General features: G+C 42.5%; 3 protein-coding genes across 6 annotated transcripts; 2 read left to right on the forward strand and 1 right to left on the reverse strand.

The window, feature by feature from the left end:
* The first annotated feature begins 28,138 nt into the window (after positions 1–28,138).
* On the forward strand, positions 28,139–33,423 carry PTH (parathyroid hormone). The gene is made up of 3 exons (XM_028707342.2): positions 28,139–28,228; positions 30,615–30,705; positions 31,953–33,423. The coding sequence occupies exons 2-3, from the start codon at positions 30,620–30,622 to the stop codon at positions 32,218–32,220; spliced, it is 354 nt and encodes a 117-aa protein (XP_028563175.2). The 5' UTR covers positions 28,139–28,228; positions 30,615–30,619; the 3' UTR covers positions 32,221–33,423.
* Positions 33,424–38,121: 4,698 nt separating this feature from the next.
* Positions 38,122–67,054, forward strand: BTBD10 (BTB domain containing 10). Of its 4 annotated transcripts, XM_028730917.2 has the most exons (10): positions 38,122–38,249; positions 47,324–47,482; positions 49,606–49,749; positions 56,928–57,118; positions 58,964–59,246; positions 60,819–60,921; positions 62,692–62,812; positions 63,282–63,479; positions 65,258–65,368; positions 65,913–67,054. In XM_028730917.2, exons 2-10 carry the CDS (start codon positions 47,382–47,384, stop codon positions 66,197–66,199), a joined length of 1,539 nt encoding a protein of 512 aa, XP_028586750.2. In that variant the 5' UTR covers positions 38,122–38,249; positions 47,324–47,381; the 3' UTR covers positions 66,200–67,054. The 4 variants fall into 4 exon arrangements, with proteins under 4 accessions (XP_028586750.2, XP_028586767.1, XP_028586776.1 ...); XM_028730934.2 differs by lacking the exon at positions 49,606–49,749; XM_028730943.2 differs by lacking the exons at positions 47,324–47,482; positions 49,606–49,749 and having other exon boundaries at positions 38,123–38,249.
* Positions 67,055–68,179: 1,125 nt separating this feature from the next.
* Positions 68,180–112,800, reverse strand: BMAL1 (basic helix-loop-helix ARNT like 1). The gene is made up of 19 exons (XM_028730905.2): positions 112,612–112,800; positions 91,832–91,969; positions 90,592–90,739; positions 89,552–89,572; positions 88,539–88,577; positions 88,087–88,128; positions 86,148–86,305; positions 85,517–85,596; positions 83,424–83,516; positions 83,029–83,146; positions 82,453–82,602; positions 79,961–80,207; positions 77,054–77,160; positions 76,609–76,759; positions 75,411–75,499; positions 73,999–74,107; positions 73,046–73,139; positions 69,539–69,641; positions 68,180–68,612 (listed from the first exon to the last, which is right to left on the reverse strand). The coding sequence occupies exons 3-19, from the start codon at positions 90,729–90,731 to the stop codon at positions 68,452–68,454; spliced, it is 1,902 nt and encodes a 633-aa protein (XP_028586738.2). The 5' UTR covers positions 90,732–90,739; positions 91,832–91,969; positions 112,612–112,800; the 3' UTR covers positions 68,180–68,451.
* Positions 112,801–144,179: the final 31,379 nt, after the last annotated feature.

Here is a 144,179-nt window from a genome sequence, read left to right on the forward strand (position 1 = left end):
TTGTAAAAAGCAAAAAGAAGAAGGAAAGGGTTCTGACCTCCCTTTGTCTCCTCAGTCTCCTTGTTGGCACAAAGAGTCCACGAGAATATCCTTGCAGAGTTTTATTCTTAAATGTCTTATAGTTCCAGCAGTTTCTCTGACATGCATTGCCCTTAATAAATTCCAGCACTCAAACACTGTGCTGGCATTTGCTACATGCAATAACTGAGAGTTGCTCAAACACAGCATAACTTGGGCACGAGCCCTTTCATCTAGCTGTTTTTTCTCAGCAGAGTCCCGTCTCAAAACCTCAGTTTCAACGCAGTCCCATAGTCCATCTCTCCTTAACAACTGCTGCATTTTAATTGACCAACTCAGCCAGTTGCTCTCTGAGAGAAGTTCAAAAGGGATGCCTCCCCCAATATTTACAACTTGGGAAGACTGGAAATCTGCCATCTCTGCTGGTGCTTGCTGAGCCCCTTCTGTGGGGCCTTCAGCAATCTCTCCTGACTCTCTCTTTAGAGTCCGACTGGATGGTCCTGGCTGGCACTCACCGGCTTCTAGCTGCTGCCTCTGTTGACCCTCAGGTCCTGCCCGGCTCTGCAACTGGTGTAGCTGCTCTGTGAGTCGCCTACTGTGGTCCTCTAGTAGTTCAAACTGTTCCAGTAGCTGACGCTGAGTGCTTTCCTGATCCTCAGATCCTAGCCACTCCAGCGCCACTGCAGACAGTTACAGCTTGCCACCAACTGCTCCAACGCACAGCCACTGGCTCCATACACCAGCAGGACTCACCAGCTCCCTGCTGAGATGCTGTCAGTCGTTTTGCACTCTGCACATGCTCAGAAACACTGGGCCCATAACCTGTCAGTGTTTGTAATAAGCAAAAAAAAGAAGGAAAGGGTTCTGACCTCCCTTTGTCTCCTCAGTCTCCTTGTCGGCACAAAAAGAGTCCACGAGAATATCCTTGCAGAGTTTTATTCTTAAAAGTCTTTGTGCAAAACACGACTGAACAACTATACACACCAGCACCAATCAACCAACCAACCCAAACACCAGCCTCAGCACAAACTAACATTTCTCACTTTATATATACAACTCAGTGCAGGCCGCTGACTCATGCTGACCCAGCTTTATTTGCATTAAAGAAACAGCGGCCATTTTAGCCGTGACACATCTTATGGTCAGGTGCGTCTTATGGAGGGGAAAATACGGTAGCTAAGCCTACAAGGCAGCTTAAAGGTAAAGGTAAAGGGACCCCTGACTGTTTGGTCCAGTCACGGACAACTCTGGGGTTGCAGCACTCATCTCGCTTTAGTGGCTCCCCAAATCAACACAGACTGTGGAAACTTCACACTGGACTTCAAGCATCTGGCATTGTGTGCCTCCCCATTCTTCCTCCAGACTCTGGGTCCTTGGTTTCCAAATGAGATGCAAAAGCTGCTCTCATCAGAAAAGAGATTTGGGGAGCCATGTCATCAGCTGGTGTTGGTCCACTGTCCACTGTCAATGTCTAGGGTCAATGCAGCCGTCTACCAGGAGATTTTGGAGCACTTCGTTTTTCCTTCTGCAGATGAGCTTTATGGGGATGCTGACTTCATTTTCCAGCAGGACTTTGGCACCTGCCCACACTGCCAAAAGTACCAAAACCTGGTTCAATGCCCTTGGGATTACTGTGCTTGATTGGCCAGCAAACTTGCCTGACCTGAACCCCATAGAGAATCTATGGGGCATTGCCAAGAGAAAGATGAGAGACATGAGACCTAGCAATGCGGAAGAGCTGAAGACTGCTATTGAAGCATCCTGGTCTTCCATAATACCTCAGCGGTGCCACAGGCTGATAGCAACCATGCCATGCCGCACTGAGGCAGTAATTTTAAAAGAAGATGGCGGCCGTAACAACTTCTCCTTCGTGAACCCTCCGGATTACAAACCTTTTATTGCCTTTTATAGCCTTTTACAGCCGTCTTTATAGCTGTTTTTATTAGACTTTTAAATTATTTTACCACTGTTGGAAGTTTTTAATCGTTTTACTTCTACGGTTGGTCTGTCGGGGCCAATATACGTATCAACAAGGATATTCTAATCTTCTGCTGAGAAAGCCTGCAGCTGATTAGCAACGCCGCCTTGAAGACTGGTTTATGTTGAGCAGTGGAGGAGGAGTAGCAGAGAGTTGCGTCCATAAAAGATAAGTTCTCTTTTATCTCCGTTTACCTCTACTTTGAACCTCCTAGTTAGTGAGACAGCGACAAATGGGTCATGGCAAGCGACCAAGGTCTGCTGAGAAAGGTTGTTCACCTCCAAGAGTAAAGCAGCCAAAGCTTGAATCTCCCCCACCATCTACTAACAATAACAGCAAAACGGAGCAAGTAATTGTTTCTGCGGTCGAAACATACAACCGCTTCTGGCCTCTGCATGATCAAGGAGAGTTGGAAAAGCTAGCTGATCCAGCGGAGGATGGAAGCCATAGGGAAGCCCTCCTTTCTGACACCATAATTACACCTCCATCACTGAAACGGGAAGCATTAGGACAATCTGCCCATGAATTAGTACCTGATCAAATACAACTGGTAATCAGGACTTTAAGCTTCATTTTCAAGGAATTGGAGGGGATTTCTTTGTCATTGAATAAACTTACACGGGCCTTTCTGGCTCATCTATCTTCCTCAACTGTGCTATCTAATTTGCACCAATCCCCTGTGCAGCTTGTGAGTGCCTTAAAGAGACAACATGACCAGAAATCTCTCCTTAAGGGCTCAAGATGCAGGCTGCCACTGCCCCAAAGGAATAAGCAATCCTTGATTTTTCAACCCAATAAAATATGTCTATCCATTTTCTCCCGTGACGCCCCCAGACTTAGGTGGAATAACCTGATGATGGCTAAAGGGTACCTACGTGATTTGCTAAATATTCCTTTTTCCCAGATAGATCTTATATCTGTAGTACCCCTAAATGCCACGCCTTGGCCAAGGAAATTTATGCTCTCCTTCCAGTCTGCAAGGATCCCACATCTTCTTGCAAGACAAAAAGTTCGGCTGGCACCCTGGGAGATTGTAACAACAAGAGTCTTTAAGGACACGAGTGTTAAACCTCTTTTTCCCAACATTTTAACCGGAAATGAACGCCCGTTTCCTTCCTCTGTCCCTATAATAAAGGGAAAAACACCTAGCCGGGTACCCCCTGTTCCACCTGCGACCCCAAGTGCCCATCTAGTTACGCAGAGGAATGATCCAATTGCAAGTGGAGATTGGAATATCCCTGAAGAGAGAAATCTTATCTCCTCTTATGGAAAACTCCCTTCAGAAGAACAGCAGGCTATTCTCGATAGATTGGATCTACTCAAACAAAGACTCTTATCGCAAGGGGACCCCTCTATGCCGATGAGAGAGGAGAGCAGGCGCTCCACGTCCCACAAGGCGTCTCCATCAAATGCCTTGATAATCTCTCAACCTGTTACTTTGTCATCCCCTATTGATCTGAATCAGCAGTCACCTGTTGACCAACAGCACCATTCTATCGTGGAGGAAGTCGATAAACTCAATACTCCCGTTTCAGACCTGATGTCCAATCAAAATATGGAAGCTGATGATTCCTTTGCCTCAATGCCTGAGCTAGAATCTACCCTGCCTGAAGATCACCAGGAAATGACTACGCAGGCACCATCCCCACGTTCTCGTCCTTCTATACATCTGCGTGATAATTCTTCCCCATCGGCGCAGCAACTACAAGTGATGACTGGAACACTTCTTAGCGCTACCCTGGTTAAGACTGACAACTCTGACGGATCTACTAGTATAGCCCATCAAAGACTTCCTACTACTCACCTCAACGAACAGCATCCGACTTCACCAACTTTGCCTAATTCTTCCTCCCCGGCAAAACCCTTCCTGCCTGTTAATGCTACCAAATCATGGATTCAATCAACACAGAAGAAGACCCTATCCGCACAAACTAAAATTACCGATTTCCTTATGGGTCCTCGTTCTACCTCCAAGAACCCATTAAACAACTCAAAGTGACAATTACCGGGACAGCACAAGGCCCCGACATTACCAATACTTAGCTGGAACATCATGGAGGCGAATATGAGGCTTGGGATTCCTACTGTGGAGGGGCGAGGGAGGTATGGCGGTGGGGGCAGATGTCATAGGCGAAGGGGATCGAGATATGGATATGCTCGTACCCCTTCCAATCTGCGCCCCATCCCGAGAGACGAGGGTAGGGTGAGCAAGGATTACTCACCTCCGTCACTGGTGTTGTGCAATGCCAGGTCTATAGGCAACAAAACCGCCACCCTGCGAGATTTCTTCATCTCTCAGGGGGCCGACCTGGCTTGTGTGACAGAGACCTGGGTGCGCGAAGGGGATACTGTTACCTTACGAGAGATGGCGCCCCCGGGTTTCTCCGTCCTCCACCAGTCGCGGACTGTGGGCCGGGGGGGAGGGGTGGCATTATTAATCCGGGAAGATTGTTCTTTCAGGGCTCTACCATCGCCATCGATCCCTGGCATTGAATGTGTTGGCCTAGTGTGGGGCTCCGAGGTGAGCTTGGCTGTCTGGCTGGTGTACCGGCCACCTAGCGCACCAGCAGCCACCCTGTCAGGTCTGCTGGAGGCGGTGGCCAGCTGGGCCTTGGAGTTCCCTAACCTATTGGTATTGGGGGACTTCAACATCCATGCTGATGCCACTCCCTCCTCACAGGCTCTGGACCTGGTGTCTTCCATGGCGACACTAGGGCTCTCCCAGTTTGTTTCGGGCCCCACACATCAAGCAGGCCACACGCTGGATTTGATCTTTGGCGTCGGTATAGATGTGATCATGTTTCCTTCGATGAAGGTGCCATGGTCTGATCACTACGCTCTGAAAGCCAGGATTGACGTTCCACCCCCACCCTGCTTGGGTGGCGAGCCGATTTGGGCTCGCCCGCGGAGGCTGATGGACCCTGATAGATTCCGTCAAGCCTTGCGGGACCTTGCTCCCCCTGGCGACTCATTGACTGAGCTTGTTGAGGGCTGGAATACCCAGCTCCTGGCAGCCATCAATGAGATCGCACCTAAGCGCCCTCTGCGTCCCCGCAGAAACCGGGCTCCCTGGTTTACCGAGGAGCTCCGGAAAATGAAGCGGGACCTCAGACGGCTAGAGCGAGTATGGCGGGGTGCCCGTGACGGAGCCTCAAGAACATCCTATAGAGTTTTTATGAAAACCTATGAGATGGCAGTGAAGGCCGCTAAGAAGTCCTACTTCTCGGCCTCCATTGCATCCGCTAGCTCTCGCCCGGCGCAATTATTTAGTATAATTCGATCTTTAACGTCCCTCGAAGGACAGCCAAATTTAAATAACAATTGGACACACAGCTGTGAGGCATTTGCGAGCTTTTTTGCGGAGAAGGTCCTGTTGCTCCGCCATGACCTCCCCGCCAATTTCGATACAATAAAGGAACTGGAGGCCCCTCGACTGTCCTCGGGTCCAGTATTGGACCACTTTGACCGGATATCCCCAGCCGATGTGGACAGACTCCTCCGAGTTGGAAAGCCCACCACTTGTCCTCTCGACCCGTGCCCGTCCTGGCTGATTAGAGCGTGTCCAGACGAGGTGCGGGCCCCCCTGGGGGATATCATCAATCTGTCCCTTGGCACCGGGACATTCCCAGGGGAACTGAAGGAGGCGGTGGTGCGTCCGCTCTTAAAGAAAACATCATTAGATCCCTTAGATCTATCCAATTACCGCCCGGTCTCGAATCTTCCATTCCTGGGTAAGGTGATTGAGAGAGCGGTTGCTGAACAGCTTGGTAGGTTTCTGGATGAAACATCTGCTCTGGATCCATTCCAGTCCGGCTTCCGCGCTGGTCGTGGGACCGAGACGGCTCTGGTCGCCCTAACAGATGATCTCCGCAGGCAGCTGGATCGAGGTGGGTCGGGGCTGCTGATTCTTCTAGATCTGTCAGCAGCCTTTGACGTGGTCGATCATGAACTCCTGGACCACCGCCTTGCCGACGTGGGGATCCAGGGCACAGTCCTTCAATGGCTGCGCTCGTTTCTCTCTGGTCGGGGACAGAGGGTGGCGCTTGGGGGGGAATTGTCATCGCGCCACTCCTTGGTGTGTGGAGTGCCTCAGGGTGCGATTCTCTCCCCGATGCTTTTTAACATCTTTATGCGCCCCCTCGCCCAGCTTGTCCGGAGTTTTGGGCTGGGTTGCCATCGGTATGCTGATGACACCCAACTCTATCTGTTGATGGATGGCCATCCTGACTCGGCCCCAGACACACTGACCAGATGTCTGGAAGCTGTGGCTGGATGGTTACGTGGGAGCCGGTTGAAGTTAAATCCTGCGAAGACAGAGGTCCTCTGGCTGGGGCGGTACGATATGGGATCGAGGGGGCAACTCCCATCTCTTGCGGGGGTGCAATTGGTGCCAGCACCGTCCGTTAAGAGTCTGGGTGTAATCTTCGATACCTCCCTCTCTATGGAGGCGCAGATTACAGCTATAACAAAGGCGGCATTTTTTCATCTCCGCCAAGCTAAGCAGTTGGCCCCTTATCTCTCTCGCCCTGACCTAGCCACTGTGATCCATGCGACGGTCACCTCCAGACTGGATTATTGTAACTCGCTCTACGTGGGGCTGCCCTTGAGACTGACCCAGAAACTCCAGCGGGTACAGAATGCCGCAGCGAGACTCCTTACGGGGTCCTCGCTGCGAGATCACATTCACCCGGTGCTATACCACCTGCACTGGCTCCCGGTGGAGTATAGGATCAGGTTTAAGGTGCTGGTTTTAACCTTTAAAGCCCTATACGGCCTAGGACCCTCGTACCTACGGGACCGCCTCTCCTGGTATGCCCCACAGAGAAACCTACGGTCTGTAAATAAAAACATCCTCAAGCTCTGGCTGCCAGGCCTTACTCTGAACTCTGTGATGGCAAGAGAATTTTCTGGACCCATTTACCCATACATCAGGGGTGGGAATCTGGAACCTACTGGTGCATCAGGTCCTTATTCCACTATCCCCACAGTCCAAATTTGGTGGATGGGTGGGGCCACCCAAGTGTCAGTCATCTGGCATGACAGTGATGCCTGGTGAAACCAGTGCTTTGAAGTGCCTCCAGCCACATGTTCCTTGGGACTTCAAAGCACAGCTCTGGGCTCTTTCCAAGCCCCTTGCAAAGGGTCTTGCAATGTGCTTTGTAGTCCCCAAAAGCTCACTTTTGAAAACTCTTCTTAAAAACACATGTGGGCAAGGATGTGATGTTAACATAACAAATAATTAGCATGCCGATTGCTATGTTGTGCCTTACTGCTACACAGTGCTTTTTTCTGGGGGTACCGCATACCCTTAAACATTTTGTGAATCTAAATTTGGCCTCATTGACGGGCAGTATTTCAATATGAGTAGGAAAATGAGAGTACCCCTAAACATTTTTTTTAGAAAAAAGCACTGCTGCTACATAATAATAATTTCAAAAAGTTGCAATTAAACAAAGTATCAATTGACATGTTTTTTTTTGGGGGGGGGGTTCCACTCACCCCACCCCACTCTGTAAACAGTTCCCAAGAAAATGTGTGTTCAGACAAGTGTTATTTCTGTATTTTTCAAAACTAACTGTAATAACAATTGCATATAAACAAGCAGCTGAAGAAAGCCGGGTGCCAAATATCCAGTCACCATCTTGATATCCAAAACCTGCCCATAGCCAAACAGTCTCCAGAAGAACCTTGGGTGGGGGGAAGGTTGAAGGTACCTAAAGCAGTGAGGAAAAATAGAAAACACAGAGTGAGGAAACAAAGAGAAATGTTGGTTTCTTATATCAACACTAGTTATACCTTTTCATTTTCCAATGGGAAGGGGCAGTACTGGTTAAAGTGATAGGTAGGCCTGGGCCTACTCTGGAAAAGTGATGGGTAGATTCAGCTTTGCTGGGCCTAACTTAAAATTAAACCTTGAGGTAATCTATGAATTCATACAGAAGGAAGGAGGGTAGAAGAACTGGACTAGTTTCCTATGACAGACTGTACCCTTCACATGTTTTCCTTCAAGGAGGCGTTTTTCATTCAGAAAATACTGTACAACCCTTAACTTCAAAGTATATTGGAAAGTCCATCTCTTCAATTTTAACACATATTTCCTCAATCACCACTAGATGGGGATCTTTCCTTTACCGAGCCTCTTCTCCTACTTCTCAGATATCTCTAAAAGTTAGTTAAGTGCTAAATCTTCCTTGGCTAGCAGATTTTATATTTTGAACTTCCACAGTTCTATGTCCCTTCTTATGTATTCAACAGTGGTTCCTCAAATCACAGAATTGCAGAGTTGGAAGGGACGCCCGACGGTCATCTAGTCCAAACCCCTGCAAGTGCAATGCAGGTATTTCAATTAAAGCATCTATGACATAATAAAAGAGCATGTGTTTCACATAAAGAAGATTACAGGCAGTTCAAAGAAACATAGGCCAACCAAAAGGTGTTGCTTATTGGAAAAACTTCCCTTTTTCATTTATAAATCTATGAATCTCAAAGTGGTTGAAAATATATACCTAATCATTGAGGCTGGCCTCAACTAGAGCCAGGGCCTTCTCGGCTGCGGCTCCAATCTGGTGGAATGCTCTGTCACAAGAGACTAGGGCCCTGCGGGACCTGACATCTTTCCGCAGGGCCTGCAAGACAGAGTTGTTCCACCAGGCCTTTGGTCAGGGCGCAGCCTGACTCCCTCCTCTGGCAACCTGCACAGTATTTTGGTTGCCATCAATTTGATTTTAATTAATTTTTATAATGAAATATTTTAGAATGTGTGATTATTCAACTATTTGGTTATTTGATTGTTGTTAGCCGCCCTGAGCCCAGCTTCGGCTGGGGAGGGCGGGATACAAATAAAATTTATTATTATTATTATTATTATTAATTGATGCAAAAGCGGTCCAAACCAAGTACTGAGTACATATGCATGCTTCTACTTCTCAGAGGTCCAATATTGCTCTATTTGCAGTCCTTGTTTTGCTGATTACATTTAATATTCTAATTTTCTGAGATTGCTAATTTGGGGTTTTCATCAGCTGTACGCCATGATCATCACAATTATAACAAATAAAGGCTTGACATATCTCACTTTGCAGACATTGGGTTTTGGGGTGCGTTCTGGGTGGATGCTGGAAGTATGTAAACAGCTGTAGCAGTCAGTATCTTTTGGCACTTGTGAACCTCTGTCCTGGCAAATCAAGTAAATCAATAAAACTCTTACCTGAGTGTTCTGCCTCCCCAACATGAAGCCTGCCCCACTCCCATCACTGCCCCGCAACATAAATCCTGGCTGCGCCCATATGCTGAGGTGGGGTCTATTGGAGATGCTAATTGCCTCCTTCCCTGTCATTGGATTGCTCATATGAATCAGTGGTGCCAACTTGAATAAAATAATGGGTTGGCCGAGGAAAGTCCCATCCTGCAAAATCGATCACATGATGTGGCGCAGACACCCCTTTTGAATGGCAATGCCCATTAACTTGGGGGTGCAGCCCCTAGGAGTTGGCTCCCATGATGTGAATAGAACAATCTCACATATTAATAGCAACAATAGCACATATCAGCTGGAGAGAAGGGTGCTGTATGTATTTTGTACATTGTCTGTGTGAGTAGGCGGGCAGGTATGGTCACACCCATCACTGACTGGCATGTGGTCCTCTGAGGACTGATCAAGGATGAATGTGGCTGTTAGGGAGAGCAACGGTTAGGCATTCCTGCTTTACGGGGAGCTGTCTAAGGGCACCAAGCCTGGTGGTAGACATTGGATTGGAATGTTTTTATCCGGGCACTATAGGTAATAACACATAGTGTCTGGGTTACACTCCGGGTTACAAAAAATGTCTGCAAACATGACATGAAGGGTGGCATCATTGACCCCGCCATATGGAAATCCCTTGCGGGCGACCACAGAGTCTGGGGACAATCCTGTTAGTTTCTGTTTGCCAGTGAGCAGCTGCTTAGAGTCACAAGGCTCTGTTTAAATTCCAGAGACCTTCCAGGCTGTTGGAAGTCTCACGGGAGAAGGGAGACGGATGTGACGTACTGGTTTCTCTGTTCCTTTGTTCAGTTGCTCTCTGCTCTCTCTCTGCGTAGCTTAGTAATAAAGTATAGCCTGTAGCCATAAATCTCATCACTTCTGCTGCTTTGATTCTCTGCTGAATCGGAACGTGCCTGAAAGCCTCATTGCGGCGATCACACAGGGCCCCCGGACGTTTCACGGTCTATTGACCCTGTGCCACCACTGCGGTTGCTTTCTTTGCTGCCACCACCCTGCTTCTCACGGGGACACACGGAGTCCAGACAGTTGTTAACATAAAAAAAAAATCAAGTTTATTTTTAAGTGCAGGAATAAGCGTATGGTTTCGGTTTATTTTTCTCTTGTCAGTTTCTTAAATCTTAGTTCCTACAACTTCAAACTGAATTATTCCCAACTATCTATCTAACAATTCCTCTCACTCTCTCACAATACAACTCGACCAACCCAATGCCTATTCCACCCTCTTCCTTCTCCAACACCCAAGCCTCAACTCCCAACTGACAAACCTCAACTCCCAACTGACAAACCTCAACTCCCCCCCCCCCCCGCATTCTCACTGGCCTATCACATCACACCCATTTTAACCCTTTCCTTGACCCATCCTAGGAGGCAAACACCACACTCATCAAAGGCTCAGGTTGTTAATTATTCGTTGGGAGGCCGATTCTGGAAGATGAGCCTTATCAGCTTGGCTGAGGGGAGACCCCGACAAATCCGTCAGGTTGTGTATCGACAGCAGTGACCAGAGGAGGAATGACCACTGGGAGGAGCGCAGAAAAAAGAAATGCTACAGGACACCTGTAGCAGGAAAACCAGATGCCTTCGTCTGCCCCACCTGCAACAAAACAGGTCTCTCCCGTATTGGCCTCTACAGCCACAGGAGGTACTGTAACTTCCCAGTGGTTTGACTTCACCCCTGAAGGCCCACTCTTCCATTGTCCTCCCACTCTTCACTTCTTCCCGTCAGACCCTCTAGGGGAGGGGTAGCCAACAGATGCTACTGGACTACAACTGCCATCATTCTTGGCCCCATTGACTGAGGCTGCTGGGTGTTGGAGTCAAACAACATTGGTAGAACATCTGCTTTGCATGTCATCTGCAGACATTTGAGTTCTGTTTGCATTTTCTGACTGTAGATATTGGAATTCTGTTTTCTATTTTGGTTCTGGCTGCTATGCTTGTTGAAATTATTCGACTGGACGTGGTAACTGTTGCTGATTATTGGTTTTAATGATTAGGTATATATTTTCAACCACTTTGAGATTCATAGATTTATAAATGAAAAAGGGAAGTTTTTCCAATAAGCAACACCTTTTGGTTGGCCTATGTTTCTTTGAACTGCCTGTAATCTTCTTTATGTGAAACACATGCTCTTTTATTATGTCATAGATGCTTTAATTGAAATACCTGCATTGCACTTGCAGGGGTTTGGACTAGATGACCGTCGGGCGTCCCTTCCAACTCTGCAATTCTGTGATTTGAGGAACCACTGTTGAATACATAAGAAGGGACATAGAACTGTGGAAGTTCAAAATATAAAATCTGCTAGCCAAGGAAGATTTAGCACTTAACTAACTTTTAGAGATATCTGAGAAGTAGGAGAAGAGGCTCGGTAAAGGAAAGATCCCCATCTAGTGGTGATTGAGGAAATATGTGTTAAAATTGAAGAGATGGACTTTCCAATATACTTTGAAGTTAAGGGTTGTACAGTATTTTCTGAATGAAAAACGCCTCCTTGAAGGAAAACATGTGAAGGGTACAGTCTGTCATAGGAAACTAGTCCAGTTCTTCTACCCTCCTTCCTTCTGTATGAATTCATAGATTACCTCAAGGTTTAATTTTAAGTTAGGCCCAGCAAAGCTGAATCTACCCATCACTTTTCCAGAGTAGGCCCAGGCCTACCTATCACTTTAACCAGTACTGCCCCTTCCCATTGGAAAATGAAAAGGTATAACTAGTGTTGATATAAGAAACCAACATTTCTCTTTGTTTCCTCACTCTGTGTTTTCTATTTTTCCTCACTGCTTTAGGTACCTTCAACCTTCCCCCCACCCAAGGTTCTTCTGGAGACTGTTTGGCTATGGGCAGGTTTTGGATATCAAGATGGTGACTGGATATTTGGCACCCGGCTTTCTTCAGCTGCTTGTTTATATGCAATTGTTATTACAGTTAGTTTTGAAAAATACAGAAATAACACTTGTCTGAACACACATTTTCTTGGGAACTGTTTACAGAGTGGGGTGGGGTGAGTGGAACCCCCCCCCCAAAAAAAAACATGTCAATTGATACTTTGTTTAATTGCAACTTTTTGAAATTATTATTATGTAGCAGCAGTGCTTTTTTCTAAAAAAAATGTTTAGGGGTACTCTCATTTTCCTACTCATATTGAAATACTGCCCGTCAATGAGGCCAAATTTAGATTCACAAAATGTTTAAGGGTATGCGGTACCCCCAGAAAAAAGCACTGTGTAGCAGTAAGGCACAACATAGCAATCGGCATGCTAATTATTTGTTATGTTAACATCACATCCTTGCCCACATGTGTTTTTAAGAAGAGTTTTCAAAAGTGAGCTTTTGGGGACTACAAAGCACATTGCAAGACCCTTTGCAAGGGGCTTGGAAAGAGCCCAGAGCTGTGCTTTGAAGTCCCAAGGAACATGTGGCTGGAGGCACTTCAAAGCACTGGTTTCACCAGGCATCACTGTCATGCCAGATGACTGACACTTGGGTGGCCCCACCCATCCACCAAATTTGGACTGTGGGGATAGTGGAATAAGGACCTGATGCACCAGTAGGTTCCAGATTCCCACCCCTGATGTATGGGTAAATGGGTCCAGAAAATTCTCTTGCCATCACAGAGTTCAGAGTAAGGCCTGGCAGCCAGAGCTTGTTGGCTTTTTCCTACAGTGAAAATCAGCCTAAATTTCTGTGCCTAATCCACCCTCCAGGCAACCGGTTTATTGAGCATTTGTCTTCTTTGCCAGCACAGTACTTCTGCAGAGGTTAAACTTAGGCTGCACACGGTTTCCTGCATTAGTTTAACTGGCTAGTGCTTCTGTCCTGTTTTCTAATGTCCCTTTCACACTGCCCTCACCTGTTCCATCATATCTTAAGCACTATACTGCCATGTTGCATTAAATGTCATTGACACTCAACAATGAGCAATGAGCATCTACAGATGTCAACTGAGATGTTCTGTTTATTTGTTTGTTGTTTGCTTGCTTGCATTTATACCTAACCTTTATCTCTGAGGAGCTCAAGATATGATGTCTATGCTTCTCCCTCTGTTCACTTAATCTGCACAACAACACTGTGAGGTGGGTTAGGCTGTGAGGCAGGGACTGGCCCAAGGTCACCCAGTGAGATTCATGACTGAGTGGGGATTTGAACCCTGGTTTCCCATGTCCTAGTCTAACACTCTACCCACTGTACTACACTGGTTCCACTTGCCCCATATCCACTGCTGTTTATCCATTATTCACTCCTCTCCCTCTACACCCTGCCATTCTTATGCCCTTTACCTTTCTAGTATGAATTTCAAAGCTGAAAATACTGGCACACTTTTGTCATCTGGCAAAAGAAAAAAGGTGTGAGACTTGAAATGGTCGGGAATGCAGGACACCCTTGTATGCCATCTCATGGCTCCTCATGCAAACAGCTGTGGCATGAACCTGTGGAAACAGCAAGAATGTTATCATGTGAAACTCCCATGTTTTTCTGGGTTAAGGGGGCTGCAAATGGATTTTTCCAGAACCAAATAACACAGATATGTCCGTTAAACTTGCACCATATCCCATTAGTTTTCCAGAAGTGGCTTTTAAATCATGTGAAAACTCAAAATAATGTGAAATTAACATCGAAACAGAATAAACTGCAGAGTGAATCCAGCCTATGTCCGGTCTTTATTGAGCATTCGTTCTGTTTTTTTTGTGGCGAGGTTATACAACAATGAACATTCATCCTTAAATGCTTGTGTGGTGTGTATATGTCTTCCCATAAATAGTTCATTTAAGCTGCATTTCCCCATCACTTTCCCAATGGCAAAAAGCCAATTTTTTAAAAGTGAGTTCATTGTGCTAGGGCGACAAAGTGGTTCCATCCTATTTTCATTGCACAAACCGAAATTTCCAGGATGCACTTGGATCCCACACACAAAATACAGTCATCCTGGAGGTGACCTGTCATGAAATGCTGTTTAGTATGCTACAGTATTGTAACAGAGATGTTAAGGTTTGTCAAATGAATGATGACTACATTGTGTTGATCTTGATTGCTTAGTAATGACTACTGATAAGGAGTTGTTTACAAGGAGATACCTGCTTAATGACTCTCTGTGAGAAAAATTTTCTTGTGTGAACATTGGTGACTGCTGAGCTATAACGACACATGCAATATGCTCCATTTCATGCTGTTGGAGCAGTTAGAAAATGGGCAGAATTAAACATTTTTCAGCTGGCTAAGGAAGGAATGGGCGATTCACATTTTGCTTCAGGGTAAGGGCATGCGCTGTGGCGCTGTGGGTAAAAGCCTCAGCGCCTAGGGCTTGCCGATCGAAAGGTCGGCGGTTCGAATCCCCGCGGCGGGGTGCGCTCCCGTTGCTCGGTCCCAGCGCCTGCCAACCTAGCAGTTCAAAAGCACCCCCGGGTGCAAGTAGATAAATAGGGACCGCTTTCTAGCGGGAAGGTAAACGGCGTTTCCGTGTGCGGCTCTGGCTCGCCAGAGCAGCGATGTCACGCTGGCCACGTGACCCGGAAGTGTCTCCGGACAGTGCTGGCCCCCGGCCTCTTGAGTGAGATGGGCGCACAACCCTAGAGTCTGTCAATACTGGCCCGGACGGGCAGGGGTACCTTTACCTTTACCTTTACCTTTAAGGGCATGCGCAGGCAATGAGATTTGATTTGGATCTGTATCTCTGTTGCTTTGGGAAGCAGCCCAGTCTGCTCTAAGTTACTCTGTTGTCTGTCCAACTCAATTTTTCTTTCAAGTCCAGAGCAGCTTATTTAAGAATAGAGCTGTTTCCCACCATTCACTATTATAAGGAATAATAATAAACTATAACTTTTTCTTCATTTGACAGAAGTGGATAAAATTTATAGGCGTAGGAGCAGAGGCATACCTAGGCTGCCTTGTGTCTTTGGCAAGGAGCTGTATCAGTGTCCCCTGTCCCTTGTGCCCCTGGCACCGAGTGATATCCAGTGACTTCCTCCATGGCCATTGGGGCTGGGTCTTCTCTGCTTCACCTCTTCCCTCCTGCACCTCCTCCTCCTCCTCTTTTGGTCCGTCTGTCTGAGCTTGCGGACCGGCAGACAGGCTCCTGGCCTTTGAAAAACCAAAGTCTATAGGTTCCCTGCATGAAACCCCCTGGATGTATCTGTCTATAATTTGGTGGTCTTAATCCACTCTGGATGAGCTGCTGTACCTGCAAACCAGTTGTGTGAAAAGCGGGGGGGGGGGGGGGGGAGAGCTATAGTCATTTTTAGATTGCACAATATGAAGGGGGGGTTCTGTTTTTTGTTTGTTTTTTAAACAGATCAATTTTGTCATGAATAACAAAGTGGAGTTAGAAAAGCACAAAATAGCTCCAAGACAGCTTCCCAGGGCCACAGATTCCAGTCACAGATTTTGGCCAGTAGGTTCCTCTGTGGAACCAGAACAAGACATTGGGAACAGATGGGATTGGGGTGGGAGAGCAGCTGCCCCTCTCTCGGCATCCACTGGCTGAAGTGCCCTCTTACTTTGGTGAGGCAAGCCCTCATCCGATCAGTGCTGACGAAATGTACTACTGTGCAATTTTGTTGCAAGCCTCAGATTACTTATCTTTTCTACTTCAATACGTGTGAGAATTGTTCGCTAAGGCGCTGGTAATACCGACGTGATGATAATGCAGGCTAAGGAAATGTGCCCTTCATGGCAAGGGCGTATGAGATCTGTCCCTGCTTGCAAACAGCCATGAAATAAAATTCAACAAGCAAAGATATGCTGAGGGAACTTCAGAACAAATGGGGGGGGGGGGAGGGAGGGAGAGAGAGACACGGGAGGTTAAACACCCAAGAACCTGAAATAATTGAGATAGCTGAACAAAAAGCCGCAGTCATAGTATGCTAGGTTGAGTACCATTGCTTATACAGGCATTCCCCCTATTGTGTGCTATCAACTCGTGTGGTGCTGGGAAATAATTAAATAATTTAATTCATACCCAGAAATGGTGGGAGAGAGCTGGAGAGTCCTCATGGCTCATGAAGAGACCCTCCCTGAAGCCAGAAGAGAACTTCAGTGAAGGCAGAGGAAGCCCCAAAGAGAACAGAGGCTCAGTAGGGCTTTGTTTATGCTGCTCAGCCTCCCCACTTAACAGCTGGTAGTGCAGCAGCAGCCGCCACTTTCCCATACATCCTGCAGTCTCCAGCTCGCCCCAGAGCTTCAGTTCCAGTTGTGGATGTTTTTGGCACAGTATTTTTGAACTGGATTTGAGAGAGAGTGGCAGAGAGGGCACTTAAAGGGTGTCTAGAGAGTGCTTCCCACTTATGCGATGTTCCCTTATGTGTGGGGGACGCCAGAATGTAACCCCCGCGGAAGTGGAGAGTGGCTTGTATTCAGGTCTGCTGAAATGTTTCACATTCCCCACCCCCCACCCCTCAGCAACAAAAGCTGAGAGGAATACTTTCCCCCCATTTTACCTCATGTCTCTGGTTCTACAAAGGCTAGAAATGTACTTCAAAGAAAGCAGAGAAACTGGGTATTTTATTTATTTCTAAAAATATTCATAGACCACTATTTTCGAAAAGCTCAAAGTGATTTACAGCAAAACTGTGTGTGAGAGAGAGCGTTCAAAACAAACATTAATTAACCTTTGTGGAAAGATGTATTCCTAATTGCCTGCATAGGCCTGGCAGAACAGATAAATTTTTAGCAGGCTGTTAAAAGTTGAAACAGAAGGTGCCTGCTGATTATTGTTCATTGTGGGGAATGCCCATAGACAGTTGTCATGCGAGCATAACCATAGGTACCAAAGCATGCGGGTAGCTCAGTTGGTACAGATGAGACTCTTAACCTCAGGGTTGTGGGTTCAAGCCCCAAGTGAGACAAAAATATTCCTGCATTGCTGTGGGGTTGACCTAGCTAACCCTCCTGCTCCCTTCCAACTGCAGGATTCTATGATTCTACAAAGAAGCATTTTTTAAAAATATGCCTTTCAGGTGTTCAAAGCCCAATGTGGTTAGAGGTGAGTGCAGATCCTCTCTCTGTTGCATTTCTGTCTCTGATACCTTCCATGTGTTGGAGAGCAAAGGTCTACAGCAGGGAGCTTGCTGTATGCCTGGAAGCTCCCTGTGTGAATTAGAAGTCAGGTTTTAAAAACAAAAACACAAACCACATGGGAGCCTAGAACGGGTTCCCTTTTGCCTTCCAACACATGGAAAGTGCCAGGGGCTGGGTGACAGGGACATGCCAGAGGAGGTGGGGTTTCCATCCTAATGCCTTTAGGATCTCGGTGTGTGACTATTTAAAGTCCCAGGCACAGATATTAACTGCATGACTTGTTACCAGCTGTGTTTCACGGTCACAGGAAGATATATGATGCAAGGGAATGCCGGTGACAAAGTAGTTATCGTGCTGGGTTAGTGAGCTAATACGGAGCAGTGTTTTATTACATGACAGGAAAAGGGGTGGGGCCCACGCCACACAGCAGCTGCCGGTGCAAACCGTCTGAGCAATGTCAAGAATGAGAGCCACCCTGTGCATGAGAACGGAAGCAGAGCTCTGCTAGATCAGAGCAAAGGCCCATCTCACCCCAGCATCCTGTTCTCTCAGTGGCCAACCAGATGCCTGTGGGAAGCCCGCAAGCTGAACATGAGTGCAACAGCAGGCTCCCCATCAGCAAGAGTCAGTCTGGTGTAGTGGTTAGAGTGTTGGACTAGGACCTGGGAGGCCAGGGTTTGAATCCCCACTTGGCCATAATGTTCACTGGGTAATCTTGAGCCTGTCATTGCTTCTCAGCCTAATCTACCCCACAGGGTTGTTTGGGGGATTAAACGGGGAGGGTGCAGAACCATGTACACCACCTTAGGCTCCTTAGAGAAAAAGTGGGACATTTGCACAATGAATGAATAAATTCCCAGAAGCTAATTTTCAGGATTTGTACATGCTCCTATTGTCTCTGCATCCAATGTGCTCCTGTGGCTGGTTGGGGAAGTGGTGTACACATGACATTAACCACACTATATCTGTCATTGTATTGGACCTGTCATTTCTTATGAAATGCTGCATTTCCCCCAGATCAACTTCAATTCAAATGGAAAAAAGAACAAACTCGCTGAGTTTTAAACTAGCAATGAATCCATCGCTGCAGAGCCATGTGGCTCTGGCAGTGGAGGTAGAACATAGGCGTTGTGGCTAATAGCCACTGATAGATTTCTCCTCCCTGAATTTTTGTAAACTTCCTCTAAAGACACCCAAGTTTGTTTGTGCATTTATTTATTATTGCATTAATATACCATCTTTATCTTCCAAGGAGCTCAAGATGGCTCCCTCCCTGCATTTCATCCTCACAATAAGCCTGTGAGTAGGTTAGACTAAGAGATGATGACTGGCCCAAGGTCACCCAGTGAGCTTCATGACTGAGTGGGGATTCAAACTCTGGCCTCCCAGGTCAGTGTCCACCACTCTAACTGTTACGCCACACTGGCAGCCATTGCTACATCTTGTGGGAATGAATGCCATAGTTCAACTGTATACTGTGTGAAAAAGTACTTTCTTCAGTTTGTCCTGAAAGGCCCAATGTCCAGCTACATTGGGTGGCCCAATGCTGTTGCTTTCGTCATTTTCCTGTAGGCAGCGCTTCAGTTCAAATCATAAAGGCTAGTTCAATAACTGATCCTTTCATACTGGCAGGAAATGGGACAGCTAGTGGAGGACACCATGCAATGAAGAAACGACCTGAGCAAGGTATCGTTTTCTTGGGAACCAATAACATGACCATCATTCCCATGTTGTCGTGTCCATATACAGAACATTTCTGCAGAAGTTATCAGTTCATCTGCAGAAATTGCAGAGAGTGTGAGAATTGGACCTTGGCATTTCTTTCAAGCAGCAGTGCTGGGAAAATCTCTTGTTTCTTTCTGCACCACAGCCGCTACGTCACCTGCTGTGTGCACCTGCTGAACACACCTTGATAGGGTAGGATTTAGATTGTGTCCCAAGACTGATTGTTTTATATCTTAAAGCAGGGGTGGCCAACTTCTTCAGGGCCACTCTGTTTTCCAGGTGCTCTCCTAGGAACTGGAATTGATGGATTTAATGTCACCAAGCAGTAAAGGCTTCGCAAGTATGGGTTGCATGAGCCCAGAGAGTGAACAGTCATCCTTTGGAGAGGCTTTGTAGAATGCACATGAGGAAAACAATACAATAAAAATTGTATGAAAGAAGTCAGACCTACCACAAAATGTTGCATTGCAGAATACTCCCCTGTGACTACAGTATATGAGCACTGGTCCAGAGCATATTTTCTACAGCGTTTATATTTGCTTGCATGTAGGATTGGCTTGTTAAGAAATTGAACTGCATCCTTCTCATATGAATCCTTGCAAGTCCGGCTGATGAAGAATTGATCAAGATTGGCTGATGAAGCATTGAACAAAACAGATTGGTTATCCGGAAACTCTGTTCCGGTGATATTTGGTGACAGATTATGCATATATCAAACTTTTGAATTATTCTACCGCAACTGATGAAGATTTTAGAGACTTTGATTGTAATTTCTGATCATTTGTATTAGTCTATAAATAGTGTTTAGTGCCATTGTTATCGGCCATCGTGTTGTGTTATATTGTTCAGCTTGTCTATATTGCAACACAGGGGGCTGTTTACGGACAAAATGTTACATTGCAGAATACTCCCCTGTGACCCTGTTTTCCTCCCCAACATCCAGCCAGCATTCTGTCTCAGTCCTCATTGGGATACTTTGGCATGGGGGGGGGGGAGAGTTTCCCCCACTTGGTGTCTCCCCCAAGTTTTTTGTACTTCTGCAAACCTTGCTTGCTAGTACTTCCTCCCTCCTTGTGCAAGAATGGTGCTGTTTTGGCAATGACACTCACCTCTGAATATTGATAACAGAGACTCACTGCTTCTTTTTCTAACAAGCAAAATTGAGAGCAAATTATTTGACCATACCTTGATTGAAATTTGGTAGCTTCCACAGAAGGTAGAATAAGTGCTTTGGGGGCTGTAACAACTTGTGGGCTACCAACGATCTAAAGTCATAAAAATATAAGAGGTCAGCCTGAGCTCAGTTTTAGATTAGACAAGCTGAGTTTGGAAATAGAAGTTGATGGTGAATCAGAAAAAAATATAGGGAGCTGTGTGCTTGGGAAGTTCTTGCGGTGATGAACCTAGATCTTCATTTCTTCTCCTTTAACAGCCTTGTGCATTACCATGTAGGTCAATTTCACATAAGAAGTGGTTCTTGCTTGTTGGTTTGTGAAGTGAATTCAAATCTACATTGACCTACATGCTCATTCACATTACCAGTGCCTCTCTTCCACTTTTCATCTTCACTACAAACAGTCAGGCATTCATTTTTTTAAAAAAAAAAAAGTGTGAGGGATAGCTCAGAGTTGATTTTGTCAGGAGCTCGTCCTACACTCGAGTAGGATCCTAGCAGAGACACATGCCCAACTGGCATGTTCTCTCCCTCCTGGTCGATCGTTTGGGAGCTTCAAAAGCTTTCTTCTGCCCAAACATCACAGCGACCGATGCCAACAGACATTGGCACATTTGGGGATCCGCAGAGTCTTCACAGCTTGTGTAACAGAACTCAGCAACTCAGCATTTTGGCTAATCTACGTTTATTTACATATAAACACACACGGAGCACTGCAATATGACTCCCTCTCTCTCTAGCATTAGACAGCAAAGAGAATGAACAAAGGACAATAGTCCCACTTCATGGAATACATACAGTAAAACAAACATCCTGTCTCCGTCACTTCCCACTCTGTGGAATGAAAACTTATACCATCATGTGATAGACAACAATCCCATGACTGCAGGATTGGAGCAGGAATTCTAACAGATTTAGCTCTCTCATATGAGAAATCCCTCTGTCCTCAATTGATTGTTGATGTACTCTGCCCTGAAGCACTCTGCTCTGATTTTTACTTATCTATTTGCTGTGTAAACTCACACTTCACAGTATAAGGTTAAACTGTTTCAGTGTACCTTTGAAAGGCATCTGAACTGCCTCCCATACTTTTGGCAGCTTGTGTTGAGATCTGAGCTATCTGCACCATTCACAGAAAGCCTAGGAATCCCCTAGATTAACACTGTAGAAGGTGAATCTGTTTCGGGGCTCCTTTACACGGTCTGGGATGGAAAGCCTAATTGCATATGGGGCTCTGGATCATGCCATGCATCAGGTGTGGGGAACCTCTGGCCCTCCAGATGTTGCTCAACTACAACTCCCATTTCCCCCAGCCATTAGCCATGTTTGATGGGGCGGATAGGAGTTGTAGTTCAGCAACATCTATCTGGAGGGTCAAATGTTGCCCACTCCTGTCACACATAATGAGTGTTGCTCAGTGCTTAAAGGACTCAGGACACAGACATATCATGGCACAGATTTGCAGGTGCTATTTTATTTTATTTCCCTTTTATTTGCAGATTCATAAATTGCTTCACAGCCAAAAGCTACTGAACGATAAGATAAGAACGGATCAAAGATGTAATAAACCAAAGCAATAAAGCCATTTCCTGCAAATGCATAAAACGATTGCTCCTGTTTTGCAGGAAGCAAAACTCCTTTATTTAATTTCTATCCCCCCTCCTACTCCCTGCCTGCCACATCAACAATGCCCATCCCATCTATTTAACAAGCAGATTATGTGGGGTCTCAGGCATGCTTTGTCATTCCTGGCGCAGAGTGTCTTTGTTGTTGTTCTTGATCACTGGGGTATGTCTCTGAGCCTAATAAGATGAAGCGCCTCTTCATGACTTTCCTTACCAGCATTCCTCTGTGCAGCTCATCAAGCCTGGGATTCTTCTCATTAAAGAGAGATGAGGTAACCATCCTTCCCCATTTAGGCTTCAAAACAGCTATGTAATGCTAGATGAATCCCCCTACGCAAGACAAGGTGTGAGGTGATGGCATGCGGATGACATGTCTGTCTTCAAAACATAGCATATCCAGCACAGAGCACTGTATGGAAAAGGCCTGAACTCATGCATGGTGTATGCTTCAGAAGCAAGCTGCAGACCACCCTGCCACCTCAGATATATAATGCAAAGTCCACTCAGCAGCTAGTGTATATCGATAAATATGCCCTGAGAAACCATGTATTATTGTGACTGGTGCTGAGATTTTAGAAGGTAAGGTCTTCTGCAGAATGACCATGAGACTCAAGGACAGGAAAGCAATTTGATCTTGATTGCATTTAAAGGCTAACCTACCAAATTCATGGATATCAAATACTATGCAAACTGAAACACAGTCATCCATCAAAATTCACACTTTTTTGCAGTGATAGTTTTGCAGCGCTACTGTCAGAGTCATGCAATGTGTACAAAAATGCACACACTAGGGTAGTGTGTGCATAAAAATGCATATATGAGTGAAAATAGCGTACAAAATGCATTCTCTTAGGGGAAATTGTTTTGCATATATTAGGAGAAATTTGTAATAAAATGCTGGTGATTTTTCATGAGGACTTTTTTAAAAAGTTGAGCTGACGTGGAAATGTGAAGAACTGAAGAGTGCAAAAATGAGAACTTGAGAGAAACCGCAATTGACACATTCTCCCATCCCTACATGAGACTTAGTCTTTCTTATACTGTTTATGTTTTTCTGAATCAGAGACCACCACTGGATTTATAGATATTGTCCACCTGATGAGAGTGACAGAATTAATAAATGCTCGGGATGGTTGCACATTGCACAATATAAAGAGGTAGAGAATATCTTCAGAAACATTCAGATAGTGTTGTTGTTGTTTTCAAGAGGGACAGGTGGGCAAACATGTTCTAGAAATTTGGCCAGCGCGTTCTAGCTTGTGGGCTTCCCATAGGCATTTGGCTGGCCATTGTGAGGCCAAGATGCAGGCCTAGAAGGGCCATTGGGCAGGTTCAGCAATTAATTATTTATTGAATTTATATACCGCCCTATACCTGGGGGCCTCAGGGCGGTTCACAGAATAAAATCAAGATATAAAACCACAAAATACATAATAGAAATAAAAACAACCCAATTGCCCCACCCCATTTTAAACGGCCATAGGATATAAATCAGATCAACCAAAGGCCTGGTTAAAAAAAGAACGTTTTTGCCTGGTGCTAAAGGGGTTTAATGAAGGCACCAGGCAAACTTCCCTGGGGAGAGCATTCCACAGATGGGGAGCCACTGCAGAAAAGGCCCGTTCTCATGTTGCCACCCTCTGGACCTCTCAAGGAGGAAGCGCACAAAGAAGGGCCTCAGAAGATGATCTCAGGGTCTGGGTAGGTTTGTATGGAAAGAGGCGGTCCTTGAGGTATTGCAGTCCTGAGCCGTTTAAGGTTTTATAGGTCAAAACCAGCACTTTGAATTCTTATGTTAAGGTTGTGCTGTACAGAGAGCATGGGACTAGTGTGCACAAAATAGGAGTCACCACCTGGTGGAAGGGAAACAGTTCAGCGGTAGGATACATGTCATACATGCAGAAGGTCCCTTTGATACCAATAAAGAAGATCCAATAAAGAAGATCAGGTAGAAGGTGATATGAAAGATCTCTGTCCATGTCTCTGGAAAGCAGCTGTCAGTCAGTAGATAATACTGGCCTGAATATTGTTAAGAGTCAACAATAGTGAGCTAAATTATTGTTGTACCTGATATGAGGTAGCTTCCTTTGTTCCTATTTGCACATAACAGAGTGGCTGGGACAACCAAGTTAGATGGGTAGGGTACAAGGAATAAAATTATTATTATGAGTTTTAAAAAAGGAACTAGTATTTTGAAAGCCCACATTCCACTGACATCCTTTGCCTCTTGTCTAGATGCCCCATTGATTGAAGAAGTTATTTTGAAGCTCAAAATGATCAAGAGCTGTTAATAAACAAGTACATTGTCCAAGCATGACATTTTTGTCAGGGCTGTTATAGGGCACCAGGGCCCTTCTGTCAGTTTTTATCCTTCGCTGAAAGCTTCATTTGGTTGCTAGCGTTGCTCAAGAGACACCCGAGGCTACGTCAACTTGGTTATGTTATGGACTAGGCATGCTGCTGTGGTATGTAAGAAGCCACAAATCTTGTCAATCAAATCAAGATCTAAAGGAGTTAACTGACGGTGCTTTCAGATCTCCATTGTGTCAGGAGAGAAACATTCTTTAGACACATTTAGAATGGTTGCCTCACCACAACCATCCATGTGTCACCACTTACTCCTCCTCCTCCCTCCTCTTCCTTGGCTGTGGCATTGTTAGTGAACACATCTAATGTGTTCCCTGACGTGCGCAAGGAATCAAACACTAATGCACTGCAGTGTAGTCCCTTCAATAGCTTACAATTTACGAGACTCCCATAAGTAAATGAAAGTGTTTGCATGCTCAAAGGTAAGGAAAGATTTTTATTGCCCTTTCTCAACTAAAGTTGGGCAAAACAGGAAAAAAATGTTGCATGAGTAGGAGGAATCAACATCAGTGTGATTTGTCCTCTTGTATGGAATACAATACAGTGGTACCTCGGGTTACATACGCTTCAGGTTACAAACTCCGCTAACCCAGAAATAGTACCTTGGGTTAAGAACTTTGCTTCAGGATGAGAACAGAAATCGTGCTCCAGCGACGCAGCGGCAGCAGGAGGCCCCATTAGCTAAAGTGGTGCCTCAGGTTAAGAACAGTTTCAGGTTAAGAACGGACCTCCGGAATGAATTAAGTACTTAACCCGAGGTACCACTGTACATTTTATTGCACAATTGCACGTCAGTGCCTCATTCTTTTTAGCATGGGCGAAGACAGCCACATTTATTTATGCTCTGCTGCACATCTTAAGGTCATTGGAAGATAATGATATATCTTTACATCTATATTTCATGTTTGGATAAACCAAAACACACAAATAAACCTGACCAGATTGGAGTACAGATAACTGTTTGCTATTCAGTGAAAAAAAAGGTCACGCTCAGCTTTTTCTCTCAAAATGTGAGACACCAGCATCTTCACCCTATAATTGATGTCCTTCAGAAGTTCATGATGCCCAGAGCTTTAAATCTGATATCCGAGACAAGGTCGTCATTATAAAGTTATTTACAAATTTTAGATTAATAATAGTGGGTTCAAGAGATGCAATGATAAAAGATTAACTCTATCCACGTCAAAGCTCTTTTTTGGAATCATAAAGCCATTGAATCTGAAAACAAAAGGTGATCTATGAATGTCTCCTCTTCACACAGAACTTGAATATTTGCAGTTTGACCTCCAGCTTTTCTAATTCTTTTATTTTTTCCACACCCTCAGCCTCCATACTTGTCAAACACTTGTGGTCTTGACCCACTGTCAACAGCCCCAGGCCCTCTCCCCAAAAAGAGCCTAATTCGGAATCAATGATCGTACACTGAAATCAACACACAAGTGGGGTCCAGGACTGTCCTCACTATCCCCACCTGCTGTTGCACTTGCATGGTGGTTTGCCTTGCCTGTTTACACCATTGTGTTCTGCACAGAACTCCAGATCACATGGATGCCTTTGCACGTACATGTCAAAACGTCCTTACTGCAGATGTATGTAATGAACACATGGATGTCAGAGCGTGGGACAAGGCAGTGTGTGCAATGTTGTGTGCAGGCCCCCACTCACGTGTTGATTCAGTGTGTCATATAATATTTATCGTATGCCTTTGCTAGGCCAGCGGCTCTGGCTCATGAACATAATTAGACTGGTCAGGCTTCATCAACTGACCCATGAGGTCATTTCAGCCAAGCCATGCCCACCTTCCCTACACCTGATGCCATACATGATGTCAGATTTGGGACAGGCAAAGGCGGGTCTGGGACAAAAGGGTTTGCAGGTACTGCCAATCAGTTAATTAGTAGCACCTGCATAGGGTTGCCATATTTGAAATACTGCATTCAGCAGCAGTGTCCTGGCGGAAATCAGGAAAATGTCCAGGAAACTCCGGATGTATGGCAGCCCATGTTGGCAGTGCCATTTTTGCCCCCTTCCCTTAAAAATACCTCAAAAATGGCAAAAACTTTTCCGTCTGGATTTTCACAGTTCGCAATATGGCAACCCTACATCGGCATTGTGCGCGGCGCTTTAAAGTCAGCTGATTGTTGGGGTTCAAATTGCCATACCTAAGCTGTTTCATTTCAAACAGTGCAGGTGAGATTGGGTCACTTGGCACCATTGTGATGTCAGGGGGTTGACAGGTGGGTGGCCCATGAGAAGAGAGAAGGATCCAGTCAGCAGGCCAGAGCCAGTTTCCTATCTCCTTGCTAGTCCATGGGTTGCTTGAAAGAAGCAAGAGGTAACCTATCCAATGCAGCTGCAATCTTTAGGAAGACCACCCCTTCCCAATTAGTAGTGTGGTGTAGGGGTAAGCCGAAACACTTTTCAAGTCTAATTGCTGGTAGGTGGGAGAGTGTGCATGTGTGATATCCACAACAATTTCTCCAGGTTGCAAATGTGACTATGGACCAGAAAAGCTGATGATCCTTGCACTAGGTCAGGCATCCCCAACCTTCGGCCCTCCAGATGTTTTGGACTACAATTCCCATCATCCCTGACCACTGGTCCTGTTAGCTAGGGATCACGGGAGTTGTAGGCCAAAACATCTGGAGGGCCGCAGGTTGGGGGTGCCTGCACTAGGTACTATAAAGTAAGTAATGTAGGTAAGTAAAGTACGGTAGTCATACTGGGATAGCTCAGTTGGTAGAAGAGGAGACTCTTACTGTAAGGTCATGGGTTCGAGCCCTGTGTTGGCCAAAAGATTCCTGCATTGCAGGGAGTTGGACTAGATGACTCTTGTGGTCCCTTCCAACTCTGCAATTCGATGGGTCTATGAAAATGTTTCTTCCTACTTCATTTACCCAGGGAGTACAAATTCATAATCATAAAAAGACAGTGACAAGTTTGTTAACATATATCATAGAAGCATATTGGTGAAAGACTTCAAAAATCTAGCTTCGGGCAGGAAATAAGGCCATCCACTTAGCAGTCTTCTGCAGAATAATCTATATGGGATCTAAAAGTGGAGGTGGTGGTGATGGTGGTGGAGAATTGGTGAACTCAAAATGTTGCCTGCACAATCAAGAGATACAAATAACTCAAGCAAGTGAGCCAAGTCACCTGCCATGGTGGAAAACAAGCAGCAAAACGTCTGGAAAAAAAAAACAATGCAGCCTTCAGTTATTGAGGAAAGTGTGTTCTGCTTGTGCACAACCAAGATAACTAATGTAAAGCTTTAATTCTATTGTAATAGTTAAGCTGCTGCATGGGGGGAATGCTTGCTTTTAGGTGAAAAGTTCTAGCTTAATAACAGTTCTACTTTATTTTTCATTGTTTCCAAAAGGAAGGAAATTAAACGTTCCAAGAATTGGTGTCCTCTCGTCTGATTTCATAGCTTTCACAGCAAGACTCGCTTAAACTTTCACAGCAAGTTTATCTTGATGTTGCAGTGTGAGTAACTGATGACGTTGAAAGTTAGGCTACGGGGTTGTTCCCTGTGTTGCGATTTGTACTTAAAATCAATTTTTAGTGTTACAATAGTCAGCAGGACACCTGTGTAGCTTTTCCTTTTCCTGACTTGAATAGGTTGGATTTAATGAAGTTGAGTGCGCTGGTAAAAGTTTTCTAGAGCTTGGCATTTATTTTATTAGCTGTTTGTAACTCACTCACAAATGTGACCGTTTTTAGTCATCCGTGGGCTCATTAACATTTAGAGCTGATCATTAATTAATTAACCCAATGACATAATTTCTTTATAATGCATTTTTCTCCAACCCTAAGCTAAGATTCCCTAAAAGTCAAACTCTTTTGAAGTTGCCCAGGTTACTGTATTTTGCCCTCAACTTTTCTTTTCTTTCAATGCCCCATTAACAAAAGCACATGATGGGTGGTACATGAGGGTCAGGGGGTGTGTTTGGAGTGACATCAACTGAGACAATAAAAGAGCTCCTTAGTTACTTAGAAGTCTTCTAGACCAATTAAGCAGATTTTAAATCAACTTCTGCGGAAAACCTGCTTGAGAAACTTTGGTAAGAACTTTTTCTATTTTCTTTTGAAAGCAATTATTTGTAGCAAAATCAAAATTGATTGTTTCATCCATTATTGGAATGTCAACAGAGGCTTTTGACTGCCAGTCTAAATTGTTTCTTTAACCAGCAGCTTCTGAAATCTGTCAGGGAGACTTTTGCTAGGATGCAAACCTATTGACTAGTTCAATAATCATGTAAATCATGTGGAACTGTTTGGGTGATAGTCATATAAGATGTAACTATAGCTATTCTTATGCCACAGTGGTAAAAAATAATATGCATCATGGGTATTGCTTTTAAAAAACACATTGAAAAGTTTAATTAAAGTTATTAGGCATCTTACTGCTGTTTCTTTTTTCTTAGTATAACTCTCGAAATGTAAAGCTAGACTTGAAATTGGGCTCAGATTGTTTTCTTTCTGCTCCTTGCATCAGCAGCAGTAATACTGATCACTGCAGAGATTTTCACAGCGCTCTGTCAGTGAAACATCCAATGATCGTGATGGGTTTATGCCGGCATGTAGCTTGAGCACCAGATTTTCTGTGCCTATAAACTTTATGGAGCAAAGCAAAAGGAAATGTGATTTCCTTTCCATAAGGAAGGTAGAGAAAAGAAAGAGTTTGCTGCAATTTTATCTATATCACAATGAATCTCTGAGTGAGGGGGAGTTTATGGTATAAGCAAGCCAGAATCAGGTTAGAAACAAGCCTTTCTTTTGTCTGTGATGCCATTTGACAAGAAACAGGCAAGCTAATATCACTAGGCACAACCCAGTGCTATTTTATGGCCCATTGATTCATCAACATGCTTAAATCTCTACTATTAAAATCAGTGGGACTTGACAGGGCTTAACCTTAGCTTAATGGGATCAAGGGACACAATGCTATTAAGATCTAAATTAACGCAAATTGACAGAGAATTTAGTCTGGGTAGATATATGTAGAATTCAGCATGTGATTTGTGTGGCTCTCCCATCTTGAGTCTCCCTCCCCGACTACCTGTACTGGAATGTCTCAGTGTCGTCTCCTTCCATGTACTCTTATCATACACCAGGAAATACGCCAAAATTGAGTTAAGCAGGGGTGTAATGTGTTGGTGCAATATATATATTCTCTCACTCTTTGGTGAGAGAATCCCAGCAGAGTATTAAAGTCACAAAATATGCAGCAAAGTGAAGCATGGAAATGTAGGCTGTTAGATCATTAAAATATCCCTTTAAAGTTTAAAATGAGTTTCAAAATGCATGGGAGTAGCATGGGCAGGGCAAGAGGGGCCATTGCCCTGGGCTCATTTATTTATTCTTGGACGGCTCATTTTGCTCCTTATGCTGGACAGATGATCTCAGGTGCAGAGCAATCATATGTTTTAAGCATCTCCGTGTACAGTCGTACCTTGGAAGTTGAACAAAATCTGTTCCGGAAGTCCGTTCGACTTCTAAAATGTTTGGAAACTAAGGTGCGGCTTCTGATTGGCTGCAGGAAACTCCTGCAGCCAATCGGAAGCCACATAAGCCACATTGGACATTCGGGTTCCAAAGAACATTCGCAAACCGGAACACTTACTTTGCGGCGTTCGGGAGCCAAAATGTTTGAGTTGCAAGGTGTTTGTCAACCAAGGTACTTTAATCATGCAGGTGTTTTCAACAGAATCAGTAAAGTATTGTGCATTTTCAAGCCCTCGTGCTTGTTGTGTCAAGATCCATCAAGGGCAAGACCACTAAAATCCTCTTCATATATTTTTAAACAGGCATTCCGGTGTAAAAATATCACTGTAACAAAATATTATTTGAGTTGGGGTACAATCCCACTGCATTCAGTTCCTGCTTGTGGGCTTCCTATGGGCTGCTGGTTGGCTGCTGTGAGAATGCTGGACTAGATGGGCCATTGGGCTGATCCAGCAGGCTCTTGTTATGTTTGTATGTTCATTGCCCATGCAGTATTTTCCATTTTATAGAGGGTGGCTAATGAAGCAAAGGGCACGCCCCTTATATGGCTGGCATATGAATATGATGGAGAATGATTTTCACTGGACAAATCTCATAATGGCTGGTTGCAATACCTCAAGTGGCTGTATGGAATAGACAAATCACATTTATTTTAATAAACACCAATGTTCTGTACTGTTCTCTTCAGTCTAATCTGGGGAAACTGTAAGGGAGAGAAACTAATAGGCTTAGCCAAGGTGTTACAAAAAGTGTGTGGGGAAGTGAAGTTGTTCCCCAGTTTGGTCCTTTGTTCAAATAAGAAAAATACACTACCGTTACACAGTCTTTTGCCTGAACATCACCTTCTTGAATGCTTTGATATTTATGTATAGCATTCTATTTAATATCTCATATTGTCTAACTCAATCCAACCATGTGATAACTTTCTTTCATCTCTTATAGTTATCATGACTTCAATCAGAGACATGGCTAAAAGTGCAATCATTTTATGGGCAGTCTGCTTCTTTGCCAATTCCGATGGGAAAGCTGTGGTGTGAGTACAGTATTGCTGAATTTTTTTAGATGGTGAAATGAGTTAATGAGCAACATAGTCTAGACATGATGGGGTGGCAGCTGACTGCTGCTGCTTCTTGCTCTGATCACCTCAGTAAATTGCATGAATATTTTTTGTGAGTAAAAATCCATCATGGGGACCACTAGATGGACTAGAATCCTGATGAGGCCCCATTTGGTTCCAAGGAAGAATTCCTCTTGATACAAATATAAAGGTGTAGAGGGGCCAATCAGAATTGGGGGCACAGTAGGAAGAAAAGAGTTGAAGTCCTGAAACAACCTACCAGATTGATAATCAGGAACTACCTCCCACCTGGAAGTCCTTTTAACTCCAAATAAAGGAAGGAAGGAAGGAAGGAAGGAAGGAAGGAAGGAAGGAAGGAAGGAATTGTTAATCCTGTGAACTCATGTCTACTTTGGCCCATAGGTGCAGTTAAAGGTGTTAGCAAACTTTGCAGCCTGGGTGAATTAGATTCAAGCAATCACTTAAAGTTTCTAGAGTTCAAAAACTTTATCCATGCAGGAACTATTCACAGGATGAGTAGAGATGAGAGAGAGAGGAGGGGGGGGGGGGAAACCAGACATCCTGTCTCAACAAAGCTGGGGAAGTAGGAGCATCTTACCCATAGAGGCTAGTGGTGTGGGGTGCTGGGGCGCCAAGTTCTGGAGGACACCAGGGAAGAGGTGGAGGCTGGATGTGGCACCTCCTGGCATTAGCTCACCACCCTAGCCCGCCTCCGCCTCACCCAGAGCCTCGCCCGGAGCCTCCGTCTGCCGTGGCCACTGCAGCACAAAGTGCCCAGCTGAGCCAGGAGGTGCCATGTCCAGCCTCCACCTCTTCCCCGCCGGCGGAGCTGCCCTCCAGCCGCTGCCCGCCTCCTCCAGCCCCACCGGCAGCGCCGTCCTCCCTAAAAAACTCTGGGAAATGGGGTGGTGCCACCAGAGGGAGCTTTACACCATGACACCGGATATGCTTAAGACGGCCCTGTGGGGAAGGACAAACAAAATGGCTAAGCTTTTAGGGATGGAATTCACTTAGACAGAGAGGCTTACAAGCAAGTGCTGTTTAGATTGCTACACAAACAGTGGCATTGTGTGGGTTGAGGTAACAGATGCATTAATTACAAACTTAAGCGAAGGAAATGTATTTGCTTTTCTCCATCCAAAGGTTGGGCTGTTAATGCTATGTGGTTGTTTTAAATTCCACCTTATTTATCTGTATTACAGGAAGAGGTCAGTGAGCGAAATGCAAATGATGCATAATTTGGGGGAACACCTGCATTCGGCAAACAGGCAAAACTGGCTCCTTGAGAAACTGCAGACCGTGCACCATGACCCCCAGGCCAATGAAGCAGCAGGAGCAGTGGATGTTAAGGCCCGTGAGGTCCGAAGCTGGAGATTGCTCCCTGATGACCTGCAGGCAAAGCTGCAAAAGAAAGCAGTGGATTCTAACAAAAATTATAGAGATGCCACCTTCAAAACAAGACTCCAGTGAGAGGGTCCATAGTGTTGTCTTTCTAGCTAAGTGAATACAGTAGTGAGCAATTAGGGCATTTTGTTATTTATTGTTTATAAAAATGATGTTTAAGGGCATGTTTGCATGATGCTACTTCTTGGGGATTAGGTGTGCTTCTGCTGTACATCTCATTTCTCCTAATGTACATGTAAGTGGGGGTTTACACTACTTCTTCAGTTCTTCATATGGCTTACCAGGTGAATTGCAAGGCCGGTGCAAATTGAGCAGTCTACATTATTATCTTCCATTATTGGGGTAGGTGGCATGAGAGGGTCCCTTACCTCTCCAAGGATATCTCCTACACTTCTTGAGTGCTCTACTACTGAGCCTGACACATTGGTCTGCTGCTGTAAGGACATGTCCAAATGAATGAAGAGCATGTATTGCCCAAACCACTCATTTGGATCTCCAGATGGAGGCAACACAGACAAGCCAGTTGGATCCATTAATCCTCTGGCAGGGTAAGCTGGTGCCGGGACCCACCTGTTGCCATCTTCTACCCTGCTTGTTGAAATAATGCAGTTTGTTGCCTTCTCCTGGCAGTTAGGAAAGGGAGTAGTGGCATGGAGAAGTCCAGGCATCAATTTGGGATGTTACAGTCCCTGTCTTAGTTTCTGGGAGATGGTAGCCTCCTGTATCCAGGCAGGCAGTAGCTGTGGAGATCTGGTTTCACTCCCATCTCTCATGGAGACAGTAATGTGAATCAGCACAGTGATTGCATCTGTGTGTGTGTGGAAGATGGCACAAAAACATTGATTGGAATTGTCCCCATTCTTAATACAGTCACTGGTAAAGTTTGAATAGCTTAAGAAATTGACAATGGTTTTTATCCAGAAACGAGTAGTCGTCTTGCCAAGGTACCATACATTTCAGTAAGTCTCCAAATGTGCTAAACTAAGGGCTCGTCCCACCACTTTCCCATGGGACAAACAGCTGTTTGCCGCTGAATCAGAACAAACGTCCATTGGTTTTTCTGTGGATTGGCGTTCTGATTCAGTGGTAAATGGGTTTTCCCAGAGAAAGCAACGGAGACAAGCAAAAGCAGCAGAGACCTGATTGGCACCAATGCAAACTGACGAAGGGCTTTTGGGGAGACATGGGAGATTCAGCAAACTCAGATTGTAAGATAAATGTGCACAGCAGAACCAAATCAGAAGGGACATGTGTTCTGATACCTGTAGAGTATGCTAGCTTGTAAAATATTTAAGCTCATAGGCTCAAGTTAAGTTATCAGCACTTTATTTCATAAAGCCATATGGAAAGAAGCAGCACGCTCATGGAGCAGACTAAATCTAGTTGAACTGTCATTCCCTCTCCCTGGGGAACTCTGAGAACAGTAGTTCTGGTGGAGAGTCTAGAGCTCTCTTGTAGAAACTTCTCTCGGTGCCACACCAAACTACAGTTCCCAGGATTCTTTAGGTCAAACCACGGCAGTTAAGCTGGCATAAAACAGATATTAGTATAGATAGGACTTGAGACTTGGACGCACCATATGAGTATATGGAGCGCAGTATGAGGATGTGATGTGCTGCCACATTCATTGCAAGTCCCGTGCACCTTTCCTTCCGCATGTACAAAGGCTTCTCCAACACCAGGGTGGATGTTTGTAGCCCTTGCTTATGCAGAGCCCAAAATGTGCTTCTGAGCACCTTACCTGCAAGTAAGTGTGCTTTGAATCAGAGCCTGGCACCCAGATCTGAAACCTATTTCCCTGGGAGGCCCATTCAAGTCAAAGGAAGTACATCTACATAAATTTGTGAGGCTGCAATCCTACGAATTCTTGCTTAGTGGAGACTTGCTCTGAGTAAAAATGCACACAATCCTACGCTATAAGGGGAAAACATCAGGGACACATCATGGGGCTGCCCAAATTGATCCAGGACTGGAGATGCAGATGGTGCAAGATTTGAGACGGAGGCCATTATCTTGCAGATTCTCGGCTGTCACAAACTTCCAGTTGAATATGTTAGTTTCTTTTTCACGTGAGACCTAAGGAAGATCAGACGCTGCTACTCTGCACTGGCCTGATCCAGTATGGTTGCTTTTATGTCTGTCTCACCTGTTTGTACGTGTGGCACCTCATGCATTTTGCAAGAGTTGGTGAATAAATAATAAATGTCAAAACACATCTGCCATTTTTAGACTAGAAGTGTATTTGCAAATAGCGAGCTGACATTCATTATATCTAGACAGCAAGGAAAATTCTGGCCCCCTTTAAATCAGTGGCAAAGCTACAATTCAGGGTCAGAATATTATCTTGGACCCCTACTAAAGACATGTTTCTGCAAACAGACAATACATTACTACAGACCCTTGAACCTGCAGAGAACTGCATTCAAATGGCATTCCATGTGGGAGCAAGGTTCTGACATGAGATAGGGTATGTTTGTGGGACTAAGACCTTAATATGCACTTTCTATTTATTATTTTGCTGTATGTTCATGTCTAACTTACACAAATGTATCTTTAGTCCTTTATATCTGTATCTTGCTAATGAATTGTCAAATAAAATGGACCAAAAGCTCTTGGACAGTAGTAGTTGAAAAGCATAAACCTTTGGTCTTTCTGTCATTATTTATACATGCACTTTCTCATAATTTCGGAAAATAAAACTATTCAGCTGAACCCACAGTTAGTTGAACCAAGTTGTCATTGAGATCAGTTTACTACCATGGCAGGGGGAGAGATCAGTATGAAAAATTAGTTTTGACTAAGTTCCTATTCAACTCAGTGGGGATAGGTTCAACTAACTTAGGGATGACTTCATCATTGTGCTAATGTCTTAACTGAAGCAGGGCAAGCATTTTGGCTTGCCAGATGAAACAATCTTCCCTCTCCACCCCCTGTAAGCTGTTCTGAAGATTCTCCTGCCCCCTCCCCAACCCAATTTTGGTGGACATGGAAGGAGAGGAGAGGGGTGAAGTCTCATTGTGCAAATGGAAGTCCACTGATGGGAGTCACTACATGTCACTACATGGCGGGGGAGCAGGGATAACTCTGAGAGGGCAAGCTTCCCCCTGTAACATGTTCAAATGCTGGGAAGAAAACACCAAGTGCATGGTTTTCCATTTAACAGTTGCAGCTCAAGCTGTGGCCCCCTACCAGGGGTGAAAATGGTGCTCTGCTGGTCGCAATGCCAAATATGCATCTGTTTGTGACCAGTCCAGTCTCAGCTGTTTAAGTTTATTGCAATGACACCATGAGTAGAACTAAGAGACAACAATGGAAATTTTTTACTGAGCACCACAATGTCTGTAATTACTTGCAATGCATAACAGCATGTTCTAGCATTATATTTTGATGAGTTAATTGTGGGGTTTTGCGTAGGCAGAGAGAGGCGGCCTATCTGCAGTGTCTATCCTACTCCCTCCTTATTGACCTAGCCATATTTTGATTTGGTATCAAGATGAGAGTTTGGCCCAAACCATGCCACTTTTTTGGCCCAAACAAAACAAGATATAACGGATAAGAATAAGAAACATCTCAACAGTCCTGCGATTAGAGGTCATTATTAGAGCTGGAAAAAATAAAGGTAATCATTCAAGGACTTTGCTCCCATAGTGATATTATCTTCAGGCAGAACAGACAGATGATTAAGCTTTTCAAACAAAGCAGGAGCCCTAAAGACAAAGTCACAAGACATTACTACAGACCCATTTTTAGCTGGCTTAGTCTGCTAGCGGAGGACCAGCAGTGCTAGCATGTGGAGAAATCTTTTTAAGTTTCACAGGGCACTTTCGGATGAGAGCTCATTGTAGGATCAGTGTTACTTATGCACACAAGTTATTCACAGCATCCATACAAGATAAATAAAAATGCCAGCTAGTATTCCCTTCACCCCAATTTAGTTTCCCCTTACCATGGAAAATTGGGTAACTAAAAATAACCTCTTTTACATCTGCAGTCACTGCTGATGTGGCAGCTTCTTAGCATATTATTTTTGTTGAGCAGTTTGCACCAGTGTGGCGACGTTTCTGTGGGTGGCCTCCATTGCTGCACTCCAAATTCCATTTGATTCTCAGCTGAGCACAACCTACCCATTTTGTTTCTGGTGACACAAGCAGGCTACCTAAAGTTGCTGGTGGCTGAACCTTTGACCTTTTGCATGCAAAGCATGCATTGTACCACTAAGGTAAGCTCCCTACCAGATATATGCTCTGCCCTTCCAAGTAACCATGCATTGAACTGGACTACAAATCAGAAATCAATTATGGCAGGAGTAGGAGTGGCGGTTATGTGGAACTAAGCTTTGATCTAAGGGCCCCCAGGTGTTGCTGGACTACAAGTTTCATCAGCACTGATCCTTGGCAGCGCTGGCTGAGGCCGATGGGAACTGGAGTCCAACAACATCTGTAGGTTCACAACTTGCAAAACCCCTGACATAAGGCATTAAGGACTTGCCCAAGAAGAGCAACTTATTGAGCTCACACCCAGGGCTGATATTATTAAGGCCAACTAGATAGCCACCTAGGGCACAGACCTCAGAAGGAGCACAGTACTAACCTTTGAGGGGCACAGTTTTTATTATATCTTATAAATTTCTGGTTTTTTTTTAATTTTTAATTTTGAGGAATTTTATCATTTATGAAGTAATTAGATGATTAGAATTAACTTGTGGGCTGCAGGAGTGATGAGGGTTTTCAACAAGTTTTGATAGATGCTACTGAGATTGCAAAGGAAGTAGCAATACTACCAAACTTTTGAGAAAGAACAAGTTAGAAAGAGGAGAAAGAAACAGCCGTTTAAATTTGTGGCCCAAGAAAAGGCATTGCAAGATCCGAAGCAGATATCCAAAGTTAGGTTTCTGCTATGCTGTCTCATGACATGACCATAACAGCCTGTTGAAAACAGATTCCAAACAGCCACCACATTTTAATTCCCTATTGGCTTCCTCTGTGATATATACAGTATCAACAAAAAAATCAACTGAAGATGTACTGAAGGCCTACAAGAATTAGGAGAAATCACTGATGCTCAATGGAAACAAAGATATGGATGCTGAAGATCTGTGCTGTGGACCTATGCAGCAATAGCTCGAAAAGTTTCAGAGTCTATGCTGCTACAAGGAGCACTTCTCTTCATACTGCAACAAAAACTCCTGGATAATGTGCTTAACGTTTATAAAGTTTTGGATTTGAGAAAGATAATCAAAGTTTGCTGTTTCACCGATTCTTGCAATTTAAAATAAACTTAGCAGCTTCAACGGTTGTGCTTTTCATTTCTTTTTCCTGCAAGACATCTGTTTCTGAAAACTGAAGTTAGCATATATGTTTTTTGGGCTGGGGAGGGGATGTGCCAGTAGTTAGCCTTGCCTAGGGTGCCAAATAGCCCGGCCCCGGTCATGCTTACACACGGTCCGAGCGGGTTTAATAATAATAATAATAATAATAATAATAATAATAATAATAATAATAATAATACCCCGCCCATCTGGCTGGGTTTCCCCAGCCACTATGGGCGGCTTCCAGCAAAATATTAAAATACGATAAAATAAAATAAATGAAAGAAGCGCCGTCACAATCCTCCACTGATGCCCAATTCTCGGGGGACGACCGTCCACTTGAGCAGATTCGGGAAAAGGACGGGAGGAAGGAGGAGGAGACCTCGCTGCTACCAGAGGAGCGGGGCGAGAGAAGAGAGCGCCGAGGGGCGACGATGCCGCCGCTGCAGCCACCGCTTCCTCCGAACGCGGCAGGCGCCTGCAAGAAGAGCCGACCGCCGCGGAGCAGCCAACCCGCGCCCACCTTCCCGCGTCTCGGAGCCAAGCCGCCCGCAGCAGCAGCAGCCCGCGCGCGGTAAGCGAGCTTCGCGCTCTCCACCCGCTTCTCCTCCCTCCCTGCTGCCAGGCGACGCCTCGCGAGCTTTCCGCGCCTACCTCTCGCGAGAGCAGGGGGCAGACGGCCGGCCGGGGCCTAGTAGCAGCGACAGTTGCCGGCTAGAGGCAGCGGCGGCGGCGGCGAGGGGGAAGCGCGGCGAGGCTGGAGCCCCGGCGTCGTGGGGCGCAGCAGGTGAGGAAAGTGGGAGGGCGGCGGGAGGCCCTTTAAGCCCCCCCCCGGGGGTTGGTTGGGGCAGAATGGGAGGGTCGGGGAGACGGTGGTCGGCAGGCAGAGGCAGGACAGCGGGCGGCGGCCACCGGTTGTTTTCTCCCACAGAAGCGAGTCTGGGCCGGAGATCCGAAGCGTCGCTGTGGCGGCCAGGTCGGGGCAGGTGGGCGCTGCTCGTCTGTGCTGGCGGAGGGTGGGTGGCAGTTACCAGGGAGGTCTATAAAATGAGGAGGGTCAGCGGTTGTTGGGAAGCCGGGTACGTGTGGCGGTGGGTGCCGCGTGGTATTAAGGTACGTTTGTGTGTGTACACGCGCATACCTGACTGTGTGTGTGTATGCGTGACGCGTGTCAGATGCGCGTGTATCTGCGTCTACCTGACAAGTGCGGCAAGACAGGTTTCTCTAGGAGGGGGGTATCTGTTTTAAAACCCATGTGGACCACAAAGAGTTGCGAGGAAGGAAGGGCGAGATTGAGGAGGAGGTGGTGGTGGTTGTTGTTATTTATTTTATTTATAGGCTGTTTACGGCCTCGTTCATGGTGATTCCCAGTACCCAGTGCCCCCTCCTTCCTCTCCTGGTGCTCTTACCGTTTTCACCGACGGCTTGTTGGGCGTATGGCTGCTCCCACAGAAGTGCCTTGTCACGGGTAGCTCACCTTTGCCCCCTTCTTTGCCACATCCTGCCCTTCTGGAAGGGTGTTGGGGGGGCATATTGGGGAAAGCCCGGGATGAGGAGGTGGAGAGGTTGTGTTGGGGGGGGGGAGTTTTAAGAATACAATGCTGCACTCAAAACAGTTGGACTGTTTTGAATTTTTTAACGGAAAACAGATTTATGGGAAAAGTTGCCTTGTAATTTTCCCAATATATGTGCTGCTCTTTCTGTGGTTTATTCTGACTTTGGTGTTCTAAAGAAATCAGGCTTAAAACATTTCTAATGTTTACTTGGGAAGATAAGGGATGTTGTTTGTGCCACAAATCATTTACAGTGTCGTTTGTAGTTTTTTTTATTACTATTATTAGAGTTGGCTACCAGTACAGGAGAATGCAGTTGGGTCCAGTAATTCCAGTATCCCCATATCTGTCACATCACTTGTTCCAGACTTATCATTTATTCTTTGATCCTTGTGTCATTCATGTAAGTCAGTTGGTGCCACTGTTTTTGTTTAGTATTGTATTTCACTATTTTGAAAAATATTTTCTAACAATACTTTTGATGTTATGCCACATACCTTCTTTATAAATTGTTGTTGTTGGCATCTGTCATCTGACAAAAATTAAATTCCAACAGATGATACTTAGCCAGTTTCTTTCTTTTGGAAAGGAGTTACTGGTTCACATAACATGGTAAACCAAACCTTGGCTTAGCTGACACACTGCACTGACTTTAGGACTAGGAAGGAACAAAGTGGTTACAATTTCCTCTCCTCTCCAGTAGCCTACACATTCCTGCTAAGTTGTGGTTTGGCTTGTGTGTGAATGTGGCCATTTTGTCAGTCCTTTTATTCTTGCAATGTTAAAAGTTTTAAACCAAAAGTTTGAGTACTTTTCTTATATTTCAAAACAATTTGGGTGTATTAATGGACTTGTTCAAATATATACATACTTAACTTAGATTTGTGTTTAAGCTATACACTTCTTGGAAAATAATAGAAAGCGCCTCAGACTAATCTACTGGATTGTATCATGACAGTAGATTATGGATGGCATCCAACACTAGGCATATTTTGATTTCAGTGGGTCTGCTCTGAGTCCAACTAATATTGGATATCACCATTAATATTTTTTTTTAAATGTTATTCTTGTCTAAATAGAGATTTTAAGCCTCTTTAAATCTGTGTGGTGCTTCAGTGAGACACCATGTATCTTTTGTAGTATAAACATCCCGTTTTATTGTAAAACAGTTAGCACTTATGATCCTGGGATTTTACACAACAGGCCTTTATGTTTTCTTCATCTGCTCTGCTTCTTCAAAACCTACAACTTCATTATTTTCCTTTCACAGAATATTTGCAACTACTAAACTAGTATGCTTGGATCATTCTGTTTTATTTCTTTTGCCTTACTTTGGAAGATGCTCCATCACAATTTTTCATTAATTTTTCTCCAGCCTCCTCCAACAATGCCCCCTTCATCATAGTAATGTAGAACAGTATTCTGGCTTTGGTAAGTAAAAGGAGAGACTTAAATCCAGACAGAAACAGGAATATATTTATGAGAGCATTTTAATTATGTAAATATCAGTAGCAAGAATGTGATTCCTAGAGGCATTGGGCATAAAGGCAAAATGTCCATAATTCTTAAAAATAACTACATGCTGCTGTGAATTATTATTATTATTTATTTATTAAATTTGTTAGTCACTTTATGTTGCCTAGGGCAATCCAAAGCAACTTACAGACAAACAAGCAAGACATTAAACCCCACATAGATACAATAAAACCAAGAGGAAAATTAAATATTGTACATTAAAAAATCCCACCCACTCCTAAAAGGCCACAAATAGTTAAAGTCCTGGTTACAGAGGAAAGTTTTTGCTTGGTGCCAAAAGATATGTAGTGAAGGTGCCAGGTGAGCCTCACTGGGGAGAACATTCCATAAACAAGGGAGCCGCCGCAAAAAAAGCCCACAGAACAGTTGCCCCCCTCCAGACGTCTTGTAGAGGGGGCACATGAAGAAGGACCTTAGATTATGATTGCAGGGTCTGGGACAGTTCATATGAGGAGAGGCAGTCCTTGAGGTATTGCCAGCAGTTTGAATTTGGCTCAATCGCTAACTGACAGCCAGTGTCACTATATGCTAAACCGTCTTGCCCTGGTGAGCATGCTGGCTGCTGAAGTTTCTGAACCATCTTCAGAGGCAGCCCCATGTATAATGTATTGCAGTAATCTAACCTAGAGGTTACCAGAGCATAGCTGAAAGGTACAGCTATGGCCACCAGCCACAACTGATGGAAGGCGCTTTGTTGCCACCAAGGCCACCTGAGCCTCAAGTGACAGCTGTGGATCCAGAAGTACCCCCAATAATCTTAGCAGATGCCACAATATTGGTAATGCAACACATTTTGGCTGCTCAGATCTTTAAAGAATGCCTGTAATTTATTATGTATTTATAACCTGCTTTTCAATAACCATCATAAAGTGACTTACAAAATGCAACCAACACAATATAGTTTAAAACATTTAAAATGTCTTCATCATAACATAAAAAGATATTTGAAAATTAGCTGTCCCTGGAACACAACAGTAAAAGATGTGATATTATAGTTTTAACAATGGTTGTTCAGTTCTTTATTATTGTGGAATGTTTTAAATGGCATTTTAATTAAGTTGTAAGCTGCTCTGTGCTTCTGTTTGTGAGGAAGGTTGGGATAGATAAAAAAGTAAATAAATATTACTAAAAGCCAGCACATAACCTCAACAAATGCATAAATACACAAAACCAAACCACAGTATCACTTTCGCAGCTCAGTTTATATTAATCACTGAAGGCCTTGGAAAACAAATGTGTCCTCCTGGCCCACTTAAACGGGATGTCATGCTGTTAAACATGATGAAAACTTTCATAAAAATAGAAAACCAGCTATTAAAATTTTTACTTTGTGAAGGTCCAAATGGATATTTGGTAGAACTTTAGACAATGACTTAAACTGGAAAAGAAAATAAGGTGATGCTTCCTAAAACATCAACATAACACTAATGTACCTTAACTGGTGTAAGCTCTTCGTTACTCTGAAGTAGCAGAATGCTTACTACCCCTCCTTCTCATTCCATCAGTTGTCTTAAGAGGCTGGTTCCCTATATATCACAGTGGAACAAATAAACTGCTAATTGATAAAAGTTCTCCAAAGGAAGTTTCTTGACATAATGTAATTTCATGTTCAAAACTATGTCATAAAGTGTCAGTTATCTTGTATGAAAGCCATGACTTGAACCTAGAGAAGTTTACTCCATCAGACAAGCCTATCTGGCCCCAATCATCTATTTAGTACCATGGGGCAGGGAGGGTGATGACATGTAAGAAGAAACAAGGAAGAGAGAATGTGAGGGTAAATAGGGAAGAGATGTTTGAAGATGAGGACAGATGAAAAGGAAAGGGGAAGAAGAGTCGGGTAACTAACCCAAGATTTGCTGGGATACGAGAGTTTGGATTTGGCAGATCTTAGTCTTTCCCAGTTGAGCCAGGTAGATTTTTATTTTTTATTTATTAAATTATTATATCTTCTTCCAAAGATCTCAGGGCACTTCACAGCATAAAATACAAGATAAAAACACAAAATACATAATAAGGACAAGAAAAAACCAAACCAATAACCCACAAACACATTTGAAAGGTTAATCAGCCAAAGGCTTTGTTGAAGAGGAACTTTCACCTGGTACCTAAAGGTGTATAATGAAGGTGCCAGCCAAGCCTCCTTTGGGGAGCCACTGCAAAAAAGGCCCGTTATTGTGTTGTGGTAGAGGCACACAAAGATGGGCCCCCAATGGTGATTGCAGGGTCTGGGTCAGTTCATATGGGGAGGGGTGGTCCTTGAGGTATTTTGGTCCTGAGGCTTTAAGGCTTTATAGGTCAAAACCACACTTTGAATTTGGCCTAGAAACTAGTTGGCAGCCTGTGCAATTGGGCCAGGATCAGTGTAATATGCTCATACCATCTTGCCCTGGCAAGTAGCCTGGCCATCAAATTCTTCACCTGCTGAAGTTTCTGAACCATTTTCAGAGGCAGCCCTATGTAATATGAATTGCAGTAATCTAATCTAGAGGTTACCAGCAAATAGACAACAGTAGTTAGGCTGATCTCACCCTGGCTTAGTCTGTGGCTCGGGCAGTGCAATTTATGCTGATGTAAGACCCCAAAAGGGGCATTCCAGAGTGTGGTAGAATGGGGCAAGGAGAAACTTATACCTATTCTAAACTTTTAGCTTGGTCATATTGTGTGACTTTGGGCTCAATGCTCAGAACTGACCCCCACACTTTCCTGCCAGTTCAGGTGACAGTACCGCCCCCCCAGCCTCCTGAATGGAATTTGGAATAGCAGCAAGTTCTGCCACCATTGATTACGCTAGTTCAAATTACACCACCTTTCTACAATTAGGAGGAGGAGGATTATATTTATATCCTGCCTTTCATACTGGGACTTAAGGCTGCTTACAAATTAGAACAAGACAGATAAAATTCAAAAAGCTAAAAACATATAAAAATAATCATTAAAAATAATTAAACTCAAGTAGAATGAAAACAATATAAAAACCAAATCTGTTAAATTACAAGTGATAAAACCAATAAAAACAGCACAGTACTATTAAAGCCCTTTCCTCAAAAAAAATACAGTAAAGTAGAATAAAGCATTGTTGCTTTGTTAATGCCCCATATCTTTCAGGTATTATCCCTTCACTTGTTACATAGAAAGAGCCCAGAGTTTAGTGGTTAGCACACTATCTACTTCAAAATTCATTTATTTATCTACACAGTGGTGCTATCCATGCCTGTGATGGTGTACTTTACAGAGTTTTATAATGAAAATACATGCCACTATCAGTTCCTTGGGGGAAATATAAATGTAGCCCTTGGGAAGATAAAGACAAGAGTGTGTGTCTTGATAATAAGAATCCAGGCAGGGAGGGAGAAGACTGAGGAGGAGCTTCCTCCACTGGAAAAGTTGTACAAAGATCTACCTATAAGAGCATTGACTTAGAAAAGTGTTGCAGAAGCCTAAGGCATAGAAGGAGTCCAGGGGGAGGATTGTCCCAGTTCTCAATGTCGCTGCTGCTGTCCTTGATAAAGCAGACGGACACCTTTATCCCATGACATGAGAATTGCAAAACCAATTTCAGGAAAACTCAAATTGTATAGGGAAGTTGTAAGTTTAAAGCAGTTTCAGTTCCTTGCATATCGTTTATTTGTAAGGTTCAACACAGTCAGCAAAATTGACCAACTAAAGTGGAGTGACCAGGAATAAACAGTCAGCTTCAATAGCCTGGAAGCAAGGGAAGTGAAAGCCTTGCTTGAAATTGCCCTGAAAGCTGTGGCATTTGCTAGTACAGTGGTACCTCGCAAGACGAATGCCTTGCAAGACAAAAAACTTGCTAGACGAAAGGGTTTTTTGTTTTTTGAGCTGCTTCGCAAGATGATTTTCCCTATGGGCTTGCTTCGCAAGACGGAAACGTCTTGCAAGTTTGTTTCCTTTTTCTTAACACCGTTAATACAGTTGCGACTTGACTTTGAGGAGCAACTCATAGAACGCGGTGTGGTAGCCTTTTTTGAGGTTTTTAAAGACTTTGGTGATTTTTGAAGCTTTTCCAAAACTTTCCCGACACCGTGCTTCTCAAGACGAAAAAAATCGCAAGACGACAAAACTCGCGGAACGAATTAATTTCGTCTTGCGAGGCACCACTGTATTTGGATTTACATCTGAGCTAATTAGAAATCTGATAAGGTGAAGCTATGAAATGAGATCATGTCAGTAGCCTGATCAGTAGTACCCATATTTAAATACAGTGCTCTTTGAGCCAAAAGCGTAAGGCCTTCTGCCTAAAAGTTGCACCTCTGTTCCTTCACATGATCACACTTCTGATCCAGTTATTGGATTGATTTGATCTTAAATGTAACACATTGCTTTTCAGTCTAATACTGGTTCATTTAATATGATGGGTATGTAATATGACAAATATAATTTTTATGTATTTTTTAGATTATTCTAAAGCACTTCACAGATTATTCAAATATACTTTACAATAACACTGTAAAATCAGTGAGTGTCGTTCCCATATTGTAGAGATGAGACTGAAACTGTGAGAATAGGAACTTGCCTTAGGCCACCTTGGGAATTCAGGCAAGTGAGGTTTGAACAATGGCCTTTCCAGTTCACAGCTTCCATGTCTAATGATGATATTTGCTGAGTCTCTTCTTGTGGTTAGCATTTATTGAGATTAATTGTATAAATTACAAATTGAAATGAAAAGAATTAAGATTTTAATGAAGCCTTTATCATGACATTTCTCTCTAACCACTCTCGTCTATTTAGAGTATAATAGCAGAGACCCAGTATGTGTATATTAACAAACAACATTCTTTTTTCAAGTCAAAGGGAAATCAGGGCTATATATTTGTGATTCAAATACAGCCTGACAGTTAGGTAGAAACAACAGTTATACTCCTGTATAAATCTGCCTTCTTATGGTAGCTTCAGCAGAGAGACCTTGCCAAAAATGGCTTTCAGTATTATTACATGTACTATGAATTGTGAGTCCTGGTTTGAGGGCTAATGGGTTCACATCTCTATAAGGACGGGACTAGCCTTCCCTCCCTCTGCAGATTTCTTTTCTCATAGGTAAATTCCTTCTCCCAGAGCAGCCTTTGAATGCCTTCATACGTTGAAGGCAAAGTATGGAAGTGGCATTTGACTGGTCAAAACAACAAAAAGTCGACCCTTGGTCGCTTGAAGGGTCACATACTTAAGTACTTAAAATGGTCATTTATCAGTAACAAAACTGAAGTCACTATGCTAATTATATAGTTTGTTCTTCTTAGAAGCATAATGCATTTAGATTGGCAGATGCCTCTAAACTAGTACATTATTGATTTCACATATTACCACAACATGGTAAGTAGCTGACCGTCCAGATAACAATATTTTACTGGTCAGTTGACAGCCTCTCCAAATCGTGCAGGCTACCAGTTTTATTTCTTTCAAAGCCACACAGGACCTACTTGCTCTGTTTTTCTTACCTACCTTCATGTTCAGTCACAGCACTAAGTGAATGGATGATTTCCTATTTTTCTTGAGATGTTTTCTTCCCTTGATCTTCTCCTGCCCTCTATAGTCTTGATTCTTTTAAGTCTTGGATAATTTTGCATTGCTCGGAGCTTCATTGTATATATTCTCTTGTAGACCAAAGAAGCAGATTGTTGGTGAATTCAGTAACTACTTGTTACATCTGGTTTGTCTTTGAAATACTTCATATGGGGTTTTTTTTAATAGCTCCGATGATTACACTGTCTAAAGAAACTTCATCCCCCTCCCCACCTCTGTTCACCTGTGCAAATAGATGATGATTTTTATGGGGATCGAAACTAGGACTATGCTGAGATTCAAAGTGTTTATCAGAATATATACTACTAGTGGGGAGTGCCCAGCACTGCCCAGAAATACATACATACATACATACATACATACATACAAACAAACAAACAAAAATCTGCTTTTTAAATAGTGTAATTTGCAAGTTTTGGGGCTGTGTTTACACACATGTACACACACACCAACCTGGCTGTGGAGCACCTGATCTAGTACCTAATTGGTTTTTTGCGGGGAGAGGGGCAAGCATGATGTTGAGCCAGCAAGTCAATAAACCAGTTTAATCTAAGCAAGCCTGAACCAGGATATTATCTTCATGCATATGGAAATCTAGGCTGTTGAAGAGAAATGCTGTGAATATTCAAAAGCTCTGTATACATGCTAATTATTGGCCAGTATTCAAAGAACTTGACCCTTGTCAGGTGAACTGAAGGGGGCTTTTGCCTTCTTTCAGACAATGAACTGAACAGGTTTCATGGCAAAGCATAAATTCAAAACATACCTTGGATTAGGTGAGAGCTATTCACTCTCTATTCACGTATACCAGCTATTCAAAGGAAATGGTGAAAACTTCCAGTGTTACAGCATAAATGGAGGCTATGAGACCACATTTTGCTATCTGTCAAAGACAGATATTCCTATGAGTCATGCATTAAAGAACCTAGAGTTTCTTGCTTAAACTGTTGATGCATGTGCAGTTAAGCATTTTTGTGTGTACTATTAAAAGGTAATTAAAGAGGCTGCTATCAGTGTTCCATGTCTGCAAACATTCATGCATATAATTAAAACTGACTTCCCATAGTGGAAATGTCTCTGTACCATTGCCAAGTTCAGGTTTGTTTGTTTCTAAAAGTCTTGTTATGTTGACTGTGTGGGTGCATGTGAATAAATAGCAAAATGCTTCTACTTTTGCTTTTTTATTATTATAAATGGCATTTTAAAGGTCAATGCTGCTCTTTTAATGTAGGTTATGAGTGCTGGCTGTATGCTTTTCAGAGCAGTAGTGTGAGGAAGCTTGGAGTGGAATGGCAGGACGGCCTCATCCTTATGACAGTAACTCCAGTGATCCAGAGAATTGTGATCGAAAATTGCATAGTAGACCCCGTAAACTTTGTAAGCATTCAAGGTAGGTAGCACATATGCTGTATAGCATCTCAAAACTTTAATCCAAATTGAGTCTGAAAAACTATTGAAAAGTTTGATGCTTTCAGTAACAGATGATAAACATCATTCTGAGTGAATGTATCATTTTTTGTATCTTTATTGAGCTTGTTAATCACTTCTCACTTCTGCCAGCTATAGCCATCTGAGAATGTGTAAAATACAGAGTCCAGTTGACCAATTATTGATTATGTCATCTAAAACTTACCAAAAAAACCTACCTGGGTATAAAGATGTTAAATGAAACAAGTATGCCACTAAGTATAAATTATACACATCTAAGGCAATATATATGGTCAAATGAATAATCTGAATAACCTTTGTCCTGTCAGCAACACTTGTCTAACTTAGACATACTTGTCTAACTACAGAATTTTTTTCCTTCTATAATTTGACTCTTACTGTGCTGAACCAATAGGTGAAGGCATTTGATAGCAGAAATAATTGCTTTGCAGCTTGCATTGCCATAATAAAAAATGTTAAGCAAATTAACACCTGGCATCTTTGCATGTAATAACTTTAAATTTAGAAGTTCATATACATTCATTGTACTTCAAAATGATCCTCTCTGCCTCGCTGGGTATTGAAGTATCCATTGCAGAGATGGAAAAAGAGGTCTAGAATATTACTGACCGAAAGTATCAGTTCAGTGGAAAATCTGTAAATACAGTTTATGGTGCCTTGCTTATATAAGCACTGTAACCTTGCTACTTTAGCACTAAAAACATGCTGTTGATTTAAGACTGTTAACAGGATACCTTAGAAGCCACTGTGCTTATATGCTGCCTTGATTAAGGTTACCAGACGTCCCCATTCCCCGGGACAGTTCCCAGATTTACAAATCAGTCCCCATACAAAATCCAATGAAGTTGAAAAGTGTCCCTGGATTCATTGAAAAAAATCTGGTAACCTTAGCCTAGATGGCCTTAGTCAGCTGGTGTATATCGACAGAGCTGTCTGTGAATCATCTAAGAAAAAAATGGTGAACAGGCATATAGGAAGCCGCTTTCCAATTTGGAAATTTGCTGTTTCTGGAAAAATCCACTCGGTCCTCAGCCCTGGGTGATTTCCAGAAGTGATATAAAGCCCGATTTCAGCAGGCTTTCACTAGATGGGGATATGTTGGGTCAGCTGGAATAGCTTGTTTGCTTAATATGCATTGGCACTGCAAAAAAATGTTGTTACTTACCCTGAGCCTAGGACATCAGGCTTGGTTCAAAAGACTGAACTGCAAGCAGCAAATTCTGTTGTAAAAAATCATGCAAGTAATACAAATGAAAATGAAATTGTATTATATGAATAAAAGTAATTGGCAACTAGCTTTGTTTTCTAAGTTCTATACCACCTTTTATCGAAGGATCACAGGGTGGTTTACAGTATAAAACACAAAAATGCATGACTTTAGTGTTAAAAGTGTACATTTGGAGATAACGTTTAGAACAGAGAACATGGGTTATTATGCTGTGTTTATTTTTTGGAATATTATGGAAAATCTCACAACAAAATTGTTTTCAAGCGTTTTAAGATCTCAAAAAACAAACAAACATTTGTTACCAAAGTTGGGTACAGGGACATCAATAGCAAGGACTCTACTGCAAAACTCCTTTCTGGAGTTAGAAAGAGCTAAATATTTGTTTGCTTCGATAGTTTCTTGCATTTTTGAGTTAAGAAGAGCTCTGCTGAATCAGACCAAAGGCCCATCCAGTTGAGCATTCTGTTTACAGTGGCCAACCAGATGTCTGTGGAAGCCCACAAGCAAGTCTTGTCCCCTCACATCAGCGGCCTAGATCTTGGTTTGTAATTGTGTAACTGAGAAACATTGAAGTTGTGGAAGAAACTCTGGTTACAGTTACAGTGGCTCCTGCTTATTTTGCACAGGCAGTTTCTTAACCTGAGTTATCTTGACTGTTGCCTTTATCTCCTATATCTATCTCTAAACAGGGTGGCTTTTATTAAATATCTTTAAATATCCAAGCAAACCATTTGATCCCAAATGAAGCTCTTTGATAGTTTGTGTTTCTTTGAATGACTATAAAATCAGGCATGAAAGATGTGTGATAGAATAAACCTTTTCCCTTGTTTTGTTAGTTTATTGAAATCTGACAAGCTGGCAGGACTAGAAATAGCTTCACAGATGGCATTTGGCAATATACCAAGCAGCTCTTCTCTTATGCGTTCCTTACACTGTCCATCAACTATGTTAGCCAATGGCTGCTCAGAGTTGAGGAAACGGTAAGCATGAATTCAGCTTACAGGAGGCTGTGAGGTCAGACGTCAGTACTGCACTGTGCACGGCTGAGTCAGTGGCTGTGAGAAAATGAATTGAATTAATATCTAGGGGGCTTGCGTCTCTGAGCACTTAATGGACTGAATAGCTGTAACAGGATTGTTACCCTTGAGGGTGAGAGGAAAAGAGGATGCTAGAAAGTAAGGCAGGCTAATGGTGCAGAGGAGTACTGAGAGGAGGATGGAAATAGCAAATATGCTGAACTTAGCAAGTAATGCCAGAGGATGCTGAGCTGGCTTCCAAATCTACCGCCTGGAAGGGAGCGGATTTCCTTTGTACTTTGGTCTCGATATTTTCCCCATGTTTTTGTGTTTCTTCCTTGTTCTACGCCAAAAGCAGGTGCGTAACCATTAATAATCTGAACAGCATTTAGCAGGAGCTGGAATGCAAAGGAGACTAACTGTCCTTTGTGTAGTCTGATCTCTTTAAATGTCTGATATGACAAAGAGCAGATGTGTGTGTGCATGATCTTTTGTCTCAAGGAAAGACTGTAATATAAGCAGAAATGTTATTGTTGGGATGTTAAGATGCATTTATTTAGCTTAATTTAAGAGGAGTTGGAAGTTTGAAGATCCACTCAAATGCAGTTTCTTAGAAGGGGCTATTTTTAAGTTTGGTTGACTAGCTTTTTTAGTGCAAGACAGAATATTCTTTTATTGTTGTTTGAAAGATTCATAGACAAAAGTTTTTGTAGGTGTAATGTTTATTTGAATGTACTCTATCACTTAGTCAGGAAGATAAAAAGATTTGGTTAGTAAGTCTCTGAAAGTGTTGGCATTTTTTTTAAAAAAAGGTACTCTAAAATCTGAGTTTTCTAATTGTTAGTCCCTACACACTTCTTTAAACTATGAATATTGAACATGCTTCTTAAATCTGTAGTTTTAACATGTTGCTTTACAGCTCCTAGAGTTGTACTGTATATACTATAAATGCTTATGGCTGAGCTGATAAAATAGTTGCTTTCATTTTAGTTGACTTGATTTTTTTTGTATCTGCATCATTTATTGCATAATTTTATTTTTATTCCATTTTTAGTGCATTATTTTTGCAGTGTAGAGCATCATGTGAAGTTGTTTAAAATATGAGGAAATTGATGGTTTTATATACAAAATAGCTGATAGAAATTAATGGGTTGTTTTTCTTAAGACTAGTTTGGATTAGTTCAAATCTAATACTGTACAATATAAAGGCTTCTTAAAGTTGGTATGTGCTCTGTGCACATCAATAGGTTTGTGTGAAGTGACTTGCAACAAACAGTTGCTTTATGTGGTTTGCTGTTGTAGGAAGACAAATAGTGTGGAGTCATCCATTCATGTTGCAAGCTACTACATTGGAATGGCTGGGTGATTCTGTGTGATAATGTTTTGAGTTTACAAACGAGGGTTTATGTCCCCTTCAAATTACCAGGTTTGGGCAGCAATCTGTATTCTAGGTGCACATGTGTTAAAGTACTATGGCTAACTTTTTTTTGGCCTGAGGGCCACATTCATTCTTGATCAACATCTGATTGCTGCATGCCAATGGTTAGGTGCCCCCACCCCATACATATATCAACAGACACACAGCCCAAATGATCATTCTGATGACTGGGAAGTGGGTGATTTGCATCTCCAGTAGGAAACTGGAAGCCCCTCCCCCGGGTTGTGCCTATTCCAATTCCAATTTTTCTTTTGGCTACTGGCACTAAAATGGGTGAGGTTGTGGAAAGGGCAGAAAAACTGCTTGGGGGACTGAGTCACGCCCCCCTACATTACAGTAAAAGTAAAGGACCCCTGGATGGTTAAGTCCAGTCAAAGGCGACTATGGGGTAGTGACGCTCATCTCACTTTCAGGTTGAGGGAGCCGCTGTTTGTCCACAGATAGCTTTCTGGGTCATGTGGCCAGCATGACTAAACCGTTTCTGGCACAACAAAACACCATGACAGAAACCAGAGTGTACTGAAATGCCGTTTACCTTCCCACCACAGTGGTACCTAATTATCTTCTTGCACTGGTGTGCTTTCGAATTGCTAGGTATGCAGGAGCTGGGACAGAGCAATAGGAGCTCACCCTATTGTGTGGATTCGAACCACCAGCCTTTTGATCTGCAAGCCCAAGAGGCTCAGTGGTTTAGACCACAGCGCCACCCACATCCCTTACATTAGATTACATTACATTACAGTGCATGCTTCCAAAGAACTCTGCTAACTCCTCTAAGTAACTTGTAATTTGACTGATATTTAGCAAACAAAGACTAAAATATGCCATGTTATTTTTTTAAGAGAATATTTTAATTTCTGTTTTTTCATAATATAAGCAAACAGTAGCAAATAAGAATAACCCAAATGGAGGTATACAAATCTCAAATACAAGTTATTCTGTTGGTAAAGCAGTCTATGTTAGTTGAGTAATGAGTTGTCAGTGGTCTTGGAGTTGAGTGTGTGTTCACAAATGATAGGAAGCTGAACAATGTGTCAGCAAAGTCACTTTTTTTGGTCCTCCGTCGTAAGTTTTTCTGTTTGTGCAATTTACCAGACTGTGCAATGCCAACAGCTAAGAGTTAAGCCAACTCCAGTATTCCAGTGTCTACCTATTATTAATTTAAGTGTATAAATACATCATTTTTCCAATAGCCAAAGGAAGTTGAACTGAAATCTTTGATGTGGGGGTAAATAATCAATTAAGTGCACTTACTGAGTTTTAAATATTAACATTCAACAAGTTCCAATGTTTCACCTGGAAATTTATTTTTATTAAAATGTTTTAAAACATTTGATTTCATTCTGAGTCATGGCAGTTGAATAACGTACTCAGAGGTTTTTTAGATTTTAAGAAAACAAATGAAGGCACAGAGACCTGTTAATACACTAATCAGCAACAGAAGCACAGTTTTTGGTGACATGAAAGAGAGACTTTTCCGTGGCTGCTCCTATATTGTGGAATTCCAAACTAAGTTTAGAATGGCTCCCTCTTTGTTATCTTTCCCATGGCAGCCTAAGACCATCCTCTTCAGACAGGCCTTTGGAAACCAAGGTGCAGACAGTGCTGATCACTGGGTTGCTGTCAGGGCAAATTGTATCTTAATTGTTGGTTGTAAATATGTTGCAATGTATTTTATTATTGCTTTTAACTAGTTTGCTTTTATTATTCTATATTTTATGATTAGTGTGTATAATGTTGTAAGCTGCCTTGAACCCCAACTTGGGAGAAAGGTAGGGTATAAATATATTGAATAAATCATTTTAATATCCCTGAATAGCTTCCTAGGAGTAGTCACCTGGAAAGCTAAGTACCACTTTGATTTTAGATTTTAATGATTCCGTGTTCATTCCAGTTTGTCCAATTTGATTTGTCACAGATTAATTTTCAGAAATTCATTGTTTCATTAAATTAAACATCTTCCATTCTGAAGTCTCAGAATGGTTCCTTCTTTGGCACATAGGGATAGCCTTCAAAGTGGCAAGTATCTGCTCATCCCCAATACTCTCTTAGTCCTTGTTGCCAACACTCAGTGCGTACAAACTTCTTTCATTTCTACTCTTCCCGTGAAAATAACTTCTTGAAGCGCTCAAGAGTAGAGTTGTTTCTTTAATTCTCCTGTACATAATTGAAGAGAATTGAAGGATATTCTCAGTTCAGCTTCACACTTCAATTTATGCTATTGTTTCGTTGTTGTTTGCCTATAATTTTGGGGGGATAAATTTCTGAAACAAACATTTGCTGCGATTTTGATCTGGAAACATATGCCATATTCTTTGTAGAGGAAATAGAGAATATTAGCAATATAAAATGGGAGTAAAATATGTTTTAAAATTAGTTTAGATTTCCCTCCTCAAAATACACATCTCAGTAGCTTAACAAAGAGTTTAGGGATTTTAAAATATATTTTTTTTACTGTGGTTCAGAATAAAATTCCAGTAGCATGATTATTCTCTATTCTAGAGCTTCAGGCTGCCTAAGGAAGTGTATTATTGTGAGTCATCTGCAATACTTCCTGTTGCACCTGTTTACAGTAGATAATTTCCAGGTTTTAATATGCATGAGCTTGGCTTGTTTTTGAAAACAGCCAAAGAGAATAGTATTTTATTCTGTGGGTTGTGCAGACTTACTCTGGGGCAGGACGAACCTTTAGGGGACAAAACAAAAAATTAAGCCTAAATGCAGATGCAAAGTCATGACTTAGACTTTTATGAAATGTTACTTCCTTTAGCTAACGTATGTGTCGTGTCACGTCGTGTTTCCTGCTTTCTTATTTCCCATTCTAGAATTGGAGATCTCTATCTTTCACTAATGTTCACTCTTTGTCTTAAGCTGCTTATAGATTTGGAAAATGACTTTCAGAAAAGCAGCTTAGCATGCAGTGAAGGGATGGACAGTAATAATAAATACAGCACAGAGTAGTGCCAGCTTTTTTCTCCATCAGTAAACTACTTCGGGCACACACTTGAATGATCTAGGTAACAGCACTTTCAGTCCCCTCCCTCATATCTTGCAGAAGTTTTGAGAGGTTTGTCAATATGCGTAGGAGGGTGTTTCTCCCTCCTGTCTTTTCAACTGGGCATAGGGTGCATTCATCCTGTGGTGGTTTTGTGTGGGCCGTCTGTCACTCTGAGGCTTGCTTCACACTTTATGGAACAGGAGGGTTCTTGTATTTCTCCAGCTTGCTGATGTGTCTTCTTATTGGCAATGGTAAAGGGAGCAGTGAGGATGCCGTCATATGGGCGCCATGGTTCCTTTTGTTTCCTCCAGTGTGCAAACATGTAAAACATTCTAGAAATAACCCTAGTTGAAATATTGTGGCAATATGGGAGCTTGTCTTTCCTGTAATATGAAAAGTGTCCCTTTGATGCCATGCATTAGTTATGTTCTGCTGAAGTCAAGAAGGGGTTTTCTCCCACTTAAGATCTTGAGGGTGTGTCTCCCTTTCCTTTTTGGTATAAAGGACCATCACAGTTGGAGAGAAGGTTTGCGATGTGTTAGTCATAACAAGCAACTAATAAATATATAGGCTTTGCTTCATGCTTGAGATCTGAGATGAGAAGAAATTTCTCCTTCATCAGGTTAGCTAATTCTTCCTAGTCTTTTGTTGTGCTATATGGGTTGGCTTCTTAGGTCTTTTGGATATGTGGGGTAGTATACCACCTTAGCGGGTAATCTGCTCGTTGTCTAGTTTCCATCAGCCAGTGTGTGGAGGATCTAGTCTTAGAGGCTGGACTTTCTGACACTGCAGTTCCTCCTTGATAGATGAAGACATAATTCTGTGGAACGCAAATACTTCTTGCTTGTCACATTTAATCTTAGACCTGTTTCATCCATGCAGCAATCCATGTGAGGCGAAGGAAGCTATTTGTGTGAGTGGCTTACATTGAAATTCAGGCACATTTTAACCACATCATCATTTCCTCCACACACACCTCCCCCTCCACCAGTCATTTTTAATTGGGGTGGAATCCCCCATCATATCAGGCCTCTTCTCTGATCCAGTGCGATGGGACAGAATGTACATGAACTTCACCAACCAGTTTTCAGTCCTTTTCTGCCTGTATCAGGACCCAGAGCTACACATGTTTAGAGGCAATATAATGGGACAGTTGAAACGGTCAGTTAGCCATTTGTTGCTCATCTGTTGATAACTTGTATATAAAAACCAAGACCATTTATATTGCCCTTTTATCCTACTTGTGGACTTTTGTAGGCATATAGTTGACACCATGGGACTGTTGGATTGAAGAGGCCTTTGGTCTGCTTGGCTCTTCTTGGGATCTTATTGGGGGGGAGGTGATGATAAATCAAGGCAATTATATCTATTTAAAATGGCAGCAAAAAGCTGATTTAAATAGTTGATTTAAAACAGGCTTCACATTTCTTAAGAGAGAGAAAGAGTGGTGCAAATCTGACCACTAAATTGCGTTATATTACAAATAAGATTATGTACCGTGTTCTCAAAGCTACAAACATGAGTCTGACCAAACTGCGGGAGGCAGTGGAAGACAGGAGTGCTTAGCGTGCTCTGGTCCACGGGATCACGAAGAGTCAGACATGACTAAACGACTAAACAGCAACAACCGTGTTTCATTCTTACAAGCAGACTTTGCACCAGGACAGTTTCTGTCCTGCTGTTTTGAACAAGCTTTACTACATTTGCCTACAGCTCTATTGTTCATCCAGTTTAATATGCATTCTGTTAAAAAGCAATTCTGCGTTAGAAGTAGACTGGATTGGTGGTTTTTAAATTTGACTGCTCAGATTTTAGAGGAGAGGCTAGGGTCAATCAGTGTGTATGATTTCAAATCACTGTTAATTTTCTTTAAAGGTAAGACACCACTTCTGCAAAAAGGAAGGAGCGATATTAGCTCTGTGAATATGTACAAGTTAGTGGTACCTGCTTTGAAGCTTTTGGAAATGGTCTAAGGCTCCAAGCATGCAAATAAGCAGGGAGAGATTGTTTGATCTGCTGCTGATGTCACAATTGTTTCAAGGGAGAATGGAGCCAAGGGCTGTGGCACAAGGATGTGTCTTGGGAGTCACATAGACTTCCTTCCCCACTTGCATGTAGAAGAGGTTGTGGAACTAGAGTGCAGATGTGGCATTTCTCTGGTTCCCCTTGTAATTAATTTTTCAGCTGCCCTTTAAAACTTATTAATTGTACTAATTATAAATATTAGTGTTGTGGTATCCTTTTTGTCAAACTATTTCGAAAAGTTTGAGGGTTTTTAAAAATAGGAATAATTCAAATAATATTTATCTCAATTTTGTTTTACTTCTGTGTCAGTATCTTAAATTTTGTTTCAAAGGCATTTTACATATTCTTAGTATATTGCACGTTGTGAATATACTTTTCAGTGTGCTCCAATGAATGGTCCATAGGATCTTCTATAGACAGGGTATTGCAAGCTGTAATAAAGAGGTGAGCAACATAATGATTCTGCCAGGATGGACTTAAACTTTCCCACAAGCAATGTGCCTCTTCCTAAATTTTTCAGAAATAGAACTTGATGTTAGGATGCCACTGAGGTTAGGAAATAATTTCAGCTAACGAAAGATTGGAAATAGACCTGTTAATTATTGATATTCCAGTGTGTAGATTGCTTTGTAAATCTTAATATGACAACTGTAAACTAAACATAAACATTTGTCTTTCTAGTTCTTCTTCACGTGTTGCTAAAGGAGATTGTAGCAAAATGAGTCTCCATGGTGCTAGTGGTGGGCATGAAAGGTCACGAGACCGACGTAGATCAAGTGATAGATCACGTGACTCCTCCCATGAAAGGCTCGAGTCTCAGCTCACCCCGTGTATCAGAAATGTGACTTCACCAACAAGACAGCATCAAGGAGGTATGTAAGGAGAGAACAGCACCTAAAGTCTTTTTTTTTAAATGTATTTTTTAGTAACAATAGAAATCTTGACCTTGCCATATATATGAGTGGATCCTTACATTTCCTGAAGACATATGTGTTTGTCTTCTTAACTGAGGTTAAATCTAGGGTTATTTCACACATGTGATGCAAATGTAAAAACTGCATTGGCCAGCATGTTCATTGGAATTACAGATGTCCATCCTCCACTTTATTTCCACACCAGTAGTTAGCTGTGAACATAAATAGTGCAACAGAGGCCCGGAGGCTATTTATTTAAGCTTCATATATGAAAAATATCCTCACTAATTTGTTCTGTGTTCATATGCAAAACTTGGATCAATAGTATATGAAATCCCAACCCCAAATAGGTTATATTGTCAGTTCCTTCATTGAATCATATGATAATGGAAAGCACTAAAACAATTAAATAGATTTATTAACAGTTGTTTTATATTGTGAACTGCCCTGAGACCTGTGGGTGTAGGGTGTTATACAAAGAAAAAGAAGAAGAAGAAGAAGAAGGAGAAGGAGAAGGAGAAGGAGAATTAGAATTATCAGGGGATAGTAATCAACCATTGTAGAGTTGGAAGCGATCCTGAGGATCATCTAGTCCAACTTCCTGCAATGCAGGAATCTCAACCAAAGTATCCATGACAGATGGCCATCCAACCTTTGCTTTAAAACCTCCAATGAAGGAGAGTCCACCACCTTCAGAGGGAGTCTGTTCCACTGTTGAACACTTCTTACTATCAGAATTTTTTTTCTGATGTTTAGTTGGAATCTCTTTTCTTGTAACTTGAAGTGATTGGTTTGAGTCTTACCCTCCAGAGCGAGAGAAAACAAGCATGTTCCCTCTTCCATGTGACAGCCCTTAAGATACTTGAAGATGGCTATCCTACCTCCCCAGTCTCCCCTTATTCAGGCTAAACATACCCACCTCAAGTACCGCACACCCTTTGCACTTTTTAAGTGAACATACTTTTGATTTGCACTTTTGTAAAATGAGGTGATCTTACTTGCTTATCACAGTGAACCAGGGCTTCTGGCCTGTTGTGGTTCACCACGAGCAAGCAGCATGCTGGTGTGCACAGCCCAGTCTCTTCTCACTTCTTTCTTTCCCTGGCGGTACAAAAAGAAATCAACTTGAAAACTTGTCACAGTATCTGAACCTGAGATCTTAGCTTGTTCCCTAACAGGCTAGGATTCACAAGCCAACAGCAAACCATGCTTGATTATCTCAAGTCTTGAATGTAAGATATGACTATTCCTTCCTCCCCCGCGTGTATAGGTTTGCACACTGATATCTCTAGGACTAGAGATAACTGAAGCTTGTTTGAGAAAAAGTTGTATGTGTGAAATACCACTCCATTCATACAACTTGTCCCCTCCCCAAGTGTTCTGTCCCAGCAGTCTGTGGGAAGGGAAACAGATCACCCACTTCCACTCTTAACCTCAGGAGTTCCTATACTGTGGCAGCGATAATGACTGCTGATCTTCACTTCCTATGTCCATGGACAAGTGCAACCCTTCCACTGCCGCTCATAACAATAAGATTCCATTCTGTGCAGCTGTCACCCATCTAATGATAAGCAGAGCGAAGGTTAGGAGACTTTCCCCCTTTGTCGTCCTTCACACCACAAGGTCACACCCTGCTGCCACTGTACCTAAGTCTAAGATCCATGTGGTTTAATCAATACAGTGGCAGCTCTGCTTGTTGGGTCACAATAATAGCTGCCCCCTGTGAGAATGTACATTCTGATAGTGTAGAATATTTGGACACTGCAACACCATTTACAATATTTTAATTTTTTTTTGTTGCAGAACGTGAGAAAGATCATAGCTCTTCTCGTCCAAGCAGCCCTCGACTTCAGAAAACCTCTCCAAATGGTTCCAGTAGTAGTATTGGGAACAGTAGAAACAGCAGCCAGTCAAGTTCAGACGGAAATTGCAAGAATGCTGGCGAAATGGTATTTGTATACGAGAATGCAAAAGAGGGAGCTCGGAACATAAGGACTTCTGAGAGAGTAACGCTCATAGTGGACAACACTCGATTTGTTGTAGATCCTTCTGTTTTTACTGCACAGCCAAATACAATGTTGGGCAGGTCAGCATTTCTTTTTACTGCATACGCATAAACTGTACTCCCTGAATTGCTGCTCAGAACAAATGTTTGGCTTGTTCAATATTTTTATTTGTTTAAACATTTTTATTTATTTAAACAAGGATGTACACTTTGGTAACACAAAAGAATAGGAAAAACCAACAGAATGAATGAAAACTAAAACTAAACATACACAAAGTACAAATTTGGGTTGTTTCATTTACTTTCCCCAGAAAAAAACAGTAATTATTTTGATGTTGGAGGGCAATAACATTTTTTTAAAAGTTTTATTTATAAATATCAATATATTGTCTTTGAGGTCTTATGATATTCTTAAAGCTAAAAGATTGTTAAGAATTCCAAATTGTAGCATATTTCATAGGAGTCATTTAAATATTTTTATCATGAAATAAATTGTTTTATGAAATAAATTGTTCAATTTTCTATACCTCAGTTTTACAGCTGTCTTGATTAAATATTTTTGTGCAACATTTCAGGTGAAATTAGCCTCTTTTAGAGTTGGTACCTTTTCTCTCATGAAATGCAACTTAGATATTGGGTGTTTTTATCCTTGGGTAAACCTGTCCATGGTGCGACTCAGTTGGAGAGGAATATATCTTATATGACTTTCTCTACAGTAGTTAATTACCTAATAATGAATTTCCTCATGGGATGTGACCCGTGGCGGTATTGTTCTGCAGTGAATTACCAGATTCATTTTTAGATAGTATATAGTATTAGGGACATATTGAGGTCTGTTCTTCTAGAAACCAGTAAGGTAACTTCTAATGGCCGTGCTGAGTAGAGTTGGCTCTTATCAAATTCAGCAAAGGAGGTAATAAACCATTTATGGATTGATCATTGTCCATTTTAAGCTGACATTTTACTTGAAAGCATGTATTCGTCCCTGCTACTTATGGATTAAAGGACACATTGTAGATCAAAATGACAAGACCATGCAGGAGAGTGAACTAAACCCATATTACCATATTTTTTGCTTAAAAAAAATAATAGGCAAAATTTGGTGTCTCATACATGGATAGTGAATGCAGAGGGGGGATGTGCGATTAATAGCAGCAGCAAGCAGGAGATTGGCAGTGGCGATTGGGTGGGTGATTGGTGGCTGCAGCAAGGCCTGGTGATTGGCTGCGGCAGGTGGGCTGTTGGTGGCGGCGAGTGGGCAGACAATTGGCTGCGGCGAGATGTGTGATTGGCAGTGGCAGGCAGGTGGGTGAACGATTGGCGGAAGTGACCCCCCCCCAAGCTAAACAACGTAATTTATTAATTTCGGGTTTAAAAAAATATGGGTTGTCTTATACATGGAAAAATACAATAATTAATATGGGTTAGTTCACTCTCCTGAATAGTCTCTTTGTATTTTATGTGTTCATATTTTATTTGAAGTAACAAGTCACACAAATATTATCTTAGGGAAGATGTAAGAGTTATTATTTTCTGTAGCTCTTAATTTGCTACTATTCTTTCTGCAGTTTCACCTTGCTAATTTGAACACTAATGAACGTTGTATATCTGAAATGACTTCTAAGCAAACCTTTTATATATATATATATCTAGGATGTTTGGATCAGGAAGAGAACATAATTTCACACGGCCCAATGAGAAAGGAGAGTATGAAGTGGCCGAGGGAATTGGCTCTACCGTGTTTCGTGCTATTCTGGTGAGATTACATTACTTGCTGCTCTTTCCACATTCATAAGTTTATGTACAAGAGGTACAGATTTTTTAAATGGTTTTGTAGAATTGAAAAAGAACACCTGAACATTCATCCTATTATATCCAGGGCCTGTGCGGGTTGTGATTGAGGGTGACTAAGGATTCCTGCAGGGCACTGCTATTCCATTGTGCGTGGCATCTCTCTCATTCTCACATATATTGAATGACATGGCTTGAAAGAATAAATGCAATATGAAAATCCTTTACAATGCAGTTTTGTTTCCAGCTGTGTAATCAAAAGGCTTCAACTGAAATTGAGGGATATAAAAGGTGGTATCTATTTTTAGATATTTTATTGTCTCCAATGATAAAGAAGTTCTACATAAAAGCTTATTATTATGGACCTTTTGTATCACAGTATGGCAGTTGAGATAACTTATTTCACTACTGTGAGAACTGTTCTAGTGCCAGACATTAATTTCTGCAGTGTTTGACTCTAGACCAGTGATTTTCATCTTTCCTTGTTCACAGAACTCCATGAAACTGCTGGGTATTTCAGAGTGTTTTTGAGTGCACACTTGGTTTGCTTGAGGTGCTGCCCATTCCTATTGAGTGTCACGTGAGCTCTGTAAGCTGAGTTATAGAACACAGCCAGCACCACTGTGTTGAAACATTGTGGGGGAATAGCAGGCAAGCTGTCTTTTAAGAAACACCGTTCAATATTACTGATATTCTCATTGAAGAATCTCCAGTAATCTTCCAAGCAACATCAGGATCCCCCAGACACAGAGTTGTTTGTGGGTGGCTAAGTGGGAGGGTGAATCTGATAGGAAAAGATAGAAAGAGGTGTCAGTTTGCATTTCTTAGTGCAGAAAGTATTGATTTGATGTGTAGAGACCTTTTCTAGTCTAATTAATTCGAGAGGGTACTGGAAGCTTCTTTGTGTGAAAGAAACAAGTACTGTAGAAGGTTCATGATGTTTGGGTTATTCCTTCAGAGAAGCTGAGTACAGCTGGCCTAAAGTGGTTCTGTTATCTTTTTCTGTGAAGGTCATGCTGACTATAATAGTAAGGCAAGAAGGAGCCTGGGTTTCACACTTTTCTATCTCTCTTTTTGTTCTGGTGTGGTGTTCTGTATATAGTATGCTTAGTGTTAAGGTTTAGTTTTATTATAAGTTATTGTTAAGTTTAAGTTAAGTCTGCTGCAACTGGATTTCTTATGGACAGTGCCAATCCTGAATGTATTGGATTTGTGACCATTATGCTCATTTGCCTTCAGCAGCAGTAAAGCTCTGCTGGATGAAATACAATTGCCTCTGGTCTATTTTTGGGGAATCCTGCAACATGTTTAGATTTTTACTCTGATAGCTATACGTTGGAATCTGCTCTGGATCAATATGAGTAGAATTCATGACAAGAGGAAGCTAAAATCTTTGGCCAATGTTGTAGGACAGGCAGGCATCCCCTGAGATGCACAAACCATAATAATGCAGGCCATTTGGATTGTACCCAGAAGCTAATTGGTATCCAGTACAGTCATTGCAGCTCCAGCCTTCTATGTTCCTTTCATGCCACACCTGACAGAAGGTATGCTGCAACTTTCTGCATTAGCTCTATTTTCTGCTCTGTTACCATGTAAAGGTATAATAGTAAGCTAAATTTGTCTTAAGATGGCAAAACAGAATTTTTGGAGAAGTGAAAAACTTTTCAGTAAGAATTAGATGCTCCTTTCCAGTGTTTCATGGTAGTATAATTTTCCTTTTTCTTTTTCTAAGGATTACTACAAGACTGGGGTGATCCGTTGTCCAGATGGAATATCTATTCCTGAACTTAGAGAAGCTTGTGACTATCTCTGTATTTCTTTTGATTATAGCACTATCAAATGTAGAGACCTCAGTAAGTACACAGTTGAAACTGGATTTATATGTATGTGTTTTCAAGATATCTTGTTCTAACTGCAAAATATTTTCCTGGAATAATATTTATGCAGCAATACAGCCATCTCCCTAAAAAGAACCCCTCATTTCCAGATGACTCTCCATATGTATCATGGCATTATTTTCTTTTAGATAATTCTATAACATCATGGAAATACATAGGAGAGGCTCAATGGGGAAATGAATCTTGAAACCAACATAGCCTGTTATCTGAAGCATTCCCAACAAATTCTTTCCCTACCACAAAAACCATATTGTTCAGTTTCCCTAGTCAGGGAAACGACAGCAGAAGCTTTCCCCTTTTTTTGGTCTAGAAAAACTGTACTGACTAAAGTGTATTTAGTGTCTAAAGTGTATTTAGTGTACTGACTAAAGTGTCTTTCTTAAATAAGTGTTCAATAATATTGATTTGGTGTTCTTGATTTCAGGTGCTCTTATGCATGAATTATCAAATGACGGCGCTCGGAAACAGTTTGAATTTTACCTTGAAGAAATGATACTGCCACTGATGGTAGCCAGTGCTCAAAGTGGGGAAAGAGAGTGCCACATTGTGGTGCTCACTGACGATGATGTGGTCGATTGGGATGAAGAATACCCTCCACAGATGGGGGAAGAATACTCACAAAGTAAGTCACTGAGGTTTTTTGAAAGTAAATTTGGCTCTGGGGTATTTCTCCAACAATACATGCACATATCCTCAGATAATTTTCATTAAACAAACAATAAAAACATCACTAGAAAACACCTGATGGTGATCTCTAAGAAAAAAATACTTAACTAAATAGGTAGTGGCGTTTATGAATTAGGCGCACATTGCAATACAGTTAAGGTTCTTGTTCAGTGTGGGGAATTTATTTATACAGAATGTACTTAATTGACTACATAGGCCTAGTGTATTAGAAAAGTTTTCAGTGGGTGTCTAAAAGTTGACACTGAAGGCGCCTATTGGCAAGAGTATTCCACAATAAAGGTAAAAGGTGAAGGACCCCTGGACAGTTAAGTCCAGTCAAAGGCAACTATGGGGTTGCGGCGCTCATCTCGCTTTCAGGCCAAGGGAGCCGGTGTTTGTCTACAGACAGCTTTCCGGGTCATGTGGCCAGCATGACTAAACTGTTTCTGGCGCAATGGAACACCGTGACAGAAACTAGAGTGCACGGAAATGATGTTTACCTTCCCACCTCAGCAGTACCTATTTTTCTTCTTGCACTGGCATGCTTTCAAACTGCTAAGTTGGCAGAAGCTGGGACAGAGCAACGGGAGCTCACCCCATCATGGGGATTTGAACTGCTGACCTTCTGATTGGCAAGCCCAAGAGGCTCAGTGGTTTAGATGACACTAAAAGCTCTGTGTCTTGTTATGAAGTGAACCTTGTCAGCTTGGGGAATGACCAGTGCCATTCCTGCAGATCTTGGTGATCGAGCTTGCGTATAAGGGTTCAGGTGAGGTGTCCAGGACCTAAGTTGTTCAGGGCTTTGTAAATTAATGCAAGGATCTCAAACCTGCCTTGATAGTTGGAGGAAGCAAGGAGCGAAATGACAGCATTCAAGCTGTCGCATTCAAGGAGCGAAACGACAGCATTCAAGTTCTGCATAGAATTTGTGCAAAGCCTAATTTTGCTTAACCACGATTACTGACCTATTGTTATTTCCAAATTCAGCCTTTGCATAAATCCCATCGGCAAAGTGTGAACGACATTGCAGCAAATTTTGGTTAGTTCAGTTAAATTAGAAGTGAAGAAGGGAGCATTCACAAAATTTTGAAGTGGGGGCAGTGCTTAAAACCTATTCCAATTTCTATTAATTATCTTACATTGGATTAAAACCTTTTGCTATGCCAGTTAGCAAAAAGCACTCACTGGCCCATCACGTTGTACATGCTTTTACGAAAAACAAATCTGGGAAAAGAGTACATGCACTTTTTAAATAATAGAAAAGCTTTCAAGAAGGAGGCCTCAGGCACATCAACTGCTTTTTAAACCTTTGCATGATGAGTCTGAAGGCCTGAAGGGACTTTTAAAGGCTTTGAGTGAATGTTCTTACAGCTGTTGCTCACAAGAGGGTTTCTGTCTTATTAGGGTACCTCCTCACAAAGAGTTTCTAATTGTATTCAGTAGAACACACTTAAAAACTTCTTTAGAGCTTCATTTTAATTGCCCAAAGGTGTAAAGAGTAGCCCAAGTACCTGGAGACACTGGGAACAGGGCTTGCCTGCAGTTTTACAATGCTTGACCTCTGTTATTTGTGTGGCAAAGCGGGTACAAAGGATTGTCTTCCAATTAAAGTTGCAAGCATTGTAACACTGGAGGAGAATGCATCCGTTGCTTTATCGACCGTTGCTGCTGAACCAGGAGTAAACACTGTATAACGTTTTATTCATCGGTGCATTGTGTTCCCTCCCCCCCCAGTTATTTATAGTACAAAGTTGTATCGATTCTTCAAGTACATTGAAAACAGAGATGTGGCCAAGTCAGTCCTGAAGGAAAGAGGCCTTAAGAAGATTCGATTAGGTATAGAAGGTAAGAGGTCTTGGAATTACTTCCTAAGCTACATCAACAACAGATCTGTGTGTGTGCACTTCTGCATTTACCCAAATGGAATAAGACAGGGTAGCACTGGAAGGCAGATAACTAAATTGAGAGAGAGCGACAGAGAGATAGAGGAAAAAAGAGAGAAGCCTTGAACAAGAATGTAGTTGATCATTCTGAATGTATGGACCATTTCATTATTCATGTGTACATGAGTAAATCTTCCTGCGTAAGTACCAGTGCAAAGCCTACCTTGATAAATAAGCATAGCTTGAAATGTTAGACCTCTTGTGGTCTGTTAGCTTGTTATATATTATATGATCCTACACACAAATGACAAACATATATTGCTTGAAGGCAGAGTGCCAATAATATCTTCAGTGGAGGAGGGTGGAGGAGGTCCTTACATGGAGCAGTGCCTAAAACTAAAACACCTGCCTGGTGTCTTAAAGTGTTATATTCTTTTAGATGCCCTAGAAATGAAGTACTTCTGGTTGAAACGTGTGCGAATTTTGTTTATCTTTTAATATTTCAGGTTACCCCACATACAAGGAAAAGGTTAAGAAGCGGCCTGGAGGACGGCCAGAAGTCATCTATAATTACGTCCAAAGACCTTTCATCAGGATGTCATGGGAGAAGGAAGAAGGGAAAAGTCGGCACGTTGATTTCCAGTGTGTAAAAAGTAAATCTATTACCAACCTGGCGGCAGCTGCAGCAGACATTCCCCAGGACCAGCTGGTGGTGATGCACCCCACTCCCCAAGTGGATGAGTTGGATATTCAACCCAGCAACAATGATGTGGATCCTGAGGGACAGAACTAGCCACTCTGATCTGAACTCTTGGTTAAACAAAAGCATGCTATTATAAAAATGAAGATGCTGTAATGAGCTCTTACTGCACTACAATTCCAGCTTCTCTCCATTGTGTAATGAACATAAAATGTTTTAGGATATTGCAGTATGGACTTACAAAAGACCAAAGTGGGATCTGATTATGGTTTGTGGGAGTACATGTGTAACAACATCCTGAGGTTCAGTTACATGCCTGCACATGTTTACCAGTAGGTTTTGTGGTATTGGTTATTTGTATGGTGGACTGTCCTCATCCTAAGGCTCTCTTGTCACAGCAGGATTTGGAAGTTACAGTTTATTCAGTATTTTGGTACACGAGTGGGCAAAATGCAGACTTAAAATTGATAGTGGCACTTTATTAATGGTGGACAAAAAGAATTCTCAAAGCCATTTTTATAGTCATGATGCACAATGTTGAGTCTAACAGTGTGCTTCTTTCAGAGACTTTCTATTCAGCTAAATGTAAATAGTTTGTTCTGAATGGAGGTGATGAGCCTACTTTGTTCTCTTATGGACGAGCACAAAATTAATTCTTGCCACTGGGGCTTTTGGATTGTGAGGTTGAGATCCAACAGCCTTCTTTTCCAGATTTATTCAGTGAAGGGTTTTTTCATGTTTGATGTGAGCCATGTTCAAGAGTCAGGAACATACGATACGGGCTTTATCTTAAAATTCTGCCTTACCTTAAATCTGTTCACAGAAATATTTATTTACTGAGTTTTTTCATAAGTATCATGGAATAGGAAAATGCAAATTGTTCACTCTTCATTTATTAACTGATTGTAAACGAGTTTTTCATTCAAATAAAAATTTCCATTATTTTAATATTAGCTGTGACAGTAATTTATTACGTATTTTTGTAAAACTAGTAACAGAATTTAGTGCCAAAATCAATGCCCTTCCCCCTCTCTTTTTAAAAATAAAATGCCCTAACAATCCGCATCTGACAAAAGACTGGTCTTTTTTAGGGGAAAGCATTTAATGGTATGGAAGGGACCTATATCCTAGGTCCTAGTTGCAGTCATAGTATATGGGGACACAAAGACGCTGTTGTAAGGCAACTTCCTATATTTCTAAAAGTATAAGATTATATATGCAGCTCTGTCAAATCAGAAAAGACCAAATGGTATGTGGAAGTTATTCATTGTAATGAGGGTAGACTGGATGGGATGTGCATCTTTGTACTGGAAGGCGTTGCAGTAAAGTGTAGGAGGACATCTAGATTATGATCATGAGCTGAAAATCCTCAAGAGTCAAGAATACAAGCCAACAACGCAAGTGCAGTGACCTGGTGGTTAGCAGCACCTAACGCTGTACTTCCTCCCCTGTATGAAGGTTTTTAAAACTTCATCTCATAAGCCTGTATTTCTTCAGTCAAAAACCTTAACCGTCTGCTTTTGTCACCAGAGTATCTCCTATGTGCCACATCTTTTTCCATGCTTCAGAAGCTAGGCTGAAACTTGTAGGCGTTTGCCTGAAGAAATACATTGTAGGAACTCTTGGTTGTGTGTGATTTGAAAAATTGCAGACCCACATTGATGCCAGGCAATTCAAGAGATTCCCATAAGCATACTTGTTCAGGTAAGGCCATCACTTGCTCAGGGGACCCCTTGCTTCGGAAATACATTTGTTATTCCTTTCGCCGTCGTCATTATGCACTTCAACCAGAAGTGCTTTTTCAATCCAAGTAGATGTAAATTAGAACAAGGGAAAACATTTTATTTTAAAAATATTTAACTGTCTAATACATTACACTTCAACAATATTTATAGTAAAGGATCTTACAAGAAACAGTTTTGATACATTAGTATAAGAAATATCCATTATCCACATGGGGGACCATTTTTGTAGTGTAAAAACACACCATACAGCTGAAATGACCATTTGCATATAAAAGCTACCAGTGATGCCAGTGCTTAGTTCGCACAGTGATCTTTTCCTTTTAAAAAAAAAAAAAATGTCAACACAAAAACAGAATCCAAAATATACAGTTAACGCAAGCTATGCACAGCTAACCAAATCAAAGACGTAGGAGGAACACTGTAGCAGGTTGATCTCCACTTGGTGGTCTGAAATTACACATGGGAGAAGGATGACTGTTCTCTTGATATGGCTTTTTATGAAATTAAAACATCAAAGCAATTCAACAAGCTTCACAGATTGGAGAACTCCACCAATAATGCACTTTGATATATCCATATTTCAAAGCTATTGGGTAGCATTTACAAGGGCCATGGTAAGTCACTAAAATCAACGGGCCCCCCTAGACCCGCGTCAGCTTCCAGAAGGCTCATGATTACAGCCATTGCTGCTTCATCATTGCTGGGGCTGCTGGATCCCTGGTCGTTGTCTATCATGTCAATCCCTATATGCGAGTTTTCCCCTGGAAATAAAGCGGGAAAAAATGAAAGCTATGGTGTGAAAAACAGATCAGCTCTGTCCAAACAGTATACTTAAGACCCTGAGATCATCTTCTGAGACCCTCCTTCGTGTGCCCCCTCCTCAAGAGGTCCAGAGGGGGGCAACACAAGAACGGGTCCTTTCTGCAGTGGCTCCCCGTCTGTGGAATGCTCTCCCCAGGGAAGTTTGCCTGGTGCCTTCATTATACATCTTTAGGCTCCAGGCAAAAACGTTCCCTCTTTGGCCAGACCTTTGGTTGATCCATTACATCCTATACCCTTTTAAAATGTGTTTTTTGTTGTTGTTGGGGAGGGGGTTATTGCGTTGCTGTTTTTATTAGGTATTTTGTGGTTTTATATCTTGATTTTATTCTGTGACCCGCCCTGAGACCCCCAGGTATAGGGTGGTATATAAATTTAATCAATAAAAACAGCTGAGATAAAACAATGCCAAACAACAAAGAGGCATTGCTTTTCCCTTTGTTCTGTATACTTTGTTCTAAGAAATGTACTAATTCACGTTTTAAAGATTAAATATTCCTAGTTTTCTTACAAAAAATAATAATCTGATGCAGATAAACATGCAAATGAATCGGTGCTCTAGAAAACTTGTAGAATACCATATCTTTATAAGAGAAGAAGCAGAGGGTTAAATACTATTTGTTGGGAGGGACTCATCTGGAGAGAGTGTTTCCTGTATCAGTGACACCAAGCTGGTGACCCTGAAGTTTTCCCAGGATTCCATCAAGAGAAGTTTGCCCTCAAGATTTAATTCACCAATATTTTTAAGTTAGAGGGATAGGACCCTAACCCTAAGGATTTTTACTACATAGTGACTGGGAGTGAGTAGTTCAATTCTCCATTCCTTCTTTTATTTGTCTTAGCTTGTCTTACATGGTTATATACTTACCAAGAATGGAAGAATTGTCAGAATACGGGTAGCCTGGATTGTCTTGGATCTGGCTAGATAGTAAACTGGCAGGAGGAATGTCTGGAGTGCCACCATTCAAAATCTAAAGAGAAATAGATAAAACATAACAGACTTTAGTCTCTAGCTTGCTTGCTTGCTTGCTTGCTTGCTTGCTTGCTTGCTTGCTTGCTTGCTTGCTTGCTTGCTTGATTTATTTATTTATTTATTTAACTAACTACCTAACTAACCAACCAACCAACCAACCAACCAACCAACCAACCAACCATTAAGCTGCCCTTCACCTAGCTCAGGAACCCAGAGTGACTTACAAAATACTAATGAAAGTTAAGCAAGTTAACAATAAATGGGCCAAATTTTTAAAAAACCAATACAAAAAAAATTGTACACCTTTTCATAATTTCTCCTGATTTCTACACGTTATGGTATCATGCTATGGTGAATCTTAGGAACTTTGTGGCTTTAACACATGAATTTGAAGCAGAGGGAACCATTCGTCAACTTTCGGAGGATATTATTAACTTCAAATTTACATTATGACTCAGCAAGAATTTCCCTTTGGGCCTAGCAACAACCCATTCACAATGTAACAAGTCATCACATGGGGTTTTTCTTCCCACTGAAACCTGCTAGGCTGAGGAAATGACAGGTGAGTCAACATGTGATGAAAGCTTATTTTAGTGCTTATGTTAATAGCTCTGCTAGTCAAGCTATACTGTCATCGGAATGATTTAAATGTGCTGCAAGTGAACCAATAATAGATCAATACAAAATCTCTGAATAGCCAACTTATTTTTTTAGCACTATAATTACAAAACATGGAGTTACAGGCAATTACATTTTTATTTCTGGCAGTAAAATGACCTGGTAAGTCCCTGCCTTGCATTCCAAAGGCCCCAGGTTCAATACTTGGCATCTCCAGGCAGGACTTGGAGACAGCCACTGCCGGTCAGTGTAGGGCAGATCTTTCCAAACTTGTCATGATGGTGACACACTTTTTAGATATGCATCATTTTGCAACACAGTAATTCAGTTTCACTAGCAAACTGGAGGTTAAACTAACCCCTTTCCAGCCCCTGGAGGAGTGCGGGGAGCATTCGCACAACACACCTACACACTGCAGCCAACACACTCATGTGTCACGACACACGTTTGGAAAGCTCTGGTGTAGGGAATACTGAGCTAGGTGGGCCATTGGTCTAACTTGGTAGAAAGACAGATTCCTAATGTGGTTTGTCACCTGGTTTGCAGTCACATAGCTATTTGGGGGTTGCAAACTTAAAAAAAGACTCAGTCCCTGTCTAAATAAGTTTTGTTCTCTTGCACTCTTATGCAGGCACTGGTGCCACCTCCAGGGGGCCCTAGAGGCCTGGGCACACACAGAATTTTTGCTGTGGGAGCCTAATTGTAACTATTACTGGCATGTTTTACTACCATTTCATATACAAACAAAGTTCAACTGAAATGTCGCTTAGGAAACTTTCAGCACCTACTCTGCTCTTTTGAAATGAGGGCGAGGGAGGAGAGGAGGGAACCTAAAACCTAAACAAAACCCAGCCGGGAAGATCATGCCAGTACTAAATGTTCACCAGGAGATGGCAGAAGCACATTTCAAAAAGGAGTCATCGCATCAGTAAGAATGTTTGAAATGCTTGCTGTGTTAGGTGGATCTGTGTGCAGCATTATCAAAATCTGCTTCACAGGGAGGAAGGGTTGGGGTGTGCAAATCAGGAGGGTCATGGGCAGAAGAGGAGGAGGAAGAGGAAGAAGAAGAAGAGGAGGAGGAGGAGTTCGGATTTGATACCCCGCTTTATCACTACCCTAAGGAGTCTCAAAGCGGCTAACATTCTCCTTTCCCTTCCTCCCCCACAACAAACACTCTGTGAGGTGAGTGGAGCTGAGAAACTTCTGAGAAGTGTGACTAGCCCAAGGTCACCCAGCAGCTGCATGTGGAGGAGTGGGGAAGCGAATCCGGTACACCAGTTTACGAGTCCACCACTCTTAACCACTACACCACACTGGAAATATTGCAATGCAGGAGGGTGTGGCGAGATGAGCAAACGAACAAATTGGCACTTGCTGACTGTGGTCCCTTGTAGGCCACCAAATAACTGTCAGTCCTAGGCAGCCATGCCCACTTACTTCCCTTGTGGAGCTGGCGAATGCAATTAAAAAAATTATCATCCATGACAATAACCATGGCTCAGGGGACTGAGGTGGCAAGTATTACGGAAACCTGGGAAGGTGGGTGGGCAGACTTGACCTGTTTCAGCTGAGCACACCTGGGTATTCAGTGCCGCATGAGCATTGGTTGGAGAACTCAAGGGTGGCCATTACTGTCATTCCTAAATCTCTGTCTTTCAACAGGAAGGCAATGCACCAGCATGATGGATTTGAGTGTATGTGCCTGGTGTTGGGCCAGGGAAAGAGAATAGGAATGTAATTGGTGCACTGCCTGCCCCACCACCCTACCGTCTTCCTGTCCAATCTGGTTGCAGCAATAATGTTTGAGAACCCCAAAGGGTTTGTTCTGAGGGACCAGCAGTGACACCAAAGGCGTGATATTGGGCAACAGCCATGGGGCTGTCTCAGTACATCATGGGCTCAAGACGGGTTGCAGGTAAATGCACTGCGTCTGATGTATGCTACTGAGTGGACTGGATGTGGCTCTGTGGCTGAAGGTGTCATGGACAGGCCACTTCCTGGTGGTTTGGACTGACGGTGGCAGTACCAACTCCAGTGATTGCTAAATGCTTTGGGTGAGTTTCCAGCTGGCCTATCTGACACTCCTGTGGAAGCCTTGGTCTTGCTACAGGGTGGCAAGAGTTGCATTGGGAGAGACACAGGGAGAGTATAACCCTGTTGATTTTCCTCAGTATCTTAGCAGCTTTTGATACTGTCAACCATGGTATCCTCTTGGAGTGGATCTGTGGTCTGGAGCTACTGCGATACAGTGATTCTGCTGCTACCTGCAGGGTTGTTTCCAGGGTGTGGGACTGGCCAATTTCCGTTAGGCCCCATCGGGAGTTGAGCTGTGGAGTCCCACAAGGTTCCATCTTGTCCCCAGTGCCACTGCCATTGGATGTGGTCATCAGGTGGTTTGGAGCCCAGAGGCATCAATATGTTGATAGCATCTAGATCTATCTCTCTAGACCATGAGATGGAGCTGTGCTAGTGCGGAATTGGTGCATGAAAGCAGCGCATCGGGGTAAGGGCCAAGATGGCAAATCACATTGAAAATTGAAAACTTGCGCATTTGCTGTAGAGAGATAACTTTTGGGCAATTTGAAAAGTAACTTTGTTGGCTGTACGTGTTCCAAAAATATTCAGAATGGACCTTACTCTTCCCCTGAATTGAGCTGCTGAGAATTAAGCCCTACAGAATACTAATCTAGCAACAGGAAGTTCTCACAGGATGTCTGCTCATTTGCAGAACAAATGTGTGAGACTGCTGAGAGAAGCCTAGCAATTTTAAAGACCCCATCTCACCTTTTTGCCTCCTGGCGAAGAAGTGTCAGGGGGAGGTGTGCTGGTCATGTTTAATGGACTAGAGCCACAGCTTGAAGGCGAAGAGCCTCTTATCCTGTCAAAACAAAAGCAGTCAGATTAGAAAGGTTATGCTAAACAATGCAATTAATGTTTGACCAAATTATCGTTTTCATGGCAACCTGTCCCCTACCCACCTTGGAACACTGTACCCAAGGAGGTCCTATCTCTCTCATTATCAGGTGTGTGAGAGATGATGCTCTGGTTAGGACTTAGCATTTTGAATTTTAACACGCCAGATGCGTTAATCTGTTCTGGTTTAAATGCCTTGGTGTTCTCAATTGTGTACATTATTGGAAGTAGAAAACATAACATGAGGAATTTCCCACTGACTATAACCAGCGATATTTTTCTAGAAAAAAAGGTGCTGGAACTCACCATGAACACCTCCCTCATTCTCTTAGAATGGCAATGGTGCCCTCCTGAGAGGTGCCAGAACTGAGTTCCGGCAAATTCCAGCTGAAAAAAAGCCCTGACTATACCACTTATGGTTCTTTTCTCCCTCTCCCCTATCAGTGATCAACATAATTTTGAGGCAGAGGTTTTGACCATTTTGGGTCATTGCTCTCAACATAACCCAATATATCGCCACACATTTTTCTCTCTACATTTCTACAAAAACAGCTACACCACTTACACAGACTACTGTAAATGCATCAAGAGAGAACACACTTGGTGATAAAAGTGAATGCATATTTGTTCTGGACTTGTCAGGTTTGCCTCCTGCTCCTACAACGACCAATAGTAACACTACAGCAGCTATTGATTTCTTGTAACCTGAAAGCAACTAAACAGGGATACTTGCTATTTATGGAAAGGAAGCATCTGGTCACCTTTTCTTCTTTTTTTTAGAAATAGAGCTTGAGATGGAAGAACAGCACTGGGGCTTTCCTCACCTGTGAATCTCCATAATTTCTTCAGCAATCATTCTGCCAATTTTTCCAGCTCCTGCTCTTGTTCCACCTGGGATGCCAGGGACTGTTGGAAGGGATCTTTTGGGACCACCTTTATAAAGGGGGAGGAGAGACCATAAAGAGCTACACCCTTTCTGCTTGCACATTCTGAACACACATGAAAATTTTAGCGGAAAGCAGAAAATGTCCCTTGTCCAGCACTCTCTCCTCCATTTCCAATGTTAAATACTTTACTTCAGTAGTCATTGAGTTGTATCCAATGTAGCACCAAGTTAGGGTCCTGGCAGTGCAAGGATTTCTGCTTGCACAACAGGACTCCTCCCACCCCACCCCCAATTCCTTTGTGCATCCTCCAAATCTGTTCTGGGGTCCCCCAACTGAGGTCCAGGTCTTAGGGCCTACTGGCAGTTCCCTCACTGCGAGAAGTGAGGTTACAGGGAACCAGGCAGAGGGCCTTCCTGGTAGTGGCGCCTGCCCTGTGGAACGCCCTCCCATCAGATGTCAAGGAAATAAACAACTATCTGACTTTCAGAAGACATCTGAAGTCAGTCCTGTTTAGGGAAGTTTTTAATGTTTGATGTTTGATCGTGTTTTTAATATACTGTTGGGAGCCGCCCTGAGTGGCTGGGGAAACCTAGCCAGATGGGTGGGGTATCTATATCTATATCTAATCTATATCTATATCTATATCTATATCTATATCTATATCTATATCTATATCTATATCTATATCTATATCTATATCTATATCTATATCATTTATTTATTTATTTATTTATTTATTTATTTATTTTTAAGGGAGTGAGGTCCTGTTGTGTAAATCCTTGCACCGTTGAGAAGAGTTTGTTGGATATAGCCCAATGATTCCAATCATTGCTGTAGCAGCGCAACAACTTCAACCCTAAAAAAAGCTCAGCAACTTTGGTCAGCCCTCAGGCATGTTCACTTCATCAAATGTTTACTCTTTGAAAAAAGTCTGGGCACCCCTGGGCTACTTGTTCAAATGACTTCCAAAGGAAGGCGTATAGAATGACAGACAGGACACCTACATATTTTGACCGACAAGGGATATATTATTAACAGCTAAAGTGAGCCAAGTTAGAGTTTGTTAGAGTAAGACTAGGAAGATCCAGCTTCACATCTTCACTCAGTAATGAAGTAAAACTTAACTCCTATGTTACACTAACTTCACGTGTGTTCTTTGGCTCAGGGGCTCATTTAGACTCTGATATTTGGCACTTGAGGCGTGTGAAATTTAGTGAGCTTCTTGGCTTTAAAAAGAGCCACTTAGAACATGGGCTTGACTGGCTGACTTGGCTTTGATGGTGGAACACCAAACTGGCTAAAGGAGCTAAAAGGCAGCTATGAATGGCTTTGTTCGGTGCTCTAGTTACCTTCTCCAGCCTGGAGCACACTGTCCATGCTGTGCGGTGAAGCTGAAAGCTGTGGGAAAGTCGCGTCTCCCCCATCAAGTACATTGGCGCTGCAGGGAGGGAGGTTTCAAAAGAAACAGAAAAATGAGACCCTTAGCTTGCATGCAGCCAGTCACCATGTTTCCTCTTTTCAGATCATAGCCACAAAGTGAAGACACACAGAAGAAATTACAAGCTTTGCATTACAAACTGATAATCAAGAAACAAATCATATGTTGCACAAAAGACAAAAATGTAAACATCACGTTTCTGTCTTTCTGTTTGCAATACGTAAAGTAGAACTGGGATTTCCAGATCTCAGCAGCAGCAGGGGTGAGATCCACTACACATTACAGCAGAATCAAGGAAGGCGGAAAGGCCGTTTACATGCTTGGAGCATTAGGGAACATAGGAAGCTGCATTATGTGGAATCAAACCATCTAGTTTGGTCATGTCTACACAGACTGGCAGCATCTCTCCAGAGTTTCAGGCAGAAGTCTCTCCCACCCCTAGTTGGAGATGCCAAAGATCAAACCAGGGCCCTTCTGTAAGGCAGATGCTTTGACACCAAGCTTCACCCCTTCCCATTCATGCTTCTGTTTTTCCTATTCATTTCTTGTCCCTTGAAGAAATTCTGAAATGATACCCCTAAATTATAGGCCAGAACCTACATTTCAATGGAGCATGGCAGCAGAAGTAGTTGCCTTCCATGACCCAAGGCAATCATCAAGGTGAAGACCCTTATTTTGCGGAAGGTTAAATCTTTTCTTCTCCTTCTGGCAACTTTGGGATAGGCAAACCAATTAGTCTAAATTGGAGCATTTTGCTGTACTTGAACATCAGGACTATTTGGCTGTTTCCAGTTCAGTCATTATTTGATTAAACATATCTTGACATTGAAAAGCAGATCAAGTGGCTCAATGAAGTGGTATGGACCTATGTAAAATACTGTCTTGTCGACAAGTTGAGGCCCCAAACCAGGCAGTATGTAGGGTCCAGTTTTGCAGGCCACTTCATACCACTGGACCTAACAAAACTGTGAAGTCAATGGGAATGTCTGTGTATGCTTCGTTACCAAGCAGATAACAATGTGCTGATTTTCTACGTCTGCTTGTAACTCCTTTGAGACATAGAAAGGAGGATTAAGTGCCCAGCTTATCAGCTGAAGAAAAATACTTACGATACCACTGTGTTCGTTGAGACAATATATTCTACTTCTTTGGTCCACGGGTTCATGAAACTGAACCAACAACTCCTCAGTGTAATAAAAGATCCATCTTTGACTTTAAACTTGTAACAATTAGTATTAATTTTCTCTCTCGACTGTAAAACTGAAAGAAGCGGGAAATGGAACAAAAGTTAATATAACTGCACACTCCCTAGATAGTCTTGTGTGTTCATCACTTCCCATTGTGTGTTCCTTCCCACTGTGGCAAATTTCCTACATATGCACTATTATAATTACAACATCAACTTAAAATTTTCCTGTTATTCAGTTTATCCAGGTTGTGTTTCCTAACCACTCCTTTTTAATAAAAAACAGAAATAAAGTCAGAAATTAAAAAAAAAAGTTTGGAATTAACTACCACCCCTTGCATTTTTATTTTTTGTTTTGCTTATTTTACCTTGTCGATGACATTCTGCAAGATGCCCTATATCGTCATGATGAAAATATTCATAACACGAAGTACCTAGAAGTTCCTGTGGTAAATATGCCAGAATTGCAGTTGCCCTAAAATATAAAAGGTTGTTTAGCTTACAAAAATTATACTTAGGCAAAAACTACTATATAAAAAAGGAGTGCCAACAGACCAGAAACAGATTGGCATGGCCTGCTCCTTTGCCTTCAAGGAGAAACTTTTACTGTCAGAGAGAAAGACTGCGAAAAACATGGGCCCTCACACTGAAGCTCTTTCCTCTCCCTTCTGTTGTCACAACCAATGCTAATTATTCAGTATATAACAGCTCAATGTGGGAACATGGTTTCAGAAAATATGGCAGAGGGGTGGAGCAAAAGCAGGCACTTTATGGATTTATTTAAATGCATTTACAAACTACTTAATATTTCAAAAATCTCCAAGCAGTGTCCCAAAAGAGATATGTTGACCACAAATGGACAGAGGTACGCAAGCACAATGCCACTGATTTCAATGGGCTTCAAATGCCTGTAACTGGATGTTGGATTTTGTGGTTACGGTCAAAACTCAGTCTATTAACAAATCAAGAAATCAAGTTCATGTATGTGCATGCTTTTGGTGCGGTGTTAAAAAAGGGGTGATAGCAAATGTGCATTGAGTGTGAGACCAAATGTACAAAGAAATGTAAAATAAGAAGTGACAAAAATGTATATTATTTGAGAGATTATTCATGAAACCTTTTCATTTCCACCTCTGCTCTGTAATCTGCATGTTATGATTTAGCTGCTAGTAATAGGATCTTCCTTCCTGTTGCCAGGACAGTAGGTTGGCATGGAAATCTCTTGCATGCAAATATATTTCTTCTGATATTCTATCAGTAGTTTTTAAGGTACCATCTGTTTTAGCATCTGTATTCCAGATAACTCTGGGGAGGCTTTGCCAAGTATTTTCAATTTAGCTATTGGCATAAAAGAGAAACTCACTTATGAAAGTACTCAAGGAAATAAATAAACATGATGAGCACCCCCAAGGTTAAAGATCCAAATAACTTTCTGTCTTCCACTAAATCCAGATTAGCTCTTCCAGCTGCCAACTGGCTGAATATATTATAGGCCAGAAAGCGAAAGGTTTATTTTCATACTACAATAAGGGATATAACTTCCCATGGTAACTTATTAACATTGGAGAACATTTTCCAGTTATTAGCTCTTACCATTCAATATTTAACTGGCAAGGGTTAAAATGGAAACAATACCAAATGAACGAATGTATAGCAATTCTCCAATGTATTCATATATTTAGAAATCCAAAGTGATATAATCCCTCCTTGCACAAAACTGAAAACATGTGAGAGCAGTAGCTCCAACATAGAAATGGAGTTTGCTGCCCACAATGAGGTTGCTCACTTCAGTAGAAGGCTACAAAGGTGGCATTTTGCTGTAACATTACAAAAAGCTTTCAATCAAAGCTGAAATTGTGGTCAAGATTTTATTTTTGTGGCATGCCATGTTCTCTTTGGCATGCCGAAAATGAAGGGGGAAAGGGGTGCACGGCAAATATGCCACACAGCCATGCTAATTATTCAGTTATGACTGTGAAAAGTTCCTTCACCCTCAAAACAACCTTCACTTGCACCAAACGAAGAGTGAAAGGAAAGGTTGTGCATCTTTGCATAAAAGAATCACATAAGTTCTTTTATATCCCTTTCTTAACCTCCCTTCTAAATACTAAGCAGGGGCATAATTTGGTTTAATAAATCAAGTGCAAATGAATGATAATGCAACAAACGTGGAAGCTTCATGTATTTTCTCTTTATCAGCAACCCCCTCTATTCCTCGCCTTTTTTAAAGTTAAAGTAAATTCAAAGGATTTAATTTGGGGAAGCCATGGGTGTATTTTTACAACTCAGTGGGGGTAATTATGATCTTGTAAGGCTGAGAGCTCTTGCACCTACTCTGGCCAGTCTCATCATTTCATTTATCAGTTTCTTCCCACAAGGAGTCTCAGAACGACTTATAAAAATAACATTCCATAATATAAATAATCTTAAAATAAAAAAGCAACACTAAAAAGAATCCAATCATAAACACAACACGAGCTCTCCCCCACAACATAAGCATCCCTGCCAAAGACTAACCCTTTTAATTGTAATTTCTTTTAAACTGTTTTAATGTTGCATTTTAAATGGTTGCTACCTGCCCTGGGGCCTTAGGATAACAGGCAGGTAATAAGTTAACAATAACAACAAATGCAACAAGGGATAAATACACAATTGACTGGGAGAAATGTCTTTCCTGACATCAAAAAGATGCCAATGCCTGGGGCTGGTGAACCTTCCGGAGGAGAGCATTCCACAAATAGAGGGTCACCCCTGAAAAGGCCCTTTGGACTGTTGCTGAGAAGGGCCTCCAGTGTTTACCTCAAGCCCTAGATATAGGTAAAGGAGGTTCATAGTTTATTAATGTCTGGGCCATTGAAGACTTTGTGGGTTAAAATCAGCATTCTGAATTTGGTCTAGAAACAAATCAGTCAGATTGTGCTTTGTTTCCTGTGCTATGCTAGGAGGAAAGGAGATAACATGAGCACCATGGGGGGTTGTGGATTGCATCCCATTTTTCTAACCAAAAAATTTAATTATTATTCATCAAACTAGGTGTCAATATTCTTGAGCAACAAATGATTACATTTATGATACAGGGATTCTGCCTTTCAGGGTGAGAAGTAATTTAGAGTCACAAACTGTGGATACATAATTGCTCCAAAAGTACTTTGCAATTACTTATTTTCATAACTAATATTATTGCTGTTCTGAATAAAAACATTAGTAGGTAAAAGAATAAACTTAAGTCAACAGACCATTGTCCTGATAGCATGAATTAAAGATGTTGTTCTTACCTCTGGTCTACAAATACAAATTTCCCATCAATTGCATGCCGAGAAACATATTCTGTCGGTTTAACCCTGATCTCTCCATTTACTGGTTGAGGAACTACATGAGGATGTAACCGTCCAATTGCAACGAGACAGCTTAAATTACAGCCTTCATTATCAGGCTCATTGTCTTCGTCTAGTCCCATTTTTGTTAGTGGCCAGCTTTTTAAATATCCTGTGCTATGGATAGTGCAAAAGCTTTTCCGGTCTGCTACAAAAGAAAATAAGGTTTATGTCATCAGTACTGCATTGGTGGGAAAATGGCAACTTGTGTTCAGGCACATGAAACATCTGGCATCTTATTCAACTTCTGAAGAGCTGTACAATGTGCAACAGGCTGTATGTATGCAGACTTCCATGCATATGCTTGGTCCAGGACCAGGAGTTCTTAGTTTCTTCAGGACTCCCATAAAGTATGGGAGCCCTGAAGAAACTAAGAACTAATCGGTTGGGCAGGAAGAGGATCAAGAAGGTGCTACAGCAGTGCTGAACAAAGACATCTGCCAAAGTGGTATCGTGCAATTCTTGGATCATCATCTCGGTCAGCAGCTGGTAGTTTTAGCTGACCATAAACCAGAGATCCATCAACAGTCTGCAGGAAAAGCTCCTCATGGAGGGCTCCAGAAAGGTCATGCGGTGGGTTCCAAGAAGCCAATGCTGTTTTGTGGCCCACCACAGGTAGCAATATCAGGTTCCCATTAGCAGAGTCCAGCTCTTGCACACCTACCTAGTTGTTATCATGGACCTTCAGAAGAGGACATGTGCTGCCTTGTTAGTAAGAAAATCAGACTACACACCCCATTCTGACAGTATGTGTAATGCACACTGCTTCAGTAGAATTTATAGATATGTTGAGAAAGTGGTCATTTTAAAAAACTAAGCTTTTTTAAAAAATAAGTTTCATGTGAATGAGCTCCTCACTGGTTTGCAGTCTATCTAGGTTTTCTTGAAAGAACAACTCATTTAATTATTAAATTATGCAATCCCCTCCATATCCAGAGTTACAAACATTTCAAGTGTTTAGAACATAGGATCATTCTGATTATGCGCTTCCAAAGTGCAGTTTTATTTTAAAGATATTGATTTTCGAGGCTGAGTTCATTATGGTGAACTTGGCCAGTTCAATCTTTCTCCTTAAAAATATCCATTGCTGTTACACTTAAGACTGTCAAATAATTTTATTTCCAAGCAAAGGCAACATAATCTGAGCAATACAGGAAAAGGAAGAGAAGGACTCCTGCTGGATAAGTCAACTTTGCTACTTTGTAAGTCAGAAGTGGACAAGCTTGCCACAGAATCCTCAGTACATCCAATTTAGACAGTTTGCGTTGAATTTCCTGGGCATGGTTGTGATACTGGTTTTCTATCTGTAGTAGGTGAAGTACAACCTTTGTAAAATGGTTAAGACATTAATGTCAATGGGCTGGACAGGGGCGGAAGAAGGGGGGTGCGGTGGGTGAGGGCTGCCCCGGGTGTCACCATTGAGGGGGGTGACATAGTGCCAGGTGGCACTCACCGTAGGGCCTGCAGTGCGCCTGAGCCATGTGTCTCTCCTGGGAGAGACGCGGTGGCTTGGGCCCATGCAGGCTCCGCGCTGCCCAAATGGTCTGCCTGCTGCCTCCCCCCCAGCTGTAGGGCGGCTGAATGGCAGGAGGCAGACAGACTCTGGGGGCCTCAAGGTGCCTCTATGGGCTGTTCGCCCCACCCTCATGCTGCCCCATTGTGCGGCTCCTGCCACCCCTCGGCACACTGCCCCAGGCACCCGAGCAACTTCCTCTGCCATTGGGGCTGGAGCCAGGGACTGAATTGATAGAAGGAACTGCAATCTTGCTGAAATTCTATGGGGAGGGAAGACATATTTCCCTGATTTCCCTTTTCTCTGAAGCTCCCTGTATCTCTTCCCATCTGCCCTTGGAGGGCAACCAACACCCTAGAGCAGAGTTTCAGGGGACACAGGGGGAAGGACGAATCAGAGAAAATTACACGTTTTATCAACCTCGGCTCTGAATGCAATTTGCTATCAACAATTTAAATGTTATGTCTACAAACTATATTCTGACCTCACTAGCAACTTGACTTGCGTCACCAAACATATACTATTTGAGAGCAAAAAGTCTTAGAAACTGTTACGAGAATTGACTGTTTTTAGCAATAGCATTATTACAATGTTATTATTTCAACCATTCGTGGACTCAAAAGTCATGGAAGGACTGGAAGCTAAATCTCATTTTCCAAATGATGCTTTATGTAGCCAGTGCAAATCTGATCCCATATGCAAAACCTATGAATTGCTTCATAAGGTCAGAAACTGTAAGCCAGTGGGAGTCCGGTTTCTTCTTTATTTTTTCACATAGTTACACCTTTGCAGGGTCTTATTTGATCTCAGATAAACACCTTAAATGGTAGAAATGAACCAAAATTATTTTTCTATATTAATCAAGGCATACTACTGATACCTTTCTTTTTAGAACAGGTGGAAGGAAAGTCTTTATCTTCTACTTTCACGGATGGTCTGTTGCATTTCATCCTACAAAAGAACGAACGTCTTGCTCCAGAGCATAGTCGTGATGGTCCAGGTGTTATATCTGTTTTAACTGGAAGTCCAGCTGCAGTGGAGTGAAAGAACACAAATCCAAAATGGTGAATCTGGCTTGGCTTTAAATTTCTATTTTCAGATATACAGATCTGTAACTAGATAGTTCGTATCCATGAACATAACTCAACAGAATGATATTCAATGGAGACAAAAGCAAAGTTCTGCATTCAGGAAAAGCAATTACGGGATTGGAAATACTTGGCTTAGCAACAATACATATGAAAAGGATAATGGAATTTCAGTCGATTAGAGGCCAAACATGAGTCAGGAGTGTGAAACTGCTGTAAAAAGGGCCAGTGTGATTTCATGCTTCCTGAGTTGAACCACAGTTTCCAAGTAGCAAAAGGTAATAGTTCCACTTTATTTTGCGCTAGCTTAAAATCATCAGGAGCTGTGAACTAGCCTTTGGAGCTCAATGAACATTCCAGTCACTCACTTTTCGCATCTATGAGCCTTTCCCGTGGTGCAGTATCAGAAGAAGAAAGTTGCTCCTTAACTTTGGCAATATCTTTAGGATGAAGGTAGTCAAATAAACTCTGACCAATCAGATCATTCTGCCAATAAAGAATGTTAACAACCAATTAAATTATTACAGACATGCAAGAAAAACTGTTAATAGCATTTTTGTAACATTTTAATTAACTGATATTTTAAATGAATGAAAACAATACTGTTTTTGTAAACTGAAATATTTCACTTCAACCCATAAAATAAAATAGAGAACAATATTGATAGCTTAAGCCAGAGTCATCTACATCCACCACTGAGTTGAAAAAAAAAAATGTTACAAGGCTCTGTTCTTTTCTACATCATAAGAAAGACAAAATATACCTGACTGTAGTTGAGAATCTTGAAGACTGATTCTGAAACAAACAGTATTTTGCCTCTGTCACAGCCCACAACGAAGAGAAAACCATCCGCAGCCTAATTGGGAAACACAGGACGGCCACTTTGTTATAGTGTGTTATTTACACATTGTTAAAATTATTCACAACATGCAGTTGAATTTCGGTGACCAAACACTTTGCATTTAAATATAACTAGATTAGCACACGGCAAAAAAATTCAGTGGAGACTTGAGTATGACGACACTATTTTTTAAATAATAATGCCAGAAAATGGCAGGGCAAAATGGCTGAATGTCATTGGTAAATGTCTATTTGTAAAGGGTAACATCCAGTCACACCTAAGAAATTATTTAAAAACCACCTTACTGCACTTGATCTTTTCTTTTTTAAAAACCTTTCTTTAGGGAAATTTCCAAAAACTGCAGGAGGTGACGTAGGGGGTGGGGTGGAGAGTAAGGGGTCATCTAATCTTCCTATTCTCGCTCTAACGAAACCTTTGTCAGGATCTTAAGCGTCTGCCAGGAGCTGTTCATGTGTGTGGGTGGAAAAGGCCATAGAAGCAGGGAAGGCAAAAATGACTCACTTTCATTGGGCTGTTGCCAGCAATCTTTCCAAAGGGGCTTCTAGGAAACCAGGAGAAAAGGAATTGCTGGAAATAGGCTAGATTAATGCAAGGCAGACTCCAGAACATTATTCTTGTGGAGTATCTTACCAGACACTTGGAAAGGGGTCATATGCATGCAACACACACGCAAAACAAAGAACGAAAATACTGCTTGAAGATCTTGCTAGATCTTTTCACCACATTAGAGAGGGGAGGAGGGAAGAGGTTGTCTTACACCACAAGATGGCACCCCTTTATCGCTTGGTTTATACCTCTTATCTGACCATGATGAATCTCACCCAGGGTGGGAGAGAGTTGGGTTCCTTTTACTGATGCCTTTCTCTAAAGTTTCATAGGAGATGTTCTCTTCCGATCTTAAAAAGAGGGTTATAAATCCTACTTAATTTCACTGGAGTGCTTGTCCATATGGAAGCATACAGAGTCAAGCCTGAATATTTGTATCAGTTGCACACCAAAGCTGCTTTGGCAGGGCAGAGACTCGGCATTCGTTTACCAGAGGGTAAAACCTGCAGGGCAGTCAGATCAAATTTGCAGAACGCAAATGAGATTTTGAAGATTTGTGGCGACCAATGAAAAGGAGCATTTTTATGTTGTATAGGATACTATTGGATACCATGTTTCTACCGACAGGTAAGCAGATGGGCTTTATTACTGTAATTCACTGAAACAGCATGGACACCCCAAATTTAATAAATATCAAGTCAGTTTTAAATATCACATGTTGTCATAAAAAACACATTGAACCTGACAAGAAATTATAGTCAGTGTCATCCTTCAAATGCACTTCAAGCAAAACCAGACGTTCCCTATTCAATACAGAATACACTGTTGCCAGAAGAAAACACAGGAGTGGGGTGAATAGACAGCGAAATCAAAGGCCCGTTTCTAGAAACCAAGGTACTTCCTCTCCCTTTAGCATTTCTGCTCAGGAAACACATTAGTCAACCTCAAAACAGTAGAGCATTATGAATTATATAATCACTTTTTATAGACCCTGGTAATTTATTATCAGTTTTTTGGTTTACTGGCTACTAATCCAGAGTTTCATGTTACTGGGAAGCTTACTCAACACTATATTGGGGTTAGCACAGTGTGCTCATAACAGGCAGACAGCGACTTGCTGGTAAGTCCATTGGTTTAAAAAGGGCTGAAGCAGGGCTTTTTTTCTGGAAAAAGAGGTGCCAGAACTCACCATGAACGCCTCCCTTGCTCTCTTATAATGGCGCCCACCTGAGAGGTGCAGAAATTGAGTTCCAGTACGTTCCAGCTGAAGAAAGCCCTGGGCTGAAGCTTTTGCATATAGCACGCATCTCCTACACTGGAGGAATTTATGGTCGCAGTGTCTGGTATAAGAGAACTCCACCCTACATGAAAACGCCAGCATACTTACAAGAATATTCTCTTTCATTGCACACTATACATGTTTTCATGTATCTGAAGTTAACACATACCCTAAGAATAAGATGTTTTAGTTCATCATCTGACAAAAAGGCAGGTTTGTAGTTTGCTTCTGTATATGGGTTTGTGGCACCTTAAAGGCAAAGGGAAGAAAAGTAATTATTCTTTGAGTAAATAAACCAGTTGTGCGAGGTGCAGAAGGGGTTACATTCTATTTGCACAACTATTTTCAGTGTCCCTAGTCTGTTTTCTAGTAATGCTTAGAATGATGCCTCAAATACTAAAAACCAAGTAGATGCTGCTTCCAAAAGCTACTATGAGACAGCAGCAATATCTTTCTATTCAGAAACTTACAAATCTTTTACCAATAAAGGTTGGCATGATAAAATATCTATTTTGTATCTTTTACTGGTATGAAAGCACCTTTAACAAATCTGTAGATCACATGGTGCAAGCTAGTTCAAATCTCATTTCAGTCAAAATCTCACAAGGTGCCCTCAGGTAAACTGCTCCTCTTTCATTCTCCCATCTAAAATAATACTAATCTACTTAACCACAATGGTGTAAGCAATACTGAAATAATAAGTGCAAAGTGCTTTCACTGCTCCAACACACCAACATTTCCCCTGGTTTTTAAGTTCCACAAGTAACCTCTCTAACTACACAGGTTGTTTTAAAATTTACCTCTTAACGTCTTCATGTGCTGAACAGCCATTCTCAGTACTGTAAGTTTATCTAGTTTTCTGGACATAGCATTGCATGTTGGCACTAAAGAGGCCAATTCATCGATAAAACTGTTCATCTTATCACGACGTCTTTTTTCAATCTGACTGTGAGCCTCCCTAAGTGATAATGAAATAAGGATCATGACATTTCAGGTATCCAGAGTTACATCACAAATCTTAATTGCTTTTGTGAAAAAAGAGACAGGATTGCTTACATTATCAGTTATCAGGAGATAAACCTTTATTTACTTTACATTGGCTACATAATGAAGAAATGAAACAAAGTAAACAGGAGGATGAAAGCTGATGAGTAAATTGAGGGAAACCAACTATAAATGAGGATATAAAGGTAAAGGGTAAAGGTACCCCTGCCCGACAGAGCCAGTCGTGTCCGACTCTAGGGTTGTGCACCCATCTCACTTAAAAGGCTGGGGGCCAGCGCTGTCCGGAAACACTTCCGGGTCACGTGGCCAGCGTGACGAGAATGCTCTGGCGAGCCAGCACCAGCGCAGCACACGAAAACACCGTTTACCTTCCCGCTATAAAGCGGTACCTATTTATCTACTTGCACTTAGGGGTGCTTTCGAACTGCTAGGTGGGCAGGAGCTGGGACCGAAAGACGGGAGCTCACCCCGCCGCGGGGATTCGAACCGCCGACCTTACGATCAGCAAGTCCTAGGCACTGAGGTTTTACCCACAGCGCCACCCGCGTGGGTAAAATGAGGATATAGTCTTGGTCATGTAAAGGGAAAAAAAGAAGTCAAGAATCACTGCAATTATCTGAAATGAATTATTTTAGTTTAGACAACAACCCTAAGCCTCGGGTATGCCTGCCTGCAGGAAAAGAGACAGACCATTTCAGAGGAGCTTTCAAGCCATTTCACATACAATATAGAACACTCAATTTGCCTGGCAATCAAATTCTAAATTGGACTTCCACACAGCATGAAGGCGAGGCTTCACCAGAAAGATGCTGAATGGGTAATGCTCAGTGATGATCATATAGGTGTTGCAGTGTGTGTGATGCACAAGCACCCACAGATTCTAGGGACCCACCAAACTCAAAAACCTTAAATGATCATATAGGTCAGGTGCGTATTGCAAAATATTTCGATGAGTCTACTCATCAAATATTCAAAAATATGTAAAGTTAAAAATGTAATTGTTCTAATATAACTTTGCCATGCCAATAAATATCATGCATGAATATGTATTTATAATTTATATATATTCTGAAGATATGTACTTCGTAGTTAATTAAATGTCCTTTTTGCATAAGAGCGTTTCATATCCAGTAAGAAAGGTACATCACTGTATTGAATCTTAGTGATGCTGATCTTGAAAAGTATGGGATGAACCTGAGCCTGCACTTCTAACTCAATTACCATATTGTTTAACCTTTTTGGAATCTGAACCCAACATAAGGTCGTGGTCTCAAACTCTGAAGTGATTCTATGATTTGCTGTAGCAAATATTATTGTAAGATTATGTGTTTAATTCACATCTATTATACGTGGCACATTTACTACTTGTATAAATCTCTCTGTCACGTGATATATTTTAAATACTTCATAATTAGCTAAATCTTTAACTTCATCCACAATCTATAAACTGGAAACACTAAGGAAGCACAAACTGCAGGGTTTGAAAAATATCCTTGTTAGTGGGAACTATATGGGATGCGCTGGCAGAAGAGAGAAATGTTGTAATCTCTGGATCAAAAAATGATATGGCTTTTTAATATAACCTGGTACGCTCATTTCTCATGAGTGTAGGAGCATAATTTTCTATTAAAGAAATAAAAATCCATTATGGGAACACATCCAAAAGGCCTTTATGGATCACATCATAAGCTCACTCACTGTTCACGGAGTTAAAACAAAGACTCATTGTTTTACCTTGCATTTTTTATTCTGCCTTGCTGGTCTGTGTATTCCAACCTAGCAGAGAACAAAAGTGATACAAATCAAGTCGATATAGCAATATAATCATTGCCATGAGACAAGGTGAGGAAGAAAGATGCTTTTCAAATAAATCTATACCCAAAGCCCACTTGAATAGGTAGAACTAACTGCACAATGCTTTGGATCACAGCCACTTACATTTCAGAAGGATCCCAACTACGCATTTTCTCACCAAGGTGAGGATTTCTATTTCATCTAGGTGTTATATTAAGACTTGATCTTCCAGTAGGATTACCCCAGTCCTTGTATACTCTCCAGATTCTCACAGACCTCAATTACACTCCACATCTCCTTATCTCACTCTCTAGAATTATCCGAGCTTTACTTTGAATACACTTATTTTTCAAGATGCACAATCAATTCAGAAATGATGCACAAATAAATACCTTCCATGTTGATCATCTTTATCTGTATCCATACCTTCGCTACAAAACCAGAACAAAAGAAAAATCAATAGGGTAAAAATGCAGCAGAATTTGCTTCAATGATCCTCACTCCCACACCTTGCTAAAACATAAGCATTTACACAAGTAAAAACAGATGGCGTGCTGCAGCAGCATTCATTATATCTATATTTCCTGAAAATAACCAAGATAAAAAATGGGCTGTTGAATGGCCATGAGCAGACATTCACCTCCACCCCACATTTAAATGTATCCTTGGAACTTGGCCATCCTTTGTAATGCATTGATATATCCACCTAATTTAAAAGAAACAGCAGCTAACTTTAGATGGTGGATACATTAAGAACTATCTAGTTAAACACATCAGCCTGGTTCAGGCATTTCTCTCCACACAACTGATAAAGCGCAGCAAGTGACAAGGGGCCATATGCCCCGTCTCCCCATCATGCTTCACAATGTCCCCTTCTCAACACTGTACATGAGCTGTAGGAGCATCTACAGAATATGTATAGGCTATCGCCATGATCTGGAACCCTATATGCTCTCATAGGGGTGGCATATGTGCATTTGGCGTAAGATACCTACAGGCCCACTGTCTCTTCTCCATAAGATTTATATCATCTGATGAGAAATGCCTGCACAGGACTGGCCTGCCACTGAAAATGGCGAGCCATTTCCCCCTCAGCTAGCCCTTTCTACATTTGAGGACAGAGCATAGAGGGTGCAATGCTAATCATACAACAGGAATCCAAGTACTGTGTGTGTGTGTGTGTGTGTGTGTGTGTGTGTGTGTGTATACACACCTTCCCAAGAGCTTTTTTCTTTAAAAAGGCATTTTATCAGAATCATGAACTTTGCTTACTAGTGACTAGCCAGATAAACAACAGTTAATATAGACTGTGCTTGAAAACAATCATATTTTTTCTCTTGCAATTCTTTTACACAGTGAGCATTTTAACAAGGCCCCCCTTTCCCCATATGATGTTTGTACTTACTCAAAAGAAAAGCCATCGAGTCTGAAAAGAGAGAAAAATATTGTTCAGTTTATACTAAATGATGAAAAGCGTTTTCTATCCACATTCAGTTTTCAGTGAATCTTAATTTCTACTATTTGATCATTGCAATTGTGTACCTTGAGAAGATTTTTATTAAAAATCTGAACCTCCTGTCCAGTGGCGTAGCGTGGGTTGTCAGCACCCGGGGCAAGGCAAGTAATTTGCGCCCCCTAACCCGTGGAGCCAGGTAGGGGCAGAGAGCTGCGAGTGCGAGCCAGATGTTGCGCCCGGTGCGGCCAGCCCCCCCTGCAACCCCACGCTACGCCACTGCTCCTGTCTAATGTTTCAGTAGGATACTTGCATTTGCAAACATAGGTATAGGTCTGTTCTATTCACACACAACTTTTATTTATTTATATTTCTTTCACAAAATTTATATACTGCTTGATTGCAGAGAGGACACCTCAAAGTGGTATACAAAAAACCCCCAATAAAATTATCAGTAAGAATTAACAACAATAAGTTAAGACTTTTGAAAAAGTTGAAATATTTTATTTATTTCATAATATTTTGTTTCAGGTGGACACCCAAAGAAAGTAATGTGTGAACAATGTGCGCTTTGGGCCTGACAAAACATCTCTGAACTTTTTCTGAAAGCAGAACTAGAATAATCAGCAAAGAATTGAATCATATTTTCAGCTTTAATTCAACTTACAAGTAAAGACTTATTTATCAAATAATACAACAAATAATACCCCCTATAAATGCAAATGTTTGGGATAAGAACTCTTTGTGCCACGTTTACAAAGCAGTCATTTTTATGTAAATGAAAGTCCATTGTCCCCCAAAACTCAATTCTCTTCAAAAGAGTGTATTTGTGATTTCCCATGAATTAATAGATCACTGTAGGAAATTTTTTACAGGTTGAAAAACACCTCATCTATTTCCACTATTTCTGGAAGGAAAACAGACTCCAAATAAAAATGGAATTTGAACAACAGGCACAGCTGAAAGGTTATACTAATAGGAAATGCACTTACTGATAATCAGTAGAACTGCCTTTCCTTTTCCTATTACAATCCATTCCTGAAGAGTTAAGAGAACTAGAGATTAGGTCAGTGGGGCCTGGTGACATAAAATCACTGATTGTAGAAGAAATGTCCATCCTTTGGTCAGCCATTGGATTGTCTAGAATTACCACAAAAAGAAGAAGAAAAGAAGCACAGGAAATTGGTTTACCGAATGGCTACACCACAAGAATAGTTAATGGGTTCATATAGCCCCTGCTATCCCTAAGAGTTAACTTCATTACAATAATTTCTCACCTCAGCCCACAACAATTCTATTAAGTATAATAAGAAATCATTTCCCCTATTCTACTGGAAGGAATAGATAAGAAATGCCATTCAGTATCAGAAATAATGTCTATCCCGGTGTTCCTGAAAAGCTCACAAGAGAGGTAAGATGGAGACAGCCATTTTGTTTGTTCCCATGAGGTGGCAGTCAAAAGTACATGGGGTTCCGAACCTGGATGTTCCATGAAGACTAATCACCATAATCCTTTGAGATTTTTTACAGACTGTTTTTAAAGTCATCATGCCAAGATCATCTAAGAACAGAGCGGTTATGCCCAGGTCCATGTCTAACACTCTTGCCACTGGGACCATAGCTGAAGCTTACAATTTCAATTTGAGTAAAGAGAAAGGTGACTCTGGTAACAGTTTTGCTATGCTTCTTTTTCAGTCTTCAAAGTGCTACAGTACTCTTTGTTAAACTAAAGCTGTAGCCAACAAGATTGCTCTGAAAAACTAATTGTCATGTAATTTCCTGGTCACTTCTGAATGTATAGCAGCTGACTTTGCACCATGTGCTCATATTCCTAAAACACACCATGGATATCAAGTTCTTGAAATATTATATGAAGCCTAGAATTGATACATTAAAAAAAAGATAAAAAGTGATGGGGCTTTATTTGAGAGGATGGCATGACATCTGTAAAATACAGGCAAATGATAAAAGAGTTGGGAAAAGAGAACGGTAGAAAGCAAACAAATTTCTCCATGGAAAAAGAGCTGCAAAAGGTTCAAGTAACTTAAAAGGCGAAAGAGGTGGGGCAATATAATTAGTTTTCAATTATGCTTTTGCGTAATAAGCATTTTTAGAGTTCTTAAGAGTTCAACAAACAAAGCAGTCCACTCTTATTTCCATCTTTGTGAAATATAGTAAGAGTATATAGAAATGCAAGCTAAAAGCACCGAAACCCCCGATGGCTGTTCCTACCTGTAGACTTGATTTCTGGAATCTTAGATCCACTCTGGAACGATGTGCACTCCTGCTGCCAGTGCAAAGCAGCCAATCACCTTAACCCTCCTTTCATTTCCTCCAGCCTTGTTTCTCAGCAGCTTCCAAATGCCTGGGCTGTAGGAAACAAATATCACACTGTCAATTTCCTTTATTACATCACCAGCTATATTCTTCCGATGCTTTTTAAAAAATGTTCAAGGTGACAACTAATTAACATTGTTCAGTTCAAAGGGTCCACACCCTAATCTGCTAGGAAGCATGCCACTTCTTTATATCAGAATCAGGTGAGGGGGTGGCAGTGGTGAATCGATGCCTCGACTCAGCAATGCCCTGCATGAAGGGTAACGTACTGAAGCTCAATCCAGACAAGAGAGAGGTGTGCATAGTTGGCCTTCAGCGGTGACATTCTGTCAACTTTGGATGGGGTTGTATTCCCCATGAAGAAGCAAGTTTGTAGTTTGGGAAAAACATTTACGTCAAGCTGATACTGTGGGTGGTCAAAATACCATCCATGAGATGTACCAGGTTTGGCACTTTCTAGGCAGATATAGTTACATCAGATTTATCAGAGGTGTCGTAACACCCAGGCTGTAATACTGTAATGCATTACACGGTACATGAGGCTGGCAAAGACAGCTCAGAAATTTCAGTTGGTGCACAGCAGGGGAGGAAATGGCCGTTCTGGACAATTAACAGCATCTTAAAAAAAATCTGCACTGCACTAATTTAAGGTGTTGAGTTTAACCTTTTAATCCCTAAATGGCTTGAGGCCCTTTTGTCCCATAGGAACCCACCCCAAATGACCCCTCCTGCAAATACCCCTTTAGCAAATACCCATACCAAGGTTGTATTGGTGGAATTTGGAAAAAGGCTTTTTTGTTTGTATGTGATGTCTGCCTGGAATGCTCTTCTCACAATAGGTGAGGGGAACACTTATATCATTTGAACACAATCAAGCCCATTCTGTTCTTCAAGATTTTGCCCACCTCCACCAACCTGCTGCCCTCCAAACGTTTTGAACCACAACACTCATCACCCCCAACCACTAGTCATGCTGGCTAGAACTGACGGGACCTGTAGCCCAGAACATCTGGAGTGCAATAGTGGTTTAAGTGTTTTTTAAAGATTTGAGAGAGCTTTCTGTTCATTAAGTATTGCTGCTGCAATAGATGAATTTTAAGTGAGTTTTATGGATTCTGGTTTAAGCTTTATAAACTTTGCTCATTTATTGGTTTTGAAAGCTGCCTGATACTATGTTTATCATAGTTCTGTTTCTGCTTATATATTGTTTCAACAGAAAAGCATATACAGTGGTACCTCAGGTTAAGTACTTAATCTGTTCCGGAGGTCCGTTCTTAACCTGAAACTGTTCTTAACCTGAAGACCACTTTAGCTAATGGGGCCTCCTGCTGCCGCCATGCCGCTGGAGCACGATTTCTGTTCTCATCCTGAAGCAAAGTTCTTAACCCGAGGTACTATTTCTGGGTTAGCGGAGTCTGTAACCTGAAGCGTATGTAACCTGAAGCGTATGTAACCCGAGGTGCCACTGTATTTTAAACAGATACAAACATACATAGTAGTCAGGAATACAGACACATAAGCATGTCTGTCATTACGCAGCCCCAAATGCTGCCTCTCTTTACACCAAATAAAGATGAATTAAATAATCAGTTAAACCAAGAGACCATAAACAAAACCCACCCCTCACATCCATGCGTCATGGCACTGGATGATGACTATTCATAGTTCAAGGCAAAGTCAAACAAAATGTACCTTCAGGCTGGTGTCTGATTGTATGGCCCAGTCTGAAATTATGTACAAGGATGTGTGCTCAGATACACAAACTCCCCACCCCCATTAATTTCAACAATTGGAACAGCTCCATGCACACAAAGGAAGGCCATGCAGAGCTACTGTGAATGAGGAACTCACTCGTGCAACCTTGCAACTATATTGGCAAAACTTTTTACTAACTCACAAGTCTCAGCATGCCTGTGCCAGCCACTTTCAACAGCCTGAACAAGTACCAACCCTTGCCCAACTTACAAAAGTTTCTCAGCCTGGTTACTTCCTTGGTGGAGACTCTTATAGATAGGTGACTGGGCACCTGCCAGGCCCCTAACCTAACCTATGTATGTACAGAAGCTCTCCTGTGTGGACTGGAACATAATTGGGGGTCAGTACTGAAATGAAGCCCCTGGAAATGGGGGGGGGGGGGCACACACACACAGCCAAACATTAGATTGAGGCACTTTCCATGAATGGAAACCCTGCTTACAGATGGCTTCTCAGCCCCATTTTGGGAACCTCCTTTTCCCTCAGTCCCTCATCCCATTCAACAACATTTCCTGACCTCCAGGAAAGATGGAGTTGGGAAGTTTAATTCCTTCAGCCCATCTCTGCGCACTTTACTCTGTATCCAACCCAAAGAAGCATACTATGCAAACCACCTGTAGTTCAATATTTACATGTTCACAAAACACATTTTTTCCCAATAACCTCTAATTAAAATGTAATTTTACTACTTAGCCTCCTGCTCTCAATGTTAGCATTGCTTTTTGTATGTTGCCTTACATAATTTCTAAAACTTTTTTAATTGTTAGATTTTCATATTATAGAGTAAGACTGATATGCAGCCAAGAAGAACACATTGTATGCTTATTTGCACAAGAATGTATATCCCCACCCTTTTAATATTTACTCATAATTCAGGGCGGTTAAAAACCATTAAAATAGCCCCTTCATAATAAAATATTAGAAGCAAACAGTTTAAGACAGAACAGACAAGAATAAAGAGGTAAAATGACATCTACTAATTAAGGCAAAAGTTTGCTGGAAGAAAAAAGCATTTACCAACCAGTGGAAAGTGGCAAAAAGCCCAAATGAGCTTCACAGGGCAACGACTTCTATAATTTGGATGTGAAAAAGATTTCTCTTGTTGTAGCCAACTTCATAAACCTACAGTCTGTGGCCCATCAGCTGGAGTGCTCCTTCCTGAGCCCTAAGACCTTTCTGAAATTATGTTGCACCTGAGCAAGAAGAGTTGTCTCTGCAAGGCAAGGCAAGGTGCCTATATTTTTTGAAGAGTTGGGGGTCTCTCCAAAGTTGAGGGGACTTTCACTTCATTTAGTTTTAAAATGAACTAAAATAAAATGACTGCCAGGTGATTAGGAGTCTTGGCAGCTGGTACAAAATAACCTCTTAGGTTAGCCACCTCTGGAATAAATTAACATGGCAGCCCTAATGATTTACAGGGCAATCCTGAGCATGTCTACTTGGAAGTAAGTCCTATTGAATTCAATGGGGCTTATGGCTGTACTCTTGGTATAAGTAAGAAACAGGAAGATGTTTACACTATCAAGATGAAAGGCTAGGAAACCTAACATAACTAAGGTACTAGAATCATGTAAAATATTAAGTAGATATGCTACAGTTATCTCCCACTTGGACTACTATTTTAATTTTAATAAATTGATTGTCTGTTTTTATGTTCTTTGTATATTGCGTTTGTTTTATGATGTTAGCCACCCTGAGCCCAGCTCTGGCTGGGGAGGGCTGGGAACAAATAATTTTATTATTATTATTATTATTATTATCATTATCATCATCATTACTGCAACATGCTCTATGTGGGGCTACCTTTGACGGTGACTCAGACATTACAACTAATCCAGAATGCGGCTGCCAGACTGGTGACTGGGAGCAGGCTCCAGGACCATATAACACGGGTCCAGAAATATCTACATTGGCTCCTAGTATGTTTCTATGCACAATTCAAAGTGTTGGAGCTGGCCTTTAAAGCCCTAAGTGGTCACAGCCCTGTATACCTGAAGAAGCATCTCTACCCCCATCGTTCAGCCCAGACACTGAGATCCAGCTCCGAGGACCTTCTGGCAGTTACCTCATTGTGAGAAGTGAGGTTACAGAGAACCAGGCAGAGAATCTGCTCGGCGGTCACATCCACCCTGTGGAACACCCTCCTGTCAGATGTCAAAGAAATAAACGACTTTTGGAAGACATCTGAAGGCAGCCTTGTATAGGGAATTTTTAAATGTGTGATGGTTTACTATGGTTTATTAATTTGATGGGGTGTGCTTATTAATGGGTCAGATGAGTGGCTTATTTATAAATTTAACAACAACAATAACAAATTTCCAACAAAGCCAGTGGGACATGTATTGAAAGCCACTATATTTTTCAATGCATATCTGGGATGTCTTCTAACTCTGCTTTCTTTAACACCCCCTCTGCACTGCTTCCCTCATACTAGCTGTGTGCTAAAAACAATAACCATTATAAAATCCACTACACTGAGGGTGCTTTTAAAAAAAATACTCTGTCATTAGTAACCTCTGGTATAATACTTGTTAACTGCCAGGCGGCAGCTACTCATTTTATTACAATGTAATGAGAGAGCACACTGACAACAGATCTTTCCTCTTGTTTCTCAAGGCACTGCACAAAACAGCCCACAAACAAGGCAACACTGCCCTGCTGTAACATACTCTGAACACCCACAGCCAAGTTCTTCATATTGTGACCCCAAGCCTGTTGCCAAGATACTTCAAGGATTTATTTGAAAGAATGCCATCTAGGCCACTTCCTGATTAGAGTCCTGGTAGAAGAGAACCAAGGCATGCTCTCGATGGATCGCATTCTGCCGCTGCTGCAACTCTCCCTCTGTTATTTTATCTTAAAACATTTTCTCAGAGAGATACTGAACAGAAATCAGGGATCAAGTCACAGACTCTGCCTGCATTTGGATTCAGGGCTTCTGCCTATCGTCACATGATTGATTTAATCACGCAGCAAATCAGATCATGAGCACATAAACACCTCAATGAGCAAATCAAGGTCAGAGCAAAAAAAAAAAAAAAAAAGTAGGTCAACTTAAAAAGTCTGCTGAGGCACCCATCTGGGAGGTGAGACCTCAACACGCAAGCACTGCCAGCTCCAACACTGCCTACAGGAAAAATTACTGTCACCATAAAACAATGCTTGTTTCTTTCCAACGAGACATCACTCCTCACTTGCTGAATCACAAGTGCACCACACCACGAAGGCATTCTTTTGCAATTACCAACAATGTCTGCACCGCACTTCTTTTAGCAAAAGAAATACGACGATGAAAGTTGTGCCTGCTTTCATTATGCATCCCCAAATGACAAAAGTATACAATGCAGACTTCCCAACAAACAACTTTGCATGTGTTTTGTGAACGGAAAATTATGAAAAATGTAAGAGTAGCCCTGCAGGATGAAAACAAAGCTACATCTAGACTGGCACTCTTTTTCCCAAAGGAGAGAAGCACATGCCTCCAGGAGCCTACAAGCAGGAATGTCACTCCCCAGAAACTAGCATTCAGCTGCAAAAAGTCTCCGACCATGGATGTTCCATTAAGGCAGGGGTCAGCAAACTTTTTCAGCAGGGGGCCAGTCCACTGTCCCTCAGACCTGGGGGGCTGGACTATATTGGGAGGGGGGATGAACGAATTCCTGTGCCCCACAAATAACCCAGAGATGCATTTTAAATAAAAGGGCACATTCTACTCATGTAAAAACACGCTGATTCCCAGACCACCCGCGGGCCAGATTGAGAAGGCAATTGGGCCGCATCTGGCCCCCGGGCCTTAGTTTGCCTACCCATGCATTAAGGCATCATGACTAATAGCCATTTCATTACAGCCTCATATGCAAACCTGTTTTCAAAAACACTTCTCTGAAATGAATGCTTAAAGGGTTTTTCAAACAAACAGTAAAAATGAAGGGGGAAAGATTGAGGGAAGTGAGTTTTTGGGCAAGTGAAAAGGCTAGGAAGAGGAAGTGAGAAAAGGAAGAGGAGGCAGAAGAGACAGAAGAAAACAGAGCAGTAATTCCCAACCTTTAGAATGAGAGCCCCTTTTTAACCTAAACTTTATTGCCACTAATGTAAAATATTCCTGCACACAGGACTATCAGTTGTATATGTCAATGAAATCTGTAATCCCTGTAAGTAAAGCTATTTCAATATACAATTAATCTGATTCTATTTTATTTATATTTCATATCTGTATTTATATTTCCTTTTTTATAAGCCAGCAGGCATTAGCAGCAAATGCTACTTAGAACAACAGACCCAAAAAGTCTGCCTTCCCAAATATCTTAAACCAGAAAATGGCCAGAACTCACACCGCACACCAAAGAATTAGGCAACACCAATTCACAGAATTTATCCCAATAAAGCACATGAAATAATGTCAAAACTAAGAAACCGTAATGTAATCAGAAATTAGGGAGCAAAAAGTCTGCCAATGGTCCATAATACAAATCCCATTAAAATTAAAAGGGGAGCACAGTGAGACTTGTAAAGGCTTTAATAAAGTTCCCCCACTCCCATTTGAACCTCCAGAGGCACAAACAGGAGACAAGGCTGTTTTAAAGCCCTTTGCAAAGGTGCTTTTTGAAGCATCTTCTCTCCCACTTTTAAGCATACTGTAGCTTGTTCAAAGGAGAGAGAGGAGGCTGTTTCAATGAATGTTTTTGCTTTAAGTGAGCAGGCAAAGGGGCAATACCTTTTCTGACGCCTTGGAATGGGATGGACCCCAAGTTGGCACCACAAGTTAGTGTCTGTCAGCATCTGTATTAATTTGAAGACCATTATTATGGATGTTTCACCATATTTTGTCCAGATAGATATGTAGTTGATTTCATTATACAACCATATATGACCCTCTCATAGACTTCTCAATTAATCAATCAAGCTTGGACATGGATTTGTCCATCCATGGTGGGCTGCTAGGTGAGTAGGATCGAGCTGGCTTACAAGTTGGTGAATGTACCCTTATCACTGGAGGGTGGTGCTTTGATTCCTTCCCAATGCCTGCCAACATGTAATGGTTGTTTTTTTTAAAGGATGCTAAGACTGCCCCTCCCAGAATGAAGCATGTCTGAGTCCACCAAAAAGACATTATAAAATTCTGAGATATGGCATGTTAAAATGACTTCTCTCAGTAGGTAGCTATAACTTGGCTCATGGCTCACCAAAATAATAAAGTATTTCCCCCCCAAATAAACAATAGGAAATGTTAATGAATGAAAGGTCTGCAATTACACAAAATATATACAGATTGAGGTTGAATACACATTTTCATAGTGTACTGAACTTCACTCAAAGCTCTGACATTTTTCCATAGCAGCTGAGTTATCGCCTTGCATTCTGGCCATGTTAAACCTGACCTACCTCTAGGTTCGGAAAGATATGAACAAGTCCAAGGGGATGGTTAAAAAACACAGTCAAGGAATTATAAACACAATAAACGTTCAAAAAGGTGTACCGTAAGTGCTCTTTTTTATCCAACTGGCCACAAATCACAACCTCATACATTGTTGCAAGTAGTACAAGCAAATCTTTAAGCAGCTACAGTATCAGACAATTTACAGTTCTAGACATCCATTCTGATTTTTAGTGCAGCTCTGAGCTTTGTGGCTAGCAACAATCTGTTTTAGTACTTCAAGAGCAATACTAGCACCTGCACTGCCTCTACCTTAGGCTACCAAATCAAAAGCTCGTAAAAGCCAAACAAACCTCCCAAGGCAAGGAGTTCCACATTCTTGGTGGCATGACATAAGAGATTCTTGCACATCCCTGCCAATTGTACCTCAGCAGGTGATGGGACACGCAGAAAGACTTCACCAAATGTTCTTAGTAGGCAATGATCTTACTAGCCAGCTCATTACATGTTTTATTTGCCTGCATGCCTATACAAAGTCCATTAGCCATTGGCATTAGCCATCGGCAACTATTTTCTATGTTTGTTTTCAGCCTCGCCTGCCCTCAAAACGGTCCATTTCATCAAACAGGGACACAATCATATGAACCACACACACTTCGTGTAATTGTGAAAATACTTGTGTCAACTGTATCATATTAAAACACCCAGATTTAAAGGGGCAACAAAACAAATTTAGAGAACGTAAACATCTGTGTTCTGATTTACAGTATTTATTAGAGAATTTACTAGAAAATTATTTTTTGCAAAGGTCCCAATTTACTATACATTTTTTCCTTAACTGTAGTAAAAATCTATCACCCTACATTTCATGTTTGCTTATTCTGTATATTTGTTTCTCACGCTATCCAAAAACTGCAGGATTGATTATAAAAGAAACAAGTGTCTATAATACACTTAATCACATTGAGTTGCTACACTGAACCATGGTTCAGTGAGACATGAACAAAACTAGTCTCCTCCCAGACTCATTAAAGGGGGTAGGATTTTGAAAGCTTTTACTCCCACTTTCCCTTAACATGCACTGCATCCAAACCAGGGGAAATGGTTCGAGTTCTACAGTTAAGTGTTCAACCAAACCAACCTCCTGGCCCATGGTTTGACATTAGCTTGTGTAACGCCTTCCTATATCATTTATGCATTTTGGTAAGGATTATTCACAGAGGTACGCTGTGAGCAAAAGATGTACCTCAAGCTTTACATATACAGTATTTCAAGCTGCATAACAATCACTGTAAAGGCAGAACTGCTATGATGCTTTTGGTACATTTTAAAGGGATGCATGCAGTGTGATCCAGGCATGTATAATCAGAGGAAATTTTCATTTAGTCTTACTCACTAGAATAGGTGCTAAGGATTGCACTTTGACTTTTCCTGCATATGTAAACAACACCCTAAGCCAAAAACCTTGGAAAAGGTCTCGTTCTAATCTACAGTTATAAATTATGGACCTTGTGAACATCAAACAGAGCTTCCTATTCACCTAGGGGAAGATATACTGAAATCTAAGTTTTAAACAGGGACGCGGGTGGCGCTGTGGGTAAAAGCCTCAGCGCCTAGGGCTTGCCGATCAAAAGGTCAGCGGTTCGAATCCCTGCGGCGGGGTGCGCTCCCGTTGCTCGGTCCCAGCGCCTGCCAACCTAGCAGTTCGAAAGCACCCCCGGGTGCAAGTAGATAAATAGGGACCGCTTACTAGCGGGAAGGTAAACGGCGTTTCCGTGTGCGGCTCTGGCTCGCCAGAGCAGCGATGTCACGCTGGCCACGTGACCCGGAAGTGTCTCCGGACAGCGCTGGCCCCCGGCCTCTTGAGTGAGATGGGCGCACAACCCTAGAGTCTGTCAAGACTGGCCCATACGGGAAGGGGTATCTTTACCTTTTACCTTTTTAAGTTTTAAACATAAACCATTACTGTACATCTGGCCAGCCATCCTTCACCAACCTTGTGCCTTCCAGATGTCTTGAACTATAAGTCCCACCAGCACCAGCCTGCTTGGCTCTACTGAATAGGTCTGATGGGAGCTGTAGTTCAAAACATCACATGGGGCACCAAGTTGGCAAAGGCAGCATTGACTCCCACATTTTTTTTACACCACACATAATAACAGGATTGACATACACACATATTTCTGTGTTCAACATTTCACATTACTTGTCAGTCACCAAAACAAACTATATTTCCTGAAGAATCTGAATTGTTGACCTGCCACAGTCACTTATCCTAAAACATGTGCTTCATGCACAACATTATTTAGAGAAATCACTGGAAAAAAGAATATAAATCCTTGAACTAAGCCTGTCCACCATTGTTCAATTAATAGAATGTCCCCCAAGGGATCAAGTATGCAACTTTATAGGACTATCTTTACTATGCCAACTAGGAACGAAAACCACTGATTCCAACAGGGCTTAATTCCAGGCAAGTATGTTTGGATTACAACCATGCACCAGGTATGATGCATGTTTAAGACTGCAGCCTTTGAATGACATGAGGCCTATGCCAGAAAAGAGACACTCTGGGCAAAAGCAGATAAGAGTTCAACAAATGCTGGATTTACTGCTGGGGTGGGAACCTTTTAGGACCAAAGGCTGCATTCCCGTCTGGGCAATCTTCCAGGGTTGCATGCCAGTGGTGGACAGTGACAAAGGTAAGAATGGGTGGAGTAATTAATAGACATTTGACCTGTGTAAAATACACTGGTTTCTACACATACCTCTTTATACCCTCTACCCAGGCAAACAACAGTCTTTATAATGTTCCAAGTACACATTCCAGCCAGGCACCAACACTCCAGGAGGATGAAAATAATGCTGGAGATGGGGTGTAGCATGGGGAGAGTCCCAAAGGCTAGACAGAGAGTCTGAGGTTTCCCACCCTTCTGCAGGCACACACAATTACATGGGCAACCACCTACTGTAGTAGCTGTCTACAGCACAAGGAGAATTTTCAACGGTTCCTTAGATTCTAGATCCTATGCAGAAATGTGAGTAAAAGTCTCATAATGTTGCTGTCGGGACACTTCTAAACCTACTGTGGCAAGTCACCACTTGGCAGTGGATATTATTCATGCCATTGCGATGATAAAAAAAACAAACACCCTTCAACTTCAGGCAATACCAAAAATAAATTTTCAAGCTTGCTATCTAGATGACCCTACCTCGAATTACAGTGTGTGTGTGTGTGTTTTGTTTTTTTAATTTAAGCTATCAATTTTATACACCCTTTACCCAAATAGGTAATTATAATGGAAAATACTGCCCTATACCAAATCAGACAGTTGCATCACCTAATCCAATATGATCTGCTCTGATTGGAAACAGATCTCCAAAGGCAGATGTCAGGGAACTGCCATCAGTACTGGAGGGGGAGAGCGAAAGCCAGAGGGATTCCAGAGAGCGTCCAGGGTCGGGAGGAGCAGCCCATCTTCTGGGGAAGAGAATCAGCGTAGCACCAGGGGAGAAGGGGGGCAGCTGGGGGAAGTGGCGAGGCGGTCCCATGACTCCTTGCCTGGGACGAGCGGGGAGAGTAGGGGTCCTCCGTTGCCCACGCCCTCCCTGCACAGAAGGCTTCCGCACAGAGAGGGTAGGCGGAGACTAGGCATCAAAGATCTTCTTAGCTGGAAGAAGTTTAAGAAACGCCCACTCACGGATTCTGCCAGCGATTGAGTCAGCCACGGGTGAGTGGCTGTCTGGACAGAAAAGGTTCACTTTGGCAACCCAGCCAGGTGTTTGCACCCAGCCGGGGAGATAGGCACCTGCTTACGCACGAGCAACCCCTAAAACCATTACAGCAGAGGACTTCCCCTTCGCCTCACTTGCTCCCTTATCCTGGCGATCCCAGGAATTGTACTGTGCAAAGCCGGTGCTCTACCGCTGGCCCTTTCCAAACAGAGGAGTTTCAAACATCAGGGGCTGCATACAGTATATGTTAATGTTGCAACTTGGCCTGGGTTTCTATGATTTGCAAAATGAAACCTGCACAGATCCATTGGTACTGCCTAAAAATACAGGCACTGTCTTATGGGATCAAGCCATCTAATCTAAAACTTCTTCATCAATGAGCCATCAGATGCCCGTAGGGCTCTCCACATGGGGAGACAGAAAAAGAGAAAGAGAGGGAAATGGGGGGGGGGGGGAGAGAAGGACTGGAGCTGCCATCCTAGATCCCAACCTCTCCACTAAGCAAATTAACTAAGGCAAAGATGCACTAGACAATTCAGAAATCAGATTGACAGGCTGCAGCAGAGAATGAGGTTAAATGTAGTTTCCAGATTTTCTTTTTGAAACTAAAGTCTACCCCTGCCCTTATGAAGTTATTAACTACCCTTCACTTACTGAAACATGAGTGCTTACATGAACCAATTTTAAATGCACTATGCCAAGAACATATGGGAACTGACAGTACTGCTTATGTGGAACAAATGTCACCAAATCAATTATGTGACAAGCAAAATAAAAAATATTACAGATGCGCGTTCTGTGCAAAACAAACAAAAAACTCTAAAAAGTTTAATTCTCCTAGCTGTATAAATTTAGGCTTCAATCCTAAACAGGCTTCCTATGCAGTAAACCCAACTGGATACAAATCCAAGCAACATCTAGATTAGTCCTGCTCAAATCAATGGGAGTAAACTGATTTAATTCCCAGGAGGAAGCAGTGTGTGGAATGTTGTTTTAGGACAACCCTTCAGATGTTTTGGACTACAACAGCCACTATTCCCAGCCAGCATGGCCAATGGTCAGGGACAATGGAAGCTGTAGGCCAACAGGCTGGGGAGGCTGCCTTCTGATCTCTCAAGTCAGTTTGTAACTCAGGCTGCAACCAGTCCATTACTTGATGCCAAACTGGGTCTTCAGATTGTGAAGTACTTGAGAACTTATGGATAACAATTTCTCAGGGATTCTGACAGAGATCAACTTGCAATCCTTCACCAGAGGATCAGAAGGCAGCACATAACCCATACATATTCAGGGCTGCATCAGTTCCATGCCATTGTCTCGACCTTATTTTTCATGGGTATAAAAAGGAAAATAAAAGTTTGCTCCAGGCAGAGGGCACAATATGATTGTGTTTGCCAAAATGAAGAAGCAGCTATACCCAAGTCACACTTGGGTTTATAGAGTGGAGAGAATAATAAGGGTGATATGAAATATTGGCTGCCCACTTGTATTATGGCTCTTCACCTGTGCAGATGGGACTGGCCCTTCTTCTCCTTCCCTCACCATGCATGCCCCTAAAATTTGCTTCAGGAGCTGTCAAAACCTCTGGAGCACATTGAAGGCATGGGGGAAGAGGAGGAAGGGGAAGGTCTGCTAGTGCAATGTTGGATCTTGCCCTAAGAATACAAGCAGGGCTGCAGGCTTAGTGGGCTTTTGTAAGAATCCATGTTTAAATGGTAAGCAATATAGGCTTACCAGCAAACATTAAAAGGAAAAATAATTGTAGACAGTGATATAGGCAGAGCAAACCTGCTTTCAGAAACATCTCGGATAATGCCTGAAGATTCCAGAAGGCAAAAGCAAACCATTTTAATGCTAATGATTCAGAATTATTATCCAGCAATAAGGATGTTTTTCAATAAAAAAGGTCTAGCCTAGTATTACCATTAAGTAGAATAAATAACTGCTATGCTGCTGACATCCAGTTCTATTTTTCTGTTATATCTGAATCAGTAGAGGCTATACCTATCCACTGCCTGGATGCAGTGGTGGGTTAAGTGAGGGCCAGCTATCAAAGAATGAATCCTGGTAAGGTGGAGACTCTGTGGGTGAGCAGTTCCCACATCTGGGAGGTGAGGAGTTTGCCAGCACTGAATGAAGTTGCTCTCTCCTGAAGAAACAGGTACATAGTTTGGGAGTGATCCTAGATTCATCTCTCCCTGGAGGCCCAGGTAACCCCTGTGGCAAGAGTAGCCTATTATTAACTTAGCTTGGTATGCCAACTACGCCCTTTCCTGGAAAGGGAAAGCTAGACCACCATGATCCTTGCATTGATAACCTTGTGATGGGACTACCGAATTGTGCTCTGTGTGAGGCTTCCCTCAAGACTGGTTTAAAAGCTGCAGCCAGGACACATCAATATTAAAGCTGCACTGAGGGATAAAACAGCTACCAGCCATGTTCCAAGATATTGCTACTAACATATAAAGCTCTAAACAGCTTGGGACCAAGTAACCTGACCGGCTGCCCTGTATAGACCTGTAATCACTTATATCACCTAGGGAAATTATACCCAACAGACTATCACAGGGCAGTGACCAGAAAATGGGCATTTTCTGCTGTTGCCCCTGAACTATGGAATGCTCTTCCCCCTGCCATATATTAGTTGCTTCAGATGTTTTGTGAAGGCATATCTTTTTGCTCAGGCTTTCATTTATACACAAGGTTGGATTGTGCTATTAAATTCCTGTGTTTACCTGATTCGGTTTTATTATATTGGGGTTTTTTGTTTTGTTTTTATACTGTTTTCATATACCACTTAGGGAACTTTAAAAATATGATGCAGTCTAGAAATGCTTTTAAATCAATCAATCAATCAATCAATCAATCACATCAATATATTAAAAGTACCCAGGACTGGAACCTAAGATTGGTAACCTAAGCACTGATTAGAAAGCAAGTTCCAATGCTATCAATAATCCTCGCCCTGCAAAATTACCTGAGGGTATCACTGAAATCAATAGGATTTTCTTTTCAGTATTCACACACAGGATCAGGCTGTTAATGTGTATACTAGAGTGTGAATAAGCTTCAGTGAGTTGTGAATGGAGTTACAAGATCTTTAGACTAGGATATGCCATTCACAGGCAATATTGTTTGCTGTAGGAGTAGCCCACTGGCACCATTCCTACTAGAAATTAACCCAACACACTACAGTGTGGCATCACACCAACATCACAAGCTGTTCCAGCTCCTGCAGCTGACTTGGAAACATCTCTTGGCTGTTGAGTCTCTTAATACCAAACTTCTCAAATAGCAGGAGGCTGAAAAGGTTACCAAGTTCATGGGTGCCAACTAATACTCATTGCCATCATAGGTGAGAAAAGATGACCTGGAAGTGTCTCCTTTTTCTCCTAAAATGATCTTTCCGGACACAATTAACTCAGAATTACACACTGGCTTATTTATAAGAACAAAGCAGGAAGGAGGGATAATTTATCAACAAGTTTTACTGCTCTTCATGTTAGTTGCTTCACTGTTGGAGGACAGCCAAGAGTCTGACAGTGTTAAAAGAGTTCAAAGCTCATTTTAGGTATTACTTGTTGCCCAAAGCAGCGCAAAGGGGATGATGTTCTCTTTCAGGTTTACAGAAAAGGTCACAAACATTTTTGCTCTGCTTTTAGGGATCCTAGGTATCACGTTATTGAGACTCAATTATTAGATATCAAAGGGTTTTCCTTTTCCATTATAAACTGTTTAAGTATAACAAAGTTCCAAAGAGAAGAATACATATATTGAATATTTTTTATTGCCAAGTGTATGCTACATTAGAAGTAGTTGGAAAAAATGAAAAACAGGTTAGAAAAATGCAATAGGGACCATATAGAGATTCTCTCACTGAATAAATGAGGCTGCCTTATACCAAACCTTTACCAATCCAAGTCCATGTGTCTATGCTGACTAGCTGATAAGTCTTTAAGTTCTCAAGCACAAGTCTTTCCCATCCCTACAACCAGAGATAAATGCCAGAAATTGTCTCTGTGGTTTTCCACTTGCAACACATGTGCTCATTTCTGTGCTATACATTCTCCCATTGTTCTGTTGTTCTGTGTACATTTAGTAAGAGGTGAAAAATTACTAAGAAAAATTACTCCACTGAACGTTGACTTAAGTCAGTTCACAAGCAAGGCAAGTCTTTTTGTTTAACCAGCACACCTTCCATCTCCAAACAAGTAACCCCAAAAGTGTATCTTAACCTTGAAGAATGACTTAGTAGTCAAACAGCATTTGCTGTAACTTCTCTGCAAGTTCATGTGCACCAAGCTAATATGTTGCCAACCTGGGGTGGTCCCCCCCCCCAAACTTGGTGAGAATGAGATGAAACACAAGCCAGCATCAACTCACATCTTAAGAGAGCTGTGGGGAGAACTGCTGGAACTCATAACAATGTGTGTGTGGTGGGGATGATGAAAAAATGAGCTGCAGGCATTCTGCATAGAAAAGAAGGTAAACATCAGTGGCAATATAACCACATTAAAAATATACCCACACAAATCAATGGAAGGAAATGGAGGAAATTGTTGGATTTTTCCATTTATCTCAGTAGGAGGGTACTTTCCTATCCTTTTGCAGGAAAAAGGATCAAGTCACTAACCTAGGCTGGAAGAGGCTTTAAATGTACCTTGTAAAACTATTATGCCGTAGGATAGGCTTACCAGTGAAGTTCTGGTAAGGGGAACAAAGGTTGCATCTTTACAATAGCCAATGACATTGTGGTTGTTAGTGGAGCATGGCAGAAGCAGTGTTTCCAATCTACATACATACCCTGTAAAAAGGTAGAAGGTACCTTTCACACCCTGTAAGTATCGTTACATAAATGTAAGCTCTTAAATTTAATGTTCAATACCTTCCAGAATGTTTGACTCAAAAAAATGATAATTTTACAGAACTTGTGGCCACCTAAATTATACAGAAGTAGGTCAAACTTTAAAATTTGAGTACAGAATAAATATTGCCCATATTCTCTATTCAAAGAATTTATTAGAATTACCACAGCATACCTTTATAGCCAATGGGCTTAATTTCTATCAAGTTAGTATGCACTACCAAAAATCTAGATAAGTGTATTCTATTGCTTTCTGCTTTCCAACAAAATCAAAAAGGCAAAAAAATGTAAACTTACTAAATGTGGCTTGTAACACTTTTCTATCACTTGCAAGATACAATTGGTTATTTGTTTACCCTGGGAGTTGGTAAAATGCATTGTGAAGTAATATAAATACTATTCTAAAGCACTGACTGTTTCTTCCTCACTTTCTTGATTTGGCCCCTTACCCACATGAAAACTTTCTAGCTCTTTTAATACCAGAAATATACTTATGTACATTTGAGAGGTGCCTTGAATAACATTTCCCATGAAGTTATCAAGAGATCTGCTCCTCTCTAGCACCAAAGGGCCTCACATTCATGGCAATGGTTGGGTCTGTTGTAGAGCACATGGAGTTCAGTGAGGAGGAAGCGGGTGGGAAGGCTCAATAAACTCCCTATGAGGATACCAACTCTCTCTCTCTCTCTCGCGCTCTCTCTCTCTCTCTCTCTGTGTGTGTGTGTGTATTCAACAACAACTTGTAAGGCACAAGATCAATTTTATGGACACCTAGTCAGTGAAACACACCATTAGGCTTCTAATTCTGTACTTGGTTCAAATAAATATGACTTTCATGCTTTGGTCCTTACATATCTGGCTCTTCCCACATGGTCTCGAAAGTTGAAAAAATACCATGCAAGGCAGTAACAGGATATACTCCAGTTCTAGAATGCCCCACACTACAGAACTCTAGCCTTCCCAAAGCCATTATTTCAAAAAAGACTGTAGCATTTTCTGTTTGGGTTGTCACCTAGAAACTGTGGTTAAGCATGCAGAAAGCATGAAGAGTTTTATAAATGCAGCATTTTTAACTGTAGTATTTTTACCTTCTCTACTCTGTTTAATTTAAGGGCATCATTTATGGCTATCAATTTGGAGTTTACTACTGGGTAGGTTCTCAAACCAAATAAAACAATTTATTTTTAGACCATTACAGCTACATCAAGTAACAGTTTATCTGAAGTATTAGAATTATCCTCTTTCATTGACAACCTAGTTCTGAACACACTTTCTTGGAAGTCATTTCCGTTCGTTTCAATGCACTCAGTAATCTCTTAGGTGATCAATTTACAGCAAAATGTATGTGTGACTAATTTGTTGCATGGGAACTATGCTCAAGGTAATATTTCTGTTTGTGATTTTTTTAGTACTCAAAATATTTTTGTTGCTGGGGAAGTGATCCTCCTCTAAGCAAGCACACTCATTGCTACTCTTGAAACATGGTGTTAAAACATGGTGAGCACTCACTGGATAGTGCCTGTGGCATTAAGTGACAAGACCATGGCTCCTAACTCATATCCATGCTATTTTTGGAAATGCAGACCCTTGGTGGCTGTGTGTTCCTTTCTATGCTGCTAAAGCACTAGAGAAGAAGAGGAGGAGTTTGGATTTGATATCCCGCCTTTCACCCCCCTTCAGGAGTCTCAAAGCGGCTAACATTCTCCTTTCCCTTCCTCCCCCACAACAAACACTCTGTGAGGTGAGTGGGGCTGAGAGACTTCAGAGACGTGTGACTGGCCCAAGGTCACCCAGCAGCTGCATGTGGAGGAGCGGGGACGCAAACCCGGTTCCCCAGATTATGAGACTACCGCTCTTAACCACTACACCACACTGGCTGATGCAGCACTAGTTTGTTTCTTTTGTTTAAAGCAGTAACTCCTACCCCCTTTTCCCACCATGCATTTAAAAAATATTAACTCAAATTTGATTTTTACAACAGCCTACACATTTTTACTCATAAATTAAAGTCCCACAAAGTTCAATGCAGCAAGTAAGTGCACATAGAACTACAATTACAGTCTTATGTGCATGCTTGATGTGGACTTCCCATGGTGCAAAGCCAGAACTAGAGCTGTCATCTTGCCTTGTTTACAAATATAAATATTCTGAACAGCAGCAAGGGAATTCCACCAGCCCACATCTATTACATGAACTCAGGATGTCATATTAATGGCACTGCATTGGGACCAATGCAAGTACAACACTAAAGTGAACTTTATAAAATGCTTAGAAATCTCTTAATCCCAGGTGAGGCTACCATTCTAACCATACTTATTCAGATGTAATTACCACTGAAGAACTTCCTTGGACCTCAGTGTGGCTCAATTTAAGTATGGTTAGAATTGCAGCCTCAACAAGTTTCAATGTATCAAGCAGAACTACATATACCCTGTGGGCTTACACATGCATCATACTATATCCAGAACACATAAGCTTTCACAAGTGCATTTAATCTTGTAAGAAATTGATTCTTAGTCCATACTTTGCCTCTCTGGTTCTCTTTCATCTAAGGACAAATGGACTGATAATATGCCTCATCTAGGGGTGGACTTTGGTCTTTTAAATTTCAGCAGTGCCCTGTGCATGGTCAAAATTCGGTACCACTCCTTCTCACCTTCCAGTCTGCTTAATTCACTATTTCATAGTAGTGACATCCTATGGCACCCCCTAGGCTTGGTACCCAATGTGGCAGAACCAGTTGTATTGCCCTAAATTCGCCTCTGCCTCATCTGAACAACTTGTAAGCACCTTCCATATCTCTTCTGATTGCTCTAATTGCTGGAATAAGCAATCAGCACAACACAAATGTTGATTTTGATCAAAGTCTGGAATCAAGGAGCTCACTTTGCTCAGGAAAACAGGGAAACTAAATTAACATAGCCACTGAAGGTTACGCAAATGGCCAACATATCCACTACTGACTCAATTTAATAGGCACAGAATCCCCCAGCAGAGATAATGTGAACAATGCAACATACTCCTATTGCATGGTGGCGCATACACTAGATGGTTTTCAGTCAACAGGTTATCATACATGAATATATAGGCTGCAATCCTAAATACACTTTGAGTAAGCTCCACTGGACACAGTAGGACTTACAAATAACATGTGGAACAGGGGTAGAGAACCTCTGGACTACAACTTGATCAGCCTCAGCCAGCATGGCTGATGTTCAAGGATGATGGTAGTTACAGTCAAGCAACATCTGGAAGGCCACCAGTTATCCACCCCGATGAAGAGTGGATTATGCTCTTAAACATCACTCTTATCTAGGAAGCTGTCTTATACTGAATCAGATCATTGGTCAATCCAGCTCAGTATCCTCTATACTGACTGGGAGTGGGTTTCCAAGGTTTCAGACTGGTGACATTCCCAGTCCTACTTGGGAGATTCTGCATGCCAAGCAAATGCCCTACAAGTGAGCTTTGGAAACTTCATTAATAACTACGAAGTTAACTCACCAAGCACTTACAAAACTATTTGCCTTTTTCCCATTCAAGCATTTTAATGTCCTCTTTCGGTACTTTTTCTTGACAAAATTACAATACATCAGAGATTTTGCTCTATTCAAACTTTACTTAAGAGTGAGTTTGAGTAAATCCTCCTATGTTCAGGGGCCACCTGACAAATATATCACCATGCATTAAGATGGGCAGCAACATTGTCGCAAGAGAGTGATTTTGGTATTGGTTAAAATGATACAAAAGACAAGGTTTTTAAGAGTGTAATATGCTTGATGGATACAAACTCAATAAGAGCAAGAAAGAAGACACAAATGCTATCTTTATTGAACAATCATAGTATCTAGTTCAGATTTATGAGCAGGACAAATCATTTTATCCAACACATAATTATTTGCCTTGGTCATAAATCTGAACCAAAAAACAGTGTATTAAGAAATACATATGACATCTCCACTAAAAGAACCAGAACCCAGGAAAAGGAAATAAGATCGTGATCTTATGTATAATTAGCAGGGAGTAAGTCCCACTGCAAGTCAGCTTTATCCTCCCAGAAACACAAGGCCCATTCATCTTTTGTCTCCCAAGTTTTGCCTCTTACTAAGTTTGCATGAGTTATATTTTAAAATTAAGGTCAGTTACTAAGGCCTTACTAGTTGCTCAGTTGACCACAACTTTGTTTCTAAAATAATAATAAGAGGATGGGCTGTGGATTTACAATGCCAGTACCATTCCCACCCTGTCCACTGAATTTTTGTTTGAAAAAACCTCTGTCCAGAATACCACCCAAGTAACACTGCATGTATATAGGTTTTCTGTTGTTTTGTTAATAGGACAGCCCTAGGTAAACATACTCCGCTCCCTGTTCTCTGGTCCAGAGGAAGACAATCTAATCCCGTTTCCTTATCGCTCCTTAGCAAATATCCCAGAAATAAGCCCAAGAAACACAGGGAAAGGGGATAATTTCCCCGCGTGTGCATGCGAGCCCCCTTCTCCCTCTCCAGTGCACCGACCCGGAGGCCCCGAGGAGGAAAACTACCTCAAGTCCTCATCCAGAGGAGTAGATGCGTTTAATCTGTTGGGCAACCCGCCGCCCTCCCCCCCCCCCGGGAAAAGTCTCGGGCATAAGCGCCCTGGTATGCGTGAGAGAGATTTCACACATGCACCCAGACCCGCGCTTTCCGCGCACTCCCACCCACCCACGGGCAACACGCAGAAGGCAGCAGCGCAGCCCGAAGGAGAGCCACCTCTCCCCACACCTGACAGGAGTCGAGAGGGGCTCCGCATTTCGCCGGCAGGGATCCCCCGCTTCCCCGCACTGAAGTCACCGAGCAGGAATCTCCTCCACCAGCTCTCCCGCTCCCCTCCCTCGCCACCTCCATCTCTGCCCTCCTCCCCAGCCTGACTGCGGAAGGGAAGCGCTCCCCCGGTCCCGTTCCTCACCGTTTCAGAAGGGCGGCGGCGGCGAGCGGGGGGGGGAGGTGCGTGGGGGTGACAGTGCGCAGCCCCCACAACGGCGCGCGGGATGGCAACACAAGCGACGCCGCCCGGCGCGAGCAGCCCCCTATACCTGACCTACTTTCCGCCTGGCTTGCCACTGAACGTCGCACCACTAACCTACTTTCCAGCCAATGGCTTCTCCCCCCGCACCAAGCCCCGGCCCGCCTCCCGACCAATCGCGGGACAAAGCTACGCGGGCACGACGCCCAATGGGCAGCCGAGAGAGGCTTCGCGGTCCCGCCCTCCGCCCCGGCCGTCCAACCGGCGGCGTCGGCAGAAGAGAGAAACGCGTCGGGAAAGGGGATCAACGCTCTCGTTCCTCCCGCCTGTTTAAAGGGCTGTAACTTGTGAGGCGGCGGGGAAGCGAGGGAGAGCGGAGGAGAAGAGGAGGAGGAGGAGCGAGGCTCCCCCCCTCCGCGCGCGCTCTTTCCTGCCGGCCTGTTGTTGCTCCTCTTAACGGTTGCGTAAGTGACTGTTTGGGACGGGTGGGACCCGGATGTCTCCCTGCTGTAGCGCCGAGCGCGGGCTCCAGCTTTCCCTGCGCGCGCGCGAGCGTCGCTGTCGTCAGAGCGCTGTCGTCAGAGCGGGGCGGAGACAGCGGAGTCTGTTTTTCTTCTCAGGGATTTCGCTGCCTCTGCGCGTTTTCGCTCCTCGCGGGGAGGCCCCCCCTCCCCCGGGAACGGCGCGCGGCTTCCCGCTCTCGGCGCCCTCTCGCGCCTGTGCCAAACGGCGGCCATGGTTGCCCGCCACTCAGTGCCCGTCAGTTCACCCGAGCAGCCTCCGCTCATCTCGGGCAGATCCTGCTCCTGGTGCTGAAGTGTTATTGGCTTCCCGCTCCGCCTGAGGGATTGCCGGCACAAGTCAATGTTATGAACACGGAATACCCCCATGGAAAAATAATAATTTGCTGATCGCGAAAACCCTCCTTTGCGCTGCCTTGTGCAACTCCGCATCCAGGACCCTTTGCCGCTCCCGACGTGCGCTGTGAAAACGTCCCCATCCATCGCCCTCTGTTTCCATCTCGACAAATTCCAGAGGACGGCTTATTGCGGCAAACGCCCACACGAACTTCTTTGCGGTGCCATAAGAGACCGAACAGATGCATTGCGACTTCTGCCACAATGCATGCTCCTTAATTTAGTCATTTGTTTACATTCTTTGCATGGTTCCTTTTCTTTATTTCGCCAAGGCGACTTACAGTTGTGAAACACTAAAACCGACGAATGGTGCAAAATTCAGAACTGAGTTTTCAGATCAACCGATGGTCCCCCTTCAGGAGCTGGTGGCACAAGCTCTCTGGCCTGGGCTTCCTCCCCTCTTCTGCCTTCTCTCAGGGCAGGTGGGTGTTGAACAGCTCCAGGGTGGTCGGAAAGGGACTAACCCATCAGTTCTCTTGGCCCTTGATTGTATTTTTTGATTATTTTTATAACTATTTTTATCTTCCTGTTAGCCAGAAGCAGCTTGCATGTCAGTGATATAAAAGACAGTCGCTGCCATCAAGCTTACAAACTAAAGGTTCACTATTAGTAGGATTACATTTACAGCTGCTATACTGCTAACAGAAGCTGAGTTAAGGGATCATATATCTGATGAAATATCTCCACTGGTTCTCAGTTACTTTCTAAACTCAAATCCAAGTATTTTTGCTTATTTTTAAAACCCTGCACAGATGCCTACTGGATACTTTCAATACCTTCATTCATTGAAATCTTTAGTTGAGGCCTTTCTCCAGGTGTCCCACTTTCTTAGTTTAATGTGTGACACCTTGAAATAGAGCCTTTCCAGTTGTGGCTTCCAGTGTTTGGATCGTACTCGCCAGAGGAGTTCATCTGTTGCCTCCATTGCTGCTATTTCAGTGTGAGGAAAATACTTTTTTTTTTCCTTTTACTTTTTTCTACCATTTAAGCAGAGTGTAGTATCCTGCTGTTCTTCAGTTTCTATCTGTCCTGCCATTTTTGTCCCCCACAATTCCACTGCAGCGTATCTCAGACTACATCACAACAATATGCTGCAAGATTCCCACAAAAATCATTGTGTGCTGCTACAATAGTAACTTCTCTCATCCCTACTGTGACCACCCCCTCATACTGCCACAGCTTCAACTCTGTAGTTGCCATGGCAACATCAACCTCCGCAAAGTGCCATAGAAGCACTGCTGTAATGCCATAGCAATGACATCATGCTGCCAGGGATGCTGCCCATCCTCGCCATCTTCACATGCCATAACATTAAACTGCCACTGAAGTATTTCAGAGTTTCACAAGGCACATAGGAACATCAGCATAACAAACACATTACTGCCCTATGCACTTAAATTATCTGTGCATATTTTATACCAGTAGCTGCACCCCTATTTGCTCCACTTGCCCCCCTTTACCAAGCCTGTGGGGAGAAGCAGGGTACACTTGCCCTGGGCCTCAGAGGGCTAAGCTGACCATAGGCAGTGGGCACCAGGGCCCTGCTGAACTTCGGCTGTCATGGCAAGAACAAGACTCCTTCCCCAGGCTTCAGACAAGCTCTGCATGGGCTATTAATCTAGAGATTCCCCTTCCCACTCTGTGCAACTACTAAGATCAGTTTTCAGCTTCCCAACCCCATTTATGAAGCCGCTTCTCTCTCTGCAGTTCCATTTTGCACTAATTTTCACTTTTGCCCCATGCCCATGCCCCTTCGTTCCCCTCCATTTGTGCAATCTGCTCCCCAAACCACCCCCATGTGTTTCCAGTGTTTTCCAAACTCCCCTGCCTCCATGGACCACCTGAAAAATGCCTAGGGTCTTGGAGGACCAACTTAACGATTTTTCTACCTGTTGTAGTAATTGTAGCAGACTGCACCAGAGGCTGTATGCTTTTTAATTATGTTTTTATTTCTTCTATTTCTTACAATTCAAAGTGTAATACAATAAAATACAATATATAAAAAAGCAACAAAAATTCAAATTAAACCATTTTATGTGATGGATGTGCTATCTCCCATATTCAACAACAAATCTACAGACATGCTGTGAATCATCTGAATGGAGCTAACGGACCACAATTTGGGAAATATTGGTGTAGAGAACAGAAGCAACTAGCAATATGGATTCAGCGGAACTTAAGCACTTATAATGAAAGCGATAACTATTAACACTCCTATTGAGAGTTGAGATGAATGGGATTTGAAATGGTTTAAATGCCTGGATTGTGCCCTTGGTGTTCTAAACTGCACCCATGAAAGGCTATATCATTCCACCCAAGGGTGTATGCCTGATAATTGGTAAATACACAACATGGGAGCACCCTATATTTATTGTGTTTTTATGAAGGAGGACAGGAAGTACTTAGGGAAACATTCCAGGAACATTATTCATCTGTATTTGTGAATCAGACTAGTCAAGAAGGGAGTTCCCTAAGAGTGCTGAACAATCCTTTTGAACTTGATCTTAACTGCACAAGCAGCACAGTCATTCATCCTGGAAAACCAGGAAAGCCGGATAATGTATTGTGGGCATGCTCAAGAAATAAACTACAGCTTTTTCAAAAGTTATTCTACTATAAAACCTATTTTGCATAACACTAGTTACAACATTGTGGCTGACTCTTCCCATCTATCCATAATTCAGATGGTAGCCATTGTGGGCTCAGCATAGGCCCAGCAGTAAACAATGCAATGCAATGTAATCTTATCAGTCAATCTGCTGATTGGCATTTCAAGCTCCTGGTGATGTCTCCTTAAAACCTTTAGCATAGCAGCGGCAGAATCAAAGTGACTAACTTGCTTATGATGAATGCTGGCCGTCATTTCAACCTGGAGCCCGCCAGCCATTTTGGACTACAACTCCCATCAGTCATGTGGGTGGGGGAGGGACTGATAGGAGTCATAGCCCAACATGGATGAAGGACAGAGATGTGAAGAACTTCTCTAAAGGGAAGAGAGAACATGAAGTTGGCAGTTTTGTGAGTCAAGTGCTGTAGTAAAATTTATCTAAGTGTTCCTTGTTGCATATCCCCCCCCCCCCGAGTGGCATAAATCCAAAACTTTGCTTTTAACTTGTGTGAACTCACCCTTATACTTAAGGAACTTGACCTCTCAATTGAAATGTTGTCAAAGCCCTCAGTCACCAATGACAACACCATAAGAAGAGCCTGCTGGATCAGGCCAGGGGTCCATTAAGTCCAGCCCCCTGTATTCACAGTGGCCAACCAGATGCCTGCAGAAATCCTGCAAGCGGGACCTGAGCACAAGAGCCCTCTTCCCTCTTGTGGTTTCCAGCAATTTGTATTCAGAAGCATTTCCAATTGAGACGACCGGTACTGTACACTGTATTTCAAATGCAGTTGCACCATAGAGAATGCATAATGGCATTCCAATGTTGATAGTTTTATTTTAAATTCCTTTCCTAGTGATCCCTAGCATGGGATTTGTCTTCTTCACAGCTGCAAGCACACTGAATTGATGTCTTCATTGAGCTATCTACTACAACCCCAAATAATCATTATGCTCAATAAATTTGTTTTTAAACGAGGCTGTATAACTCTTGATAAGATTCTCAGATACTTCTATAAGGCATTAGTTCTCCATTAATTGTAATCAATGTCCCCAAGTACAAGATTATATTTATACCACTGTCCTGTTTGTTTCACTATGTTTTCATGCACTCTTCTTCTTCCTGCCTTCCCAGACACAAGGACCAGGGTGGCCGCCTGCATTATGTTCTTCTGTTCTTACACCAAAGTACCTTCCAGTTTCACTCCAGCAATGACTGTTGCCTAATTTCATATTCAGTTCTCCTGGGCTGTGCTCCACCTAGGCTCCTGCCCATATCTTCCTGTCCACATTGTCTTCCTTATGGTCTGACTTCATGGTTTTGATCCCTTGGCTCCACTGGCTCTTCTTGCTTCACCACTCTGCCTTTCTTACTTGACTCATCGTGATTATCTTCTTAGATTCTTCCTCCTAAAACACAATCCTGATAAATGCTTCTGGCATCTTTCCTCTCAATGACCATTGACTTACGGTGAACTTTGGGAATCCCATAAGTTGCACAGTGCTCTTTAATGCACAGAATACCTGTTGCACATGCACAACTTCTAAACATACTCCTACATACTGCTGTTCTAATGGAACAGCCTTCTGTACTAACTTTCAAATGTTTGGTTAAAGCATTTTTATGCCACCCACCTTGTGCAAACAAGAATCCCTAGGAAACAGGGTATCTGAAGGGATCCAATTATGGCAGTGGTTCCCAATTAGGGGCCCGGGGATCCCTGGAGGTCCGTGGAACAAACCCGAGGGTCCACGACACCACCCCCTGCCAGGGACTCACTTATCTTTCTAATTGCACAGTGAAAGCCTTCCATGGATCATCCAGCCTCTGCTCACAAACAGCACCTGCTTGCTGGCAGGGGGAAAACTTTTGAAAGAGCTGCTGGATGGCAAGCGAGCTGGGATTGGGCACAAACCTCTGACACAGTTTCTTAGGGTTCTTGCGATTGGATGGGGCGAATGGGGGGGAAGAGAGAGTGCAAACAGCTCACATGCTTATCATTTAAAAAAAATGTAAGGGATTCCTTTCCCTTGCTCTCTACTTTTTAACTGAAAAGAACCAGTTGCTTTCAACAGCTATCAAGTTCAGAGGACTCTCTCACTGTTTGTAGGCAGGGCTTTCAGTGAATCTTTCCTGATGAGTTTGGGATTCATGTCTCATCTTGGAAGTCCAACAGGGGAAATAGCTAAGCTAATTGCTGCTATGATTAGCACAACAGCTCACACTCTGATGATTTAGTTTAGTGCTAGGGCTGGGCGATATTTTCTTTTCAGCATTGTGGTATATCAGCAGCTAAACACCAGTATATGCTGATATATCATGATGGCTGGAATTTCTCTTGGCTGCTTTGTCCCATCTTTGGACAGTCCCAGCCCTGCACAGTGAATGAGTCCTCATGCCTCTCAGGCTCACGGGCAAACTGAGGAGCATCGGGTCTTTGCTGAACTGCTCAACTGAGGGATGGAAGAGGCCTTTCACACACACACCCCAGCTGAACGAGCCAGTGGTGGGCTGGGGGCTCTGTTAACTGCTTGACTGAGGGGAGCAGCAACCATAAACCCCTCCGTGAAGCAGTTTCATGTGAGCCGGTGGCAGGGCAGGTCTCCATAAAACTACTTGGCTTAGGCAAGGGCAGCTACACGCTCCTCAGCCAAGCAGTTTAAAGAAGCAGAGGGAGGGAGGAATAAACTGTATTGTGCCTCACCAGTATGAGGGCAGAGTGGGATGGCTTCACTCAGTGGTATATCGGTGAAACCACTGCCACTCCTGAGTCCCTCTGCTACCAGCGCCAGCTGGAGGGAGCCAAGAACAGTGGTGGCTTCACTTGCTGAGTGAAGCCGCCATCACAGTCTGCCCCTCATACCAGTCATGGGATTCATCAATACATCATCCAGGCCTATTTTGTGCAAAGGTAGTCTGCACTTGGCAGATGGGTGACACCTGGCTTGAGAGCAGTACATGTGAAAAGGATCTAGGAGTCTTGGTTGACCACAAACTTGACATGAGCTAACAGTGTGACGCGGCAGCTAAAAAAGCCAATGCAATTCTGGGCTGCATCAATAGGAGTATAGCATCTAGATCAAGGGAAGTAATAGTGCCACTGTATTCTGCTCTGGTCAGACCTCACCTGGAGTACTGTGTCCAGTTCTGGGCACCACAGTTCAAGAAGGACACTGACAAACTGGAACGTGTCCAGAGGAGGGCAACCAAAATGGTCAAAGGCCTGGAAACGATGCCTTATGAGGAACGGCTAAGGGAGCTGGGCATGTTTAGCCTGGAGAAGAGGAGGTTAAGGGGTGATATGATAGCCATGTTCAAATATATAAAAGGATGTCATATAGAGGAGGGAGAAAGGTTGTTTTCTGCTGCTCCAGAGAAGCGGACACGGAGCAATGGATCCAAACTACAAGAAAGAAGATTCCACCTAAACATTAGGAAGAACTTCCTGACAGTAAGAGCTGTTTGACAGTGGAATTTGCTGCCAAGGAGTGTGGTGGAGTCTCCTTCTTTGGAGGTCTTTAAGCAGAGGCTTGACAACCATATGTCAGGAGTGCTCTGATGGTGTTTTCTGCTTGGCAGGGGGTTGGACTCAATGGCCCTTGTGGTCTATTCCAACTCTATGATTCTATGATTCTATGATACTGAGCATGGCTGGGACGCAGGTGGTGCTGTGAGTTAAACCACAGAGCCTAGGACTTGCCGATCAGAAGGTCGGCGGTTCAAAGCAAGTCAAAGTGCAAGTAGATAAATAGGTACTGCTCTGGCAGGAAGGTAAACGGTGTTTCCGTGCACTGCTCTGGTTTGCCAGAAGCGGCTTAGTCATGCTGGCCACATGACCCGGAAGCTGCACGCCGGCTCCCTCAGCCAATAAAGCGAGATGAGCACTGCAACCCCAGAGTCAGCCACGACTGGACCTAATGGTCAGGGGTCCCTTTACCTTTACCTTTAGTCTGCATGGATGTTGTTTTCTTGTTTTCTGTGGGAAGTAAAGTGGCTATATTTGGGGGTGGGAGGAAACAGATGTACAGAATCCTAATAAATTAAAAAGTTGGTTGTTCCTATTGGGTAATCAGCAAGAATAAAAACCTCACTCCAAGTAAGTACTGTATTTAACTAATTAATCTCTTTGAACCAGGGATGAAACTTGGGCACAGGAGGGCTAAATAAATAAATAAATAAATAAATAAATAAATACTACTAACATTACAAAATTCCAGCTGTTTTCTACTCCGTCTTCACCAATGCTTCCTCAAGCCCTGACCAAGCCTTCACCTATGTCTTGAAGGTGCAAGTTCCCTCAGCAGAACCATATGCTGCAAAGGTTTTGTTAAGGTGTACCATCTCAGATTGCAAGTAAGGAATAGCATGTCTGAATACCCTCTCATATAAAAATCCTTCTGCATATAGAACACTTGCAAGTTAGGGAAACAATTGCTTTTTTAAAATTCAGTTGTAGTGGAGCAATGGAGAGAAGTTTTCCCTTCTGTCTGGGGATAGGCAATTTGTGGTAATATCCCAAATTTTATGGTCTGCTTTTTAGTATACCTTTGATTATTAGGATTCACCACACATTTTCTTCAAAAAAATTGCTTTGCACAGGTAACTACCATAGAGTTATCAAAATTTTCAAAAGTAAGGGGTCCATGGCTTTGCTTTCGAAAAACAGGGGTTCCTCAGTAATTAGCTAATTGAGAACGACTGAATTATGGTATATAGCAATAGCACATGTCCCATTGCAAGCAAGTATACAGACCCCAATTTGTTGTCTTAAGTGGTAATTTCAGTGGGCAGAATACAGAGCTTGATGCTGGAGGAATGACACAAGCACCCCCCCCCCCAAGCAGAAACTAGCAGAGAAGTTTTGGGCTAAGCCAAGAGATACTTCTGCCCCATCCACACATCCACACAGTCACTAAGCATGGTGGGTCAGGGGTTTGCTTTGCAGCCTTATTTAAAAAGGAAAATTATGCCCCATTTTTCCTTCTAAAATAAACTCAATAGCAACTTTCAAAATCACGAAGGGAAAAAGCAAACCAGGACATAATGAAACCAGTTCAAATTACTAAAACCAATTCTATAGTTTAAAATCAAGAAGAGGTCAAAAGCATTCAGCATTATAGCAGGGAGACAGGATTGTAACTTATACTAAAAGCCTTTAAAAGAGAGAGGGGTCCAAAAACCTCTCCCTTACATGGCAATTGTTCCAAGCAGGCACTTCTTAAAAGGGTGAAATCCAACCAGCTATCTCGTTTCCTTACACCTTCACATTCACTAATAATTTTATTGTTTTCCCTCTTTGCATCCTTATTTTTATAGCTGCTGGGCTACTGTTAAGTTGTGCCATCTGCCAGCAGCAGATGGCATCCTAGCAAATAGAAACAATGAGAAGGAGCTCTTTACACATCAGCAAATTTGCTTTGGGGGGCAATTGATTTATCTCCGTCTCTTCCTTTTGAAAGCTAGTCTCCAGACTTTGGCTGTGTCTTGGACAGTTCCACTTAGCTTGCTAGATCAGACCCAAGCAAACCTTAGTCACCCTCCTCCCCAAAAAATTCTGTAAGCATTGCAGAGACAGGGCCTTCTTAAGCATATACAGCGCTGTGGTGCAAGGATCCCTCTGGCACACCCACACCCACACACCTGTTTCCCAGAGTTGTCAACCTTTTTTTGGGGAGCTGACACCATGCTTACACATTATCTCTAACAAGCCCTTAGAACAAAATAAAATGAAAAGGCAGAAGAAAATCTAATGAAGTCCTCAATTCCAAAGCAAGACTCATTCAAGACTCAGCAGTTCTTCTAATTCATCCTCATGATTCAAATCACCGCATATCAAAAAGTTAAAGCAATCACCAGTTTGTTGTTCTTTAAATAAATTAGTAAAGACACAGACAATGCAGTTCCCGGCCAATTTGTGTTTAACTACAAAGCTGACGTTTTCAAATATTGTGGGGTAAAGCAGTGACATCCTGAACCTAAAAAGGTCCCGAAACTTGCGTCACAAGGGCTGCAGCCCTAACTGCACTTACCTGAGAGTAAGCCCTGCTGAATCTAATAGGACCTTACTTCTGAGTAGACAGTAGGACTGCAGCAAGAAACACAGTTGGGAATTAGAGCTTTCTGTTTTAAGTCTCAACCAGAGGAAAATGTAATATTGGAGATTAGGGAGAAAGGAATATGAATAGATTGGGGGGAGAGGGCTGACGAGAGACCAAAAACCACAGGTAGCAAGACAAGGCACACTTTCTGGGGAGCAAGTCTCACAGTTGGGTTGTGCGTGTGTGTTTTTCAGAAAAACGTAGAATTGGAAGGGACCCTGAGGGTCATCTAGCCCAACTCCTGCAATGCTTTTTGGCTTGCATTGATCTCAAAAACCTTCAGTGCCTTTCTTTTCATTGGATAAGCAATTAAAAGGCTTGTTTCACAAATAAGGGAGAAGGAGGGTTGCTGGCTTGGTTTGGTTTGTCTTTGTTCTAGTTTTTAGCATGTGCTTAGTACCATAGTTTCAGGCTGTGAGCCGCCCTGATATCTATGGGTGGAGGGCAGTAGCAGCAGCAGCAGCAGCAGTAGTAGTAGTAGTAGTAGTAGTAGTAATGGTGATGATGTTTTTCGCAGGACTTGGAGTGGGTGATGGCCAGCTGCTGGAATGAATGGGGTTGGTGCTAAATGGTCTGGCTTGCTTTACAACCCCTAGGGACCTTGTTGGCGGGGGGCGGGTGGTGACGGAGAAGGAACCCACCCTTCAAGAAGAAGAAGAAGAAGAAAAGCGAAGGGAGGAGGCTTCCCTTCCCCAGGATAGAGTTGCCCATAACATTAAACACAGGGCATGATTCCAGGGAGAGAGAGAAACCAGGGCAGCAGCTACTGCTACTCATGGCTTGGGCTAGATGTAGCTGAACAGTATGGGCAAGGGGACCCTGCAAGCAGGGCTGCAAACCCAGTGTGGAGGCTCCATGGCTGGAGGAAGAAAGGGGGCAAATCGGGGGGGGGGGTGCCTCTCTTCTTCTTCTTCCTCTTCTTCTTCTTTCCTCCTAAGCCTCTGCAGGGATCACTCTCCCCTGCAGAGGCTTGGGAGGCAAGCTGCATGCCCGCCAGCCATATGATTGGCGAGGCGCAGCTGGCGGGTGCAGGGAAAGGGTCGGCCGCTGGCAAATCCGCGCAGCACCTCCACTCGCTGGGGTGCCCCTGAGATGCCAGCGCCCTGGTGCAAAACACCTATAAGCCCAATAGGAAAGACACCTCTGTGCAGAGAGTTAAGCTAACTTTGCCAAAATGTAAATGCTAAACAGAACTAATACAGAACTAATGTCTTCCGAGATTTTCAGGATCTCAGCTATGGAGCTGCTCAACTTTAGCAGAATTTCTTCCTTTGCACTGAATTATCTTCCATGCCAGCGCAGGGCCGGTCTTGCTATGCAACTGGGTGGAGTGACCTACTTCAGAAGACACCTTGAGGGGGTTTAGAGATGAAGGTGCAAGAAGTCAAATGAGGTTATGCAGTGATGCTTCAGTGTTCAGGGAGAAAGCAGGATAATGAAACTGTTCGAAATGAAAATTGGAAAAGCTAGCTGGAAGAAGAGAGGGAGATAGTTAAACCTTTCTTTCCTAATGTTCTGGCAAAAGCACGGGAGGAGCAGGATTTATCCTTGGCATCAGGCTAAATCCAAAAAAAGGAGGTAGAAATAGCAGGCTTTCACTATCCATAGCATGGCTTTACCTTGCACAGACCACTGGATGTGGAAGTGCAAAAAAAGAGAAAGAAAATATCACCCACAGCCAGGGGTGCAGAGTCAGGCTACAGTGATCTCTTCTGGAATTACCTATGGTTCAAATGTGCAAAAATGACACCTAAATCAGAAGCCAGCTAGATTGAGTTTACCCCAGTTTACCAAAAAGTCATTCTGGCTTCCGGAATCCGAGGCCAGTGGCAGCCATAGAAAACAAAGAAATGCAAAAGAACAGGGTGGTTCTAGAATGGAGGATCCTCAGGTGCACAACAAACAAATACAAAATGAGGGAGTCTGGGCTCTAGGTGGCGCTGTGGTCTAAATCACTGAGCCTCTTGGGCAGGCACCCTCAAACTCGGCCCTCTAGATGTTTTGGGACTACAATTCCCATCATCCCTGACCACTGGTCCTGTTAGCTAGGGATGATGGGAGTTGTACCTTTACCTTACCTTATTACAGTACAACAACAGGGCTCTCCATGGCCACTTGAGCAGTGATACAAATTCAGAAGGCCACTCACACACTTCCCCACTGTGAGAATGGGACTACACTCCATAGCCCTGCCACCAGCATCACGCACACCAGCCGCTCTGCTTCTAGCATCTTTAGGTACCACACAAACATCCACAGGAATGGGAGCCGTTATATCAACTAGCCTCTTCTCCTGGCATCTGTTTACCCAGCAAGCCTGCCAGGATGGTGCTTCCAAACATACAGCTGTTCACACAAAGGCTTCTGTATGACCCAGAACCTCAATTGTGCAGGGTTTAGATCATGTGGAGAGCAGGGATGGCTGCCCTCCCCGCCTCAGGTGCACAATCTGACTTGTAAGCAAATTGTTCAGGCTTTCCCAAGACCCCTGCTGATTTTGGTGGTGGAAAAAGAATTTCAAAAAAGCTCCACCCAGCCCAGTGCCCTTCCCTAGTCATTTGATGAATGGGAAGGGCATGATAAACCCATCCCCAGCGAATGCATGGATCAGCTGGGGGTATGCGTGTCTTTGTGTCCCCTGCGGGTGGGTGAATCCTGCACATGTGTCTTTGTTCTGTATGCAGGTGTGTGTGGTGGGGGTCCATGTAAGACAGGGAGGTGGTCACACTCCTCACTGGTATGGCATTCCCACACCAGATGATTGCCCCAAAACGAATCCAGTAGTTGAACCAAAAAATATTAGCCACCCCTGGTACACAGGGTGGGACACTCCATTTTCCAAATTGGCAGAAGATGTTATTGGGAACTGCAAACACATTCTGTTCTGATTTGTTAGGAGGTCTTGCCAGCTAATGTTTTCAAACAATGGAGACTTCTGAGCCAATTTGATTATGAGGAGACTCAAAATGAACCAACCTGCTGCTTTCTTTTAACAAGCCACTCTGTAGATTGCAGTCATATGTAATGAGATGCCTGGTTAGCAACCTCACGTCTCAAGTGATGACTTTCCAGGTTTTTGTTTCTCTCAAATTCTCAACAATGCATCGCCCATGGGATGTCATTTGGTGTAGGCCACTAGTTTCCTGGTTTCCATTTCAAGGAAGAACTCTCACCCACTCATGCTGTTATTTATTCTCCCCCCTCTTTAATGTGCATTGTCATCAATCCTATTTCAAAGCTAATTTGTGGTTTCTACCTCACGACTTCTGCATGCTGTAAATTCAAGGCAAATCTTCACTGTGCGCACTCAGTTCTTGACATCAAAGGCATTTTCATTGTTTGCAATGGGAAATGATAATATATCCTGAATACCTTAGACCACTGAAAAGGCTCCATGGACTTCGCTTTCTTTGTCCTTCATATAATTGCCACTGACAAGAGTTTGCTTTGATGTGTACAAAATTAATCATGCTCCTATTTTCTGCTCTTTGAGGACGCCAGTGAGGTTTGCGCACTGGGCTCCATCCGCTATCTTTTCATTTCCATGGTTACTATTAGTCACCATCATTGTGTTAACACCCCTCAAATGGCACACTGATTATTTCTCCTTTCCTGAATGTAGTACAAAACTGGCCAATTAGGTTACATTCAAATGTCAGTCTGGCTCCCCATGTTGTGATCTGAGGTACAGATTAGCTCCTCATTGATTCATTAAAAAAAAAAAAGTCAGCTAACAACTGTTGATCAAGATAATATTTATTTAGCAGAACTGCTTAAGGCCTTCCCCAGTGTTATAGCTGTTGGCCTCAGGATAGCTATCTCTCTTCATTTCTGTAAGAAAAATCAAAATGTAAGGGGATGTATATATGAGCCTCAGTGCTAGCCCTACTATTAGGTAGGTTGAGGCAGCTGCCTTAGGCAGTTGATTTTGGGTGGCATGAAATGGCAGCAAATGGTGCATTATTCAATTTATTATTATTTATTGTGGGGTTATTTTTACTCCCTGGGGAAGGGACAATTACTTGCAAGGTTTTCTCCCTCAGATGCCAGAATAACTTGGCTGTCCTGGGGTACTATTAGGGTTGGGGGCAAATTCAATTCATTTCATTTTTAAAGGTAAATCTGATTTATTTACACTTTTTGAAACAATATGTGGACTGAATTTTGCAATGTGGCTCTCCAGCCACGTAACTCGTGCCAACATGCATATATGCATTTTAATGTGTGCATTAAAATGCACATATTAGTGAGAATAACATACAAAATGCATTGTATTAAGGGGAAATTGCTTTGCAGAAATGTGTGCGTTAGGCAAAAAATACACACAAATGTGCGTATAGAAGGAGAAATTTGCACTAAAATGCTGATGAATTTTTGTGAGTGTTGGAAAAACGAGAAATGGATCGGAACTGGAACTGACAGATTCACCCGTCACTAGGGGAGCCGTTCACCATTCTCTGATAGGCTGGCCCTGGTGAGGCACTTGCTAAAGCTATGCCAAAGAAGATAAATCCTAGTTGTACAGGATTAAAAAAAAACATATTGTACTATCAGGGCCAGCCCTATTGTTAGGTATATATAAGGAGGCAGCATGTGTTCTGCCTGAGCCCCCAATCCTTCTGTTGGAAGACTGAACTGTACATGCTACACAGTCTGTTCTGCACCTGCATAACTAGCCTCCTATCCTCAGGTGCATTGAAGGAGGCTGTCCCATTGCCAGCAATGAAGGAATATTCAGCAGCCACTCCACTTGAGTTCTATGTACAGAAGGATGGTGGTCATCAGGGCTGTTTCAAGCAGCAAAATGTATTGGGCTCACCCTGGGTACCATGGGAGGGGTTCTTGAGTCCTACCCTCTTTCTTTAGCTGAAACCTCCTCTCCAGTATTCCTGCTGTGTTTGCACCATAGATTTGCACCCTCCCTACAGCGCCACATTTAATTACAGTGGGATCATGCAAGTGAAATTTGTAACCAGAATTTTCCCAGCTCATATTCGCATAGGTATTTCCATTTAACAAACACTCCACAGTGTGCTTGAACTCCTGCCCTTTTCCCACTGGTGCCTTATTCACACAGTTCGTGCAAGGGCACATGAACTGCTTGGACATTGCCTATAGGGAGAGGAGAACAAGCCAAATATCACAAGCAAGCCCAAGCCAAGATGGGGTCATGCTTGACAAGTATTTGAGATTAACCAACTTCTTGTCCCAGCCCCCTCCATCAGAGCAAACCAATGGGAGTAGTAGATCCCTGGTTTATCTCCCTTTTCAGATTAGCTATTTACCTCCACCTGCTGTTCAAAGCGAGAGATGTCACAATTCCAAATTCTGTATCAGTTTACTCAGTGCTTTCACCCCCCTAAAAAAAATGTTTAGGGGTACTCTCATTTTCCTACTCATAATGAAATACTGTCCCTCAATGAGGCCAAATGTTTAGGGGTATGTATACCCCTGCGTACCCCCAGAAAAAAGCACTGAGTTTACTACCCTAGCAGCTGGGCCTATTACAACATACTGAATGGATCTCTCTCTCTCTCTCTCTCTCTCTCTCTCTCTCTCTCTCTCTCTCTCTCACACACACACACACACACACACACACAAAGAAACCGCATAGGATTACTTAGAACCAAATTCATCAGAATCTGCAGACTCAAGAAATTATTATGCTGTCTATCTCCTACTCCCCATTTTCCAAAAAAACCTTGCACGTTCATATGTTCACATTCATCAGGCAACGTGGAGCAATGGCATACATGTATCAAAACTTTTGTTGTTGTTTTGTCATTTAGTCGTGTCCAACTCTTCGTGACCCCATGGACCAGAGCACGCCAGGCACTCCTGTCTTCCACTGCCTCCTGCAGTTTGGTCAAACTCATGCTGGTAACCTCGAAAACACTATCCAACCATCTCGTCCTCTGTCGTCCCCTTCTCCTTGTGCCCTCCATATTTCCCAACATCAGGGTCTTTTCCAGGGAGTCTTCTCTTCTCATGAGGTGGCCAAAGTATTGGAGCCTCAGCTTCACAATCTGTCCTTCCAGTGAGCACCCAGGGCTGATTTCCTTAAGAATGGAGAGGTTTGATCTTCTTGCAGTCCATGGGACTCTCAAGAGTCTCCTCCAGCACCATAATTCAAAAGCATCAATTCTTCGGCGATCAGCCTTCTTTATGGTCCAGCTTTCACTTCCATACATCACTACTGGGAAAACCATAGCTTTTACTATACGGACCTTTGTTGGCAAGGTGATGTCTCTGCTTTTTACGATGCTATCTAGGTTTGTCATTGCTTTTCTCCCAAGAAGCAGGCGTCTTTTAATTTCGTGGCTGCTGTCACCATCTGCAGTGATCATGGAGTCCAAGAAAGTAAAATCTCTCACTGCCTCCATTTCTTCCCCTTCTATTTGCCAGGAGGTGATGGGACCAGTGGCCATGATCTTCGTTTTTTTGATGTTGAGCTTCAGACCATATTTTGTGCTCTCCTCTTTCAGCCTCAATAAAAGGTTCTTTAATTCCTCCTCACTTTCTGCCATCATGGTTGTGTCATCTGCATATTTGAGGTTGTTGATATTTCTTCCGGCGATCTTAATTCCGGCTTGGGATTCATCCAGCCCAGCCTTTCGCATGATGAATTCTGCATATAAGTTAAATAAGCAGGGAGACAATATACAGCCTTGCCGTACTCCTTTCCCAATTTTGAACCAATCAGTTGTTCCATATGCAGTTCTAACTGTAGCTTCTTGTCCCACATAGAGATTTCTCAGGAGACAGATGAGGTGATCAGGCACTCCCATTTCTTTAAGAACTTGCCATAGTTTGCTGTGGTCGACACAGTCAAAGGCTTTTGCATAGTCAATGAAGCAGAAGTCTTTCTGGAACTCTCTAGCTTTCTCCATAATCCAGCGCATGCTTGCAATTTGGTCTCTGGTTCCTCTGCCTCTTCTAAATCCAGCTTGCACTTCTGGGAGTTCTCGGTCCACATACTGCTTGAGCCTTCCTTGTAGAATTTTAAGCATAACCTTGCTAGCATGTGAAATGAGTGCAATTGTACAGTAGTAGGAGCATTCTTTGGCACTGCCCTTCTTTGGGATTGGGATGTAGACTGATCTTCTCTAATCCTCTGGCCACTGCTGAGTTTTCCAAACTTGCTGGCATATTGAGTGTAGCACCTTAACAGCATCATCTTTTAAAATTTTAAATAGTTCAGCTGGAATACCATCACTTCCACTGGCCTTGTTATTTGCAGTGCTTTCTAAGGCCCATTTGACTTCACTCTCCAGGATGTCTGGCTCAAGGTCAGCAACCACACTACCTGGGGTCCATATCTTTCTGGTATAATTCCTCTGTGTATTCTTGCCACCTCTTCTTGATGTCTTCTGCTTCTGTTAGGTCCTTACCACTTTTGTCCTTTATTATGGTAATCTTTGTACGAAATGTTCCTTTCATATCTCCAATTTTCTTGAACAGATCTTTGGTTCTTCCCATTCTGTTGTTTTCCTCTATTTCTTTGCATTGCTCGTTTAAGAAGGCCTTCTTGTCTCTCCTTGCTATTTCTTGGAAATCTGCATTCAATTTCCTGTATTTTTCACTATCTCCCTCGCATCAAAACTACCAGAGAGCAAATGCCACAATCTATTTAAATATTGGATCCAGGGATGTTTGCAGAATTTCATTTTTGAAAACTCAAGTACAAATGGATCTGCACCACCTGGAGCAATGTGCAAATCAGAATGATGCCATTCTTTGGCTTTGGCGCTTCTATGGATTTTGTGCAGCAGTTCATGGCTGAAAAAAGTATCAAAATGCATTTTAAAATGTGTATTTTGAAAGAGAACAGTTTAAAATGTGCATTTTGAGAGAAGGAAATGTTTAGGAATACATTTTTTTAAAAAAGAAAGAAAGAAAATGTGTTCAAAATATGTATTGTGATGCAAAGTTCCATACATATATAGAGATATATAAAAAAACTCTGCAGATTCTGGCTTAAATGGCTGATCCAGTATACCGTACAATCTCATCTTACACAGGAGGTTGGTTCCAAGGGTTCTGCATATACTTAAAAAAATGTATATCCAAACCGTTGGACTCACCCCATTGGGAAGCAAGGCACATAACTTAAAAGCTCTTTTTGTGACCAAATCCCCTGATGCAAACATTACTCTTTTAAGCTCTCTTCCTTGCTTCCCCCAAAAATGGCCCTCTGCACGCGCCAGATCCACATTTAACTTGTGGGATTTCAACCAGCTGGCCTTCTACTGTGTATAATTGAAACTGCACAAGTTAAATGCATGTAAGACATGATCGTACTGTGCCTCAGCTTATGTGATATTGAATATCATACATAACATCAATAAATCAGTCGTTTGACATGGACGGCGGCTAGTGTGGGCAGGTGCAAGAGAAGGGGGTGGTGGAACTGAGAAGTAATGCAGAAAGAACATGGGAGAAAAAGGAGACAGCCAAAGCACACAATGTTTTGGTGTCAAATGCATTTGGAAGTGTTTGTGCAGGTGGTGATGCTGTCATGATGCCTGAGGTGAAGGGTAAGATGGCAGGCGTCCCACTCTGTATTACTTCAGGAGTGGTGATGGGACAGCATCACAAGGGCAGCAGGTTTGCTTAAGGGATATAAGGCACGCTGCCTGGCACACGCTGATCTGTTGTTCAATGGGGGGATAGCTGGGAGCTCAGGAGGAATGGCTGAGGGACTGCCCCTGTTACCCTGGCAAAGGTAGGTGGCTGCATCAAGCAGTCATCTTACTTTGCCTAATGGTAAGACCAGCCCTGCAGGAACTGCTGCAGACTGTGGGCTTCTGGTCAGTAGGTTTACATCTTTGATAGAGGATTTCTAGGAAATTGGGGATGTGGGGGGGGGGGGGGTTTAAGAACAATCTTTCTCTTGATTAGGTTCCTATAGATGTTTGTACAGTTGTACCTTGGATCCTGAATGCCTTGTGACTCGAACGTTTTGGCTCCTGAACGCCGCGAACCCGGAAGTGAGTGTTCCGGTTTGCAAACGTTTTTGGGAAGCTGAACGTCTCTCAGGGCTTCCGCAGCTTCCGATTACGTGCAGGAAGCTCCTACAGCCAATCAGAAGCCGTGGCTTGGTTGTCAAATGTTTTTGGAAGTCTAACGGACTTCCAGAACGGATTTCGTTCAACAGCCAGGGTACGACTGTACAGTGGTACCTCGGGTTACATACGCTTCAGGTTACAGACTCCGCTAACCCAGAAATAGTACCTCGGGTTAAGAACTTTGCTTCAGGATGAGAACAGAAATCGTGCAGCGGGTGGTACAGCAGCAGCAGGAGGCCTCATTAGCTAATGTGGTACTTCAGGTTAAGAACAGTTTCAGGTTAAGAACAGACCTCCAGAGCGAATTAAGTTCTTAACCCGAGGTACCACTGTATAAGAAAGCGAGCGCGAGCTAAGCAAGACAATATGTTTAATACATTATTGCATTTGCTGCATCTAGTTTCTCCCTCTGCTTCCCCCCCTCTGTGAAGGAACCAGGATCATGACTGCAGATGTGTGTGGAGGAGTGATTTTAACTCATACCCCTGACATGGTTCTGAGAAATACAGTATCATCGACCAATTTGTTCTTGTATATATTTATCAAAACACAAGGGGGCAGAGTTGCATAGGTTTATAGCAATAGATGTAAGAACTGGGTAGAACTCTAAGAACTTCTGAAGTTGCAAAATTTCTGTTTGTGAAGATGCAAACTTTACTTTGTAAAAGTGCTTTACTTGGCTTTTCTTTTTCTTTTTTTACAGGTTCAACACATCTCAGGTCTATTAAAGGGAGGTGGGGGAAGGGCACCAAAACAGAGCCAGAAGGAATAATCAAATACAATTGAAAAATTAGGGATAGAAGAAGGAAGAAAGTACAGTGGTACCTCTGGTTACGAATGCTTCTGGTTATGAACGCTTTGGGTAACGAGCTCCGCTAACCCGGAAGTAGCTGTTCCTGGTTGTGAACTTTGTCTCAGGATGTGAACAGAAATTGCACGCTGGAGGTGCATGTGCAGCGGGAGGCCCCATTAGCTCAAGTGGTACCTCAGGATAAGAATGGTTTCAGCTTAAGAACGGACCTCTGGAACGAATTAAATTCATAACCAGAGGTACCATTGTATAAAGGTTTACCCTTACATATTACAACTTATTCTGACTGGAATTAAAATTTAAATAGGATTATGATACATTTGAAAGTAAACCAAAAAAGCAAATCTTCTGTTACAGCAAATCCTGTTAAATTATAAAACGTTTGTAGTTTAATATTTAGTTACGGAATACTTGGGAACTATTTTTTTCCATACCCATGGAAGATTGTGATGAGATTCCCAAATTGTTATAAACTTCCCAGGAATGTAAATATGGTTACCGCAAGCAACAAAAAATGCTGGCTTTGATGTGATGTTAGTTTGATTCAGTTCAACTGTGCTAAGCAAATTACAGACCTTGCATGGAGCTACTGTTATGATACTGAAATGCTTTTATAGCATCTAACAACCTCTCAGTCCAGCACCCTCAAATGCCTTTCTGTGTTTCTTTTCCAAATAACACATTACAAATTTAGCTCATCATGAGTCTTAAGAAGGCCCTCCACCTTTGGTTTCTACCTGGCTGCAATTCCCTTTGCTCAGCTGATGCCAGAGAACCTAATCTCAGCAACCAGGATTCAATATGAGGCTGAGTATTGCTTTTTCAATATCACTAGTTTGTCCTGCGGCCGCAAACTAAGTTTCCTTGGTAAAAAAGCCCTGCTAATTTCAGTTGATCTTACTCCCATGTCACTATGTGAAGGATAAGGATGGATGCTGAATATTGTGGCCAGGTTGTTGACTGGAGTATCTGGATGTGCACATATTACACCTGAAGTGAGGGAACTGCATTGGCTTGCCAGTCAGGTTTTGTTGTTTGCTTCTATATTCTTTACTCACTAGTTTTATTGGCTTTAGGTTGTATTTTCAATTTTGTGAAATTTGTTTTCAAATCAACAATGCAATCCTATGCATGTCTAATGAAAGTAAGCCCTGCTGAGCCCAATGAGACTCATTCCAAATTAAACTTGATGATGAATCAGTGAAATTATTTGGTGAAACAAAAGTTGGTGGGGCATTTCCTGAAACATTCTCCTCAAATTACAGGGTCAATTTTATAAACTTCTGGTTAAATTGCTGTTTCTTACCAGCTGTAAAGGTAAAGGGACCCCTGACCATTAAGTCCAGTCACGAACGACTCTGGGATTGTGGTGCTCATCTCGCTCTATAGGCCGAGGGAGCTGGCGTTTGTCTGCAGACAGCTTCCAGGTATGGTGAACCAGAGCAGGGCATGGAAACTACCTTTCCCCTGGAGGGGGGAAAGCACTTGACGTGCTTTCAAACTGCTAGGTGGGCAGGAGCAGGGACTGAACAACGGGAGCTCACCCCGTCGCAGGGATTCGAACCAGCGACCTTCTGATCGCCAAGCCCTAGGCTCTGTGGTTTAGACCACAGCGTAGTTTTCACTTATTTTGTTTTTAAGAATGAATTGAATGGGGCGGGGGGGGGGAGCTCCTTAACAGAATTATGGAAACACTGGCTTATCACATTCCAGGTTCTTAGATAACTTCTAAGAAAGAAAAGTATTTGATAGCAATTTTACACAGTAATTTAATGAGAATTGCAACTAGCACGGGGGCGGGGGAATGTAGGAATTCATTCCTTCTTTTGAAATGTACAACTTTGTCTCATGATAATCTAAAGTACATTTGAAAAACTCCAGAATCTTGCAAAGTGGGAATAGCTTTGCTACATATATCATAATATGAATGAGCTGCTGAAGAGTATGTACCAGGGGAAAGATTGCCTGGGAACAGTGCCCAGACCTGTGGCACGAAACAGTACATTTTTAAACACAAAAAGGGGTGGGAATAGGGCTTGATGTTAGCCTGCACTCAGATTGAACTGTAGGTAATCATAAGCTGGAATGAAATTCATGTTTACACACTTTCAGAGCACACTGCCATTTAAAACTCTGAATATAGTGCACTTTCCCCCTTAAGGGAACCGTGCATATATTGTATGCTTTTGTTTGCTTATACATATGACTCTTTTCTCATATTCATCATTCTAACTCCAAGTTCTCCCATTGATTTCAGAACCAGTATGACAGGCATTTGAGCATATACGTTTCGCGGCATCACTGCTTGCATTCCACACTTGTGGAGAAAGTGGATAGAGAATTTATTTCCTATCCGTCTCCTAACACTAGAACTTGTGGACGTCCAATGAAGCTGAACAAATATAGAAAGTCCTACTTCACATAGCACATAACTAAACTTTGAAGTTCATACCCACCAGAGGCAGTGATGGCCGCCAACTTAGATGGTTTGAAATGAGTACTCACCTGGAGTACTGTGTCCAGTTCTGGGCACTACAGTTCAAGAAGGACACTGACAAACTGGAACGTGTCCAGAGGAGGGCAACCAAAATGGTCAAAGGCCTGGAAACGATGCCTTATGAGGAACGGCTAAGGGAGCTGGGCATGTTTAGCCTGGAGAAGAGGAGGTTAAGGGGTGATATGATAGCCATGTTCAAATATATAAAAGGATGTTATATAGAGGAGGGAGAAAGGTTGTTTTCTGCTGCTCCAGAGAAGCGGACACGGAGCAATGGATCCAAACTACAAGAAAGAAGATTCCACCTAAACATTAGGAAGAACTTCCTGACAGTAAGAGCTGTTTGACAGTGGAATTTGCTGCCAAGGAGTGTGGTGGAGTCTCCTTCTTTGGAGGTCTTTAAGCAGAGGCTTGACAACCATATGTCAGGAGTGCTCTGATGGTGTTTCCTGCTTGGCAGGGGGTTGGACTTGATGGCCCTTGTGGTCTATTCCAACTCTATGATTCTATGATTCTGTGAGTCTACTATCAGTGTCTACTAAGCATGATGGCTCTGTTCCACCTCTGCTGTCAGAAAGAGCCGGCTTCTGAATGTCAGCTTCTGGAAACTGCAGGAGGGGAGAGGGCTCTTTTGCTGAAGTCCTGCTTCCAGGTTTTCTGCAAGCATCAGGGCTGGCCTCTGAGAAGAGGATGTTGGACACAATGGGCTATTGGCCTGACCCTGCAGGCTCTTCTTATGTCCTTGTGAGGTGGAATGGAAACCTCTCTCTACACCATGCATAATTGTATATACACTTTTATCACTTCACCTCTTACTCACCTTTCCCCTAAACAAAGAAGCCCCAAATGCCATAGCCTTTCCTCACAGGGGAGTTGCTCCATCCCCTTTGTGGAGCAATACCCCCTTTTCAAGTGCCAGGCAAAGAAGACAATACTGGGCCAGTTGGATCAATGCATTGATTCATAATAAGGCAGTGTCATATCGTCATGTGTTTGTATTATGATATTAATTAGGGTTAATTAAGGTTGCTCCTTAGTACCTGCCTGGACATGGGGCTACACTTTTGAGTGGCCTGAGGCAGCTGCATTGAGAGTGTGCAGCTGCATTGCTTCCCTGCCCATTCTCTCTACCATTAAAAAAACCAAAAATACTACTTTGATTTGGGTTCCCAGGTAGTACAATGTTTATTCTAGGTTGCTTGGAAAGGAGCTGTGGTACAAAGTGTTTTGCATTGGATCTTGGAATGTTCAAATACCAGCAACATTGATTAGGAAACCCTGGAGAATGGAATAATTACCTTTGGGTGAGCCCCAAAAAGAGAGTTCCAGCTTCCTTTTACTGGCCTACATACTGTGCTTTAAAGGCAGCATGATACATAGGCATTTAGCAGAGATGAGTAAAAAGAAGGTGACAGCTCTATGGGTCACCTGATGCCATCCTGGCATCAGGTGACTGACAGGTGGAGGCTCTACCCACCTGTCAAAATGCCCCATTGGAAGGGGGAGTTGAGGGTGGGTTCAGCTGTCTTGATCCTGCTCTCCACCCCTGATTCAGCAGCTGAAGCTTTTCTCAATAATTTTGTCCTTATGCTGAGAAAGGCTGAGAAAGGCTTCCTTTACATCTCACCTCACAGTTAAAAAGCTAAAGGACCCCTGACAGTTAAGTCCAGTCACGAACGACTCTGGGGTTGTGCTGTTCATCTCGCTTTACTGTCTGAGGGAGCTGACGTTTGTCCGCAGACAGTTTTTCCGGGTCATGTGGCCAGCATGACTAAGCCGCTTCTGGCGAAACCAGAACAGCGCACGGAAACGCACAAAAGCAGAGTGATTAAGATGGTTGACAGCCACTGTCCTGAGATATTAAAGCAGGGAGAGAAAAGAGTCAGCTTCTTGCATGAAAACGTTCAGATAAAACAAGAGAAGACGTAGCTGTTAGCATTTAACGCCTCTGATGGTGCAGATGAGATGCACCTTTTCCAGCCTGTTTTTGCTGAGTCTTTTTCTCCATCCTTCTCTCTCACCTGCAGTAGTAGGAACTGGAAAGTCCCATTCAGCACTATTGGGGAAGAGAGGAGTACAGATGAGTGAGGTAGGAATCTCCGGCATCTCACCAATGTGATTAAAAATAGACACACACTCAACCAGTGTGAGAATTGGCACGTCTTTCTCGTTGCTCTTCAGCTTTTTCTTACGACTTCCCCTTTTCTAGATTCTTTCATCTTTCCGTTTCTTTTCATCAGGGCACTCCTGCGGGTGTTAGAGTTGCCTTCTGCTTGATTCCTTCATTTGGAGCCCGTGGCAGTTAATATTTTGATAAGACAGGTGAAGAAGGAAGAAAAAGCAGCTGGAGGATGAGGCGAGGGCAGAGGGAGACGAAAGAGCTCTGAGTGGAGGAGGACCACTTCCCCATCCTTTGGAGCCCCTGGGAAACTCAGGAAACCTGCTGTACCTGGAACTGGGTGTGGAGAGTGCAGCTGGATGGGGCACTGCTTGTGGGCAGCCTGAGGAATTACCACTCATCTTGGGTCTGCCCATTAAGGCAAGCATAGAGTGAGAAACTAGGGTGATGTCTGCTCTTCCCAGGAATTCTTCTTGTTGTGAGACTTTTGTGGATGAGCTGAGAGTTTGTTTGGACCCTGGGTGAGAACTTGGCAGCTGAAAGGGAGCGTATGTCAGAAGGAAAATGAATTGATATTGATGTACATATATATGAAACTTTGTATGAATATAACGTTTTCATATGTAGCTGTATTTCTGTAATATTTTATTCAAATTGTGTGTTGTTGCTTCAGTTTTTTTGCATACTGCTTAGAGATTTTTCAAAATATATTAAACAGCATAGAAATTAAATATTCAAATCTTCAAATCATCGGTGCATCAATTCCACTTTGAACTGCCATGTATACACAGTTTGCATTTGTGAGTACTGTAAACTGCTGCCTCTGGATTAAAAAATGCTTCAGCTTGCATTGTGAAGTGGCAGGCAAAGAAAAATTGCCTAGTGCAGCTTGAATCGCTGCTTCTCTACAATTATGTTAATAACTGGAAATCAGATTTAATTGATATTTTAGGGTTTTCACATAGCAAATAGAAAGTTTTAAATTTCCTGACATAAGCAGATAAAACCTTCTCTCCCAAGATTCCCTAAGCATTTGATGAAAGCTTTGTGCAAAGCAGATGCAGTTCTTGCTGAGAAGGCTCTCTATTTTTGTCACAAACTTAAAGAAAGCAACTTTAATTTCAGGTTTGTTTAGCTGCAGCCTTAGAGAAAATGAAGCTCTGTTATTTGCCTTGTTTCACCAAAAGCAGGACATTACCTTGTTGGTTGTTATACAGTAAAATAAACAGGCCAGATTCAGCAGAATTGAGAGAGGTCCTAGTAGATTATCTGCTACCCCTTAGGGTTGTAGCATCTAAGGACTGAGGAGAAATTTTGTGAGGCAGTTCTCCAATAAAAATGTGTTCAAAATTGAATATACTAGGGGAAAGGTGTACATGTATGTTTATACGAGTTAAAATAGCATACAAAAAGTGTTATATATGAGGACATTGCTTGCTATATATCTATATCTAATGGCCCCATGACCTGGAAAGCTGTCTGTGGACAAACGCCGGATCCCTCGTCCTGAAGCGAGATGAGCGCCGCACCCCACTCACCTTTGGCTGGATCCTTTACCTTATCTATAACCTATCTATCATCTATCTATCATCTATCTATCTATCTATCATCTATCTATCTATCTATCTATCTATCTATCTATCTATCTATCTAATCTATCTATATCTATCGCTAAGTTGCATATAGAAATGTGTGTAATTAAAGAAACGCTGATGAATTTTTGTTAGTTATAAGCAATGTAGCAATGTGGGAATGTAGGAAACTGAACTTAAGACTGAAAAAAATGAGAAACTGAAGTTGGCAGATTCACCCATCCCTAGCAAAGTCAAAACTTTGGACCTGTACCTTTAAATCCCCTGAGGCTGTAGCCGGTCCACCCTGGCACAGGGTGAGGCAGCTGCCTCAGGCAGCAGAAATGGAAGAGGTGGTACTCCCCCAAGCACCCTATTTGCCTCACTATTGCCACAGAAGCAGCCCAGGTAAGGGAGGATTAGGGGCGGAGGGGGACCAGCAGCAAAGCTCTGTGCAGTACCTCCCATCTCACAGAGCTGGCGAGAGGCAAGGTATCCTGCAGCCGGCTTTGCAGCTGCCAGGGAAGGGAGGTTTGGAAAGTGCTTCTTCTTACAGCGAATGGCTTTCTGGAGCTTTCCACCCCTCGGGCCCAGTGGGCTGCCAAGGCTCGGCAAGGGCTTGGTGAAGGCTTCTCCTCCCCCGTAGAGGTTTGTGCCTCTCTCCATCACAGGGATGGCGGGGAGAATGTCACCTCATGTGCTGAAACATCTATGGCTGCCTCTTCCCGAGACATTGAAACATACGGAATCGATGTCTTCTCTTGCCTATTCCCCCCAATATTCTTGTTTGCTCTTCTTGTGTTGTACAAAGAGCATGACATCACACTAAGCCAAACCTTGGTTTAAGCTCAGCATCGTACAGCAGTGAAAATGAGGAGCAAAACAGCTGTGAACTCCTCTCCAGAAGCCTCCAGATTTGCAGTTGTGTTAGGTGAGCTGCAGTTTGCCTGTGGTGACATGTGAATATGTGGCTCCTTCCAGCAATGTCTGCAGCCAAGCTGGTGCCAGATGTATTGCTCGGCTTTCCTTTGGACCACGTCAGCAAGGCCAAGGGGGGGAGGGCGTCTTATCATCTGGGCAGGCCCGGACCTCCATACACACTGCCCAGGCTTGGGCACCAGGGAGGTCACTTGGGTGTTGCTAACGCAGCGGCTTGTCTTCACCCCTGGAGGAACACTCCATTGTCTCTCAAGACAGTCAGATGCCAACAAGTAGAGTGCAATAGGACCAGTGGAGGAAAGCATTTCAGTTCAGTTTGCTTTCAGGCGTGTGTGGTTAGTGTTAATTAGGTCAATTGGGGAGCAAATCTGCATGTATGCCACATCCTTTGTGTGCCTCCTCCTCGAGAGATCCAGAGGGTGGCAACACGAGAACGGGCCTTCTCTGCAGTGGCACCCTGCCTGTGGAATGCTCTCCCCAGGGAAGTTTGCCTGGCGCCTTCATTATACACCTTTAGGTGCCAGGGGAAAATGTTCCTTTTTAACCAGGCCTTTGGTTGATCTGATTTACATCCTATGCCCTTTTCAAATGTGCTTTTTTTGGGGGGGGCAGCTATTGGCTTGTTGTTTTAATTCTTATTATGTATTTTGTGGTTTTATATTTTGATTTTATTCTGTGAATCGCCCTGGAACCCCTGGGTATAGGCTGGTTTATAAATTCAATAAATAATAAAATTATAATAATGAGGATGGGGAGTGGAATGGAGGTTAAGAATGGAGGCAAACTGTGGTCAAGAGGACTCTGGCTCAGAGTTGAAGCAGGCCCAGATGCCTGCTTCAAAAGCAGAAATGTCTCTGTTTGACTGGACTCTGCTGGTTCATGGGATATGGAAGGCTTAGCAATGCTTCAGTCAAGCTGAGGTAGTATTCCTGTGCAAAGGAAGGGCAAGGTGTGATACTCCCTCCAACCATGAGTGCCTGGTGACCCTGTGATGGACCGTGAGATCAGAAAATCTGGCAAGACTTTAATCAGGCTGAGATTATGTACCAGGATGAAGTAGGCACATAAGTGGCTCCAAATCACCTTCCCGGGGCTCCTTGTACCCTGCTAAGGCGTGAGAACACGTCACTCCTCAAAAACCATTAAAATTAAAATGGAATAAAATGAAACACTTGTTTCACAGGACTGCGCTCCTGACATCATCTGCCAATACAGAATTGAATGGCCATGAGAAAAGGTGGGCTGAAAGGAAAAAGGTGAATCAAGACAGCAAAATTGGGAGGTGTAGCGAAACCAAAAAGTAACTGGACCCAAAGTGAATTTCTTATTTGCCTAATTATAGTTTTGCTTAGCTCTGAGTTTTTCTAAGAGATTTTGGCTTGTGCTGGGATCTTTGGAGACCAGACTGCTTTTTTGCCTTCTTTCTTTTTGTGCTAAACTCAAGGTGGCGAGTTTAACAAACTTTGAGATGCAACATCTAGAACCATAAACTTTTTTTTCCAGGTGGAAATGTCTGCTTCTACCCATCCCTCATTGAGTCTTAACCACAGTGGTCTGATTTTCTTTATTTTCTGATGTTTAGTGATTGTACTTAATTGAACTCTTCACCTAAACATTTTCTTCTTCAGGATTTAGGCAGCTGCAGGTGTCTCTCAATTCTTCATTGCTATTTTGGCTCTTTAGAAACTGTGTTACCCATTCTGTCGCATACCGAATTTGGCAGCAAAACACAGCTTTGTGAAGCCTTTACTCTGAAGTAAGCGCCTTTGATTTCAACTATTTAGGACTGCATCCCTGATGCTCAAAAGTCACAGGTCAAAGGATTTGACTATTGTTTGAGTTGGCCCGAATTTAGAAGCTTGTGATTTCAATTAGCAGGTTGGAATGTCACCATGGGAAGAGTGTTCTTCCCTGTAGGTACTGTCCTATGTCTTAGCTAGCTTATAAAACCATTGTGTAAGATGGCCCCTTGGCTTTCACTTGTTAAAGCCTTGTTCACCTTTTTGCTCTGCTGAGCACAACTTTGTGACTTTGTAGCTGAGGAATTAAGATGCGAGCACAATGGGGATTTACCAATAGTTGTTTGAAGATTAAATTAAATGACTGTTCTGTATAATATTTCTGAGTGGATTGGGACGCATGGCTCTAATTGCCTGCTTGTCTCTTCTCGTTTGCTACATGCCATTGTCACTGCTGAGTTCTTTTGGAACATGACTTAGGGGTGGCATAGTTCTTACTGAGCATTAAGAACTACTATAGGTTTTTCCCTAAAATTGGCTTTGCCTAGTGTTGCAAATAGACTTTAGCATCTTTGTCGTTTGAGTTCATACCTGTATTTGAAATAAAAATCTGGTATATAAATGTTCACACATAATTTGTTTACATATTTCCACAGATAATTATCCTGAGCTAAAACTTAAGACTTTGCTGGCTTAAATCTTTTGCAAACAAAATTCACTGCCATACTTTAAAAATGAATTTGCAGATGAGGAAATACAATACTTTTTAGTCTTTAGTATCTTACCGTTTTGGTTCTACACTGATAACACATTCAAACAAATCTTTGCCTGTTAGAATCATTCTAATACAAAGACAATTAGTAGTGAAAAAAGTGCCATGTATGTGAGAAAGTATTATTTCAAATTAGCCCTTTAAGTGGCTAATTTATTTCCACTTATGGAGCATTAAGAACTTCATTAAATTTGTAATCTTATGATTATCATCCATACAATGGAGTTACGCAATGATTACAGAATTTCATAGTGCTGCAGGTTATTTCTGCTTGCCAATATATCTTCTTAATTTAGACACATTTAAATAAGGCACATTATTGAATATATTGTTGAAGATATGACATTTTATTTCCCCCTTCTATATATTTTGAATCCTATGGATAAGCCATTTTGCTGAAAGACCATGTATTCAAGTTATGTGTGGTGAGGTCTTTTGCATGTATAGATAAGTACTGTTGAAAAGCCTGTGTTGAAAAATAAGTTGGTGGTTTATATAAAGATACCTTTGATGCTGGATGTGTTTCTCTGCTTGCCTAGCAAATAAAATTTCATATACATGATCCTTCATTTATACCTGATCCTTCATTTATACCTTTAGTGACGTGTTGGATTGTAGCTGTGTTAAATGTCAAGGATTGCTGCTTTGGAAAGAAAGAAGCGCTCTTTGGTCATCAGCCAAATTGTTAGAATAAGCTTCTGCTTTGACATCAGAGACACAATTACTTTGAGGTTTAACAAATTCTTGGGAGACATAAATTGGTAGGATTAGACCAAGCCATCTTTAGAACTAGCCAGGAAAAAGTACTTTTGAACGATTCAGTGCTTATAGTTGGGGCAGAAAGATAGCTTTCTGGAAAGCTAAATGCACGTTAAGTTAACCATTGTACAAACCATTTCCTGATTCACGTTCTCACCATATATTCCTGCACATTGCAAACACTATACTTTTCCTGATGTAGACATTGATTTCTCTCTCTGAAATGATAACATGTAAGGCCTGAAATAATCTCTTGCCTAATTCTGTGTACTCCCACTCCCCCCAAAAGAATGTCCTGTTAATTGCAGTTGTGGGTAGGAAGTTCCTGGTTCTGGGAATTAGGTAAACAGCCTGTTTTGGATGAGGTTGCACTCCCTCTGAAGAAACACAGACACAGCTTTGGAGTGCTCCTTGATTCTGAGATATCAAGTGGCCTGCGACAAGGGATGAGGTGAATGACAGATAAACTGTTACTGATTGATGGTCTGTTGTTTTCATAAAGGTATCTCCCTTTAGATGCTTGTGAGCAGTGAGACACTCACGAGAAATTCCTGTGCCATTTAGTGACAGGGAATGTATCAAGGCTGAATGAACATTTTTATTTATTTATTGTGCTTACGGAACATTATAAAATAGAGAGGGAGGGAGGCTCATTCATGCACAAATCTCCTAGTGTGAATTGAAAAGTAGCAGAAATAAATAGGCAACTGGAAGTATATGCAGCCAAAAACATCAATATATGAAAATGGAACATTCAAATTAAGAGACATTCCCCATGAAATAACAAAATATGCCTGTGTTGCCGCTTTGGCGGTGGCAACATAAAAATCCAATGAAAACAATGAAAAGCTAAAGATTAGCCATCTGGGGAGAAAATCTAATGGTAATCACTTCATCTAAAAAAATAAATAAATCACATACTGTACACTGCAGGGAGCAAATTAGAGGGACTTCGGAGCATGTTCTGCTATGGTGAAAGAGATTCTTCGGATCATTCCATCAGTGCAAGCTTTTCAACTTGACAGATGGGACAACCCGCCCCCCTTCTCCCCCTGCATGTTGTTCTGAGGGTTCTCCTAGCCTGCCAAAACCAATTTTGGGGAGTATGGGAGGGGAGGCGGGAAGCCCTGTTCCACAAGTGGAAGTCCTTGTGTAGCCCATAATTTCTAGACTTTTCGGTGTAATGGGAAGCTAGGATTGAGAGCTGAATTCCAGCTTGTGCGGCTATTTACACAAAGGGATGAGCGAAGTGGCTGCAAAGGAGCTCCATGTACTCACACATAGCTTGTGCATAACCTGAAAACCTGGCCACAACTGGGGAGTTGATGGTCCTTTCCACGTCCACCCAGAGGTCCTTTTTCCTCCAGCAGTTGTGGAAAAGCCAGTGTAACTATGGTCAGATCCACACCGTACCTTTAAAGCACATCCAACAGACATTTATGGCACATTGTATCCCTCAAAGAATCCTGGGAACTGTAGTTTAAGGGTACTGGAATTGTAGTTCTGTGGCAGGGAAACGGCAGTTCCCGTGATTCTTGTGGGGAAGTAATGTGTTTTAAATGTCTGTTGGATATGCTTTGAAAGTGTGGTATGGTATATCAGTCATATCATT

This window comes from Podarcis muralis, chromosome 1 (assembly GCF_964188315.1).
Source record: "Podarcis muralis chromosome 1, rPodMur119.hap1.1, whole genome shotgun sequence".
Lineage (NCBI taxonomy): Eukaryota > Metazoa > Chordata > Lepidosauria > Squamata > Lacertidae > Podarcis > Podarcis muralis.

Coding starts and splice junctions, on each gene's coding strand:
- PTH (XM_028707342.2), top strand. CDS start 30,620: ATGACTTCAATCAGAGACATGGCTAAAAGTGCAATCATTTTATGGGCA. Junction 30,706..31,952: donor TCCGATGGGAAAGCTGTGGT/GTGAGTACAGTA, acceptor TCTGTATTACAG/GAAGAGGTCAGTGAGCGAAA.
- BTBD10 (XM_028730917.2), top strand. CDS start 47,382: ATGGCAGGACGGCCTCATCCTTATGACAGTAACTCCAGTGATCCAGAG. Junction 59,247..60,818: donor CCAAATACAATGTTGGGCAG/GTCAGCATTTCT, acceptor ATATATATCTAG/GATGTTTGGATCAGGAAGAG. Junction 63,480..65,257: donor GGGGGAAGAATACTCACAAA/GTAAGTCACTGA, acceptor CTCCCCCCCCAG/TTATTTATAGTACAAAGTTG.
- BMAL1 (XM_028730905.2), bottom strand. CDS start 90,731: ATGGCTGACCAAAGGATGGACATTTCTTCTACAATCAGTGATTTTATG. Junction 82,603..83,028: donor AAGGCTCATAGATGCGAAAA/GTGAGTGACTGG, acceptor ACTCCACTGCAG/CTGGACTTCCAGTTAAAACA. Junction 73,140..73,998: donor GAAATTATGGAGATTCACAG/GTGAGGAAAGCC, acceptor TTGTTTTGACAG/GATAAGAGGCTCTTCGCCTT.